The following is a 105,867-nucleotide window of genomic DNA, read 5'->3' on the forward strand; positions in this document are numbered from 1 at the left end:
TTCTGCTTTAAACATATTTTTTTGTAGGTCTTAGGTAAAACTGAACTTTTCAGGAAAACAGAATTTCTGAAACATTCTTGGCTACTAACCAGTTATTAACGCTTGACAAGTCTACATTTGCGAACTGTCAGAATTAAATGACAATAAAGAAAGGAAAATGTTTTTCTCTCTTGCATCCTGCCACAGCTTGAATCCCAGACAATGACCCTTCAGGCAGATGTGACTCAGAAGAGGAAGTTAATTAAACCTGTTTCAAATGAAACGCGGGTAGGGGGGGATTCTCATCACCACAAATGGCTTGTCTTGTTTCATTATGTGTTGGCTGACTTCAAGTCGGAGTGAGTAATGGAGAGCTAGGATGTATGTGTTGTGTGTGCTCATGAACTTTCAGTGTTTCAACGAGCCGCACACACACCCACCCCCACATACACCCGCACACCTACCCCAACACCCAGTCAATCACACCTGCTGTCTCCCGAGCATTATCATGATGGCTTGCTGTTTCACACTCACTCAGGTGTTGTAGCAGCAGACCCCACAGCAGCAGCAGCAGCAGAACACACTCTGCTGACTGAAAGAGAAAGGAGCTCATGTCCAAGGTCATCACTCACCTCCTGTTTCCAAGGCAAAGGTTCCAGAACTCTTCTCGGATTGCTTTCAACTTATTTACACAGCACTACTGATTTACACTGTAAAAATATCTAACAGCTTTGGACCACCATATGCTTTTTTTTTCTTTTTTTTTTTTTTTAAACAAAGGTGTAGTTAGAAAATACAAAAATCAATCTGATAGGGAGAAAGAAAAATCTATTTCTCTTTCAACATCACACATTTGACAATTACTGGAGTTCTCCATATTATTGCTTTTTTAACCCCCCTTTTGCCAGACAGAATTTAAGCTTCCACTAATGGCAATGCATAAATTTTACACCATGCCTCTCTTTTGCTCTTTTCTCTCCAGGTCATTCACTAAAATTGCTTTAAATCACCAACTTCTAAAAGCATCCAATGAGCCTCTTGCCTAATTCTGGCTGGATATTTGATCGTTTTTTGTGAAAGAATTGGTAGAGTTAATTTAAATTGGTTGGTTTTATGGCACAGTTTCCAATTTTAATCACAGTCCACAAATTCTTCATAGGTCGAAGATGGAACTAATCCAGAGGTTCAATATTGAACAGTTTTATTCATTCATAAACGGTACTTGGACACCTTTTGGTGTGCTTTGACTCATCCATGCATCTTGTGGCAATCATTCGGGGGTGTTTAAACTCTTACTCGTACAATTTGCTGCCTATTTACCCAAAGCTCCTCCTTGGGCCTTCAGTCCCCAGGCTATCAATCCGCCAGCCAAGCTCCCATCCCAGAGAATACTCCTCTCTCACACCTTCCCCCTCAAAGCTCCGCAAGACTAGCAGTGGCAGAAATTTAGCATCTGCTGAGTTTATCATATTAAAGGAAGTGGAAATCTACTGATTTTACAGGTACGGATAACAGAAAATAAAGAGAAAACTTTCTCTGATATGTAAGTTCATCTTTGTTCTGCATTATGAATATTATTACATACAGTATATTCTAATTGAAGCAAATAAAATAAAATAAATAAATAAAATAAAACCACCTCAATTTTTTTACTCCTCTGGATTTTCCGTACCAGTGTAAAAAAATGGCTAGTTGGTTTCTGCCACTCCTTTTCTTCTCATAGCCTCAGGCGGGCAAAGTCCTTACAGCCAATTAGCTCAGACAGCAACAGCCTCCAACATGAGCTGCGAGGAGGGCATGTAAAAAGATTTACAGCTTTAAGAGCCAAATCCACCCTCATGTCTTATCTCTTCCCCCCAGGGGTTCGGCCACCGTACAGAGGAGGAGAAAGTCTTTGTTGCTGAATAATGGTTGGTCTGGAGGCTCTCACTGGGGGGAAATAGTGGAAAGATGCCTCTGTGTCCAACAGTGGGAAACTGGGCCATGAAGTTGAAAGTGGGTGCTCCTCCTTGTCATTCAACGCAGACTGAATGGACTCAAGCAGCCCACAATAACCTCACATTTTCCTTGCAACTCCCTGTTTACATAGAAATGCATATTAAAGCTTTTTGTCAGCACTTTGGTTTTCCTTCCTACTAACTCCTCTGCAATTCTGTCTGATGAACTGAGCTCTAAACTGACATCTGGAACTTGTCCCACCTCTGTTCTTTCCCCGTCTTTGTTTTCAGGTACATACTGCCAAGTGTTTGTTTAGATTTCATTTCCGCTCCTTTGCAGCTCATCTCTCTGAGGCTCTTGTTCTGGCACACGTAACGGTTGGTGGGCAATAATTCATTTTTTGTTTACAAGCAGACTAGAGACACTGCAAATTAACCTTCAGCCACAACTACAGTCTGAAAAGACAAGCGGAGAGAGTGCTATGTTTTTCAGACAATATTGGCTGGCAAAAAAGGGAGCAATTTGCAGGAATTTTAATCATACATATTTTGTTAAACCAACAAAAGGACATTTGAACCCCTTCTTTTCTTCTAGTTATCCAAGTAGAAGAAAAAGAAACCAGCAGACAAGCTCCAGGAGGTTTGAATTTGTTCTTTACTATGACTAGGAATGCCAACAAGCAACACTTTCAATTCCTTTCAAACAGAGCCTGTTCTTTGGAGTAAGCAAATTAATTATTATGCAATTCTCCTAAATTCTCAGCTCCCTTCAATGCTCAAGTCATTCGTTTCCCCATAGAGATGCACTTCATCCAGGCCAATCAGAGAACAGAAGGAGGACTTATGAACATAACTGACTTTGAGTTTCTGCGCTATTTGTTTGTTGTTTCAAAAACAAATTGTTGGTTTGTGAAACTATTGTTCATATTTTGTATGAAATCACACCTTCAAAATATCTATCCATTCACTGAACAGATTATTCTTCGACAAAAGATCTTTTGTCCCTCCTCACAACTCCCAGACCTCCGCCGTCATAAAGGACGCGGCTACTGTGAAGAGCAGGGGGAAGTATCGAAACCACCATTGAAAGCTAATCATTCTGTGGCTTCTTAATTTTCTGACAGTTGTTTGGAGAAATAAAGCAAACAATGTATGAAAAATCTCAAACTAAAATGCTTACTTTTGAAGCACTGACCTATCTGCGAATTAGCACTGTGGAAGTGACTAACTTCTACTGTCATACCTTCCACCAGCAGCTAGCTGTGTTGTAGTGCTTACCACAGCTTATGTAAACATAAAGAGTAAGAACAGATATGGTTTTACCTGTGTTAGTTTTTTCTTTTTATCTCCATTCTTCAAAGAAACACTGCAACAATTTATTGCCAAGGTAGCCCGCCATCCTGCGTTCATGGGTTTTGCTGCTCCTTTTCAACTTTTTATGTAATTTTTGCATAGATTTATCAATCTTAGAAACCCTTGTTTTGGCATTTAGGTTTTTAATCTACAAATTTAGTTGTAAAAATGTTACAAAACTAGTTGAAGTGTGGATATCATTATTATACATGTGATATTAACAACCCAAAGCATAAAAACCATATAAACAAAGGAAAATAGTTGAAGTGATTTCCAAGAGTTTGATTAAGCTACATTTGGACAATTTATAAAAAATGTAAAAGTCAGGATATAAATTATGACAATATTAGTTTTAAGCAATATTGGAGGAAGAAACCCATCTTTACTTTTGTAATTCTGTTTTTCAGAAATACTGCAGCATATATATACTGTTATGATAGTCACATAGCCCTCCTTATGATACAGGACATCACAGTGTGGGATGACAGAGTTTATTGCTTTGCTGGAGTGGCCAGTCGCGGTGTGTCAGTGGAAATTTGCTTTGACCGCATCAGCCCACATGCAGCCCTGTGAGGGTCTCTTTTTGCCTGTCATTGCAGTTATAAGGTTGAGAAAATGTGGTCCTGAATATTCTCTATGATCATGTTTCTCTAAAGTGGAAAGTATGAGCAGCACTGGAAACTGCTTTCTGGTCACTGCGGATCAAGTACTGCAGTCGGTACAAAGTGTCTCATAACATCCAGGCAGAGTTTCCGTCTTGTTTATGTGAGAAAAAGGTCAGTACTGGCTTGAGCAGCTGGGATGGCAGCTGCACCTTCAACCGCACAGAGACACAGAAAAGCTCCCGGTTTTCACAAACTGATGTGAGCAGCAGAATCAATTAACTTTCTTATGAAAAGAGGTGGGTAGTAACTGGTTACATTTACTTGAGTAACTTTTTGGGGAAAAAAATAGAAATAGTTGTATTACTTTTTACTTTAACTTTATTATTATCATTAAGTATGACTACTCTTACTTGAGTAAGACCCATTTATTTACCAGGTATTTGCATACTCAACCCACTGTGAGCAATTTCAATGAATGAAGAGCAAATATATTTTTACCAAAACTGAAAGACATGGGAGTGGCAGCATTGTGCTGCTCTATTCATATGAAGGCAAAGAGAAGCTGGTCAGAGGTGATGAGAGGACGGGTGGAGTCATACACAGAGCAATCCTGGATGAAAAGCCATTAGAGGCTGCAAGACCTGTAACTGGGGTGGAGATTCACCTTCCAGCAGAAAAACAGTAACCCCAAATTTACCTAAAGGCAGAGTAACAGTGGGATGTTGTGATGAAAACATATTCATCCATTAGAATGTCCAGACCTAATCCAACTAAGAATGAATTAGGAATCCAATCTGTCTAAGCAAGTTAAAGAATTCAAATGTGTACCCTTTTCCTTCCACTTTGAAATTCTGCACTATTTTCTGTTGGTTTATGACATAAAATTCAGATAAAATACATTACTTTGTAGTTGTATCATTGCATAATGTGAGAACGTTCAAGGCCCTGTAGATTTGCATGGTAGTCTCTATCTGCTAGGTCTGAGTCATATCAATGTACATTCATTTTGATTCTGATCTTAAACTGAGAAAAGAGTGACAAAGCTTGTTCAGATACACACAGGATGTGGGAGCAAGATTAGATGGATGCAAGTATTGATCTCTCTGTGTGTTTGTACGTGTCGTTTCTCACGTACGTACAGACATGAAGAAGAGTCAAGGACAGTTCAAACATTCCTCCAGTTTAGATTTGTCATCACAGACACCCTCATCTTTGATAGAAAAGAATCAGCTAAAGCAGTGCATCAAATTTAAAAAGAAAACTATATTTAAAAGAAACATCTACTACTGCACTGCAGTGATAAAGTAATACAAAAAATGCTTCTTATTCTATTAATAGAACTGAATAAGGGCCAGATACTGTAACACAAACTTCTGCTCATGCATATTCATGATTTACAGTGAATCTCTAATTGTGGATAATTTATGACTAAGTTTCACACATGGGATTGCAGATCTCTGGCCTCTTTAGAGATATCATTTATCAGCCACACACTACTGACGACAGTGTTTAATCATACTAACTTCTCTGATTAATTATGCAGTCCAAATTAACTTGTGGGTTTTCATACACCTCTAATTAAAATGTATTGAACCCTGGAAATAAAGCCCTTTAAAAGATTGCATTGCGTCTGTTGTTGTAATTCATTGTTTCTTATTTGTTGCATCAACTTCATGTCCAAAACAAACAAAAAAAAGTAAAAAAAATATATATATATTTATACGTAATTCAAAACCAAATATTTTCTTATTTGTGTCAAATTAGTTGAGAGGAGTGACACTTCTGATCATTTGGCAAGCCTTCTCATCCATGCACTAAACTTCTGGGACTCTAGTTCCATCCCCATAATTCTTATTTTCCCTAATCTTCTATCCTTACTCATCCTAATTATCTTTTTCAATACCTTTTTTATCCCACCCAGTCCACTCAAGCCTCTTTACCACCTATTTTCAACCACTCTCTCACCCGTATTTCAACTTACAACCCCTTCTTATCCCAACCTTCATCCTCATCCATTATTTGTCCATCCCACTCTTTTCAATCCTCTCCTCCTCTTAATCCCTTTCTCTGAACACTTTTCAATTTAATTTCCATCCTCATCTCTCTTAATCCATTTTCATCCCACTCATTCTCCCCACTGCTTCTGAGACTCAATTGTTCACTTCTCTGCCTCATTTATTTATTCATCTTCACAATCTTTTCATCCCACTCATCCCTTCGAAAGAGTTTTTTTTGTCTCACTCATCTCTTCTTACAGTGCTTTTTTTTGTTCCACTTATCTGTCTTTATCACCATTTTCCCATGTATTCTTCCTATCTGTTCTTTATTACACTTCTTTTTCCCTCCAGTCACTCATCCTGTTTTCCAACTCTTTTAATTCACAGTATCCTATTCTTTCCCAAGATACCTTTCATAATTCTCCTCTTTCAACCAATTTTGCATGGTAAATTATATTTAAATACATTTAGGAATGTTTTACTCTACAACAGGTATTCTAAAGAACCACAAAAAATAAAAACAAAAAATTGAAGCTGATCTATACGGTCAAATCCTTTTACCTAGGCTTTCAAGTTTAAGTGGGATTCTGAGATGGCCCCATTATGGAAGAGGATTAGGGCCACTTTTTTTTAGTGACCTTAATCCTTTTCCGTACTCCTTCAATAGCATTTTAGTAAAAAAAAAACAAAAAAACAACAACAACCAAAAAACACACTTTTTATATCATGGTTGAGAATCACAACACTCCAGATGAAGCTTAGCCATCATTCTCTTTCCTCTTTGATTATACTTGTGAATTCCATTTCTATGTAGGTGTTGTGATCTGAGTTTTTGTGTGTTTATTGTGAGTTCTCTGTGTCCTTTGAGTCTCTGTGCTGTCCTGTCTTCCCTTTAATTGTTCCCTGGTGTGTCTCGTTTCCTTGATTACCCTCTGTGTATTTAACCCCACTTGTGTTCCTTGTTCCTTGTCAGGTCCTCGTCTCACTTGGCGTCTGTTCTGCCGTGTATCTCGTGTATCTCGTCAGTCCATTCGTATTCTCTGTTGCTACCTGTGTTGAGCCTTAGCTTCTGCTCAGCAGTGCTGCCAGGGATTTGGACTTGTGGATCATTGTTGTGTTCTGTTTTCTTGGGATTATTCCTCATTAAAACCTTCATTATGCATCTTACCTGGGTCTTCAAGCATCTGCCTCACCACCTCATCCACCGCACTTTATGACAGTAGGGGTCTTTATAAAAAAATTCTTTAATAATAATGCAATAGTTTTAAGAATCTTAAAAAAGATTTACAGGATTTTAAAACTTTAAACCAAGATACTTTATACCAACTGTTTCCTGATAGAAAACCTTAAAGATTGATGCTTTAAAAAAGTTGTAAACATCCACAGCTATTGTTTTGTGTTTGGATCTTTTTATTTGTTTTTAGTTCAGGAGATATGAGACTGTTTTTCATCCTTAGATTTGAGCCTATCAGCCTCACTGGGCTGTTAGAGACAAAACAATCTGTTGTAAAGTCCCCCCCCCCCCCCCCAATATGGTTGCCCCCCACACATTTCTGCAGGGCACAGAAGCAGGTAGCTATTACTGCTGGAGGCAGATGCTCAGGGGGGGACCGCCAGCACACACATTCCATTTTATTTTTTAATATTTTTTGCAAGCGAGGTCAGACAGAAGCATGAAGGACTGCAATGCTTTACAAAGCACCACAAAGCTTTACAGTGGCTGCCTTCACCATCAACCTTGAAAATAAATTGATATTTTTCAAACAGCCCCAGAGGCAATCAGTGGCTTTTAAACTCAAACTTCACTTGGCACAGCTTCATCGAATAAGACCCTTAACTGTTTGACCAAAATTGTGACCACAACCAGCCAGTCCCTTTTTGACATGCTTCACAAACAGCTTGATTGTAAGTGTATTGCTCTGTTGGTGTTAAATAGTGCTAAATTTGTATTCATCCTAGAGTCTCGCTTAACACAAGCCTGGCATTTATTCACCATAAAACACAGGTGCATTTCAATAATTTAGAATATCTTCAAAAAGTAATTTTATTTCCATAATTTAGTTCAAAAACTTTAACTTGGTCTATCAAATGCATTTAAAGCACATAGTGATGCAGATAAAATGTGTATTTCTTTCAATTGTGATAGTTATGGGGTATACCTAAAACCATGAAACCCAGTTTCTCTGAAAAGTAAAATATTACATGAGGCAATAAAAAAAAAAAATTAATACAGAAATATCTGCCTACAAAAGTTATTTTTATGTACTGTAAAAACAGTCACTAGTTGGAGGGCATTTTGCAGAGTGATGGCAACAAACAACGACTGAACCTATCAGTATTTATGCTGAAGAGCTAATTACTAATTACTGTCCACCTTTCCATTAAGTGTGACCAGCTTTGCTGTCCCTACTAAGAAAATGCACCCCCACAGCATTGGACAACAATGCTGTTCTGTACATATACATCCTGTGTACAGAACGTATACGTATACGTTCAATCAGTAGGACATCAACTTGGAACGTACAGATAGAGCTACCATTGGATTGTTCAGAAAAATACAGATATGTTAGAAAGCCCATACCTAAGCCCAATTAAAAATCTGTGGCTAGACTCAAAAACTGATATTCACATCTGCTCTTCATCAAAGTCTGACTGCGCTTGAACAGTTTTGCAAAGAATAGGCAAAGGTTTCAATCTCTAGATGTGTAAGGCTTGTAGAAACGTACCCCAATGGTTTAGCAGAGGTGAGGAGAGACGGGCACAATTATGTATCACTGTGTGTTGATCTTTCACAATAACATCCTAACATAGCCATAATCTCATTTACTGCAGTCCAAGAATTTTAAGTCTTTTAACCGGAACTTGAACAAATACAAAATATTAACAAGTCTGTAATAAGTGCTCAGACATGCTCATCACAAAATTAAGAAGATGAGTAATAGACAAGCTGGGAAGTACCAGATAGTAGCTGCTGCCAGAGTTCCAGGAAGTTAAACCATGCTTAGCAACAAACACATCAGCCCAAAGTTCAGAAATCCAAACATTTCACCAAAGGTTCAAGAAAAAACATACAGGAAAAAGTCTGTATTCAATGGAATATATGATTCATTCAAGCATGAGGTCAGTACCCACTCTTTCTTAGCAAAATATCTCCACGAGTCTATCAGACATTTTTCCAAACCTCATTCATCAACACCCACATGCTAAATGTATTTCTTATCTCAGTTGACCATCTTGCTGGATTATTTGGAACATTTCAATCTCTGGCTTTTAGGCTAAATAAAATTTTTAAAAAGGCAAAGAAAACCAAGAAAATGTATTTCACTCGAGAAAAGAGAAGTGGAAATATGAGGGAGCGTGACCTGCTGCTTTCTTGTTTTATTTTTTGTTATGCAAATGAATAAAGCAGTAAATTTAAATATAAATCTTTTTGTTTTTGATAATCTTTAATAAAGCTGGATTAACTGAGGCCTTACTGATGTTTTAATTTTTGTAAACAAGTGTGGACGGTTAAAATGTACAGTAGAGTCAAAGAAAAACTGTCTAATAGCAAGGACTCTCCCTCTAAATGTACTGTTTCCTTATAGGTTATTTGTTTCCAAAATTAAGCACAATCGCTAACATCATGAAAATGGTTCACTGCTAGAACACAAAGTCTTAGGAGTTGAAACTCATGGAAAGCATGTAAGAAATTTCTACATTAATTGAGCTTTTAATTCATACTATCGAAGAAAGAAACAACACCAGCACTGCCCTGTATGTTAATAGGTCCGAATAATACAGGAATTGCTAGTCATTTATTGTTAATATCAATATTTGGTCAATGCAAGAGGTATTCAGGATCATTCAAATTAACTGAACATGAGGCACTAAAGAAGCAATGCATGAAACAATACATTGCTGGCTGGTTAAATGGACAAGATGATAGATTTGGCAAGGGGCTGTCAAAACTGAAGAGTATTTAAGCTGTGACAGTGATCACTGGGCGAGAAACAGCTGACACACACACCCCTGCAAAAAAAACAATAATTGCAAAAAAAAAGCAAACATCACTTATTGTTTGGAAGTCAATTTTAAGAATGAAAAACCTCTGTGGAAAAAAAGACTAAAGCCAGAGACTCGTGAGCTTCTGGCAAAGAGTTTCTAAATTCTTTTCATATCATCTTACTTTTCAGTATATCTATGAGCCTTTTAATGAAAAATGAGGCTGAGGATGGCTGCAGCTTTGGAGCATAATTGTCTGCAGATGTGGCACAAAGTGCAGACAGAGTGATTTAAATATATGCCCTGGATGAGTTGATTAAGAGATGACCTACAATTACACACTCACCTCCTGATGAAGCTGTTCTCTTTCGATCTGATTAATTTCTGTCCTTTAGTGTGATCCAGCACACTAAACTTCATATTGTGAGGAGATTAAATTCCCTAAAATCCATAAAACCGCTTCAGTTTGTTTATTTCAGTAAATATAAGGATATTGGGCATACTTGAGATTATTGGTTTTGTAGACGTATGAGCTGCCATGACCACATCAATATCGCAGCGATAAACTCGGTGAGTGCAGACTCAGCAGAAAAAGCTGAGAAGCATGTCTGAAACCCACTGCGAGACCACATATTTCCTAACCAAGAGGTCATTTTTTGTGACTCGCCTTGATGCTGGCCACATGCTGCACAGTCACTGAAGTTAAGCAATGATTTGTGTGCCGGTACTTCTGATTCGTCCAAACGCCTCAAAATGAATCACTTCCCTTCCATCTGCTGGACCTTGTATTTGAAGAGTTCATGCACTTATATCATTTTGCCATTTTAACATTTCACTGGGATTTTCATCAAGTTATCTGCTTTACACAAGTAAGCAGATGACACACATAAAGATCACACTGAGCACATCATCCTCAGTGTGAAACATGCTGGGGTCAGCATCATGCTGTGTGGCTGCTTTTCTACAGCAGGCAGAGGGAAGCTTGGGAGGGTATGGAAGGATTAATGGAATTTAATAAATAGTAATCCTAGAGGAAACCCAGTTACAAAGCTTTTGAGACTGTGGTGGAGGTTCATTTTCCATCTGGACAACAACCTTTTAAATATAGTAATGGCTTCAATAGAAAGGTATAGATCAAAGTATATTGTGCTAGAATGGTCCAGTCAGAGTTCGGGCCCAAATTTAACTGAGAATCTGAGGCAAGACTTGATGACTGGTGTTCACAGATGGTATTCAGTCAACCTGACTAACCTTGAGCTGTTTTCCAAAGAAGAACTCTCATCTCTAGATGTGCAAAACCATTAAAGACATGCCCCCAAAAGACTTGTAGCTGTAATTGCTGCAAAATGTGGTTTGGGAGGGATAAATATAAATGTTCTCCCCACCTTTTGAAAATCATTTTTCCTTTTTTTATTCACTGTTACATAAAATCACGTGGGTCATCTTCTTCGTCCACAAACCGAGACAGTAACATTTTTTTCAGAGGCGTTGTTCTCTTCAAACTTCATGTGTCAACAAGTTTGTTTTTGTGTGTTTAGAGAATGCTTAACAAAGCCAGACTGCTAAAGTAAAACCACTGACAGTAAAACCATGTATAAAAAAAAAGGAAGTCATTTTTTTTATTTTTACCCTAACTTGCTGACATTAAAGCAGACAAAACATTTTCTGTTTTAGGTCTGGTAGGGTCATCGAAAAAATAATCCTAATCCCCTTCGTCCACTTTATATACCTGTCTGTCCTTGCAGTGGGGCTGGTGCCTAGAAAGAGCCTGGCAGGTGAAGGCAACTGTGTGGCATTCAGGGCACACTGGAGACGTGGCTCCAATAAATACCTGAACATCAAGTGCAGAAGAGGTTCTAGAAACAGCTATGTTAATATTCAGATATTGAGCTCCAGTTGGGCTTCAAGTTCATCAGGGTAGCTGCTGACGGACCTGTAGTCATCTCCACACTGTTGGGCTAGGGTTCAAAAGCTGATACTAGAATAATACTTCAGTGTAGGTCGTTTTAGGAAATTGTATGCTTAAAACGGTGTATTTTATTGTATTTTTTTTCCTATTATTTCCGCTGGCTGTGATTGCTATAGTCGGTCGTGGGGGATGTCCTCTCCTGTCCCTCAGCACCAGCAAACAGAAACAGAAAGAGAGAGAGCTCCTTCCTCCGCTCATACCGAGCGCTCCGGAGACAGAAACAGTCACATATCAGAGTCCGCAACTTGTTCTTCTGTGGCAACCATCAGAGGGGAAGGGAAATAATAATGGCACGGATTTATAAAGGTTATTAAATACGCGGGCAGCGATCGGCATGGAAATACACAATCAGGCGATGAGAAGTTGTTTCATCCGGCTGATCGTGTGAGCGCTGCTGCCGGCTTCCAGCAAGAAAACTCATGGTAGGTTTAATTCCTCGTATTGTTACTATTGTATCACCGCTTGCCTTTTATTTTTCAAAAGCCAAATCTTTGCATTTTGCTCTTCGACCCCCTGATTGCATGCGTCTGTGAAGGGAGCTGGTGCAGAGATGGAAAAGTTTTTTGGGGGACTGATTTGACTCAGTATGTGTCTCTGTTTGTTCCTACAAGCGGAGACATCACCTAATATAACGGAGCCCTTTCAGCGATCAGGCGCCTGATGCCTGCGCACAGAATGAATGGCTCACTATGTATTCTAATCAAACTTGTCTCGTTTGGCTGCGAATTAAAGTGGAATACTGTTATTGTGTAAAAAAAAAAAAAAGAAAAGAAAAAAAAGACAATTTAAATCTGATCAATCAATTATGCTTGAACTGTCCAGAATAAATTATTCAGAGGCGATTTATAAATTTTTTTTTTATATATATAAAAGAAGATTTAGCTGCCATTTATGAGAGAAACAAAAGGGTTTTCTGCTGACCAATGAGAGCATTGGAAACCTGAAGAGGCACGAAGTGGTCCTCTGTTGCCTTTGTCCGAGCAAAGACTCCCACCAGACCACTTGCTGCTAGAAACACATGTGAGGATGTCTGGAAGCATTTCCATCAGATTTTAAAGCTATCAACCAGACTTCCCTATAAAATAAATCAAACGCACCCTACCTACAGCTTGTCACTTGTAGAACCTCCCATGTTAATTTTTTTTGTTACTTCTGCTATTTGCTGTAAATTGCTGCTTTATCAAAATTAAAATCCCATCTGAAGAAGAAAATAAGCCTTCACAAACAAATGGCATAAGTCAAAACCGGATTTACTGGCTAAATTTGTATTAAAAAAAGGAAATTGACTTTGTTTCCTCTTTGCTTGCTGTATACAGATGTTTTAAATAAATATATTTTGATGGGAAATAAAATGTATTTTTTTTCAAAGAAATTTGTATATATCAAAGAACAGATAAGAAAGTTGTGTGAATTTTAGAAAATTTACCAAGAAAAAGCAGCTTGTGAGAAGGATCAGAGCAGACTTGAATGAGGACATTTTATCATCAAAGATCTCCAGCAATCATTTAATTTTCAGGTTTTTTTGTAAAAATATTTTGTATTTCCGTCCATCCATTATCTATCACTTAATCCAGAATTGGTTTGCAAAGGTGGAGGTGGTGAGGTGGGAGGGTGTGGGGGGAGGGAACTCCTCAGTGACTTGCACCAGCTCTTCTGGGGGAATCCCAAAGAGTTCCAGGCCAGGGGAACTCCACAGCCTGTCCACAGTGTCTTTGGTCTCACTTTGGATCTCCTACTCGTTCTAGTGGGACACACCCAGCTCACCTCACCAGGAGTGAGTCCAGGAAGCATCCTAACCACATGCCTGACCCAACTTAACCGTCATTTTTGGAAATATTCCATATATTTCATTCTGTCTGTATGAAAACATCAAATTTTGGTAAAATACAGTACATGCCATTATTACATTTTTCTATGTTTATTGTGACATATGTCCTTTGCAATTCAAATGAAAACCAAACCTGGCCGCATAAGTGTTACACCTTTAAACTGACTCTTTGATTCAGTTTCAGCATTCAGTTTTTTTGAGTTCACAACTAAAATCAATTAAAGTGAATCTGATTAACCTAAAGGAAAATTCAGCATGATGATTTTCCTGATATTTGCTCTGCATCTTGTAGTTAAAAGCATAGTTTGCATCGATGCTACAAATGAACAAAAGGATTTCATAACATCATGTTTACACTCCAGACTAACAGGAAATGAAGTATAATGAAGTACAGTATATATACAAGCTAATAAAATTGTTTTAGCAATTAGGTCAATAGAGATGAAAAAAAATAATCTAAATTGAAATCATTCAAATATTTTTTCTGGATTTTTTTTTACCTATATATGCCAATGCAGAGAGATCTATATGTTCTAGTGGTTGCATAATTTTCAAGCTAATATATTTGACTCCAATCTCAGTGCCTAAAAGATTTTTAATTTGCTGCACTTGAGCTTTCAATTAATCACCCGTGTGTCACCTTATTTTTTTTTTGCTGAGTGTGGCTTCAAACAGAAAGGTAAAAGTGAAACGAGCACAGCAGAATTGGGTGGGAATAACTGGAATGCTGAAGCACATTGTAACTTCTGTATAAATGTACTGACAGCAGCTTTAGCAGCAACATATTTTTATTTTTAGCTTGTACTACAGTTGTCACTGAATTTGAATTCTTTACCATACATTACAACATACCAATAGTGACAGTTTGCCTGTGGTCATTTCAACCTAAGTGCATCTTGTTTTTTTTTTAAACAAATTTTCAGGAATCTTTAACTGTGAATCTTTAACGGCAATATTAATCATTGCACACCAGTTTTGTTCGTCTGAAACTGACAGGAAGTAAAAGACAGGCGCCGAAACTTATAGATAATTAAGAAACATGAAGCCTCCATGCAGACAGTAACGTACCTGTGCACCTTACTCAGCATACAGCCAAAATGTCAATAGAAGTTTTCTGAAAAAAAAAAAAAATTAATGCCACTTCTATATTTTATTGTGATTTTATTTGATAAACCCAAAACACATTAGCACAAAACTATGAAGTGAAAGTAAAATAATTCAGGGTATTTTATAATTTTTTACAAATAAAATTTAAAAGGGGGAAAATTGTGCTTAGCATCCATGAAACAATACCTTGGGGAACAACCATTCACTGCACCTTCCTCCATAGGTTTACTGAGGCTACAACTACATGGCTTGTGGCGAATGTCTACACATTTTCACAAAGGCCAGATTTGTAGAGTAAGTGATGAGTAGTTGTGTCAACAGATTCTTCCACCTGAGCTACAGCTCTCTGCTTACTCCCTCAGAGCTTTCAAGAACCTCTTGCATGCTTTTCTGATTAAATTCTGAAAAGCAATAACGAAGACATTTGTTATTGCACGGGTGGATGGGCATTTCTTGTTAAGTTTGCAGTTGTGCTTCATTGTTTTCATTTTCATAAGATGGACTTAACTGGACAAACTGCACATATCCCTCTGATTAAAAACTGCTCCAAATCAATTCAAGTCAGGCCAGCATTTACAGGCCACATCGGCTGCTGCATAATAATGCTCTTTCACGTGATGCAACAAGAGATTTGCTTGCGTGCGCGACGTCGTCGGTGTGTGCAACTTCCTGCAAGTTGATAAAGACTGTGTGGGGAGCTGAGACACACAGTTGGCATTCTAAATGTGAAGGGAATTTTCTTCCTCCTTGAAATGTATTATTACACAAAGAGTGGGATGGGTGATTAGGATGATTTAGACTGGGTGTAGAGTGCGTGGTCTCCAGCTGGCACAGCTCGGGTTCTGCTCCCGTTCGTTTCATCTCTCCCACGAACTGATTTTTGTGGAGCGCATGAGTATGTTTGATGAAATTTTCTGCTAATACAAAAGCAGAGCTGCAGAACCTTTTTCTCAGCGTTGATTTAGACGTAATATTCTTCATAAGCGGTTGATGAAGCATTCAGTCACATCAAACACACAGCATTGCACACCTCCTGTGTCAGTTTTGAGTTTTCAGTCACATATAAATCTGATGTTTTTTTTTTTTTCGGACTTGTGATTTTAGGGGTAAACAGGTTGTTTGGTAGGAATTACTGAAACACAGACATAATGAATGTCTTCGTTGTTAAAATATTCACAAGAGATGTCTCATGGGAAGGTTATTTAGTTAAAAAAAGAAAAAGCTGTGGGGATTTACAGAGTTCCTGTGGAGTCAGAAAAAATACGGAATTTGATTTACATAACTTCCAGACTTGGGGTGAAAGTGGCGACAGTGGTAGCAGATCATCCTGTAACCAGTGGGTTCTCGATTTGTGGCACCAGTGCATTGCAGCTCCTGTCAGACTGTGTAGTAGCTTTCCACCATCAGAGTGTGGGAATGGGTGAATGACTGAATGTAGTGTAAAGCATTTTGGAGTGGACTGGATCAGTGCTATAAAAGTGCAGGCCATTTACCATGACTAGAACCCGGATGTAAAATATGGAAGGCAAAGCTATATTTCTAGTTTTTTCCCCGTAAACTATTATGAAAAGTAAGCAATTCATCCATCTGTCCATCATGAGCTTGTGTATTTTTACTCTAAAATCTGGTTACAATATGAAAACTGTGTTGCACCTCACAATTTAAGAGAATTTAATCATATTTTTAAAAAAAAATCTTTGACGTTGTTTTATCAATAAAGCTTAAAATAATTTGGTATTAAGCATGTTAAAAGAGCAATACTCATATCAGGTTAGACCACAGCAGGGATTCTTTGACTTTGAACTAACATAGAGCTGCAGACTCGAATTGCACAAGTTTAGAGGGAGGACTAAATATTTTTCTTAGCAAAAAATGCTAATTGAACCATAAGCAGCTGGTACGATAATAGACAACTTGCACTTGAATTACCGTGCCATCCTGCATTTAATGTCACATAGATTTAACACACTGCTGTTCTTGTTTACGCTTATGCTTTAATGTGCTTTAATTTTCCTCCAGGAGCATGCCATAAATCTTGAAATAGATGCCCCGTTGGTGCGCTGATTTATCAAAATCAGTTACAGATTAGAAGCTGTAATAAACACCGTGCTGCCAGGCTCTGTTTACCCCACATTTCTTCGTCTTTTGTGAGATAACAGGCCTGTCTGGGAAATTTAACATCATTCCAGGCGACCAAGATTCTGAGTCTCCAAAAGTCTGCAACCAGAGACTTCCAGGTCCTAGCCCTGGTTTGATCATTCTGGCACCTCTTTTATTTATTTTTCTTCGGCACATCTTTTTTCTGTCCTGAGATCTTGAAGTGGCACGCTCTGTTTCTTAAATGGAGCATATGACCTCACCAGTAGGCGTCATTTTATTTCTGTCTCTGCTCCACCATGCCTAGAATCTGTGGTGCATGTGGTGGTGCTCAACAGGTCGTGCATGACTGTCCCCTCATCTTCAAACCACATGGAGACGTTTCCTTAGATTTCTAACATGCTCTGCCTGGTCAAACTGCAGTGATGTGTTTCTACAATGTTGAGCTGCTCCACTGTGATCAAGTCACAAGTAGAGATTGGAGAAGGATTAGAGAAGTATTGTAATTTCATATTGTTGTTTTCTTTATATTATCAACAATCGTATATAAAGACTGGACTAGGTAACTGCAGTGGGAATAGTTGTAGCACTCATCAAAATTACACTGGACTGTTAAACAACTTCTCAATGAAGTTGATTGAACTGGTCTTAATTTAGGTAGATCACAGTTTATTGGTTTGACTATATGAAGATGTTCATAAACTAATGGAGCACCTACAGTACAGACCAAAAGTTTGGACACAACTGTGTGTCCAAACTTTTGGTCTGTACTCAGTTCAGACCAAAGGTTTGGACACACCTTCTCATTGAATTCAATGAGAAAGTGTGTCCAAACTTTTGGTCTGAACTGTATACATTTCAAGTAGCTGAGTTATTACTTGCATGTTATCTGGTCAAAAGAAATATTCTCCTGAGACAGCACCGCTGAAAACCAGACTCTTAAAAAAAAAAAAAAAAGTCATCAGTTGGTCAAAACTTTCATTCAGCTCCAAAAGTAGATATTTGCACATTTAGAATAGTAGCTATATTCTTGTTGCTATTTCCTTAATTAAAAAGATCTATGCATATAACTTACTTTATATGAAATGTTTTCTTGCCTTTCCAATGTTGAAGAGTGGGTTAGAGAAATAGGCCAAATTGTAATGTCAGAAACTTGTGAACAATATAATTGACCATCAGAGTCCATCCAACCCTGATTGGTGACTGACAGGCCATGTGCCAAATAAAGTCAATTATTTTTTCCCAATTCATTAACATCCAATAATTTTCAGCGAGTAGCTGCATCAACTGACAATAATTCTTGCGTTTTTGAGTTTTGATGCAAAAATTGGGATAATCTTGCAAATAAACCCAAAATTTGAAATAGCTCACAATCGTATGCAATCTTTGGTCTGACGGTGTGTTTGACACATTGCGGGGTGGATGACTGCAAGCATAAGCAGCCACTCAGCGCTGCTCAAAATGCCAGGATGTTACACTGTGGTTTGCACATCAAGCTGCTAACTTTAGCTTACTCTCAGTCACAGTGGAGAGAGAAAACTACTTTTTTGCTGAAGCAGTTATGCTTCGCTATGTTTGCGACAATCACAAAGCACAGGAAAACAACAAATAACAAAAATGTCTTCCAGCATTTACAGTGAGGAAATTCAAGAGAAAGCCACAGAGCAAAGGTTGTGGTCTGTATTTTGGAAGGCTTTGAAAATCGATGCCACTATGTCAAACAGCCACTGCTTTATTTGATTGTAAGTGGTTAACACTGAGACAGAGGCCATGTCAACTATCTTGATTGCAACTTGCAAAAGTTTTTGGACCAATTGAACTTTCCACATTTTGTTAAACCTGTTATCGTGAATTTATGTGACAAACAAACAGACAGTAGTAGTGCATATTATAAAGTGGAAAAAAATTAGAAATAAATTGTCTAAGGCTGTCAAAGTCTTTGCGAATCAAAACTTTTTTACGCTGCAATTAGAGCTGTAGATTTTGGGGATTTGTCTCTAAAACAGACTGAAAAATTGTGAAAGAGTCAAAGGGGATGAATCCTTTTGTGAGGCATTGTTGGATTTTTTTCATTGACCTGTTTTACAGTCTAAAATGATGCATGTCAGTGTAATTGGTGATGCTAAACTGACTGCTTGTTTGTCTTGTGTGTCCTTGTGATGGATTGGCCATCTGCCCAGGCTCTATCATGCCTTTTGTCCTTTGGCAGCTAACAGAGGCTCCTGTCCCCTCGCAACCTTGAGGAGGACAAAGTGGGTTTAAATGGATGAATGACAGCCACACTATCAAACAGGAATGTGGGCTTTTTCATTTGTAAAAAGGAATTACTGGATGTTTTGGAAACATTCTTTATAAAAAGAAGCAGTTTGGAGACATGGCACGAGGCTTTCAAAAGTCAGGAAGAATAATTTTAATTATTTTCCAAAGCCTTTACAGACTTGATAGTTCAATAAGAATAAAATTTGGATAAAACAATGAAAATTTTTTTTTATTTGCGCACGATTCATTGATTTAAATTTAAGTGAAGAGTTTGTGTTCTTAATGAACCATAACAGATTGCATACATCAATGGCATTCCAGCTCTTAGTCATGTTTGCTTCTGTGTCTGTAAGCTCTTAAAGATCTCTTAAAGATGCCATCTATAGCTTCCCACCTGTCATCAGTCGCCGTTTTACTGCATACATTTTCACTCTTTTTTTTTTTCAGCCAAGTGACAGCAGGTTCTGGTTTTAGACTGAATGAAAGCTGGAGACAATATCTGACTGCTCTCAGTTTCTGCATGACGAGTAGGAGTTGGACTTTGAAGGAAGTGATGCGTGCCGCGCATCCAGTGATGGATGGATCCTCCAGTGAAGTTAACATTATTTATGTCTGGTGAGAGTGCTGGATCACTGCTCGGGATTTATGTTGCTGTGGATGAGCGACCACTCTAGAACGTGTTGTCTGTACAAAGTAACAGACTGGGCTGTTTGTCACTGAGACTGATGAGCTTCCAGTGATTAAGCTACCACAATGACAAACATTCATCAGCTTTATCGGGTGAGTGACTTGCTACCAGTTTTTTATTTAGGTGGCAACTTACATATTTATCAATTTTTTTTCCCTGTTAAAGCACTTGAAATGAATTTTCCAACCCAGATTTTTACTGAAGCCTTGGTTTCATGTATTGAAAATGCAAAGCATCCATTATCTATAACCACAGATTGATTCCAGCATAGAGAATACATTCTGATGAAGATGAGTAGCATTTTAAAGCCAAGTAAGCAAGAATTATATCTTACAACATAACAACACAACCTGGAACAATTGAGATAAAACTAGAAAAATCAGTAAACAATATTATGGAATTCGCATGCACTGCTTGGCCTTTGAGGTGCTGAGTAAGAGGTGTAAATCTCACACTCCACAGTGCCAAGGTTTGGGGTCATTGCTTATGCTAATGATGCATGCAAAACCAAACTGTTTTTTCTTCTCTTACCATCTGTGCCCAGTTGTGCCTCGTGTATGCAACTTGGCATCTTAGCACAGGCCCCGTCTGTTTGTAGTTTGATTTATAGCATTGAACATTTGGATTGGCTGAGATTTTCACAGTAAGGATGTAGCCATATAAAAATCTTGTTTCATGCTGTGTGAAAATTCATCCCAACTATCAATACTGACACGGTGTTGTTAAAAAAAAAAGAAAAAAAAAAGCCTATTATAAGCTGAAGCTAACTTATTGAGATTTGAGTCCTTTGCAAAAACTGGATTTACAGTTTTTTGAAGGGAGCTTTATTTTGGGGAGGTGTTCAAAACATTGGCTCATTCTTATACGTATTGCTTTTAAGAAGCCAGTCTGGGCTAACTGGGAGAAATTCTAGCATAAGATCTTTTTAATTTTAATCATTCAAACTTCATCATTTCACCAGTTTCATCTTTTAGTAAGATATCTGGGTTTGTTCAATCTAAAATATTGATAAGAATTTCATTTTACACATGGACTATTTTTCTGGCTAAACATTTAAAATAGTGTCTTGATTCTGCCGTGAATTAGGTTTTTTGGTAACCATTAACACTTCACATTACAATGTAGATGTTGCCGGGTTGTCCCTTTAGGCTAAGGACAAATTGAGGCATGCCCCACTATGGCTGCTCACTAGCCACTCATGAAAAGCTAACATGAGCATCTCAGATGTCAGTGGTATTTATATATCAAATAAATACAACTCAGATAATGGCACTGATATTTATATATCAAATAAGAACTGTATGCACTGCTGTGCTCCTCCCCGTGTATTTCAGTCAAATCTGGCCATAGTATCTCAGCCAGATTTAAGTATAAACATTGACTAGGCCACTTCAAAACCTTCATAAAAGATGTTTGGGCTCTGTGTGAATCATTGTGTCCTTGTTTATATTTCTCTTTTTTCTTACAATGAAGTTACTTATATATACCTACTTATTTACAATGAGTAGGGACATATACAACATATACTCTGGAATAAGCACTTTCTTGTTTTGAAGATATGTAAAAAAAAAATTAACTAAGTAAATCAATATCAAAACATCGTAATATTTTTTTCTGGTCTGAAAACTGAACTGACCAATGATTTGAAGAAAAAAAAACCTGTAATGTAAATCAGCACTAAAACTAAATGACAGTTCATGTGTCTGTGTTTAGAAGAATTCAAAAGAGGAGCGGTAACTCACCCATAAATGGTTATGTTTACGTGTGGTTTTTCTGCATCTCCTTTCCACATGTCACGCTAATGGGCCATAGCACCAATCTGCGGGAGCCTAAACAATCCACAACTCCACAGAGATTTGTGTTCATATTCCAATTACCTATAGCTTCTCTTTTTAAATAAGCAATCATTCACTAGCACATTTGTTTATTGCAGCTATATGTGCTTTTTTGCATAACCCACAAACCTCACAGAATGACAGCTCATTGTTCTCCCAACTGACCGGGTCAGCCGCTTTTTTTTTATTTAATCACCCTACAAGTCGTGCAGCTTCACATGTTTTTGGGAGTGTAAACAGCAGCCGGCCTGAAGCAGTTGTTTACTTGGCTGCAGGAGCGACTAAGATCAGAGGTCAGCATTTCCTTCTGTTTCAAGCAAATGTCCAGCTCAGGTGTCAGATGAGCCGGACATGTGACACCTGTCCAGCTCATGTTTACATTTTTACAGGCAGCAAGCAGACCCACTAAAAGGCCTGGCTGGGGTCACGACGAGTTTGTAAGAATGTTATTTCCAATCCCGGGTCTATCATTTTGTGGGATTATCCCTGCCTGGTTAATTTGAAGCCAGCGTTTCATATCTGTTCAGGCAGCTGCTACCAATATGAGCCACTGGCCTAGCAGAGAAATTGTTACGCTTTGTGAGATGGATGTGTTATTGTGGAAAATCTCTCAACCTTCCTCCATTTATCAGGATTTGGCCAAGCAGGTAGTTTTTATGTCCTGTAATCCACTTCCTAGAGGGAACAGAAGAGGACAAATGTATTATTTTGATTTACCTGCAACTTAAATTAGAATGTACTGTAAGTAATCCACCTGCTAGAGGTGGAACATATTGGCAGCCTTGGAAATTAGAAATGTGAGCTAAAAAAACATTTTTTGCTCACCTTTAATTTTCAGAATTAACCGATCTGCCTGTCTGTTCAGCCTGGGGAATTTGTCTAAAGCTTCATTATCGGGAAGACTTGTATAATGCACCAGAAGGAAGATAAAGCTCAAAATCCTATGAATTGCGAATCCGAAGGCCAAGTTAATATTATGGATCCGCTGGGAGGCCCTCTGTGTAGCCTTCCTAAAACTGTATTCATCAGACCTGCTCCCGGAGAAATAGGAAGACAGCTGACACTGTTATGGCCTACGTTTGTCTAATTCACACATTTTCTTGGCAGTCCGGAGCTAATGCTTGGTCTATGCACATTTTCCTATCTGGCAGGAGATTCAGCCCGGTTGGACAAGAGTGTTGACAAGGTGTGAAAGTCTACTGCATAGGATTTAGACACAGGAGGATTTAGAGATGAAACAAGAAACAGATCTGCAGCACCACCTTTAATTGTTCTTTTCATAACCATAAAAAAGGAGAGGTGTAGTTTTAAAAAGCCACTTTTAGTTCACTGTGCTAAAATGGGGGAGGGTGGAAGACGCATCATGGATGGTTGTGAAAACCTTACAAATGCATAATTTGATTAAGAAAACATTGTTTTTGTGTAATACATAAATTTTCTTTGGAGATGTGGAATCTCCTAAATCGAAAAATGCTACCCCAATCTTCAACCCCATTCTTCAACTCGAGTACCCAGACAAAACCCAATTAGAATATGCAAAGTCCAAGAAGTAAGACCTGAGTCTGAAATTAAAATCCATGCTCTTCTTGTTGCAGGCAAATAGTGCTGACAGCTTTGCGTGAACTTATTTCACAGCTCCAACAAAAAGTAGTTCTTCGTGTGTTTATCCTTCTGCTTTAAAATACGGTTGAAACAATTATGTAAGTTATGACCTCAATCACCATTTAGACTACGTTTATAACTGTGGCCACCATCAAAGCAGTACAAAAGCACTAGCCCTCTTTTACAGAATTGTCCTTCTGTTTAAAATATGTCCTCTGACAAAGTTTTCACATTCATAAATCAAGGTTAACATATGTGCTGTTGTTTCAGTTGCTGCCTGTATGATGGCTATAAAACTTATATGTGACAGACTACATTATGCTACAGCTTAATTTCTCTGACCATCAGTGCTGGAGCGGCATTTGCCTGAACATTCCCACTCAGTAACAGTAGCACTGGAGTGGGAAAAAAATCTTATATTATAAATATTTTGAAGGTTAGACTATGAACCTTTAGAGCAAGGAGAGAAATATATAGCATACCTACAGAGACTACCTTAACTTGTGCCTTCATACACACAGATGCACGCTGCATTTGTTGAGCTCTCACCTTGAAGTAAAAATGTTGTGGCACTTTTCTATATACAATATAAAATTGTTGCCCCCTGAAAAAAACAGAATACATCTTTTGTGTAATTAACTAATACTAACTAATCTTTTTCTCTCAGGTTATTGCACTGCCCTGCTGTGCTTGACAATGACTTAACATTAGCACAAACCTTAGCATTTCACTGCCCCTCATTAGCATTAGCCTTTTCCCTAAAAAAAGCTTTTAGCTATTTTTCTTATTTATTAGCCACCCTTAGTATACTAAATAGAGTAAGTCAATCTAAGACAACATGCTAGTGATGCCCCACATGCTACTGACAGCATTTTGGCTAATGTTAGCAATTTGTCTCATTTTAACTTGTACATTAATTTCAACATACTGAATGGCATAAGTCCATGTTACTCAACATGCTTGTGACTCTCCACATGCTATTGAGTACATTGTAGCTTTCTTTGGCATTGATGCTAATTTGTAGCATCAGAACGCTGGGTTCCAACCAACAGGCACACTTTGGCAGGCCCCATTTAAATTTCTTCAGAAATGTTCTAGTCTTTCAGTTTATTCTTATAGAATGCAATGTCTTCTGTGCTAAGCCTTTCACACTGTAGCCCATTACCAAAATCAATAATTTAAATGGTGGCCATTGTTTTTCCGCACTTTTTAACGACACTGTCATAAGCACTTATCCACCTCACGGGGAGACCGCTGGTGAAATTAAGACGATGAATAAAATATAAGAAGGAGAAAAGTGCTGAACTGGGACTCTGCCTGCGATCTCAGCTAAGCAGCAGTAATGAATTGAGGAGCATAGGCCACCTTACCCACCACCCCTCTGTGTTATAATTTGACCTCTTATGGTTTTGGTTAAGCTAAGGGCAGATCTTCTGATCTCCACATGTATGGGTTTTGCTAGTGTCCTTCTTTACTTTTTGGGGGGTTATAGTCTAATATCTTTTAGCCAGTTGCACGTGTTATCTGGATAAGAGTGATGGATGACTTTCGCTACGGTAATTTCTTGCTCACAATTAATTTTTATCGCCTGTTTTTTTTCTGTGGTGGTGATTTACATGATTGAATTAATGCTGAAGAGCCTGAGGGACTGCAGAGGGTATAAGTAGTACATTTGACAGGTCAGAGCATCTTCTCACTATAAAACACTGGCTTCTTTGTGGTGTATTGTACATATATAGCCCAGTGCAGCCTCCTTTCCAGATGCTCTCTTTTCCTGTCGAGTTATGCAGGCAATTAATTTTCTCTTTCACTGCCCTATTTCTTCTTGCTTCATTTACGTGAAGCAATGATGCCTTTTCCAATTGATTTCCCTAATTTAATGAATGCTACTTGATTAATGGTCATAACTACAGATGCACCAATCAGGGTGTTCCTGATATCTTTGAGGTCTGAACAGATGACATCGATTTGAATTAGTTTTGATTGATTTATTTTTTTTACTTCCGTGATCTCTAAATAATAAAGGTGGTAGTTTTGAGTGCAACCGAAGCTGAAGAGCTACAAGAAAATCTCTTTTCATGTCTCAGAGCATATGTTCGCACAGAATTGTGAAAACTGATCAGGGCTGATTTGCAGATTCACTTGTGCATCTCCAGTTACAACTCATTGAATTAATTAAGTCATTAAATTAGTTTCCCTTAAAAAGAAACTGCCGGAAACCTGACACTCTTTATCACCCTGAACATGACATTTCCACAGTGAAGCAGCGGAGGCAGCGTCATGCGGTGGGAACGTTTTTATTCCAGCAGAAAATGGGAAGCTGGCCAGACTTGGAAAATACCTGCACAAGACAACAACCTCAAACATCAAACCACATTTGTTATGAAATGATTTAGATTGTTGCTTATTGAATACATGGCAGGTGAAACTCCAGACCTTAATCTAACTCAGCTTTTATTGCAACACTTAAAATTACTTTTCATGGATGCTCTACTTTTAGTCTGACTGAGCTTGAGGTATTTTACAAAGGTGGATGGGGACAAAATATGTCAGTATGTGTGGAAGATTTGTACGCCAAAGAACTGCAGCTGAAATTCCAATAAATGGTGGTTCCACAAAGAATTTATTTAAGTAAGCCTAAGCTGCATATTTTTATTTGAATAATTGTTCAAAAAATTGTGTATCCTTTTTCTTCTGCTTCATAATTATGAACTGTTATCGTGTTGAGCCATCAAATCGAATCCCAGCAAAATACTGAAAACAATCTGGTTGTGACATGCCATAGTGTGTTTGAAAACATTTGCAACCCCCTGTATAAAATCTGATGGGAACTTATGTGAAGGGAGTCAACAGGAAAGCTTTTGTTAGGTTGCCACTATCTTTTTGTTGGTGTTTCTATGTTGGTAAAGCTTTTTGTTTTTAGCTGTTCAACTAATCTTATTATGAAGGTAGCCAGAAATCCCTTTTGATGTGGTTACAGCTGATTTAATTTACACTAAAATAATAAGCCTGAAAAATCCAAATAAATAATTAGACTAACTGCACATGTCCATAAGGAGTTGCTCATGATTTAAACATAAGAGTTCTGCTTTGTTTTTGGATGCACCTTGCAAAACAAAATTGCCTGGTGTGAAGTGAATATTGTGTTATTTCTCTTTGTACATGTTTATCTCCAGCTCTGTTTAACCAATCATGAATATAAACTGTTTCACGGCTGAGCCTTTCTTCTGCTGGCCTCGTGCTGAACTTTAATTACTGAAAGCAGCCTGGTGGAAAAGCATTTCTTTTCCTGCGGACACAGTAGCGCCCTCCCTCTTTTCCCCTCCTGCCTTTTTGTTCCTCTTTCTGACCGCTCTCCACTGCATTCTTGCCCCGACAGTATTTTCTGTGTCTTTGGTGGCTGAGAACCAGCACCATGCTTCCCTTCTTTTGAAAATGTTAAAGAGGTCATGGCAGTCCAAAGTGGATGAGCAAGAGGGAGCTGACACTAAAAGCACACACTCAATTTACTTAGAAGTTTTTAGTCAGCTATTTTGTTGGAAAAGAAGCCATAACGGGAGCTGAGTACAAATATTCAGCTCCCGAGTCATTAGCTGAAGCTACTATCCTTCAGGTTTTGCTTGTTTTCTTTGGAGCACCTGTAATTGGTCCCCAGTGGCTTGTTTGGTAGACAAGATAATCCCCTGAATATCAACAGATAGATGAAACATCTTGGAGAAGTGTTTGACAGTTTTTCCAAGACAGCTGTCCCGGGGGAATCCATTGATTGTATGTTTCTCATAAAATCTCAAGTTTTTCCTTTCCCATCCTCCCTCTCAGACTTTTCTGCTACTTTCATGTCCATGTAACCTTGGAACTGTTTGTTTTTCTACTAACGTCACCCAAAATAGGTAGCTCTATCTTTCTTCTTAATCTTTCACTTATGTGATATAACAAAAGACAAGACTAAATTGCCAGCGATGTTTTAAATCAGTAACTTTGACTTTCTGTGAAAACAAAGATCAGATTTGATTTGGCTTTTGTGAATACTCACTCTGTCAAAAAAAACCCCCAAAAAACTTAACCTCCCAGTACATGACGTAGTCTCTACATATAAGTGTGATTTTGATTGATGCGCAATGTAAACAGCACCCAATAACAAAAGACGAACTGACATTTAAGAAAATCTCCTGCCTTAGGTCCTCATGAAGAAACCCGCAAGTACTACTGCAGTAACTTGCAAAAATGAGTCAACTTGCGATTTCCTCTGAAAATGGAACAACCACAAAGGGATTTTCCAGTAAAAAAATAATTTAATGTCATATTACAGTAACTTTGTGTACTCATTGTGTTGTGCTGGTTCAGTGCTTCTGTGATGAATAGTCTCTTCCCTTTTCTTTTGCAGATGGTTCACATTCTTGCTTTTTTGAAAACTGAAAGCTGTGCAGGGTGCCACCGACTTTACTTGTGATGTGTTGACTCACTCAAAGACAAGTGGTTTATGACAAAAATGTTTTTGTCAAAGAGACATTTCCTTATAAAGCCTACAAACCTGGTGATGGAACTAACTATGTGCACTCGCTTTGTCTTCATTTTCCATGAATGGACTTTGTGAATTAGAGTTGTGTGTCTTTGTGCTCCTGTCTCAATGCAATTAAGTTGCAAGACTAATCCTGAAGCAGTGCCTTTGTGGTGTTTTTTTTCTGTGTCACTCTCAATCCTTAGTTAGTCTATGCGGATGGCTGCTCCTGCTGAACCAGGTAAATGTTTAAAAGGAGTAAAAAGGAAATTTCTTTCCACTATCACCATGTGCTTGATCAGAATTGTAGATTGCTGCGAAATCAACTGTTTGATGTAATCTGCTGGACTTCATTAAGAGCTTTGTAAAAATTAAAATAATTTCATTTGAGTCTGACTATATAACCACAGTACATTGGAATGGCTAGTATATATAGCATTGATTTTGGAACCCACTAAATCTTGTATACTTGAATTTTAACTTGACCTATTTCTCTTGGGCTCTACGCCACACAGACTTTTCTGCAGGTGAAATTATTTCCCTGCTGTGCTTTGAGAAATTAAAGGCTTGAGGAGTACTCCTGTCACTGTCGGAGAACATTTACGATAGACAGCCCTTGGCAATACTGAGAACAACAAACCAATATGTACATATTTCAGTATAAATCTATTTTTATTCCCGTTTCAATCCACACAATCAGCAACACGCTGCATTTCATTTTTACGGCTTGACAAAAGCTGTAATAAAGTTTGTCTAAGATTTCATTTGCTTCAGCGAGTGATTTAATGGTTGATAACAATTGACTGGTATTCGTCAGAAGATACATAAAAAATATTTTGTTTGGTCGGCAATGCAGCTCTTCACACAAGCATCTTAAATGGACAACGACACACAAAGAAAATAATTATTGAGCAAAAAGAGAATGGTACAAAAACAAAGCAATTCGCCGAAACTGATGGGTTGAGAAAGTGGCTGTTTTTTTCTGTAAATGGGGTTGGGGGAGTTGGATTAGAGTAGATGACAGATCTAAACAAATCTGCCTGATTGTGTGTTTGATTGTTCTGTTGCTGAATGGCAGGACAGACATCGTAGAGAGGTCTGTCTCTGATTATTTGTTTAGGCCGTGGCCAGTTCCATTTTCATAGGGAGGAAGCCATCAGCGCAGGAAACATCCCATTACCACTCTGTGTTGTCTGTGTATTTGGAGTTAATCATACTTATTATCAGTTCACACTAATTCTTTTCATCTTTGAAGTCAAATTATTCTGCTCTTCACTTACAAATCTCATAAATAAGATTTTATTTTCTTCCTATCTCCTTACATGTATAAAAAAATATTCTTGACAATTTATGTCAGTGTCTGTTATTACTTGCTATTAAACTGTTATTATTTATCTGAAGTCAGTAATTTGAGTTGCAATGTTACCTCACTGTTTTCAAAATGTTATGTCAAATGTTACCTTCAAATTATGACAACTTTTCCTAATTACAATTTGCATGATGTTAACAACACAGTGGGGCTCATCAAAACATATTTAAATATAACTCGAAGCACAGCAATATTTTTTTGTTTTCGTGTGAAAGCGCATTGCAATCAACATAATAATTTCATATAACGCAGTCAACAAACTATATTACAAAAATCCAAATCTGCACTTTTTTTCTGTCCTTAATGATCCACGCGTCAACCACCCGAAAAGAGAAGACACAATTAACAACTGATAAGTTTCAGTAACTCACAAATACAATGATTGTTTAACAACCATGTTGGCAGTTATCTGACCAGAAATAAATTAGGTATTTGCTTATGAAATGTGTAACTCTACACTAACATGGTTATAGGTCAGAAGATTTGTCAGCTGAAAAGGTCACATATCCAACCTTTTCTTCTTTTTGTGTTCGCAGGCCCCTGGGCATGTTTATGATTGAGTTAAACCATTTTATCAGGTTTGATAGACAGTTGCGACATATTTGCTGTATGAATATGGCAGATCTGTCAACCTTCCAGTGGCCTGCTGCTAGAGTTAGCAGACTGATGGATTTAGATGCGTCTTCCCCTGAGAATGACATTCTCTCATCAATGACACAGCTCACCCCTCTGTTTTCTTTCTGTCTTCCCTCCATCTGTCTGGTATTTTTGACTTTCCTTGCTGTCTTTCTGTGTTTTACCTTCACTTGCCCCTATTACTTCCCTCGTAGAAATTGAAGAGGAAAGGAATCCCACTCACTCCAGCATTTTTAAGTACTAAGAGCTAAAACGATAGCGGCTATAGGATTCCTAATTTTGGAACATTTTGTCGTTTCTCAATAACTTCTACTCCCCAGCTTTACAGGCTAATAAACCAAGAAGACACAATAAATGCATTGTACTGGTAGACATTACATAATTTATAAAATCATAAAGTCACGACTATTTGAAAACTGGAAATTCACTACCAGTCCTTAATTTCCTGCTCATTACATTTTAATGCATGGTCAAGCTTTCAGTGCAATTTACAATCCCTTTTGATGGGAAATGAAATATTTCTACTTATTGAAATTGACAAGTATTCAACAGTGGATTAAAAGACTTGATGAAAATTTTGTTCTAGAGGAGCTTTTTAAATGTTTAACATCTTTCTTTAGCCAACAGGTTTTGACTATTTCAGACCCTGTGTTGGACATTGCTTTGATGTATAACCTGCGTAGCCTGGAATGTGATTGGTATGCATGTTTATCTTATGTTTAACCAGTAGAGATCTTCTTTTCCTGAATTTGCCTACCTTATCTGAATTTACCAATAAAAATATTAGCTCATCTTACAAGCTTTTAGTGTTGTCACTTCAGTAGCTGATATCTCATATCTGCACCTGCAGTTATGAGATATATTTGGTAGCAGATATCTACTGAAGAAACCTCTAGAAACTGTTGCTGGTTTCTCGAGAACTCATCTCTATAAACCAGCAACCGTTAGAGCCTCACCACATAAAAACAGGTTTTCTGTAGAAAAGCAAGGAAACAAATTCAATTCAAATGAGCAAAAGCATAGAACACCAGTACTTAGAATGAACTCTACAGCCTGTGATCATGATGTTTCTGCTGTAGTAGGTTGCTTGCTTGCCCTTTTTTTTAATAATCAAATATCATTGCTACACCCATCTCTATGGCCAGGCTTGAAATGTACATAAATAGATGTAAAGATTTAAAGTTTTTAAAAAAGTGTCCATATTGTCTTAGTTTAGAAGGTCTTGCACCTCCATAAATCATGATTTGGGAGTTAGTATGTCATGGCCCGGGCGTTATGGAGCGACAGTGGAGACAATGATAGGGGTTCATCCTGTAACCGGCGGGTTGTCGGTTCGAGTCCATGTTTTGTCCTTGTGTCTATAATGTATCTTGCTATCAACGACATGTGAATGACCGAATGTAGTGTGGAGCGCTTTGGTGTTCTCTAGGTTTGATAAAGCACGACACAAGTGCAGGCCGTTTACCGTTTGAGCATGCTGTCGTACCACAGCATTGGTTTTTACAGAGCCAAGCTCGTACGTCTACACCTCTCTCCCAGAGGGACTGGTTCTGCAGGGTGGAGCCGATGGCTCAGCTGGGGGTAAATGACACCGCTTGAATAAAGAGGCTGAAATCTCCAGTTCTGTTCCGTTATCAGCTGTGCCACAAGAGCTACAGATCTGTGCTGAAGGTGTGAGAGCTGGGTGGTGGTGGGGGGCAGCAGACAATATCAGCAGCTGTGAGAAGGATTGATGACTCACTTCCACTCTGCTTGTCTCTGATGATATAAGCGTGCCGGAGTAGGCTGTAGGTGTGTCGTACATCAGCAACATGGAGATATACAGTACATGCAGCTGCAAGTGCATGAAACATCGCCAGAGTAAGCAGGGCTGTTCTAGCGTTTGAAACATGTGCTAGACTTTACCTCTGTGGGCTTTTTATCGTCATGCTATATTCTATTTACACCAAGTCATGTGACCTCAGCTTCAGACACAAATCAAAGGCTCAAGGATAAATGGTCATGTGGTACCGCAAGAACATTATTATCAAAATTCTCAATACTTTCATCCTTTCAACTCTGGCCCTCCTTTTTTTATCTGTGTGTGGCAGTTCTTCTCTGTGAGTTCATAGAGAAGAAACTATTTTCTGATAATATAAATCCCTTCTGCAGGTCAGGCTGCATATCTGTGATATTTTTGTCCCTCGCTGTGAGAGTCCAACATGCAGCCTTGTAGTTCACAGTTTGAATTTATCCATAAGAAGTTTGTCCTTATCACTGCCTCCATATTGTGACTTTGATGCACAGAGAGGATGGGTGGGTAGAGCCGCGAGGCTGTGCTGTGCAGTACCAAGAGGAAGTCAATTGTTTTGTTTCAAACTCACATCTCTTAGTTTTTGTACTGAACACTGAGAGTGACACTATATTGCACACTCAACCATTATTTAGAGTAACTCAATTTCCTTTTAAATGGGAATCTTGTAATTCCGTTTCTGCACTTAGCGTAATAATTTTTGCTATGTCATTTGGTTTTGTCTCTCAGTTAAGCTTCTTCTATTTTTATTTTGCAGGTGTACGTAGAGGAGATGGGCGAATCTCCACCAACCATCATGGATATCAGTTTATGGACATTTTCCCATTCCAAACTGTGGCATAAGAACGGCTGCTGCTTATGTCGTTGAGCTCTAACACTGGGCATAGTTGCTCTGGACACCATGACACAGATGGACTACAAGTACAGCCTGCTTGGCTCCACTGTGGATGATTACCGCAAGAGGCCGCTGCTCCTGCAGGTGGACAACACGCCTATGAACTTGTTTGCGGTTCTGGAAGTGAAACGCGATCTAACGAGACGCTCAAGCACTGTTGGATGCAAGATCCGCCTGTACGGCTTCCTGTTCGTCCTAGCCATCATGTTTCTCATAATGGCATCATATGTTTTGACAGGGGACAAGAAGGGCCTTCTCCTTACGCCGTCCCCTTACCACCTCAACGGCTTGGTCAGTCCTGGACCCTTTGCCTTTAACCTCTCTTCAGTGGGGGACTATGCACATATAAAACTGGTGGTGAAATCCATCAAATCCAAGGTGGAGTTTCGGACCCAAAGACAATGTCCTGACCGTAAAGCACTGATGAGGAGCGATGCACATGTGAGTAAAGATAAACCATTTGCTGGATACTGTATTTCTGTTCTAATCTTCTTACTTTAATTTTACCAAAAATTCTCTCCACTGACAGGCATGCTGAAAGGATTATTCCAAAATGTAAATAGCCAGTTATATTAAATAAAGTTTATGTATAATGGATGTCAATAGGTGGAATTTACAATGTTCTGTTGTGTCAAGACTTGGTAGATTGGTTTATTTTATTTCACACTAAGGATTAACTGATCATTTAGGAATAAAATTTCATTGGTCTATGAATACCTCCAAGTGGAAATACTAACCCTAATTATTTAGACAGCAAATGAGCCGGTTAGCTTTCATTTTCAGCTTTAACCAACTCATGATGAGTGAAAGAGTCTGCAAAGCATAGTGTGAGATTAAGTGATGTAGTTTGCAGTAGTCAAACTGTGAAAAGTGAAAGTTAATAAGTACAAGAAGGTGTCTCTCGACACCTAATTGAGGTTGAAAAGTAGTTATGTTTTGGTATAATTTCATCTACATAAAGCCTGAATTTAGAATAAACTTGTAGAAAACTTATGAGCAAAACAAGTCCAGCTTTAATGTACAGGAATACACAAAAGTTGTGATTGATTTATCCTAAATGATCAAAAAAAGTTTATAGTTGTAAAAACATCTGGAGAACAGCTACACTTCCACAGTATCTACTTCAGTTTACATAAAAGATAAACTTGTTCTGAAAATCCTGATTAACACTTAATGTCTCACAGGTCTCTAATGATTCTGTTATTCTCTCACAAGGGGATGCACAAAGTCCCACGGTATTTTAGCAACCTGAACATCCTCATTGTTGTGCGATTCACATCACAGCCTGATTCAAGTAATTGTTAGTTTTAATTATATTGGACTGTGCTGAGGCTTTTGTGACGAAGCACTTTTTTTTTTAATTGAAAAGTTTAATGAATAAGAGAGTGTGGTCATCGGATGATCAATAAGCCCATCAGTGGATGGTTTCTGCATTAATTATCCTTAATATAGCTGTGTCCCTCAAGCTGTTGAGTAAGTCCTAATAGCATGGCTCATTGATATTTTTTAGCAACAACAAAAAAAGCTTTAGAAATCCCAGTGAAAGGGGTTGTTTCAAATGTGCTACCTCTCTTTTACTCCCAATGTTTTAGCTTTACTCCAAAATGAACTGTATCTTAGTATAGTAAAAAAACGAACATGGTGGGAACAATTTTAAAGACGTTTCACATAATTTCTGACAGAACGACATGAAGATTTACATGGAAATTACAAGGTATTTTGGAAAACAACCTATTGTTGCTGTTTTTGCACTTTTAAATAGAAAACATGCTGAAGCGCTCTGTTGTTTAGCAACCTGAATGAGCAGCTGACCAGACTCAGTAAAAAATATAGGTTTCTTTACAGGATTGTTTACTTGTTATGGGCTTTCTAATTTGTACTTAAAATAACTTTCTGCTACACTCAGTATCTGCTGCACTTCGTTTGGTTCATGGTTGGTGTAGCTGATTTAATTTGAAATTTATTATGACTTGTTTTGGTTTCAGGCAGCTTTTTACATACAAGTGAATGGAAAAGTTTGAGCACCAAGCATAATCACCATAATCCTTATTACTTTGAGTTAAATAATTTGATAATTATAAAAGTTTTATTCAATAGGTAAGTTTTTCTGACTAAATGTAAAATTTTGCAGGTTGAAGAGTTTCAGTGTGGGGACGAAAAGCATCGAGGAATGGTTAGACAAACCAATCACTCTTAGAAAGAAATCACTGTTTCTTTTGAGATTTGTTTTAGTGTGCTTTCATTTACTTCATAAAATCAATTAATGAGTTATATAATTGGTAGTTCTTCTTCACGTTGTCATCAGATAAAACCATTTTCATCCATAGTTGCATTCAGAGACTGTACGGTGGATGATTGTTTAGCACTAATTTTGCAGAATTGCTTTAAGCAAGAATTTCCTGGATTTCAATCAAAGCCATCTGCCTTTATGTGTTACTCTGTGATGTTGTCGCCATGCATGTGCAGATTCTTCCCTATGTACTCTAGTTTCCAAAAAGGAAACTAGAGTACATGGTACTCATGGTAATTGGCCACTTTAAAATGACATGGTGTGACATGGTGGTCCAGGTTGTACCTTGCTTCCCTTGCTCACTGCCGCAGATAGGCACCAGCTGGTTGGGTCCTTGCAAGCATTAGGCGAATATAGAAAAGGGATGGATTTGCATCAGAGATTGTAAATGCATCTTAAAATCTGTGCCTTTCTAGTAGCTGTAGTATTGTGAACTAACCTGTTACGATCTCTTCTTTCTCCAGAGAGCATCCAGCATACTAAACATGTTTAAGAAACCTCTTCCTTTAGAGTGTTAGAATGTGTTAGTCTTCTGCTGTGCAGTGTAACAGAAATCTTGTTTGAGATTGTTTTTTAAAGTAGGATGACTTGACGTATTTTTTTTTTCCATTTGCCTTTTCAGATGTTTTCTGTCATCCCACCCAACTTCCTGCCTGGTATAAAGAACCCCTGCTGGTATGAGGAATTCACTGGGAATATTACCACAGATCCATATAAGACAAATTTGTACGGACGCTATTCCAGGCGCTTCCGGACAGTTTTCCAGCACCTGAGGAGCACTTTCCATCACCATCTGTTACATCGCAACAGGACACTCTACCGCATGCGGTGCCTCCCCTATTTTTACATTATTGGTCAACCAAAGTGTGGCACAACAGACCTGTACGACAGACTGCGGTTACACCCAGATGTAAAGTTCACCACTTTCAAAGAGCCACACTGGTGGACCCGGAAGAGGTTTGGTGAGTAAAGCTTCCTGTGGCAAACACCAGTAGCAGCTCTACTGGTGTGATCTGATCAAGTCTTTGGAGGTGCGATGTACATATCTTTAGAGGTCTTTCACATCAACAGACCCATGCCTCAGGAGAGGAAGAGAGATCTCAACATTTTTTTTTATATCCAAAAGTTGCACAAAGTAGTACATAATTGGATACTTGAAGATGATGTTCATTTGTGATCTAATACGTTATAGAATTACCTTTCACATCTGAAGAATTTTTCTCCTTGTTTACATAGTAGCTCAAAATCAGTCAGATTGAATGGAGAGGCCCTGTTAACACAAATTTATTGTCACTTAATCAGAGCACCTTCTTTAAAATGCATGTAATGTCCTCTAAATGGCTTGTGGCAATTTGCAGCTGGGAATTTTGGCTTTCTTTCAAGAATACACACATATTTGTGTACTGCAAAAGTTATAGTTACTTCCACACAGTAGTGACATGTATACCTCGAAAAAGTAACTTGATTTATGATTACTGATTACTCATTGAAAACCTAACTTAGTTGCTTTTCCGATTACTTGATTTAAAGTGACTAAGTTATGTTACAAGTTTGTTAATTATTTTCAGAAGCTGCCAACAACAGGCGCCGCTGCCTCAAAATAAAAATTACAACATGCGAGAGTTAACTGTGTTTATGGTCAGTATTTCTGCCACTACATCCTGTCCGACCAACTTCTTCAACTCTCCCCTGCTCACTGGTTTTGCATAGAAGTCCAGCTTTTGTAGTTTGATGGAGCACCTCTTGCATTTTAGTTGCAGCTTTCTACTTTTGCAACACCTGTAAATTGATTTTATGAAGTAAATGAAAGCACACTAAAACAAATCTCAAAAGAACACCTGGTGAAACTTGCTCTATCAGTTTTGTACCAGTGCAGTACACAAAATTGTTCTAAATTGTTTCATACTACAAGAGTTGACAATAAAAACAAATGATTTAAAATTAACAGTAACAATTTTAAATCTTATATCAACGTTCATTGACAATATACGTCAATGAATATTGATATATATTAGTTGAAAAAGCCTAAAAATAATAGAAATACAGAAAACCAATTGTTGAAAAGTTATTTTTCACGTTGTATTTATGTTTGTGTCATTTCATTCAAGGAAATTGTGACCTCTATATATATGCACTCAGCTAGTAAGCCTGTTTTGGGAAAGACTGGTAGTGGCTTTATCCTCCACCGGGGGACATTTGTGCTCTCTCCTCATTGCATTAAACTGCTGCGTGAGCAAAGTACAGAAAATCACACTGGTTATTCTGTCTCCCCTATTTTTAAGGGTGGTACAATAGCAGTAATTCACCAGCACAGAGGAAACAACGAACCTAGACATTTTCATCTTTAGCTGACACAAACTCAAGTGTTTCCAGCTAGAAAACGTGCATCTCTCTCCTCCCTCCATTATTTACACCTGTATCACTTTGTGGTATCACTCACCCTCCATGATATATATATATACAGTATATATGTATATATAATGTGTGTATATATACATATTTATATACTTTAACTTCAGAGTGAAGTTAAAGCTTCACCCTGAAGACTTTAGACGAATTTAGATTAATCTAGACTTATGCTACATTTCCCTTGAACATAGATAAGTGACTGTCGTTGAAACCATGACATCTGAATATGTCAAAAACATATTCAGTGTGAAGCCTTGGCACGCTTTGAAGCCACACAACCAACTGACCCTGCATTTGCACTACTTCAGCACTCACTGTTGCACTCATTTTTTACATCCTGCCTCTTCAACACATTTCTTATCTCAGCATTTAGTGGTTGCTTATTTTGCATCTTTAGTTCATTCTAATTTCCATCCCCATGTGTATTTCTGTCTTATTTAAACAGCTAATTGTGCAATAATGCATTTTCTAATTAGACATCAAATTATTTATTTAATAATACCACTGTTACATAAAAATATCTTACACGAAACATGTCAGAGTGAGATTTAATGGAAATATTTCCTCATTTAACTTTTTGAAAGTGAAACATTATGAGTCAATAATTGGCTTGTTTTTGTCAGAATTCTGAAGCATGAGCAACCTACTGATGCCATTGCTCTGACTTGGCATTCCGCTGAGTTTGAACAGGTGGCAAACAAGTCATTCACTCTAACAAAGAGACAAACACAGAGCGTCGAGGAGTAAGAGCTGCCTCACAGCAGACATCTGGTCGCATGTCAGTTCTGTTGTCGGAAAGTGTGGTGATATCGTGTTCTGTTTTTATTCTGCTGCAAAGGCATCTGTGATGTTAAAAGCAATACTGCACCATCAGAGAAGAGATTTAAAGCTACAGTAGGTAAACTTTATAAAAATATACTTTTTACATATTTGCTAAAATTGTCACTATGTCCTGACAGTATAAGAAGAGATTGATAATTTGTGAAAAATATTAGTCTCCACCGCCTCCTCCCTGCGAGCTTAAAAAACTTGGAGAAACACACTTCTCCCGGTCAGAAAAAAAACAATCAGAACATAGCACTTTCAATCATCCGCTGCTCACACACTTCTCCTGTTCACCCCGTAGAGTTGTAGAGGAAAGACTATAGCGCACATTTTCAGGCTAAATGCATGGTTTTCTCAAAACTCCCTACTGCAGCTACAAAGCCAAACAAGATCAGGTAGTGACTACGCATTAGCCATTTATTGCCTTGTTTCCACTGACACTGGTTTGTCCACTTTGGTAAGCTATTCCGTTTTTTTCCATTACAAAAGTGGTCCATAAATCCATCCCGTACCGCAGTGGCCTGGTCAACACCAGTCCGTTGTTCTGTGCTTAGCAACCACAAATGTCGGTGTAGTGAGATTTTTTGTGATGTGCCTTAAAAAAAGAAGTAGAAGAAAATTCTTAGAGTTTCTCAGGTTTCACCTTTATGTCCATCCATCCATCCATCTTCTTCCGCTTATCCGAGGTCGGGTCGCGGGGGTAGCAGCTTCAGAAGGGAGGCCCAGACTTCCCTCTCCCCAGCCACTTCTTCTAGCTCCTCCGGGGGAATCCCGAGGCGTTCCCAGGCCAGCCGAGAGACATAGTCCCTCCAGCGTGTCCTGGGTCTTCCCCGGGGCCTCCTCCCGGTGGGACGTGCCCGGAACACCTCACCAGGGAGGCGTCTAGGAGGCATCCTGACCAGATGCCCGAGCCACCTCAACTGGCTCCTCTCGATGTGAAGGAGCAGCGGCTCTACTCTGAGTCCCTCCCGGATGACTGAGCTTCTCACCCTATCTCTAAGGGAGAGCCCAGCCACCCTACGGAGAAAACCCATTTCGGCCGCTTGTATCCGCGATCTCGTTCTTTCGGTCATGACCCAAAGCTCATGACCATAGATGAGGGTGGGAACGTAGATCGACCGGTAAATCGAGAGCTTCGCTTTTTGGCTCAGCTCTCTCTTCACCACGACGGACCGGTACAGCGCCCGCTTGACAGCAGACGCTGCGCCAATCCGCCTGTCGATCTCCCGCTCCCTTCTTCCCCCATTCGTGAACAAGATCCCGAGATACTTAAACTCCTCCACTTGGGGCAGGACACCCCCCCTGACCCGGAGAAGGCACTCTACCCTTTTCCGGCTCAAGACCATGGCCTCGGATTTGGAGGCACTGATCCTCATCCCGGCCGCGTCACACTCGGCTGCGAACCGCTCCAGCGAGAGCTGCAGATCACGATCTGATGAAGCCAAAAGGACCACATCGTCTGCAAAAAGCAGAGATGAGATCCTAAGGCCACCAAATCGGATCCCCTCAACACCTTGGCTGCGCCTAGAAATTCTGTCCATGAAAGTGATGAACAGAATCGGTGACAAAGGGCAGCCCTGGCGGAGTCCAACTCTCACCGGAAACGAGCCCGACTTACTGCCGGCAATGCGGACCAGACTCTGACACCGGTCATACAGGGACCTGACAGCCCGTATCAAAGGGCCCGGTACCCCATACTCCCGGAGAACCCCCCACAGGGCTCCCCGAGGGACACGGTCGAACGCCTTCTCCAGGTCCACAAAACACATGTAGACTGGTTGGGCGAACTCCCATGCACCCTCCAGGACCCTGCCGAGGGTGTAGAGCTGGTCCAGCGTTCCACGACCAGGACGAAAACCACACTGCTCTTCCTGAATCCGAGGTTCGACTATCCGACGGACCCTCCTCTCCAGGACCCCTGAATAGACCTTGCCAGGGAGGCTTAAGAGTGTGACCCCTCTATAATTGGAGCACACCCTCCGGTCCCCCTTTTTGAACAGGGGGACCACCACCCCAGTCTGCCAATCCAGGGGAACTGCCCCCGATGTCCATGCGACATTGCAGAGTCGCGTCAACCAACACAACCCTACAACATCCAGAGCCTTAAGAAACTCCGGGCGGATCTCATCCACCCCCGGGGCCCTGCCACCGAGGAGCTTTTTAACCACCTCGGCGACCTCGTCCCCAGAGATTGGAGAGCCTAACCCAGAGTCCCCAGGCTCCGCTTCCTCAGTGGAAGGCATGTTGGTGGGATTGAGGAGGTCTTCGAAGTACTCTGCCCACCGGCCCACAACGTCCCGAGTAGAGGTCAGCAGCACACCATCCCCACTATAAACAGTGTTGGTGCTGCACCGCTTCCCCCCCCTGAGACGCCGGATGGTGGACCAGAATCGCCTCGAAGCCGTACGGAAGTCTTTCTCCATGGCCTCTCCAAACTCCTCCCACGCCCGGGTTTTTGCCTCAGCAACCGCCCGAGCCGCATGCCGCTTCGCCCGCCGGTACCCATCAGCTGCTTCCGGAGTCCCACAGGCCAAAAAGGCCCGATAGGACTCCTTCTTCAGCCTGACGGCATCCCTCACCGAAGGTGTCCACCAGCGGGTTCGAGGGTTGCCGCCGCGACAGGCACCGACAACCTTGCGGCCACAGCTCCGATCGGCCGCCTCGACAATGGAGGCACGGAACACGGTCCACTCAGACTCCATGTCCCCCACCTCCCCCGGGACGTGTTCGAAGTTTTGCCGGAGATGGGAGTTAAAGCTCCGTCTCACAGGGGATTCCGCCAGACGTTCCCAGCAGACCCTCACAACACGTTTGGGCCTGCCAGGTCTGACCGGCTTTCGCCCCCACCACCGGAGCCAACTCACCACCAGGTAGTGGTCAGTGGACAGCTCCGCACCTCTCTTCACCCGAGTGTCCAAGACATACGGCCGCAGATCCGATGAAACGATGACAAAGTCGATCATCGAACTGCGGCCTAGGGTGTCCTGGTGCCAAGTGCACATATGGACACCCTTATGCTTGAACATGGTGTTCGTTATGGACAATCCATGGCGAGCACAGAAGTCCAGCAACAGAACACCGCTCGAGTTCAGGTCGGGCGGGCCGTTCCTCCCAACCACGCCCCTCCAGGTCTCACTGTCATTGCCCACGTGAGCGTTGAAGTCCCCCAGCAGAACAAGGGAGTCCCCAGGAGGAGCACTCTCCAGTACCCCCTCTAAGGACTCCAAAAAGGGTGGGTAATCTGAACTGTCGTTCGGCCCGTAAGCACAAACGACAGTCAGAACCCGTCCCCCCACCCGTAGGCGGAGGGATGCTACCCTCTCGTTCACCGGGGTAAACCCCAACGTACAGGCGCCGAGATGGGGAGCAACAAGTATGCCCACTCCTGCCCGACGCCTCTCACCTTGGGCAACTCCAGAGTGGAAGTATGTCCAGCCCCTCTCAAGGAGACTGGTTCCAGAACCAGAGCCGTGCGTCGAGGTGAGACCGACTATTTCTAGCCGGAACCTCTCGACCCCACGCACTAGCTCCGGCTCCTTCCCCACCAGAGAGGTGACATTCCACGTCCCAAGAGCCAGTTTCTGCAACCGAGGATCGGACCGCCAGGGTCCCCTCCCTCTGCTGCCACCCATCCCACACTGCACCCGACCCCTTTGGCCCCTCCCACGGGTGGTGGGCCCATGGGAGGGGGGGCCCATGTTTCCTCTTCGGGCTGAGCCCGGCCGGGCTCCATGGGTAAAAGCCCGGCCACCAGACGCTCGCCATCGTGCCCCCCCTCCAGGCCTGGCTCCAGAGTGGGGCCCCGGTGACCCGCGTCCGGGCGAGGGAACACCAAGTCCAAAGTTTTCCTTCATCATTGGGGTCTTTGGGCTGCTCTTTGTCTGGTCCCTCACCTAGGACCTGTCTGCCTTGGGTGACCCTACCAGGGGCATGAAGCCCCAGACAGCATAGCTCCTAGGATCATTGGGACACTCAAACCCCTCCACCACGATAAGGTGGCAGCCCATGGAGGAGTCACCTTTATGTTTTTATGTTTTTATCTCAATATAAACTGAACATAGGAAGATCAGGGATAGAGATATTAAGACTTTTAAAGTTTTTTGTGGAATAATATCTCAAGCATTGAGCATCCTTTAATCTCCCATAGCAGTCATTCAGCTGTACAAAACTCTTGGAGGGACTGAGTGTTGCCTTCAAGGAACATCGTTACTTTAGTATACTGTACTATGTGACTGGAAAACACATAATACTGCCCCTTTAAAGTCAAGATGCAGCAAAGTGGTTTTTTTTTTTAATCTTTTGCACTTTTTTGCACTAGAAAAATACTTTTAATATGGTTCTTTAAACTTATATCCATTTGTTTTACTAAAAGGAGTTTAAACTGCAGGAGTGGTATAATTAAGCAATAATATTGTAGCAGATTTTAAAATCATAATCTTTTTTTAAAACCTGTGTAGAAATTGAAATCAATAATGGGACACTGCTTAGCAGTGACACCATGTTTGCTTTAGAACAGTGGTTCCCAAACTGTGGGGCGCGCCCCCTAGAGGATGCGCGGTGCCATTGGAGGGATAAAGGCGGGGCGCGGGAAGCGGTATGGATAAATGAAAAAAAACCAATAAAAACAAAAACAGTTACACAAAAGTGTTTCACTGTAATGATGGTTTGTAGTTTTGTTGCAACCTGAAGTGTGAAATAAACTTCAGTGGAGTTTGAAAACAAAATATGTATATAGGTTTATGTCTGCTTGAACAATGTGTGTGCCCAGTTGATTGTTTTTTTCTTTTTTGGGGGGGATTTTATTGTAATCTATAGGGAGGCCCAGCAAATCTTTGGGAACCGCTGCCTTAGAAGGACATTTTGGGTTATTTTTGAGTTTTGATTGTTTTAAAATTGAGTTCCTTTTCTGCACTCATCTAAACATTTTTTTTAGATGTGATTTATGATAAGACCTTGACCTGATTATTTCTAATGTCGCAAAGATTTTTTGTGTAATAAAAGAGGCAAGACATCATACTATACTTAATGCATGTATATTTTTCATTCCATTCCAACTGAAACACTCATTATAGCTTATGAATAATGGAAAGCTTCAGGAGCTCCAGAGACAGACTTTAGTGGAGTGAGTCAGTGTGTGTGGGCTAATAATGTTTGCATTTTTAAAGAATGTTTCTTATAGGAAAATGAAAAGAGGGCAGTGAAGCTGAAGGGCACTGATCTCCCTCTCAGTTAAGTGCTCTTTTATAGTCACCTCTGATTGCAAAATCAAACAAAGATTAGATAATGGCTTAAGATTAAGTTGGTTATACAAAACATGCAGTCAATTTTCACTGAAGATCAGCAGCTATTCTTTCACAGTGTGAGTGTGAGTACTATGCTGCCAAGATTGCTTCTTACAGTGGACTCAGGTCATTTTTATCTTCCAGCTATAATTAACACGCACAATTTATTTTCTCTGCATATGAATCGCATTGATTTCATTGTCGCTCTGTTTTTTTGGTGTTATTCTTATTAGCATCTAACCAACAGATGCTAGTTAGATGGGAATTTGGGAATGTTCTTTAAAGAACATTCTCAAATTGTAATCACACATATCAAAAGATGACTGCCTGTTACAGCCAAAGCAGTTCCTTTGAAGTTGATCCAGATTCTGAGCTTAATCCCTCTGACATTCCAAGAACCTAATTGCCAGATTGTTTATTCTGCAAGCAGTGCTTACTTTAATATGATGTGTTTAGTTTGGAATTGATGATTATCTTCAGATTAGTTATTTGCTTTATGGATGTTTTTCTGGAGCTCGCAGTGGTGCAGCTGTATTTCTGCGATAGGTTAATGTCCCACTTCGTTCCCTTTTGCGTTCATGCTCTCTGTCACCTACTCTTTATCCCTTCCAGACATGTACTCTAGGGCAGGTGCTGGTAATCAGCACTTTTCTCCTCAGGCATCCTCTGAGGACACTCTGAATTCAAATGGCCTTGTTTTGTATTTATTTATTTCGTTCCCCCTTGGGGCACTGCTAGACTGATACATAGAAATGGTGAACTGATGTGATATGTGCCACATAGCTTTCTTAGACGAGCAGCCTGAATCTTAAGCAAATGTGTCTGCTTTATTCAGCAGAAGTCATGAAATACAACGCAAGTGCTTGACATTTAATTTAAATTCTAAAAGAAAACGGATGGCAGATCCATACCAGAGCTGTTGCACCTGATTTAAATGCGAATTTTCTAAATGAATATTGATACTGACTTGCTGTTGGAGACTTTAGGACTAACATGTCATTAAAAGAAACATCTGTTTGACTTACCTCATTTTTCTAATCATGCATACATGCTGGAAAGTCATTTACCGAGCAACTACAATGGCGTAGTAAATTTTAATCAATATAATGATTCTGTGCCTAGCCACAGCTCAGATGGAAAACACATTTTGCTTTAAAAGCAAAAATTGGACACTGGCCTTTAACTGGAAACATTAACAAACGGAGAAGAAAAATCTAAACTGAGGTCAGATTTGAGAATGCTCAGAGTTGATCACGAATATGAGATAAGAATAAATAGCACATCTTATGTTGCAACCAAGCACTAGTCCTCACAGCAGAAATTAATACCAACTAGAACTGCAAGAACTAATAAAAGGGGTTCATTACATTCTTATCAAGTCCACAGTTATCGAGGTTCCTTCTGATGTAGTTCCCATTACCAGCACTGAGCAAACATGCCTTAATTAAACAATGCACCTCCTTTTTACCCAAAGCTCCGCCTTGGAGCTTCAGCACTTCAGTAACTTTGGATGTTTGTCTTACTAGGTACACTGCTTTAAAATCATGGTCCTGTATCTCTTAATATGTCTGATATATGGCCATCCTGCTAGGTAGTATAGTAACCTATTTTTTCTTATATCGTGATGAGTAGTAACACATTTTTGTGAAAGGGTAGTGGCACACATACTCAATATAGGTTCTTTGGGAAACATAGCAAAAACATAGCAAGTAAAGCTAAATACTCACAGCTCTTTGTCAGCATTCCTGTGTCTCCGCAAGTTTGAATCCTGAATAAAATGGCAAACAAACTTGCATCTGCCAAGAAAAACTGAGATAAATCCTTCTTGATGTTTTTTTTTTCCCAGGTATCATTCGTCTCAGTGAGGGTTTGCATGATCGGTACCCAGTGGAGGACTATCTTGACCTGTTTGATCAGGCTGCTTACCAAATCCAGGGTGAGCTAATTGCAAACACCAGCGGATCACCCAGCCACCCAAACGTCATCATAGGTAAGTTACATCATGTGTTAACTTTAGAAGCCAATACCTACATCATAATTGGTAGACAAATTCTTAAACTGTAAAATTTTTTGAAAATAGTGTAGTTGTTTGCAAAACTTGAAAATAATGAAACAGAACCAGGGACATAAAAAACTGATGCTTTTAGAGTTATTTCACCATAAAGTAAGGTTGAGTAGAAAAACTTAAACTGGTCATTGACATAAAAGTAATAGCGAGGGTACATTGAAAAAAGAAGGTTATGTTGTCATACTGCATTCAGGGCAAAAACAAACATGAAAAGGATGATGGGACATTCAACAATGTGAAGCACAATTCTCATTAGGATAGACAAAAGATTTGAATGAAAAGTCTTCTGTGTTCTGAAAGCAAATCCAGTGGGTTATTAAAAAGTACTTTTTGTACTGATCCCTAATTGTAATATGTTTGACAAGGTTTAATTCAAACAGGGTTTTTTTTTATCTATTTGTTTGTCAGGTTAACTAACACTAGAAATGTCAGAAAAGCTACCTTCTTTATGCCTTAAAATTTAAAAGAGCCCTTGTATTTAGCTGTGTGGGTTAAAAGTGGCATAACATGATGCATTGCATCCTCCAGTACTGCCAGCCCCCCAAAAAACAGTGTGCCCTTTCTTAGTTGCTATTTTCTAGTATCAATCTCTGCACTCACACTGCAATAAAAAAGGGGGTTTTCACATCTTCATACCAAGGTTGATGCTGCATGTGACAACTTAACTCCAAAATATTGCATTTATCTAGATTTACTCCAATCAAATTCCATGTTCCAATGTCTGTAAAGCTATGACCTATTTCTGATTTCTCTTTAAGAACTGTGGTACAAGAAGATGAAGGAACTCAAAAGAGGGTTTTACTATTTTCAAAACAGAAATTACCTGATCATATTTTAAACTGTCTATTTATCAATAAAAATGCAGTCCTTATTCTTTATACTCCCTAAGAATTGTAGATTCTTACTTTGACTGAGCTTCATAAACAGCTGCCAAAATTTCTAAATCAAGTTTTTTCTATGATAGATAGAAGTCAAAAGGAAGAAAAGGAACAAATTTGATGTACTGCATTTAGCCTTCCTGTTATCTTCAGAACAAGTCTTGCTCTTTCACTCTCTTGTAGTCCAAGACTCAGTTCTCTTTTAAATAACTTATTTTCTGTGCTACTTCTGATTTATTTGTAAATACCTCACTGAAATTATAATAGACAACTTTGATTCATCTACCCTCTGGACTTTGGTTGGTAAAAGGAAACATCTTTTGATTTTCAACGTGCCAGTCACCGATCGTGGCAGATTGACAGTCATCAGTTAGTTTCTAGCTGCATCTTTATAGTTTCAGATCTTACAACGTATGAAAGCTTGTCAAAACTGCCGAAACTTGCTTTTGTTTCCACTCTCGACCTTGACACAAAGAGATTTTTTATACAAAAGGACAATGAGAAAAGAAAGACACATCTCGCTAATTTAAATAGCAAAATGTTTTGTTCTTTTATTAATTTGCATAAACAAATGCAATCAAGAGTCAGTGTGCCTGGAGTATAATTAAAGCATGTTGGATGCTGAGCATCAAAATATATTTATTCAGTTTGGAGAGGTTTGTTAATAGTTGACCTTTATAAGCCCATCGTTGTCTACAGCAAGATATCTCTGTGCTCTTAATGTGACATAAAAAGCCAACCAATTTGCATTAAACTTCAAATCTTGATCTCTGATGAAGCGTAAACCAGATACGAACATCCTGCTTCTCACTGTACTTAAGCAAACTAAACATACGCTATAAACTCTGCGAATCAAGTGCCAGGAAGCTGCTTATTACTTTCGGTCTACTCATCGATCTATTGCGCGATGAGCATCTTAAGAATGATTTGCCAGCAGAGAACTGAGGGTACAAGATACAAATGACAGCACGCCACACGACGCCTGAAACACTGCTAATCAGATCTGCAGGAAGTTTTAGTACCACAAACATTTCCTGCCAACCTTAATCTTCTGCCTTCCTGTTTTTTTCCTTGTCAGAACATCGCTTTGTGTCGCCGCCAGCTCCCCTCCCTCGCTTACTTCATATTAGTTACTCAGGTCATGTAGCAGCGCTCTGATATGTGTGCGAAAGTGCCCCAGCAGTATCCTGCACCGCCAGTCAAGCTGCACCCAGGAGCGTTTTTGGCATTTGTCAGTGTCCTGCAACTTCACTTGTAATCTTATATTTCAGAGGCTGCAGGTAGTGAGGCTGCTCTGCGGGAGCCACTTCAGCAAAGGAGTGTAATTTTTTTTTTCTTTTTAAAAGAGAGCCGGTGACTCAGCTCTAAAGAGACCCTCTAACATCTTTCTAATGCTAGACATCCTTCTGCCTCAGTTAGCCACTTCACTGGAGTGCTTTATAAAGAAATCTTTTTTTTAAATATCCACAGCAGGGTGGAGAAGCCTACAAACCGCCTTCCTCTATCAGCATATCCTGTTTCCAGCTTCACTGCTCCTATCTGTTCCTGCCTTTTCCCATCGTCCAAACACTGTGTCAAAGAAACGACTCAGCTGGAAAGGAAAACTGATTTAACGTTTCGACAATAGCCTTTTCACACTGCACTGAGTTGAGCCTAGCGTGCTGTGCTGTTTTGTTTCCCTCTTTAAATAAGTAATCCTTGTAACGTGGTGGGGGAGTGTGCCAAAAGCCCACTCGGTATTCACTCAATGCTCCGGGAGAGCCCAGCAAGGTGCAGGCCTCCGGCCAGGATCTTTGCTCTTCGATTCTCCTCCGCCGATGGTCAGGTTGGGGAACCACAGGAACGACGGCCTGGCTCCTACACTTGTTTACCCGGAGCAAAATAAACCCTCTTTAGCTGACACGGGGTCCTTTAAATAGACAAGATTACAGTTTGTATCATTTCAGACATAACGGCATTAGAACCGATCCAGTTTCACATTCACCGTTGTCAGCATAGAAAATAAGTCTCTTTTCTGAGGGAGAGAGAGAGATAAGGCTTCACTTAGCAGATAACGGCATAATGAAGGCACAGGCAGCCTAATGAATACTGAATATATTTCTCGGTGCAGCCTGATAAAGTTGCTAGGCTCAAATTGTTTGAGAAAGGATGTCGTTTGACTTGATATGAGTACCACAAGTGTCATTGTGTTGACAGCAGTCACGCTGCAGTTTCTCTTTACCACCAAAGATGCAATTATGATGCCTACATGGTTGCTTGTGTGCTCATACGAACATAATGCTAGAGCAAAGAGAATTTTTAGTGTTTGCTATTTGCAGGTTTAATTTAAATGAGTACAGTGAGGAAAACAAGTATTTTAACACCCTGCGACTTTGCACGTTCTCCCACTTAGAAGTCATGGAGGGGTCTGAAATTTTCATATTAGGTCCATGTCCACTGTGAGAGACATACTCTTAAAAAAAAAAGGGAAAAGTCCGGAAATCACAATGTATGGTTTTTTAAATAACTCATTTGTGTGTTACTGCTGCAAATAAGTATTTGAACACTTGTGAAAATAAATGTTAATATTTGGTACAGTAGCCTTTGTTTGCAACTACACATACTTATTTTACTCACTGTATATGGAACTTGATCAAAGTTAGTGTTTTATATACAGTCCTTGATTTCTGAGGGGAAAAAAAGCATTGACATGCCTTGAATTATTTTATGTTCTGTCACATGACCACAAAGTTCAATGTATTTAATTTGGATTTTTTGTTACAGACAAAGTACTGTGAACTATAATGGCAAGGAGTCATGGTTCTGACTTTTTTTTCCCAGTAAAAATCTGAAAAGGACACAAACACATTCACAACAGATACATACAGCTTAATATGGTCCTTTCACTGATTGGAAACGTTTGAATTTCTTGGTTTCTGATCACCAAACAGGTCTGATTATGTTGAAAACGGTCCAGTTCTGCTCCCAATTCAAATTCTCAGCACATCACTGGTTGTAAATGAGAGTACCTGTCACACTGCCTTCAATTGGCTTTGAAATGCAAGGCTTGTTGTGAATGTCTCTTAATTTACATGAATTATAACTCCTCAACCATCAAAACAACAAAGAAAAGAAAACTTCCATCAGTGATTAGCATATTCATCTGAATGCATTCATGCACAAGACGCTTTGAAAACATGGACATGTAGTATGTTACTGTTACATATTTTCTGCTGAGGCTGAGCTGTGATCTAAACAGATATGTTAAAAATATTTTTCTTTTCTTCCAATTTAAAATTGTGAAGTAGAGAAACCTAATTAGTGATATTTATGTTTCATGTATCCTCAGCTTTACGTCCAAATAACCTTTGAAGCAGAAATGAAGGAACATAAAGGCTATATTCACTGTAACCTAACTGACATCTGCATTTAATATGGCCTGCTTGAACCCCTTTAAAACATGCGGTTGGTTTAATTTCATGACAAAAACAACCATATGCAGCACAGAGACCTAAAGGGTGGAGCAAGCCACAGCAAGTTTGGAATTATTTCTTAAAAGAAAATCCCCAGAAACGTAAACATGAGCTGTGAGTCTCTGAAACTATAATAAAAGTAGCAGAAACGTGTTTCCATATGTGTTTTGCTTTAAAGCGCAGCACCGTTTTTTTAATACTCTGATTGCGCTCGTTCTTCATTTCGACCACATTTGGTGTATTCTTGCAGGAGAAGCGAGTGCCTCCACCATGTGGGATAACAACGCCTGGGTGTATTTCTATGACAACACCACAGAGGGAGAGCCACCGTTTCTCATCCAGGACTTTATCCATGCCCTACAGCCAGAGGCTCGTTTCATCATTATGCTCAGGGATCCAGTGGAAAGGTTGGAAGAATTTCTATCACACTGCCCTCAATTGGCTCTGAAATGCCTGTAATGATGCAGCTCTAAAACAAGTCCCTATCACAGCTGTTTACCCTGCTGACACAGAGATGCTTCACCACTTTATGGGAAACAAGAGCTCTGGCTGTTATGAAGGATGTGTTGGGCTTTTACTGGGGCTGCCTGTCATATAAGTTGTTTTGTGACACGTTTATTAAACCTGTGCAGAGCTTCCTCCTGAGTGCCTGACACTCATTTTAAACTTGGTCTTGACTTATTTCTTCACACTAAAGATCATGTTTGTTGTCCACACTTGTGTTAAAGAATTGCATATCGTTGATTAGATTTATCATACTGTTTGTGTTTATTATGAAGTAAGGAAGAGAAACAAGATTGCTATTACTACTAAAAACAATAATGATCAATATGATTATTGTCATTATGACCTGTCCTGGGTGTGCCCCGCCTCTCTCCTAATGGCTGCTGCATAAAGGCACTATTCCCCATGACCCTGCAAAAAAAAAAAGCAGTATTCACTATGGATGTATTATTTACTTTTTAAAATTTTTGTAGTAGCATTACAATATATACATAATAAAATAAATGAAAAAGTAAATCAATGAACAAGTGACATTAAATTAGGATTTCTGTTGCTACTTAAAAATTACCTGTTTCAAGCAGGGGTGTCGTGTCAAACTCATTTTTACTTTTGGGTCTTATGAAGATTATGAATGTCCTCAAAGGGCCGGTTGTGTCAGCATGTATTAACAAAACCTATAAAGTTTTAATGAATCTCAGCATGCCTGTCTTGGAATGTTTCACATATCAATGTTTTTATGTTGCCATATGCAGCCTCCAGTTTTAAACAAAACACCTAAGTGAACAACATGCTAGAATAAATTGGGTGTTTACCATGGTGAGTTCACTAACTGGGAAAAACATGATTTTTGAGTTTTTGAAAAATAGTTGATTCTGGTCACCAGTTCAGTTTTTAACAAAATAGCTTTTTATTATAGAAAGATACTCTGGAGGCATTTCTTGCTAGGATCCTCACACTTTTGCATTGTCTGCAGCCTTCTAAGAATGTGGAGCAAAAAGAAAGAGTACTCTTTAATGCATATAAATAAAATACATTCAATCGAAATCCATTTGCCTTTAGCTGGGAATTTTACAAACCTGAAAAGGAAATGTTAACAGTGCTTCTCTGTTTTCTTCTAGGCTTTACTCTGACTACCTGTACTTTGGAATTGCCAATAAGTCTGCGGAGGATTTCCATGAGAAGGTGTCAGAGTCCCTGCAGCTATTCGAGGGGTGCCTTATGGAATACACAATGCGCTCCTGTGTGTACAACACCACTGTCAACAATGCAATGCCAGTGAGTGGTCCCTCCTTCCTCCTTTTGTCTGGCAGGCCTCCTTTAAAGTGAAATTTAGTCACCAGTTAATAAGATGGTGGGAAAAGACAAGTAGCAAAGGCTTGAAGAAGGAAAGAAGGAGGGCAATCCACACTTCATTAGCACATGTTAAAGGACTTTCATAAAAGAAAGCATAGCCTCTCTGGCTGCAACAAAACTTAGTTCGGCAAAGCTATGAACCTCCTTAAGACCATCAGACTAAATCTTTACAGTCAGCCAGTTCAGAGCCCTTGTATTAGGATCCTGGCCAGCTTTTCCCACAGTACTCTGGAGCTGACTGAGTTAGAGGAGGAGGAGAAGGAGTCTCGTCAGTCCTTTTTTTGGCTCCACACAGAAACTGTCTGGTATTTAGAGGTCCTGCTCTCCAGCTGCCTCCAACAAGCTTGGTGACCCTGTGAGGGCAATGCCTGCTCTCTGCAGCTGTTCTCAAAGTCTGTCCATTGATTTCAGAGTTATTAATGCATGTTGAAAAGAACTACAGCTGTTTGCGCTGTAGTGTCAGATTAATAAAAAGATAAATGTCAGCAAGACACCTAAAGTAGCCTAAAACTAAAGTGAGTAGGAAGTTTTAGGAAATCAAATTACTGGTTTTAGACATAATCAGTGACTTGGTCATGCTAATCTAAAATGGGGTTCATACATCAAGCATTCTCACAGACTATATGAAAAAGTAAGTTGGTCTCTTCAAAATCAATCTGAAGGATAAATTCTTTAACTTTCCTTTGTAAAAGTTTTAGCTCTGTAAAAGAACCACAATGTGATTTCTGTGTCCAGTGACTCCAAAAATGTAAACAGCCTGGTAAAATGTTGTAATCAACCTGACATTTTTTCAAGTGTTGCTCAACATTTCTCCTATAAAGACTAGTAAATAAATTTGTGTGAGGATCAAAAATAAAACAAAAGAATGCTATAAACAAAACAACCAGATTGCACCCTTTGACTACAATTTTTGAATCACCTTTTGATTGGATGTCAACATTTAGTTTCCTTTGTAGCATACCCTACATCAATTATATGAGACCTGAAATAGGCCCTTATTCATAGTACCATCTTTCAAGCCATAGTTTGCAGAAAAGAAAAAGAGCAATATTATTAAATTGTAGACATGTTTCAGCAAGGAATAGGCTACAAAAAACATTAGAGTATTATATCTTGAATCAATGGTAAAAAATTATCCAACACTTTACCTAAAAGCTGTGAATAAAATTATTAGGAGTTGTAGGTACTGTATGTTCCATAATAAATAATTTTATTCATCGAATCACTAAAATCTACTTTAAATTGCTTAGTAAGTTAAAAAAACACAGAAACAAAATTATCCTAAAAATATTTTTTAAAGGACTATATCATTATGTGAGAACAAACATTCAAAATATCATTACTTTTTAAAATATTCTAACATTTATTAGTTACTACTGATCAAACAATAATAATAACAGGCAACCTGTGGGAGTGGATTTTTGAGTTTTTTGCCAATGTTTTGTTTCTGTTTGTAAAATTACAACCCATATAAAACATTATTTCTCACAACTCCCCAAAATAAATATGTGCACTTACTCCCATGATCATACACTGGATTCACATGGGGGAGCAAAGAAAGCTTTGAAAATATTTTTATGTTCCTGTTTCTATGTTCCTCTTCAAAGAAAGCAATATCTTAAACAGAACTAGATGATCTAAGGTTGCTTCTCTTGTTTTGTTCCCAACAGGTGAGACTGCAAGTTGGCCTTTACGTTGTATACCTAATTGACTGGCTGACTGTATTCAGCAGAGAACAGATTCTGGTCCTGAGACTGGAAGACCATGCCTTCGACAGGAAAGACACAATGCATAAAGTCTTTGATTTTCTTAATCTTGGTAAGTAGGACTTAATGATTTTGGACAGTCTTCTTAAAATTTATGTTCACAGGCACTCACTGTCCGGAAGTACTTACTGCCTTCCAAAAAAAGGAAAAAGAAAAAAAAGGGGTAAAACCATCATGGGAGAGACATACCCTCAAAAACTGGTAGTTATAGTGAAAGGTGGTATTGACTTATTTGGTTAATAATTTAAAACAATGTTTCCTTTTCTGCCTAATTGAAATTTTTTATGAGTTATTCTGTGTTTGTCTATTATATTAAATTCAAATGAAATATTAGGTTGTAACCTTACAAAATGGTAACAACATTAAAAGGTTTTAATACTTTTGCAAGGAGCATTGTGTGTTCAATTAGATTTTCTCTATGAGGGATCATTTCTTACCGTCAAGTGTCATTCATTTATTACTGGGTGCAGGAAGAAGTGAAGTGACAGAGTTATTTGTGTGTTTTACAGGGCCACTGTCAAAAGAAATAGAATCACAAATCACAAAAAGTCCAGCATCAAACACCAGGAGACCAGCTGACAAGAACCTGGGACCCATGCTGCCTATAACTAAAGAAATTCTGCAGGACTTCTACAAACCATTTAATGAGAAACTGGCAAAAGTGCTGCAAAAAGAGTCCTTCCGCTGGGAAAATAATTCCGAACTCTGAACGAACTTCTTTCAACAAGAAGGAAGAATGCAGAACCCCATTTTTGGGTTTATCTCTTTTAAGTGCCCATGGAAAAATCAAAGTATTTTAATGTAAATTATTTTTAAGTTATAAGAGCAGAGATGAATCAAAGATAGAAAATAACCGCACAAGCAACTGTGGCGTTTTTGTGTGATTGTGTGCGAGAGAGGAAGAATGATAGACTGTAAGTGATGCTGGGAGATCTTTGCTTCTGTGTTTTGTGTCCAGACATATAAAATTAAATTGTGAATTTCGAATATGGAACATAAAGTCTCATCTTTTTTGTCTTTATTGGTTTGATCAATACAAACCACATTAAGACACAACTAAAAATCTATATAAGTCTCAGTTTGGTATTCCTGTCAGTTTTGTGTGAACACTGATGAGAACAGCCAAACACAGCTGATTACTAAGACAACAGCACCCTCTTCTGTAACCTACATGCCACTACAATAAAAGAACGGCTGAGAGTCTGAGACTTCTAATAAATACTTATATTCACTCTCTATTTCGACTTATCTAAGCCAGAGTGCATCTTGGAGAGGTTGCTAGCCCTTGACATACCTAAGGGCAATTTAAACAAAATAAAACATATATTCAACATTTTGATTGTTCAGTTTAAGTACACTAGCTACCACAGCAAACCTGCTGAATCAAGAATCTTAACTTAAAAAACTTAAACAGAACTCATCTGACAATACAAGTTTTTGTTTCTTAAACAGAAACTAAAAATCAAGAAAAGTGTAACATCATGCTGTGCTTTGGCTATATACACTATAAACTTGCCAGTTGATGGTTTAAGTTATTTCAGAAAACTGGTTGACCATTGGTTGATTTAATGCTTCAGACATTTACGGTACTTACAATGGGTTCTCCTGGGAGCGATTTACCAAATCAGGACAGATTTAGAAAAATGTCCAATGGAAACATTTAGAAACATATTTTGACAACTTGTTCAACCATTTTTCACATAAAGACTTGTGAGACAAACTTGTGCTCAAATGTTGTGGAGGTTCAGACTATTCAAGAGATCGATGTAACACATTTTAATCAACATGAAAAAAGCAAATGAAAATGTAGAAAACAGTGTTTTCATGTACAAAAGCATTTGCAACTTGTTTAAAGACGTGATAAAGGGGCATGGCGGTGGCGCAGGGACAAAGTGCAACCCATAGCTGTAGGACTGAGTCCATGTTGCAGTTGTCGCGGGTTCGAGTCCCAGCCCAATGTTCTTTGCCACATGTCTTCCCCCACTCTCATTACTCACTTTTATGTCTGACAAATGCTAAATAAAGGCACTAGAGCCAACAAAATCTTTTAAAAATATATTAAACAGTTCTATTAATGTAAATATGTGACAAGGTGACTGACATATCTGCACACCAAATTACATCTGCGCAAGAGCGGTTAACACTATTGCCAAGTTAGTGGGTATATTGCTATATTTCGTGTCTATTCAGATGTTAAACATAGCGTCTGAAAGTCAAACTTTTTGTCAGGTCAGCTGTCTGTCATGAAAACTGTAATTGGTGCAGGGCTAGATTCAAATTATGAATTAAATTCCAGTTTTTAAAACTCAAAATTGTTTGTTGCATAATCAATCTATAGTTCAAATAATCATAAAAGAACAAAAAATAACATAAAACTCCTCCCTATGAAGAAGAGTGGAACTGGCCGGTTCAATTCCCCCTCTGTCCGTCCTTATCATTTGTGTCTTTAGACAAGACACTTCTTGCCTGCTGGTGGTGGTCAGCAGGCAAGAAGCTGACCACTTATGGCAATCTCAATTTGACATAAAAGGCCATTATAAATAAAATGTATTATTATTGTGATTACATATAAATATTTAGCATGACTTCAACATGAATATGTATTATACTCTAAATTCAAAAACATTAAATAGTACTTGAAGTATGACTATATCCACCAGAGGGCAGACATTTCCTTTGAGAAACTAAAAACATATCCAAAATACCTCATTTTCAATCCCTTGAAAGAAAGTCAGATGTCAGTAATCTGTTCGTTTGGCACTTTTCAGATTCTCCCAGTTTCAACTGTAAAAAATTAACTTGAAGCTTTTGAACGTCATGAGATCAGTTTAATGTCCATGCTGCAATAAAACAGGTAATGCAGTACTCCTGTTAAATAGTTATACATCCCAGGGAGATATTCTTTCTCTCTTAAATCAAAGCCATCTGAGGAGAAAAGAACTGATTGAATGACATTTGAATATTTTACTTTTCAAAGATCTGGTTCATAGGTTCAGTGCCAATGAATGCCTCCAACCAACTTTAATTTCCTTGGAATTTACCATTATTAGTAAAACTTTCTGCAGTTTGGTCTGTGCTGTATCAGTCTACAGTGACTGATGGGGACCTGGATGATTACAATCCAAAGAAAATGTTGGAGAGCTCCTTTCAAATGAACATTTAGTTTTACATCTGGCTTTTCCAATGCTTTTTATAACTTCTGTGCTGAATTTTGGACACAGTACAATAAAAATATAACATGTTACCATAGAAAATGATTGTCTTTTCAGATTCTGAATGTTCTCTCAATCAACCATCTTATGTGGAACTAATTTATTATGGTAACAAATACTTAATATTTGGCCTTACCTCCACAAAAGGATAACTAAAATTCAGTCCAACACAGGCCAAGTGGAAAAGAAGAGCAAAGGAGTTCAGTATGCACAACTGTGACAGCAGATAACTATTAACACAACTAGTTAAGGCAAACACCGGAAATCATTTAAATGTAGCAACAATAGTGTATTATAGCTAGGAAAAGATCAGCAAAAAAATACATTGAATATCATCTTAGCTAATCCTTTCTGGGGGCAAATTTAATTTTATCTCTGCCCCACTGCATAAGCAATGGGGCATCTGATAACGTATGCATTTCAAAAGACAATTATACATTATGGGCTCATTGCATTTTTAAATTCTCTCAAAGTTACCTTATTTTTACCACTTGTCCACAAAATCCAGATTTGTGAGTGCATGACTGCATGGTGTTAAAAAGGCATATAGTCTTTTAGCTAAAACATCTAACATTGCTTTTAGTGCACCAAAGCACCTTGTGTCACGTGTTGTCAGGGTCCACTACACAGCTTAGAGCAAGATTATGGAAAATACATTCCCACTCCATAAAGACCAGATTTCTTGAAAATGTGATTAGTAGTTGTCTGTAACTCATGGACCTCTTGATTGCTTGACCAATTAATGCACTGCTTGCTCGACATGTCACTTTAGGTAAATTAGGCCATGTTCGTATCTTATTTGTTCATTTGTAAGGTACAGTTATGAGAGAGTATTAGGGCCAAAAACATAAAATTACAAGAAAAAATTTATAATATCAGAATAAATTTGTACAATAATAAAATCATAATATTACGAGAACAGTCATAGTATTACGAGAATAAAAAGACTTTACTCTCATAATTTTATTTTTAACATTTTCTTAGCACAGTCCTAATATTCTGCCATACACAATAAATATTATTCATTCAGTTAATCCACACACAAAGTCAAAACTTCCAGGTCGAGAGTCTTGGTGCTACTGGCAGCATGAAATGGGATTTAGGCTTTGCCTTTAAACTGGATTTACTGACAAAATGGAAAAAAGAAGCCTTTACTGTATGCTTCCAGTTCCATTATCCTTTAGGTTCCGTTGACTTGAAAACGAAGTAATCTAGATGCCAAAGGCATGACGATGGATCCCCTGACCCTCCAACACGGAGGCAGGCCATTTCAGGTCATATTTGTGGGATTTATAACAGGATGTTGGATATTACTGGAGAAAAAAATGTTTCAAGGACCATTTCATATCAGCTGGGACAAACTTCCAAACAACTTTTTAAGCTGAGGCAGCTCCATATTCCTTTCCCTCCATCACCTCTGCCCTCATCATTTAGTCCTCTGTCTAATTAGAAATTTTCATAATGTTGTTCTGATGATTCATGTCCCACATATTTTTGCTTTATAGTACTTAAAAAAACTGTTACGATCACCTTAAAGTGAAAACTGAAAAAAAACAAAACACTTTTACCAACATATTGTTAAACAAGAAAAAAAGAGAAAGTCCTGATTTGACTCCCATCTTTACCCAGTTCTGTTTATGGAGAATGTCTTGCAATAAAAAGAAAAGTTCTGAATAAACAAGGTCGTGCATCCATCATGCTCACTGCATGCTCTGATGGTCTGCCAGTTGTATTTAAAAAGGCTCAGTGACGCCCAGTAATGATCACTGATGATGGAGACGACGAGGAATCCAAGAATGAAAAAGACAACAAAAAAATAAATAAATAAAAATCTCTCTGCTTGCATGATTTTGCAGTAATAAAAAAAAACATCATGTAAGCAATTGCATTATATTCTTTTCTTGAATGGCAGAATAAGCTGCAGATATAAAGCAGAAGAGCCAGGCATGTCCTTTTTTGTTCTTTTCCCAAATATTTGTTGGAGAGGCTGGGGCCTAAACATCTGTTTGTGATATACAGTGCTGTGCTGTTTTATCTGTTTTGGACACGTGCAATAGGAACAGAAATGGTCTCTGGCAGAGGCTAAGATTTCTTGTGCGTTTCTTTAAATGGCTTACAAAGCTATAGTTTACAAAGCTTTATCCTCGTTCAGATGTTTATTTGTCCTTTTGGGTAATTTAGCTTTTTTTTTAGGTGTCTGGAGGTTTCTGAAAATGACTAGTGATCATTATTTAAACCAGATGTCTTTTTTTTCTTTATTTTCTTCTCAATAGTCTCTTTTGAGTGCTGCTGTGTCTCGGTCTAGCTGAGTTAAATGCACCCAGGGTCATTGCTCCCCCATCAGAGTTGAACCAAGCATTTCAGAACAAGAACAGAATTCTAATGTGGTTACAACTCCGCCTAGGCGGACCTTCTCCTCGAAGCACTTAAATTGACAGATGTCCTTTCAGGAACAAAAAATATTTTGTTTCCCTTTATAATTTAATAAGGTCCTACATCTACAACTGCATTCCTTGAGACAAGAGAAAAGTTTATTTTGATTTTTTCTTACCTTGCCTAACATTTTGACACTGTGCTCACGGTCGTCTTCAATCAGAATCCTGCTCTCTTTCACTTTTGAATATTGCTGTGTTTTGGTGTTTGCAGCTGGAGCCCCTCCCACCATAATAGATTCACAATTTCTACAATTTGTGTTTAGTCCAAGACCTTGTGAGTGATCAGAAGGACATAATCGGCAGCAGAAGATAAGAAAGCAAGTTCTTCTTGCACTACTGCACTCACTGGCCATTTTGTTGGGTACACCTTGCCAGTGGATCCCCTTTTGCCTGCAGAACCATTTTGATTGCTTCTTGTTGTTTAGATTTACCAAGGTGTCCTAGACATTTTTCAGAGATATTGGTTCTTATTCATAGCATCCCATAGATTTGTCAGCTCCAAATCAATGATGCATATCCTACATCCATGCATGTCCCAAAAGTTTTTTTCCACTGAATTACAGTGAACTGAAATTGTGGTCCAAGAAACCAGCTTGAGATGATACGACCTCTGTGGCATCATGCATTATCCTGCTGAATGTAGCTATCTGAAGAAGGGTACACCACAATCATAAATAAATAGACATGGTCATCAGCTGATTTGCTGATTTAAACATCTGAGTGTTTAAAGAACTGAATGTTGTTCAGAGTGTCTATTTGGGGCAACAAACTGTGCCAGGAAAATCATCATCCTCCCAACCATTTCACCGCCGTCAACTGTTGATACATTTTTGTCAAAAGAGCTGCCACAGAACAAAACAGAACAGAACCTTGGGACACTTCAGACAGGCCAGTTCATGAACACATAGATTCTCTGAGACTTACAGGAAACCATCTGATGGAAAGGTGTAACTTAAACCCGTGGTTCGAAAACATTTTTGAAACTATTACAACTGGCTGTACTTTAGCTGCCTTTAGTACTCAGAAATAATTTAATATATCTAAATTCATATGAAAAATGAATTAAGTAGCATTAAAGCACAAAGAAATGAGCTGTTCCATCAATTTGACATTTGATTGAAACAGAAACTACTCAAAAGAGAAGAACAGTGGAAAAAAACTTAGAACTCCCACTACCAGCAAAATTATTTTGAAGTTAGAAATAAAAAAATTCATAGTTTTCCAAACCGGACTTTGAAATAAGCTCAAAGAAACATTTCTTTGAAATGTTATTTGCTATTTTTGATTCACAATGCAAAATAAAGAGTGCATTTTGTTATACTGATATTACTTTTTGTTCTAATATCTTATTATAGATAGCAAAAACACTATGCATTCACAGAAAATCAACTGAGCTTTTTCAAATCAAGAAAGAAAAAACAATCATGAAAATTACCTGTCTTCTAATGCCTTAGACAAATGTCCGATCTAGCTCTTCTATTATAAAACATATGACAAGTGAATATTGATATAACTCTTAAGTCACTACAAACACATAAACAGACTCAGGATTCATATCTCAAAGCTTTCCGTTCGTCATGTGTGGTGGTGTTTTAAATTGACCATTATCGTCTTTCACACAGTTTCCATGGACACGAGAAGTCCACCACTAGTTATAATCTTCCGTGATCATACAGCAATCAAACATGTTCACAGCTCAATTCAGTCAGTTTTTCAAAGTCCATACAACAGTTTGTACTTTTAAAAAAAAATACAAATTAGATTCAAGAGATTAAACCTGCAAATACAGATTGTTATATTCTTCCTAGTGTCAATAGCATGAGAAACAGATATTTTTAAAGAGAGAGACTTCAGAGTCCTACAATCATTATGGTGTGCTTAGTTTTGGATCACAGAGAAGTGAAGTATGCATTTTGTCTGATTAAGTGGATACAGAATTAAGTTTTAGTTATATACTTCATATTTCTACATGATGTGTAATATTGCCTTGCAAAACGTTATGCATCTGGTTGTAATACGAGAAAATCTGAGAAGTTTGCTGCAAGAAAACCTTTGTAAAGCACGGTCGCTTACTTTTGCTTACTTTCCGAGGGGATAAGTAATACAGTGTTGCTAAAAAAAATAGTCTTTTAAAGGATCCAGTATGATCCTTACCAGCAACGTATTACTGTACATTAATCTTTTCCCTTCTCAGATTCTTTTAGTCACCCTTGCCTTTTCATCAATTACAAGGTGACAAAGTAGCAGCAGGGAGGCATTTGCAGCTTGCCACAACACTGTCATTGTAAGTACAAGCATCCAATTAATGGGAATACAGCCAGGGATTTCTTCCTAGGAGAGATTATGCGTGGAGGCAGGAGCCGTCACTCTCCTACCTTCGGCATTCTCTGCTTAGAGAGATGGGTATTGTCAACACAGCCATGCCTTGGGCTGCTCTGCTTCACAGCCTGATAAGGAGCTGGTTGGTCTGACTCTCTGAGACTAGACAAGGTATTTTAATGATGACATTCTGCTTGGTTCAAAGAATATGTTTGTGAAATCTTGCAATGCTTTTAAAAATGTTGGTCATGTCTTATGTTTCTTTAATACATTGTGTGAAAGCCATATTTCCAGTAATACTGACATGAAAGAAAAGCAGGTTTTCACCAATATTAATGAAAGCATCCACAATTTAAAATATTTTTTGTAAGTAGAACTAGGACAAAGATGAGAATCACCATAAATCAGACAAAAACAAACATAAAGAGTAAATCAGTGATGGTTATTGCACGAATGCTAGTTTCATGTATTTCACAACCTCCAATAGTTTTTCTTCTAGGATTACTCTGTATCCACCTTTCTAGTAACTCAGACCAGTTTGCCTGTCTTTGGTAAAGAAGGGCATTCCGTAGCATAGTATTGCCACCATAATGGCTCACAGATGAGATGGTGTGTTCATGTTTGTAGTTTTTCCACCCGCGTTAATGTATTTCATCTACGCCAAAAAACTTTAACTCTTTAGGATGTCTCATGGATGCTCCTCTGAGTAACTGTCTCTGGCCAGCCTCTGAGTATAAGTAGACTACAATGTTTTGATAGTTTTGTAGTTCCATATTATTTTAATAATTGAATGATGAACTGAGCAGTGCCAGGAGTAGTATTTTATAACCTAACAAATCACACGGGATTGTTAGAGAACAGTGATGGAATTTATGGATATAATTTAGGAGTTTATGATTTCCTGTTAATGTGCAGCACGAATTCTAGCTTAAAACAAGTAAAGCAGAACCATGACATAATCCATATCACTTGGTTAAATGACTGGGACATTCTGTCCTCTAACCTTTTCAGAAAAACCTGCTTTTGATGGTTGCAAAATGTATACTTGTCCAAAACTGAATTACGCTAATTTCAAGAATGATGCATAACTCAATCTTATTTTATAGCTCCAAAAGAACATTGTTTCCGGATTGACTTATGGTTCCTTAGGATTCCAAGAGGGGGTATAGTATGTAGTCGTCAGGTTTACCAGTATATCTCAGTTGAAAGCAGCACCCTTTCAAGTTTTGGATGCAGTTTAAGATTATTGTTGGCTTAGGGGACTGTGATCCATAGCTTTAGTTACGCTCCATTGGTCCTACGCTGAAATATTATGTCCTATGATGGACTTCCAAAGCTATTTTCTTTACACTTTGCTTCCAAGTGGAAATAAAATATGTGAAAAGGCATGCAAAGTCCACATAAAAATAAAACTTTACTACTCCTTCAGAAACCTTTGAGAAATATTCATCAAGTTCACTTTACAAACTTGAAAGAAAGCCTGGATCCTTGCAAAACTTGTGGGTTCATTTTTTAGGTTCCTTCTGCCACATGTGCCTTTGGGCAAGTTTCTTATTGATCAGTGTATCAGTGTCATTCAAGTGTAAAGAGCTTTTAGTTTAGTTTGTCTACAAAACTGCTGCAAAATGTTATCTATTTTACCAACAACCCTCTGTTACATGAGAACCCCTTAAACTAATGACTAATTTATTTGTTGGCATATTATCATTATTTATGAACATGCAAAAAAAAACTTTTTTGCATGCGTCACCTGAATCAGGTGTTGCAGTACAGTGCCATCCCAGCAGAGAATGGTATAAAATTGCTATTCTATGGTATGAGTAAAATTATTCACAGTGTTAGAGTGATAACACACATTTTAAGCCAAAATGGAGAACATAATCAAATTACTTTGATTTAAAAAAGTAACATGGGTCACATCATGTATAACTCAAAATTAACTTGCAGGGAGCAAAGCAGTATGAACACAGCAGAGAACAGGAAGAAGAAAGAAAAGAGAGGACTATAGATTACATAGGGATGGTGTTTACTAAGGAACAGGTGAGGTTGATTACCTGTGGGAGAGCACGAACTGCGCTGGGAAATGACAAAACACCTGTGAACAAAAGAAGATGGTAACTAATATGTAAGCCAAACATGACTAAACTGATGAGACACATAAAAACAGAAAAAGGTGTTACAGGAAAAACAGCAAGTAAATAGACAACAAAATAAATCAGATGACCAAATTAAAATAGGAACAGGATAAGTTACAAAGTTAACAGAAACATCTGCTAAACTTAACAGTAGTTTTTAAGCACTCATTGAACAAAATATTTAGCCTTTTTGAAGTCCATGCTTTTTATGAAGTGACCCAAATTTAACAAATTGATGTTAGCTCTGTTAGTAAATAGTGAGGCTATCTGGTTTGCTAGCCTTCGCCTAGCTAAAAATGCATGCCACTTGTAGCTTGCTAACTGAAGTTTTAAAGCAATGTTACCTAAATAGAAGTGATGAGTGGTGCTCTGTCAGTTGTTACATCATATCTTTTTAGTTACTTGATAAGCATAGACATTTGTAAACAGCCATATTTGCCCCTGTAAGCAAAGCAAAGTAGCCTTGTTAGCCAGCTTACTTATAGAGTGCAACAACAGGTTTGAAAGGGAGTAATGCTGTGTTAAACCGAGTTCCATAGAGAAAACTTTGGTAACTGACATTTTCTGTGGCATCTTAAAAAGAATTTTAATCTGTGTATAACCAATCTGATGAACAATTTCTAAATCCAGATCTTTTTGAAATCTTTTTTGTGTCTTGATACCAAATAGTTGATGCATAATAAGAACAGCAAGAAAATACTTTCAAGATGTGTTGCTGAATTAAATGTATCACACACAAATTCAAAGTTTAAATACTTTTAAGAAGTAAAAGAGAGGAAAAAACATTTATCAGTAGACTTCATGGCAGATGAGAAGACAGACTCAAGGCAATAATATTTACAGCAGCCAGGAAAACATGGACTGAAAATGGAAATCCAAGAGGCTGTGCAACCTCCCCCCCCAAATAAAAACAACTGAGGAGGCTTTTATTCAATGAGGCTCAGAGACAAAACATAAATCAAGATGGATGGTAACTTTTAGAACAGAACGTACTAAGCGGACAACTTTCAACTTCTCTATTAACTTTCAGTGGCTCTGTTTGTAAAGTTGTTGACTTGGTTCAAAATCATGGAAAGATGATTTACTTAACTTTAATAAAACCACAGAGACAAAGACAAACAATCATGCACATTTTCTGCCCTACAATTGCACAGCTATACATCAATGGCTTGTGGATTTTTCTGCAAACTTGTATTTGCTGCCATGTGCCACATCATTTAGCATGTCAAATGGCTGAGTTGAAGCTGTGCAGAGAAGAAGGATTTTGTATGTCTCCCAGGCCTCTTCATGCTGTAAAGTCTTATAGTCCTCCTGGCAGCCTTTTTCTCATCCCTCCTTCCGTTCCCTCCCCACGTCAGACAGCTGAGGATGGGTGTAGCCTCAATGTGAAGTGGGCGAATGCTGAGCGCCTGCGTGGCTGGCAAAGCATTGTGCCAGCAGTACACAGAGGCTGGCAGCCTTGAGCTGTCCACCCACTCCTGATCCTGTTCCTCTGTAACTCGACTGCCGACTAAGCCCCCCTTTTTGCTTCTGTTCAGACGCGCTCTCAGTTTCAGGTATAAGTTGGGTTTCCATCCATCTTTCCAGGCCTTTCTGAGCATCTTTTCTTCAGTTATCATCTAAAGTGGTATTCATGCAACCAATTTGCTTAAGGGATTTTCATGTTTGCCTGGCAAAATTTCAAAAGCTTTAAATTAAGATCTTATATGCTTTTGCACAGTATTGTCAAAAAGCACACTAGAATAAGATGAATAACAAACATTGAGTTTAGTAATAAACAAGATTTGTTTCTTTATAATGTTACTAAATAAATAAAAGTCAATGAAATCTTGCTTTGGTCATGTGACAGCTTAAGGCTTGCTTTACGTGTTTTATTCCAATGAAAGCAAAGCTTCACCAGCTGTTCTATTGGAGTCAGACTGAGGTAGAGAATAATTAATTAGGAGGTAAAAGCTTCCTGAGCGATACACAATGCTGATGTAATGATCAGTGACACACGAGGCTGCGCGCCATCCCTGTGTAAAAACATGTCTGGCTCTGCAGACAGTTTGTTTGGGAAAATTTCAAGTGCTTGCTAATGTGCAAAGTGTTGCTCAGCCCTCAGATGTGTTGACTGAAACAGGCAAAGCACTGCAAAAAAAAGAGCAGCGTGCTCGAAAGCAACAAGTTCTTCATTAGTGTTTTTCAGAAGTTTAGTTGTTATATTGCAATGGATACCAATCCTGCCACTCCTCACTCTTTTCTTACCATGACAGATACTCCTAGCTCAGTGATTTTGTGTCCAGCTGTGTCTCTTTCCTAGACAGTCATTGATGGAGCGCTTGCTGCCATTAACTTTCTGTAATTCCTGACCTTTCCTATAAAATGTGCTGAGTGTTCATTGCTTCTATAATAGCGTCTTTATTTAGTGTGAGTGTGGGGGGGGGGGGGGGGGGCTGCGAGGGAGGGGTGTATGATGAACTACTATTGTCAACAACTGTGTGTACTCTATATTTATTCTTCTGCAAAGTATCCTTGGCTTAGTGCGTCTTAGTTTAACTGTGTCTCTTTCACAGACAGTCATTCATAGACGTATTGCTGGCTTTACTTTGTTTTTCTCTAGCGGGCAACACTGTCTCAGTGCTTAGTTGCTTTTCTCCTCATTGGAGTCCTTGATAGTGATATTTCTGTTATTAATTTTTTTTTACATTGTCATGACTCTTCCAAATATAGTAACTCAAGTCGCACTTAAGTTGCAAAAATTATAAAACTTCAGACTTAACTTAGATTTGTCCTCCAAATAGTTGAGACTTGACTTGAATTCTTTGTCTGTTGTCATGTTAATCTTAACATGTGTGAAGATTAAAAGGAAGCCTGTATGTATGTGAATGTGTTTATTTGCCAACAGAATTGATGGATTCTGTTGATTCACAATAATCTGTTTATCTGCAGCTTTGTGATAATGTCCAAATGAGTCTTTTTCCAGAGGAATGCTGTATTAAATGACATACAGTACAGACCAAAAGTTTGGACACACTTTTTAATTCAATGAGTTTCCTTTATTTTCATGACTATTGACATTGTAGATTCACACTGACGGCATCAAAACTATGAATAACACATGTGGAAATATGCACTAAACAAAAAAGTGTAAAACAACTGAAAATACCCCTTATATTCTAGTTTCTTCAAAGTAGCAACCTTTTGCTGTGATTACTACTTTGCACACACTCTGCATTTTCTTGATGAGCTTCAAGAGGTAGTCACCTGAAATGGTTTTCACTTCATAGGTGTGCCCTGTCAGGTTAATAAGTGGGATTTCTTGCCTTATAAATAGTCATGAAAATAAAGAAAACCCATTGAATTAGAAAGGTGTGTCCAAACTTTTGGTCTGTACTGTATATCATTTCAGAATAAAATAAATGCATACTTCATTAAGATCTCTTCTCAAAATTAAGCTAACTGTAACTTTACAAGAACACTTCTGACTGGAAAATAAAAGCTGTGGTTGTGTTTTTCTCCTGGATGGAGCCCTTGCTGCCATTAAGATTCCATATTCTTCTTGAGTTTCTTTCTCACAGAAAGTCACCCTGCCTCAGTGTTTGGATGTTTAGCTGCGTCTCTCTTTGGTCTCATTTACATTGTGAGCTCTCTGTTTTTCATTTCCATATAAATCAGCCCTGGCTTAGTAGTTCTGTGAGGACCTGTCTCCTTCCTGTTCTCTCCACTCCAGCAGGTCATGGCAGGTTGCCACTAATATGGTTGTGTCATAAGTTTCATCTGATGAAAAGGGAGTGGTTCCTGTCTGTAGTTGCTACTTGCTTGATCATGCTCAAGGATTCTTGCAAAGTGATGAAGTCGGATGGGCTTTGTAAATAAATACACTTTTACATTGTGGCGTAAAAATATAAACTGAAACTGCATCTTAATTTGGAGTGAACTGGATCTGAATAGAACTGTATGTTTGGAATATATTGGACTTAATGAAATTCAGTATATTTTGATATCAATTTGACCTGTTTGTCTTATAAGATGCCTTGTGGTGAATATGAGCTTTTGAATTGATACTAACCTCAAAGCATGACTTTTGATCTCTACTGTTTGTTAGAATAAAAACAAAGTGAGGTACTCAAAAGACTGAATTATTTGTCCTGGTGTAAAAAATAAGCTTTTCTTTTTGTTAAAGCAGCTCATGTGCAAAAAAAGCTGGGAGAAGAAGATAGTGTCATGTTTCTGTCCCCATTTCACTTTTACCCAGACTAATACAATTACATTACTAATGTTGTGTGTCTACAAGCTGGGTGGGTTTGAAATGGAGAAAAAAAAAAACAACGTTTCTGTGTGAATCACCTGTCTCACTGCCTCCTTCCTGCCTGCTCCCTCATCAGCTGCTGTCTTTGTCTCTCCCTCCCTCACTGTATTTTTCCCAGACTGAGGCGTCCATGGACCCTCTGGCTCCGCTGCCTTCATTACAGACTTGGAGCGCTCTGACAACTTTCTGAACTCTTTGCTTTGGAGGGGAGGGGTAGTGAAAGACGAGCACTTGATGGGACGCAGAACCGGCAGCACCAGGAGGCTCAGCTGGAGACTAGATCTTGACTTTCAAACGGAGATAATCCCCCTCCTCGGGCAATGACAGGGCAACTCCTCAGCCTTCTGACCCCTCTGGCTCTGCTGCTCTTTGTAGGGTTTGCAGACCTCAGCCTTGCCTCTGTTGAAGAGGATGAGGATAACTACATGCAGAAGATGCTCACAAGGGAACGGTACAATCAGGTTAGAATGCCGGAGAAGTCCATTTCCTCGACAGCCAACGCACAAGGAGAACCAAAACAGAAGCCAGCACGGAAAATGCCCAAGGGAGAGATGGGAAATGACAAGAAGACAGATAAAATCCCTGATCCTACAAAACCAGGTAAAAGCAGACAACTTCAAATAGTGCTACATGGAAAACTTAGGTTCTGGTGAAACTTTCTCATCAAACTTCTATGAGACAGTGTTGCCACTAGATGACAGTGGATTACCATTTCATATTGTCAATGGCCAGTGTTAAAATAGGCATACTAGTGTAACTACGTTGCATAAGTTAAATGTGCTTCCAACCAAATTCCTGTAAAAAAAAATGCAATGTTTTCTATTGGTAGTTGAAAAGCAAAAAGAACAAAATAAACAAATGAAAACTTAGATATATTCCTGTGAAATTAACTACAGATAATAAAGTCAGAGTGACATGTGAATTTACATTATCTTTAGAAATCAATGACCTCCTTTATGATCCTGTCACTCCAAATGTGTGTAGGTTCAAGTAATGTTTCTGTTTCCAGCAGGGTCATAAATTATATGCTAGGCAGAAGGTGCTGAAGCAGAAGTAATATTCACACAGCAGAAATGTGCTCCACAAATGTCAGCATAAGAAAAAAAATAACTGCCAGGTGATTGGCGGACAGTGAGGGGTGTGATGGTATCTGTTGTTTGCTAGCATATAGTGCTTGAATGAAGTCATGCTGACCTCATGTAGCAGGCATGTGACTTTACATGTTTCAGCAGGGAAACTGTCTGCAGGTGGGACTGTGGGTGGAGGATGAAAGCAAAACTTGCCTCTCCCCTCTTTTTTGACAAAACAATGTTTCCTTTGGTGTTATTACAACAAATAACTATAGTGTTGACATGCTACTCTATTAACTGTCAGCAACATAAAATAACCTCTATATGTGTAAGTTGGCTAATCTCAGAGGTTGTCAATAGTCCACTTGTTGGATTGATGTACCTTTCATCAATTAAAGATGAAGTGTTTTCATTACCTCTAAATTAAAAGCTCTGCATCAAATTAGATTAGACTAACATATTTTTAATGTTCAAACTGTTTTGTAAATATAATTCTAGTCTTTACTACTAGATTCACTTGAACAATGCAATGTCTACTATCTCAAACTAGTGAGTGTTTATTTGATCAGAAAATGAGCTCTTAAGTTGAACGTAATCTAGGAGTGAAATTTACTACTCCTGTGTCATTGGTAGGCATTGAAGTGCTTAAAGTAATGGCAGAACTTACAAAGTAACTTTGTAGATTATGTGATTTTGTTTCTGACGATTTTGGTTCAACTAGAACTTGATTTTCTGAGTTTAAAAATATGAGCATTTAAGCTACAGTCACTCCATCCTGCAGTGTTGCGTCATTGTTTTTGTTTATGGTTCCAATTGAGGAACTCAATACAAAGGCTTTCCATAGTTTCCAGATTTTTATGGGTACAACATTTTAAAAATCATGCATAGTTGTTATGCTTACTTTCATGTTTGGACTATCACACAAAATTTTGATAAAATGGAATACAGTTAGTGGTTTTAATGTGACAAAATCTATCAAAAGTGCAACAATGTTGGCATACGTTATGAATATTTCTGTGGACAAATGTAAATTTTCTGTCAATCTAAATGTATAAGATTTTGCATTATTTTATCACAATGGGCTCTGACGTCAAATCCGCATGAGCGAAATGGGGTTTTCTTGTTTCCGCTTTGAGTAACCATGACAGCAAGAAAAGACAAAGTCGTATTTCAGACGCAAATAAAGCAATACTGTGAACATTGTTGTCTTCCAAATATAATGGGCTTTTAAGTCTCCATGGATTTTCAAGCGAACCTGAATTAAGAAGACGGTGACTTGTAAATATTAGTCGCTACCAGTAATTCGCCGCACAGCAAAGTTTGCAGCCTTCACTTCACTCCGGATCAGCTTCTTCAGCCTAAAACTACAGGGGGGAGACAGATGGTAAATAAAGGAGCTGTCCCTGTGTTATTTCCATGGAATCACTTCTGTATTCAGCCTGAAAGAGCCAGTGTATGGAAACGAGTGACTGGACTACAGTCAGACAACCGAGCAACTGATCCGCCTGTACACACAGCTGTAAACACCATCCTATTTGAGTTCTTAACAAGAAGCATGCAAAAGTAATAAAACGAAATAATAGACCTTAAGAAACACGGCCATATTTTTCTAAAAGCAACAACTTCGAACCTGAACAGTCAGCTGAACTAAAACTCTACCCTACTGTTGGGGCTTGTTGTGTTCCCTCATGCTTCGGAAGCAAAAAGCCCGATCCGTAATCTCCCCCGTTACTTGGTCTCCGTTTGACACTAACGAAAATAAACACACATAATGTACTCAAAAATAAATGCAAAATAAGGTAAAAACATTGTCCATTAGAATAAGTTAAATGCACATTTTTATAAGAAAAACGTCCGAGAATACTGGCTACTAGCATAAGCTAAAGCTAATGTTAGCCACAAAGTTTAAAGAGAGTAAAACTCACCTTCGTATATGTAAATGTATAACGAGGCGTACATCTTAAAACCTTTCTCTAGCATACTTGTTGGGGTTTCAAATCGATCATTAATTGTTACCTTGGGCAAGCCCTGCAAGCACCTGGTGTAAAATGCCATTTTCAATAGACCGGAAACGACCGAGCTGCTTATCCCCGAACACGGAAGCTGACTTGTTTATCACATGCAATTCACATGGGGTGTCGAAGAAAAAGAGTCTCACACTTCTCACAAAATCCTAGAAGATGATTCATACAAGTTTGTGTGATATAATAAAAGATAGAAAAAGTTGGCAAGTGTACTATTTTAATTTTTTTGTGTCATTTTCTCAGTGAAAACACCCAACAGAAAGATAATGAAGAATAAGAAGAGCACCCTGAAAGAATCAAACATCATCTCAGAAGGAGTCGCAGAGTTCAACTCGATGACAGAGGGTGAGTGAAAAACCAGAGCTACTTGCTTGTTGAGGGAATTTATCGATCTCATAAAATATATCTTTCCTCCAAAGAGCCAGAAATCTATTTCCATCTCCACAGGAGCTTTTAGGATGGGATAACAGTACTTCTCTCAGAGATTACAAATATTTTGGAAAGCTGTAATGTTCTGGGAAAAACTACTTTTACTTTGAGGAAGGTTCTGGTTATATAAATGATGCTTTACAACATGAATTTCAACCACAGAGGCACTAATGTCCTCTTTGGCTGTAAGGTGTTGTATTTAGTTGCAATAAAATTGCAATAAATGGGTTGCAATAAATTTGCTACACTGAGACCAGATACCTCGGTAGCTTTTCTTGGATGTTAATTGAACTTTCTTTACTAAGAGTGAAAAGCACAGGTGCTAAATACTTATAGCTTTCCTAGTATGAGGATTAATAGGATTAAGGACTATGTAATAGGATTAATTCCTATCCTTTTATGAGGTTCATCATGTTAAATTCTAAATGCACCTTCCACTTTAACTACATTTAATATAATTACAAAGTGACTATGTTAAATATCACTTTGTAAATTATAACTAATTACATTTAACAAGTTATAGTTATATGTTACTACATTCAATATATAGTTACGTATTAAAAGTAAGTACACTTAATATGTAACTATTAAATGTTATATGTACGAGATGAACCTCCTAACAGGAGACAACTTGATGTTCTTATTCTGATGACAGGACATCTTGACTTGGCATCTGACTGTTTTGACTTATGCTTCCATTACAAGAATTAAGACCTTGCGAAAGAAAACTCACTGAACTTTTTAGTCTACATTCAAAATGCTACATATGGCTGAGGTGTGGTGGTGGTAGCATCATGCTGAACATATTCTCAGTTGATAGGGCTATGGGGTATTCTAAATAAAAGACAATCCTGGAGGAAAACCTTTTATTGGCTTGAAAAGATGTGGGACTGGAGTGAGGTTCACTTTCCAGCAAGTCAACAATCATGGAACCATTTAAACTAAATAATTAATTTCAATGGTTTAAGCTAAACAATTTAACATACTGGTTTAGTTTAATGCATTCAAGACATATACATGTGTTAAGATTACCTAGTCAAAGTTCAGAGCTAAATCCAGTTGAAAATATGAGGCAATACTTTAAAATATATGTTCACAGATAATATTCTTATCATCTTAATTAGATCTATGTTGCAAAGAATTATCAGAAATGACACACCACACTTTTCAGATTTTCATTTGTATAACATTTCAAAAACTGTGGATACTTTTTCTTCCATTTCCATTTCTAATCTTTGTGCTACATAAAATCCCTTAAAATATGTGAAATTTTTGGTTGTGGCAGAATAAAATGTGAAAACGTTTAAGGGGTGTGAATAGTCTTGCTTTCAGGATAGGAACATTGGTTCTATGACTCCAAGTAGCTTTCCAATTAGTTTCATATAATACATTTTGTGTATATGAAACTATATGAAAATATAATACATTTTGCATGTAAGGCTTTTTTCTGGTGTCTTCTACTGTTCTGAGAAATCCACAACTTTCAAATCTGTCAAGAACTCTTTGTTTAGAGGTAGCTTAAAGCTTCCACTTAATAAACAACATACAATACATAATCAATACACGCAAAGCATAAAAAAGCCTCCAGATGTTGAGAAAATAATTTGATCTCAATAGCCCGAATAACCTCTAAGTGGAGTGACATCCCAAGAGCCTTATAGGAAGAGATAAATGTCAGTTTTTCTAAAATATGATTCATATTACACGTTACTGTTGAAGCCAGATGCTTTATTCCTGTGTGGGTCTCCCTGAATTGTGCACAGATGTTGATAATGATTTAGGGCTTTGCAGCATAGCAGAAACACATCTGCTTTGTGTGAGTGTATCTGTAGAGCTACCCTTGTTGCTTTGGCCTTCCATCAGGGCTAAGGCTTTGTCAAACATGTTGATTGGCAATTCTATAGTGTTCATGGACAAAAATTAAAAAATTAGGTTGTATAAGTTTCCCTACTTATTCTTTTGGTTTATTAGTTAAACTTTACTCCAGTTTTAAACGAGGAACTAACCTTTCCCTAAATAATTGTGGTGTTTTTTTTTTTTTTTTTTTTTTCTTTTACATTACATGCTGTCTCTTCCTCATAGAATTTTCATAGCTTGTCCTTGCACAGCTGTTTCCTTTTTCTAATATAAATCATTCCAGTAGTTTATTCCAAACTTGAATGAATAAAATCTGTAAAAAAGCAAGTCCAAATCCTCCTCATGTCTTACCACAGGGAGTTCATTTGTGAAGGGAGTCCTGGCCGTGTGACAGCGACATGTGCGGCATGTGCTGCATGTACAAACAGACCAGCGTTGAATCGGAAATTCTTCCTCTGATGTTCCATTTCTGTGCTCTGGCTTGATCTAACGCAAAAGAGCTGCCGACCCGCAGAGATTTCACACGTCAGCTTTGATTTGCCCATTTGGCCCTATTGGTTAACATCCACTGTAGTGTAAAGAGATGAGAGATTCCTACACAAAGAGCTGCATTTAGTCAGCACCATCTCAGTTTCTGCAGTCACTTAAATGCTGGAGTTTGCTCAAACAAACTGCAACTCCCTCCGGCATGAAAGGAAAACCTTTTCAGGCATGGGCAATTTTAATTTCTTCAGAACATATGTTTTGCAGACGTTTTTCCATAATAAAGACTTGCCAGACAAATTTTGGAAACAAACTATATCGGTGTCTGCTACTCATTCATGCTGACCTTAGCTAGGATATCTTTAAAGATGGCTGCATGATGGAGTGTGATTGTATAGAGTTTTATTGCATTGTTGTAATGTAGCAGAGTTACATTACAACAATGTCCATCCTCTGATGATCTGGGCATGACTTGTCTACCTCTTTTCTGAGGTCCAGATATCTCTCTCCTTGGCAGCATTATGTAATTTTTGTGGAGGGTACCCCATGGCATTTTCAGGGCTGAGGGAAGTTATAGAGCCTTGCAAAAGTATTCATACTCCCATGAATTTATTTTAAGAATTGTCATTGACGACAGACATAAAGGATTTTTGGTAGATATTATGTGATATACCTACACAAAGTAAAGCAAAATTGTGAAGTTTGAGGATAATGACGCACAATTTCCAAACTTTTTACAAATAAAAATCTGAGAAGTGTGGCTTGAATTTGTATCCAGCCCACCTTTAAAGTAATTGCAGTTTTTGGGGGCATGTCTCTGCTAGTTTTGATTTGGTGTATAGCACACCAAATCTTTTCCTCTTACTTTCATAAATGGTAGCTAAAACACAGACTAGATAAAGAGCAATCGTGAACAGCAGTTTTTCCCAAGTGTTTGAAAGTCTTGGACTTTTACTGAGCTATTTTAACACATGAATGTATTTTGATCTAAACCACTGTTTCTCAGTTTGAGTCCTCAGGTATCACTTCCCTGCACGTTTTAGAAATTTCCATTCTGCCACACACCTGACTTGAATAAGTGGTGATTGATAGGCTTCTGCGGTTTTTGATAGTATGCGATCATTTGAATTTGGTGTTCTGGAATAGAGACGCATCTAAAATATGAGGTGGTCTCTGAGGACTCTGATTATGAATTAGCTCCATTGTCAATTGATTACACTGCACTTTAGGGTTCACAGAGTCACGGAGACTAATCATGTACATGTCGCACTTTTCAGATTTTCTTTAGGAAAAACATTTGTCATTATGTATCATTTTTCTTTCACTTTGTAATTATGCACAACTTTGTGTTGGTCTGTCTCAAAATTGTTTTAAAATGTATCAAAGTTTTTGCTTTTGCATGTTTCGACTCAACTCTGTTTTTCTTCTATGAGTGTTGCCTACATTACTGATTCTGTTTCAGCACAAACTAAAGCTCCAAAAGCAAATGCTCATAAAATGCTGATTTAGTCAGCTCAACAATTTAATTCAGGTTGTGGCTTGTTGAACTTTAATAAATGTGCAATCCAAAATTATTAGGTTCTCAAATATTCATAGTGTTAAATTGATAATCATCATGAATGCTTGATATGTTTTGGAGTATGCAAGAGTTTAATCATCAAATTACCACCACAAGCTTCACTTTTCTTTCTGCAGACCCCATTTTGTTGTGGTATAAGGTTGGATATTTTTGGCATCCGAAAAAGCACTGCAATGAGTGAATAATACTCTTCTATTGGCCTGAAACCTTCACTAAATTAGCATTAGAGGGAAGCCTCCTGATGACAGAGTGCTGAGTGCAGCTGCTTGCTGCTTTTCCCCCCACATCTCCAGCTCACAGTGCAAAAGAGTAAAATAGTCATTACTGCTGAAATAAGCTTTCATGGTTCCTGGTGACAGGGGCTGTCGTACACTCTATATGCAGATATGAAGTGTATAGAGTGATGCATATTATTACACATAGCATTAACATCACAGGCCAATTTGTCTTTTCTCTTTGCCTAGAATGCCCTCCCATAGGACTGGAGACTCTGAAGATTGATGACTTCCAGCTTCACGCTTCGTCTACGAAACGCTACGGTCTTGGTGCACACAGAGGTCGTCTTAACATTCAGGTAAAATGGGAATGTAAAGTGCTGCTATATCTTAGCCAAGCTTAATGGATATGTTGGGGCTTGCATGACAACCTAGGATGTCTCACATTTCCTTGATGTTTTTAACTTTCAGCAATTCAAAGGTAAACATGGCTGAGGAAAGGCTTCAGTTCAACGTCATGTTTAATCGTCTTGGAAAGACATATCTCATAAATGTCATCTCATTTCAGTTTGTAAAACTCTTGAAGGGGATAAATCATCATATTGCAACTGTTGAACTGTGTGAAGGCTTGTAGCTCACATTTGTTTTATTAAGTTACCTGCCCAAAATTGAGAAACAACTTGCAGAAACAACTTGTGAACACAAGGCATTGGAGAAGGCAGTCAAATGTTGCTTGAGTTACGACCCTCAAATCTGAGACACCAAAATCAGGCTTCAGTAAATGAAGTCTTTTGATATGTCTATATGATATGTCATCCAATAACAAAAGTAGTGACAGCAAAGTTCGCAGCTGGAATATGAGGTCAGAAAGACTTATCAGAGATTTATCCAATCAGGGACAGGTAGTCAGGAGAACTGTTGTCCGTGCAGAAATACTATCAAACTGGGACCTGGCAGAGAGATTTTAAAGGATTCTGTGATGATTCTAGTCTGTATGTAAATTTGCTTGATTAAGGTGCATGTGTGGTTTTATTGACGGGCCTATTTTTCGCCATTACACTCCCTGTTAGTGGCCTGTGCCTCTGTCTGCCGGTACAAAGATGGTTCTCGGTGTCGGGGCCCGAGCCCGAGTAAATGACGTCTCACTCCTCCTGGTGGCTGCTTTGTGGGACCTCTGCTGGGGATGGTGTACCCCTGGGCCTTTGTGTCCATGGCTGGATGTGCTGGATATATATATATAACAAAGTATTTCCTATTTAAAATACAGAATTCTAGAAGTCTGAATGGAAAAATAGAAAATCTTTTGAAAAAAGACATCTTGTTTTTTTTAATTGGGTCGAATCTTTGAGCATAAAGTTTATAACTTCTGCTATAAAAGCTAACAATAGATGATATTAATGCCCTCAAAATAATGCTGCATATCCCAAGACCTACCAAGGAGATGCTGTTTAAAGGAAGTCTTCTTGGTTCCCAAGTTGAACTGCTCCAAATCCAGCTCCACAAGTGATGAAATACACAAACACATGGTCTTAATTCAGAAAAACAATGGACTTGTTGTCTGTTGGATGTGAACATTTGTGTGCTGAAGTGAACAGTTTAAAGGAGGACAGAGATTGTGCCAGAAGAAACACATATTGAGCAGATGTTGAAAGGATTAGTTTGAGTTTGGCCAGTTTCCAGTCTGTTTGGTTTATTTGCACTTATGTAGCTACAACAGTTTGTTTGGATTCCAGACACCAACAGGGCGGTAATAAATATTTTCATATCAAGATATAACTAAGAAAAATAAAGTTTGGAAACTGTTAAAAAGCCTTTACAGAATGGATGAATAGAAGGGACGAATCCATCTTGATGTTGTGGTAATCCCAACAAACAGAATCCACAGCCAGAATATAAGAATGAAAACAAAGTCAAAAACAGAATAACCCCAGGCTTTCATCCATTGTGCCATGTGCTGCGTCCAATTTTAATCTGTGCTTTGTATTTCTTTCTTATCACATCTAAAGATGGATCTTTATGTATTACAACATAGTGTAATATTTCTGGTAATTTTTGTAGTTACCAAAAATTGAGTTTCCCAGAAAAATTATTACATAATTTCACAAAAGAAAACTCTTTTTTTTTTTTTTTTTCAAAACAAAACTTGGCTTTTCAATAGTGTAAAAGGGTCCACACAATCATGGTGAAAATGCCATATTGACATGTCCTCGACACCCTCCACAAAGTTATGATATAAGAAAAAGTAATTGAGAAAGACTCTAACTGTTCACAGAGTGTTGTATCAAGTGTGCTAATAAAATGTTTACAGGAAGGAATTAGTGTGACTGAAGATGAAAAGCAGGGAGATGATCCTGGAGCATCAGCCATATAAAATGCAAAGCTGATACACAATAGTGTGAAAGGGTATTATAACCAGATAAAATCAAGCTCTAAGAGTCCCTCAGTTACGTCAATCAATTTGGTCTTTCATGATGGTGATAGTGTCAAGAGTAACAGGAATTTACAATGAAGAATACAGAAATGGCTTTAGAAAGTAAAAAGGAGCATTTGGTTGTTTCTAAACATGAACCCAGAAAGTGTCTGTTGTGTCCTGAAGACAGTTGTCTACTGACCAGAGTTGAAGAGTTTTCATCCAGAAAAATTGGAAAAACTTCCAAAGTATAGAGTTTTATGACACTTGGCACTAATACCCACCATTTTGAAGGCTGCTATCATTGCCAAATGAGCATTAGTCCTAAATGAAAGCATTGACCATTGTGAAATAAGAGATTTTGATTTTACGTTCAGAAAGACTGGTTTTGCTTTGTCAGTGTTTGGAATCGATTTCATATACATGAGGAAAAAGTTGAATCCACTTAGAAATAAGTAGGAACCAGAGACAGTACAGACATTCTGTTCTGTTTCTGAACACTGAGTTCCTTTATATCAATACTAAAAACCAACCTATTTGCTTTTGAGCCATAATAAATGGAACACTGACCAACATATTTGATGTGTATTGAGGATTTTGACAATGGCTCTTGACAAAATGTGATTTATGTTATTAGTTTTCATAACTGTTGACTATATGATGCTTTTATGATGTTTTTTGTTTTTAATGTATCCACAACATAAAGCACTTCCAACTGCCTTGCTGGTGAAATGTGCTATATAAATAAACTTGATTGATTGGTTGTGGGAAACTCAATAAGACTGAATACTTTTTATATGCTACTCATTTTTTAAAATTCATAATCAAAATGTGTGCTCCTGTGAAGGAAAAGAATGTGCATAAAATTAGACAATCATGAGCTAGAATGACTTGGAGTTTTGCAAATATCGTAACTTCAGGTTGCACCATAGCTAAATGGTATATTTGATTTAACAGTGACATGTTGGTTGTTATGGCTTTTGTATGATTGTATGATCTGCAGGCTGGCCTTTATGAAGATGACCTGTATGATGGGGCCTGGTGTGCAGGGAGAGATGACCCACTTCAGTGGTTGGAAGTGGATGCTAGGAGACTGACAAAGTTCACGGGGGTCGTCACGCAGGGCAGGAGCTCCCTCTGGTCGTGAGTAGGCATGCAAAAAGATTTGCAAATTGTTGCACAGTCAGAATATGAACTTTGTTGTTACTGTTAGTGGTTAGATCATGATAGAAGCTTATTAATTATGAGCAAGGTGACGTTTATCTTTGTTAGGTTTATTTTAATAATCAGCACATGTAATGCAATGGATTTTAATGATTGTTTTTTATAAGTGACAATAAACAGTAAGACACAGAAACAGGCTAGAAAAATGCAATGTGAATAAAAATGTATGCTTATTGTCACAAAATTAGAGACAGTGCCTTTCAAAAGTATTCAAACCCCTTTAACATTTTCACATTTTGTCATACAATAATAATTTCAATGATTGTGTGATTCTGATTGTTTCTGATAGACCAACACAGTGTGATACATATTTGTTAAGTAGACATAAACTAAAACATGGTTTCCTACATTATTACAGACAAAGGATTATTCACTTGTTTATCCACCCCTCTAAGGCAAATCAAGCAAATGTCATCGCAATTACTGCTTGCCAATAACAAGTCTAACACAAACCCAAACACGGTGAGCCGCCAAATATCTAATTACATAGCATAATTTCCCAGTGACTGAGGCATGAACACCAGTGGTGGAGACAATTGGCAATTATTGCTGCAGAACTCTAAATGACTGTGTTTCCTTTTAAACCTAGTGGAAAAATTGACAGCATAAATAAATAAGGCAAAGGGTTTCAATCCTGCCCACATGGTGCGGAACCTTCGCTTGTGTGTGCCCTTTTCACAAGCCATTTCTGATCTTCTCGCTGTAGGATTAAGGAGTTACGGATTTGATTGATTTGGGTGCAGACTCGCTCTTTCATAAATCTCAAAAGGTCATTACATTATTAAAATAGTGCTGAAAAAAGAGGTTCTGAAGCATTCGGAGTTTCATGAGAGTTTAGAGGGACAATAGAAGTTTTTTGTTCTGTACATTTTTTTAAAATAATTTAGCTATATTTACAAATTGTGGGTATGTTGCTAACTATTTCTATATTGCTTTGTACCGTGCCTATAAATATTCCCATTTTTTATTGCTTTTACAAAACTTTCTTGTCAAAGCAAAAGCTGATTTCCTCCAATTGTAATTAAATTAAAATATTTAACATAAAATAGGTGATTGAATAAATATTTAAGACATTCAAATCAATATTTAGTAGATGCACCTTTGATAGCAATCACAACATAGAGTCTGTGTGGACAGGCCTCAGTCGTGCTTACACATCTGGACACTGCAGTTTTACTCCATTCCTCCTGGCAAAACTGTTCAAGCTCTGTCAGATTGCAGGAGGATTGGCTGTGAATGTCTCTTTTCACTCCAAAACATCCACCTTGTTGCCTTCATACCATTTCTGTGTAGTTTTAACTGGATGCTTTGTGTTGTTGACTTGCTGGAACATGAAGCTGTAATTCTCTTGCAGATGGAAACAAATTGTTCTCCAGGATTTCTTTACTTTTGTTGCATTCAATTGGTGGAGTCCACACTGGACAGGTCACCAGTCCATCGCAGGATGCACTAATTTTATGTTTAATGTTTTATTCAATTGTCATTATTTTTGTGGGAGTCAGTTTGCACCTTGACAGTAACATTGTTTTGTGGTAATTTTTTGTTTGAAAAGCCAAATGTTCTTGATCATCATTTGCAAAGGCAGTAAAAAGGCTAAAGAAATCCTAGAGGGTGAATTCTTTTTATAGGCACTGTTTATAGATCATAAACCTGTGGATTTATAGAAACCCGCGTATGGGCAGCTTTCCCTTCCTCTTCTTACAATAATATATTCACATAAAAATTCTTTTACTAATAAAAATGCCTGTGTTCAATGCTGTCTAATACTGCAGGAAATTCATTATTAAAGTCACTGAGGTTGCAGTCCAAGACTTCCTTCTGCTGCCAGAGACAGCACCTGGTGCACATCACACACCACTGTGAAGGGCTCTCTTCTAGAGTGACACCTGCTGGTTTTTTAAAGTTTCACACAACATCTTTAATATTAAAAAAATACTAGATAATAATTTTTAATTTGCTTTAAAAGTCGGACATTCTTGTGAGCTTTTAAAGTAGTCCGGATGAGGGGTTTTCTAGGTCTTATGATGGTTTTTTTCTTTGAACTTAAGTTTTCTTCTCAGCATGTTGTGCATTATACGCTTTTACAGATAGCAGGGCTCCTTTTCTGCCTGGAAAGGGGTGGAATTTCAAGCATTCTCAATTCACACACACCTACAGATGTCCTCCATGAAAAAGAATAGTTATTCATATGTTAATATATATTTTACTCAATCTAAGTGAAAGTTATATAAAATAATAACAGGCAGCGGGACATATTTTAATATTTTATTTATGGCTTAGAAAAAAACCAAAACCTGTTTTTTCAGAAATGAGAATGTTACATGCAATATTTGTCTACCTACAAAGCCTACTAAAAGTATGCCATGTAATGTACGGTGCATACTCACAACTTGGTGAGGCATCTTTTTGCATGTATTACTGCTTTGGTAGCATGAATGCAATCAGGTTGTAGCTCTAGTGGTCCTAAAGGAAGCCCAGGTTGCTTTAATAGTGGCCTTTAGTTCTTCTCCAATGGTGGCACTGTTGTCTCTAATCTTATTCAGGACAGTTCTTTGTAGATTCTCTGTAGGCGTTCTATCAGGCCAGTTTACTGGCCAATTAAGCTCCGTAAAACCAATGTGGTTAAAGTAAACAGTGGTACTTTTGGCAGTGTCAGCCTTCACCAAGTTCTGCAGTAAAATGAAATCAACATTTCCAGAACGGTTATAAACCCATTTAACAGGGATCTCTAGAATACCCTGTTAAATGGCTTAATTGTGACTGTGGACGTCAGAAAACACAGTAGACCAACACCAGCAGATGGCATGGCAACCCAAATCAACACTGACTTTGAAAACTTCACATTGGACCTTATGCAGTTTGTATTCTGTGTCTCTCCACCTCCCCTCCAGACTATTACTCCTTGATTTCCCAATGAAAATGATAATTTACATTTATCTGAAAACAAACTTGTATTAGAGCTAAAGAAAATTACTTACAATTTTATCCTTAGCTCAGATAAGATATCTCTATAGGGTCGAATTTACCCCACCATACTTTTTTATCTTCCACTCAAGTTTCAGTTATTATGGTTTACCATAATAAGCTATTGGGAAAAGCAAGCACTGACCTTTTGTGGCTTACACTCCTTGTGGAAGATGTCAGTCACTGTCTGCTGGACTCCTGTCTTGTCAGAAGTCTCCGTCATGATTGTGTCGAATACCATATAATATTTCTGGGGTTTTTTTGTTTGTGTGTTTGTCTTATTAGTTTTGTGTAAAATTCTAATTTGAGTCATAATCCTCACAATGAACACAAATAAATATTTGAAGTACATCACTTTGTGAAATTAATTTATATGAGTCTCACTTTTGAAATAAAAATAAAATTAGTTTCTTGTGAATATAGTGACTTACTGAGGTGACCTTTAAAGCTCTCCAAACCAGAAAAGTAGTATACTTTTATTTGTTCACTCAGTAATAAAAAACATGGGCTGTTCTTGGACCAGACTGAAAAACCTTCTTGTTAAAAGAAACAGTGTTGGAAAACTTCTGCTTGCCTTAGCAGTGTCTCTCACAATATAGTTGGATGTCATTTTAAAGTAGGATTACGTTATAAATGATTCATGAGTTTCAAGATTTGATTAATCGATCCTTTCTACGTTCATAACGCCATTAGGTTTTGCTTCACAAATCACTGATTATCCATTAAAGAGAACTATTTATAGGTGAGATCATACCAAGTAATTTGAGAAGTGTGAATTTATAATTCTTTCACTTGCATGTGAGGTTTAATAAGCCACATATTATTTTTTATTATAAATTTAACTCTCAAATTAAAACATGCAGTTACACATGTTGAAAGAGCGAATCACTGAAAGCGACATAGGCTAGATTTATTGTACAATATCAATAAATTACTTAAAAACAAAAAAATATACATTAATACTTAGCAATAATTCCAAAGAAAATTACTCCATAGTTCACTCAATTAATAATTTATTTTATAAAGCTTTGAAAAAAAAACATTTCTTTAGTTAAACTTCTCTAACACAAAGCACCCTCCACACTTACTGGCAATGTAGTTTAAGTTATATTCTAGGAAATTAATAATCTTGTGAAGTGATGTGTACCATAGCTGTTGGCATCTCATAATAATATTTTTTACAATCTCCTTTTCTACTAAAACAGAAGTGTTTAGTAGAAAACAAAAGTTTTTTTACTAAACACTTCTGTTTTTAGTAGAAAAAACAGACTAAGTTTTTTGGAGTTGGAGTATACAAAGAAAAGAAGCTTTGATCATTTCTCTTTGAACAATCTTTCCTGATCACCCAGTGGTCTATCTAGTCTTTGCTCTGGGAACTGAGATGCTCATGGAAAAAGGCAGATTTTGTGGTCTGCAATATTTTTAGTTCTTTTGCTTACTATTATTATCCTATTGAAACAACCAGTAAAAATTTACTATGTTTCCTGGGAGAGTTTACCAGTTTTTATTTGAATGTTTTTGCCAAGTTTAAACAAGATGATATTGTTAGTGCCATGTTCTGACCCTAATTTTGTAGCAGTAGGAATAATTACCGCTTTGTTAACATGTATTTTATTTTATCTTATCTTTTTTTTAATACAGTGAAGCTTTAATCTTTTTATTCAAGACTAATATTCCATGACAACCGCCATGTTGCTCCATTCCTCTTAAATTACATTTATTTTATACTGGTCATAGCTGTGTTAAGAATAGTTACAATATATGCCTTTGAATGAATGGACTCAATTCAATGTGCACAATTTAAATGAATTTTTCAGAGCTCTCCTATGTGGCTGGAATAGAAGATTCATGTATTTTACAGCTTTTTACACATCATCCTCAAGATTACCAGTATTGATGGAGGGCTATCTAAACAGTTTAAACTATATAAAAAGTAGATTTTTGCCCAGCAAATGTAAAAAAAAAAGCATGGTATCAATAGGTTTTAGCATTTAAATCAGAAATCAGATTTAATCAGACATTCAGCATTTTTCTTTACTGTCATGATGACCCTGGTGTCCTCATGGACCCGTTGAATAACATGTAAGCGTTTTAAGGAGGGTGACAGTTAAGGGGTTAATAAGCTTTGGGACATCTTAAGATATTAACATTATTTGGTAAAGCTATATTTTTGCTCAGGGTTTTCATAATAACTCAATAAAATATCATAGTAAATGTGGGGCACAGTAATGAGACAACCTTTAAACATACTGTAGATTTACACATTATTTAAATAGAATTGACATTTTGTAAATTTAACTAAGTATACTTTTTTTCCATTTAATTTGATTGTTTCATTGTCCGCAGATGCGGCATATAATAATTTTATTTCATTTGTTAGCCTTAAACATTAGACAGGGATGGGGCAAACACTGCTACACAAGGTGATTGGTTTGCAGCAGGTTGATCAGTGAGATCTGTGTTGGTTAAAATATTTAATGTTGGAAAGTAGCACAGCAAGTATATATATTTTTATATTATTTGAACAAATCTGGTATTAATAACGCAAACTATTAATACCAGATTTTATGCTTTTTCATTTAATTAAATGTTTAATAGATTTTTAACTAATTTGTAGAATTAGAGATTGTTTTACTTGTATCATTGAAAGTATCACTTTTTAGAGACTTCTTCACATAAGCTATCATTTGATCTGGACGTGGTGACACAAGGAGAGAACTAAAAAATGCAGGATACCGTTCCTTGAGGACTGACTTTGGACGCCCTTGATTTCAAGCTCTGTAAATGCGAGGGAGCCTGAAACTCTAGCGAAGTTTGAGACTAAAGGAGTATTGTTTAATAAGCTATATTTGGGATTTCCCTTGAAGGGGAAGACTTTTCTTAAGGTGGACAAAACATCAAAGCCTTGGACTGAATTTTTCTGCAATTAGCTCTGTAGGGCATGTAGCTGTCTATGGTGACAGCTAAGGGGCTTTCTGTCTGTACGAACGCTTTAATTAACAGAAAAGGGAATTCCTACTGGACGAGCTCAGTGAGGATGTGCTCTCCCAGAAGCATGAGAATAGCTGTCAACCTACATACTGTACACTCTGGAAAGAGCACCGCCTTGGATGAGATGATTCATAAGAGCATACTTATGGTGTTTGTCTGATTTATGCTTCCGTTTATTATCTTTAACAGTAAGTTATCTATTTTCTCCTCTGTCATTTTTAAGAAAGAAATCTTGACACAGACCAGAATAATTACAATACCATGGTCTATTTTTACTAATAGGAAATTTGCAGTGAATTAAAGTCACTGAGTAAATAGAATCCACCTGATTGTAGTCCAACCACTGCATAAACAGTACTGTCCTGTAAAGGCCTCAGAGGCTTATCATATAACATTTGGAGCAAACGGCATCATTAAGACCAAGAAACTCCGCAGACAGGACAGAGATAACGATGTGGACAGGTAATAAAGCTTTGTATTGTGATATTATCCAAAAGGGAACTCTTTACGTTGAACTAATCAATTCAAAATTAAAAACAGCAGGTGGGATTGTCTTCATAATAAATCAGACTGTAGAATTAAACATCTGCACAACTGAAAAGCAGGACTTTGCTCTGAGTATTGTATTGTCAATCATTTTCAATCCATCCATATCCAAACCATGTGCTTAGATTCAGAAATAAAGTTGTAATTTCTTTGTTTTCTCTTGAATTCAAAACTATAGACTTGGTAAGAGAGTTCAGCTTATTTTTATTTTCTTAAAGATCTCAATAGAAAACCGATTTTCACAGCATAATTTATACACATGATTGTGAGCTTTCATTGTGAGTGTCAACTTTCCAGTTAGCTCCACTTTCTGAATGCATTAAATTCAAATTGGAAACCATTTTTATCTAATACTCTCATTTTCCTACAATATTAACAGAAGCGATTGGGTGACTTCCTACAAGGTCATGATTAGCAATGACAGTCACACCTGGATAACCCTTAAGAACGACTCAGCAGACTTGGTGAGTAACAATAAAAGCATAAAAGAATGATTCCTCTGTATGTCCACAAACTGAAGGGAATAGCTGTCTAATGCAAACCTTTGCATTAATGCTGTTGTTTTTCCCTGTTAACCAGCTAAATATTGAGTCTTGCTTTGTATGTCTCCGGCTGATTGGGCCCAAATAGAAAAATGAATTCTTGCTGGAAACTAATTACAGGGGAAGATGTAAATGCCTGCTTATTTCCAAGCTTAATGAGCTGTGAGGTGATAGTAAATAGTAATGTTTCTCCAGCAGATGGGAACTCATCCTTGTTTTGTTCACTCTGTAATGAGAGACTTGATATAATTGAATGGACTGGAATATCACCTTGCCTGCAGAGATTCACTTAGACCTTTTCCGTCAATTCTGTTGCTGATTAACCAAATCAGGGCTTTTAGAATATAATCAGAGCTCTTAGTCACTAGATTCTTTTTGTGCACTCCTGTGGTTCGTGATTTAATCAGTGTCAGTGATTAAACCCCCAATAGTAATTTCGTCTCTGCTACAAGCGTTGCCCACCCACATTTCCTTGCCCACCCACATTCCCTTTGTGCCAAATGCCAGTCTACTATATTGGCCTTTCAAAATACTATATGTACCAAGAAGAGCTCTATCTGTGCGTGTCCTCAGGGTATTAAAGTTCAGTAATTGTGTGCTCAAGAATTCAACCCAAAACTAGGGAGGGAATCTTTTGTAAGTTTCATTCTTTTTCCAAACTCTTTTAATTGGTTAAAAAGGTTATGAGGAAAATAAATAGCCCTGACCCATGTTGAGCTAATCTTGCTCATTTAAAGTTGTTGAATGAAGAACATTATCCTGTGTCCTTCACGGCTTGACTGTTTATTCACCTTGTGTTTGCCTTAGTAGATATTCAGCGCCAACAGAGAAAAAGAAATCCCCGTCCGGAACATCTTTCCATTACCTGTGGTCGCCCGGTACATTCGAGTCAACCCCCGCTCGTGGTTTTACGGTGGCAGCATCTGTATGAGAGCAGAGATCCTTGGCTGTCCTTTGCCAGGTGACGGGTTTGTATGAAGGAGACGCACAATTCAAACAGTCGGCCACCATCAATGAATGATTAAGTGTTTTTATTTGGGGTTTGGTCTGGATGAAGGTTTGGTGTTGTTGTAAACTGGGATGCCATTTCTGGAAAATAATTAATTATTAATATATAACTCTTAAATGATGGGAGAGAATTTCCCTGGTTAATTTTGGTCTTTCAGAGTCAGGACTGTGTGGAAACATCTCTATAGAATATAAAGGTGACTAATTTGTTGGTCATTCAGTTTGAAAAATCAAAATGGACTATATCTGTCTTTTTAATGGTATCAATGATAACACAGAGGTGACACATTGTGCTATATAAAGGTTAATTCTATTGAGTATATGACTAGATGCTGGTTGGAGATTTATCTTAAATCCTATCATTATTGAGGCAGTGGCGTGAGTTAAACTGATATTAACAGCTGCTCAAATGATCCATCCATAGAAAAATATAGTTCCTCAATGATTTTCTGGGGCTACCCTGGGTTCTCCTCTAGTGGCCAGGAAATCTACACAGAGAGAGATCCAAGAGGTATCCTGATCAAATGCTAACTGACACCTTTCACTGCAGAGGAAGAAGCTGCTTCAAGCTGCCCCCAGATGATGAAATTCTTCAACTTATTTCCAAGTCTGAGTCCAGTCTTCTTAAAGAAGAATCTCATATTATTTGTTTATAGGATCTTGTACTTATTGTGATCTAATAGTGGAGGGGCCAAATATAGACAGACTTGTAAACTGAGTGTTTTGGCTTTTTGTGCCGACTAGGGCAAAGCCACCATGAGAGATCAGACCTCAGTTCATCTAATCCATACCCACCTCCATCATACCAACACTCAGAAAAAATAGCAACAACGCACAAATCTTTTACTGCAGCCTAACATTTCTCCATCTCCTGTGCTGATGTAGCATCCCTAATAAGAAGAATGAATCTACTTCTTTAGATCTCTGAATGCTTTTAACTTTTTTAATCTTGTTCCAGATCCTAACAATTACTATCATAGACGCAATGAAGTCATAACGACTGACGATTTGGACTTCAGGCACCACAGCTACAAAGAGATGAGGCAGGTAAGCCATGTAAACAGGCATTACCTTGTTAAAAGAGCCAAGACCTTATTTCCCATTCAGAACAGAGATCAAGAGCACAGAGCAATAAAACACCGCATGGAAACTGTGAGTCGAAGCAAGCCACGCTGTGTCCTTCACGAGAGCAAAGAATGCAGCAGAACAAATGAACTAAACACTTGGAGCTGCATAAAAATGCATAAAGCATCTTCAGGGTTGTGTCATTACTTATTCATATAGTTGTCACAAGCAGACGCCTGTTTGTACCAAGAAGGAGGACAGCTGTATTTGTCAGTGTGCACGGTACGCCTGAGTGGCTGTGATAGTACAAGCGCTGTGAATGATAATCTCCTGTTATGCAGTTGAGAGAAGAAACATCCTGGGCTGCTGTTTTTCTTTCTAGTAGGAAATATTCGTTAGATATTAGGTGATGTTTTTTTCTGATTCAACTCCCTAAATGTTGCTTCAGAAATATCTAAGTGAATTAATGAACTGTGTTTCTATGCTTTGTTGGTTTTTATCCTTTACGGCCAATGTGTTCCACTCTGTGTCCAGGCTAAGCTGGGCTTTAAAAAGAAAAGAAAGGACTATTTTTGAAAGTCCTTTTTTTACCCTTGACATTTTCTTTCTTTGCCCATGAATCAAGTAGCATGACTCTCCCCACTATAGTCTTAATAGTTTTGTAATAGAATTTTTGAAGTCTCACATAATGTACAAACACCATGAGAGTAACAGAGTATAAAATCTATTTCTTATACTGCTTAATGGTTGTTCTTTTCTTAGTCCACAACCACACTAACAGCAGGAATAACACAGAAGGAAAAATAAATCCCTTAATATTCTTCAAAGTGGAAGATATTGTATTAATTCATATTATCCACACAGTGCATAAAAGAAGCCTGGTTTTCTATTGGGGTCTGTGGCATATACAAGCAGAGTTAAAAAAAAATTCTTATGCTCAGTTTTTATACTTCTGTATGAGGAGAAAAACACAAACACTCCTGTTTAATAAAGCAAGAATGTTTTGTATTGATTCTGGTAAATAATACTGTCCATTTATATTTATCCAGGGAATTCTCTGCTTTATTAGAATGAGAGCAGGACTTTCACCCTTGTTTTGTAATCCTTCATCCCATTGAAAAACCTGACATTTGTTTAGCGATTTACTTGCTCCGTGAAGTCAAGATTTAACCTGCACTTAATTAAAACCCAGTCACACCTGACTGGTTAACCACTACAGCAGCAGCTGAGCCCATGGATGCAGCAGCTTCATCTAACAACTGGTTGGTCTTTTTTACTGCAGCAGTACTTTGTGTGACCACTGACATCCATGTGGGTAAATGATAATTGTTGCTATTTTAATCTGTGCCTGTATGAGCCTGTCTTTATAATTGCTTTGGCTGCATCTTCAGAGCTGGCTGCAAGGAAACTAAATAAGCTCTGTGACACAGCTTAGGAAATATTGTCTTTGAAGATTTCGATAATGGGGTGCTTGTCTTGCTTACGTACAACTATTTAAGCTGGTATTAAAAAAAATGGAAAGACCAAAACGCACAAGATAAATATTTTTTAAAGCATTACATAAGAGTTAACTGTGTTTTTTCTATAATTTCACCATCCATAGTACAGTTAACATTGTATTTGTTATGTATTTTCCTTGCAGACTCAAAAATCACAGGTTTAGAGGAACCACTTTTCTGAAAACTAAAGGTAGTCTCTGTATAAATGATATGCCTTCAAACATCACAATAGGTTTTTTGGATAATAGTAGTTTTAAGCTGATATTTTTCTAACTTCCTGTAGCAGGTGGCTGAGCTGCACTGCTAACTATAGCTTGTACTTAAACAGAAACAGGCGGATGTCTGATTCCTGCCGGGTTATTACTGTTGCACCCTATTCCCACACTATTCCCATGCAAAATCTTAGAGTTGGAAAAAGCCTTTTTAATGGTGGTGGTGGTCTCAAATGTGTGTCAGAGTCTACCTTTGTCAGTTTGAGCTGCTCAGTTTATTCAGAATTGATTTATTTTCAAATTCATTTCAAAAATACTTTATTTATCCCAAGGTGAAATTAAATGTTTTTGTGATTCTTTTATGTAAGTATTTTTATTAAGTTCTTGTGAATGGTGATGCTGTGGGCAGGAAAGACCTCCAGTAGCAGTAAGTCTTGCAACAAATCAGAAGAGGCCTCAGACGGTAGGACAGTCTTGTGACTGTCATAAAATGACAACTGCTCAATATCAAGACCACAGTCATGATATTCCACAGCAAAATATCTTAGATGACCCCATCAGTTGTTGGCAAGCATTGCTAACCCAACACATCTGCTTTGTTTTTTTCAAATACTTTTTTTATTTCTGCAGGACATTGGGACTTTTATTTATTTTTATTTAGTTATTTCTGTAATAACTTATTGCATTTTTATTCCCTTACTGTTTTATTTTTAGTCTTTGTAAAGCACTGTTGTCACATTATGTTTTTTGTAATTTCCAATAAAAAAAATAAATAACTTGGATTTATTAACTGCTATTTGCCAGTGCGCTGTCTAAGTTCAAGCAGAATGGTTTTTCTCATTAGTGTCAGGCACTTGGATAGATTTTTTTTCATATTTTGTCAGGGTCTAATGCTTAATGATTTGCCCTTCACAGCTAATGAAGGTGGTTAATGAGATGTGCCCCAACATCACACGGATCTATAACATAGGAAAGTCTCAAAACGGCCTCAAACTGTATGCCATAGAGATCTCCGACAACCCTGGTGAACATGAAGTTGGTGAGTGCTTTTAATGCTAAAATATGATTGAAATTAATAATGTGTTTAGAGAAAACTATAAAGAGATAACAGACATCACAAATCATTTTGCGTACACGTATTATGTGTTGTGGGCAACGTCCAACTGCTTTTTTTCTCTTTTTTTCCTTTCCACCTGATGACCAGGTGAACCAGAGTTTCGCTATACGGCAGGTGCGCATGGAAATGAGGTGCTTGGACGAGAGCTCCTCCTCCTGCTCATGCAGTTCATGTGTCTGGAGTATCTATCAGGCAACCAGCGGATACGTCACCTGGTGGAGGAGACCAGAATCCACCTGCTGCCATCCGTCAACCCTGATGGGTACGAGAAAGCCTTTGAAGCGGTACGTCTGCAAAACACAAATTAGTGGCCTCATTTCGTTAAATGGTCTGTAGTGAGAACATGTTTGGGTCTGTTGTGAGTAAACGTTTGGTACATGAGAAGAAGTTTAAATGATGCAGTGGAATATGTGAAGTGAACAACAACTATATCAGGCCTGTGTTTCTGCTATAATTTAAAACGGAAACATGTTTTAGTAATATTAGTGGAAAGGCTAGGTTAAAGACCATAACAACAATACTAAATAAGGACAAGTCAAAGCTGCAGAGAGATTGTTTTTTGTTGATTTGGTGATGTGGATTTCATTCAGTGAAGTATGAGGAACCAGTAAGTTAACAGCTTGTACTCAACTAATTTGTACTCATAGCTTATTTTGTGTTTTTGGTGTTTTCTCTTGTGTATGTCAGTTTCATCCAGAACAGTTTCTATATAACACATAATACTATATTTGGAAATCACATAATACAATTTTCTGGTCAGAGTGTAATGTATTCATTTAAAGCATAAAACAGTACCTTGCAAAGAGGGGTTTCTCTAATGAAGCATATTATTTTAAATGCTTGTCACTTCTTAGCATTTCTCGTCAAAGGAATTTAATGCTGTTTTAAATTAGGAGTTGTGACTTGTTTTTGTAAATGTTTTCCAGTTCATTGCACTTATTAAAAGATTGCAAAACCACACTGAGCTTTTGTTAAAGATGCTGTTCTGTTGCTTTATGTGGAAAAAAGCTGTGAAATTATTTGAGACTTTTCATATTCATAAGACTTTTCAGAACCTTATGATAAACTTGTTTGATTGCCAAAACAGGGGATGTTGCCCTGACAACACCTTTTATGTAAAAACCTATTGAGATAATCACAGCAACCCCTGCAGAACTAAAATGTACCCTTCCCCACTGTGATCTGTACAGTTATTGTATTTTTCACTAATATACTCCTGCTTCACCTGTTTTGCATGACCCTTATGCCACACATTTCAGTCACCATCTTCTTCATGTTTACTCTTTGACTCAGGGTTCAGAGCTCAGTGGTTGGTCTCTTGGTCGATGGACCAATGATGGCATAGATATCCACCACAACTTTCCTGATCTCAACTCAGTTCTCTGGGAGGCTGAGGCAAAGAAGTGGATTCCTCGCAAAATGTTCAACCACCACATCCCCACCCCAGAGTGGTACCTGTCTAACAATGCCTCGGTAAGTTGTACTGATCATCTGTTGTTCTGTATTGTATATTAAATAAAAAATTTAAGCAAACCTAATCATAAAATTGCTTTTATCTAAACATACTTGGCATGCAACTTGTAGCTTATCAACAGCATGTTTAAAATTACCTTAGTAAGAATAATAAGTGATGTTTCTTTGGTTTCCATGTGATTTTTGAAATAAGACATATTTCCAAACAGTCAAATTCGTCTTTCAGTACAAGAGGAGAAGGGGTAAGAGTTTTATTTAATTCATCTGTTTGGTGTTCTGGAGCTGCACTGTGTTGAAGTTGGAAGTACTGTTGCCATGCAGCAAGAATGTCCTGAGTTTGAATCCTTGCATGGTCTCTGGAGTTTGCATGTCCTCCCTGGGCATGTGTGGGTTCTCTCCGGTACTCCAGTTTCCTGCAACTGTCCAAAGAGGTTAACTGGTCTCTCTAAACTAGGCATAAGTGTGAATGTGTGCACGGTCATCAGGTGTATGTGTGTGTTGGACTGATGACCTCTCTGTATATACCCTGCCTCTCGGCCAGTGACCACTGGAGCTAAGCAACACAATGCCCCCCTGCATAGACAAGTATGCAAGGACAAAGAATGAATGAATGTTTTGTGTTGAGTGACACAGCAACAGGTGGGGAATGAGCAGTTCACTCTGGTACTTTCTCTGCCATCTTACGACTAGCAATTTAGCCATCAGAACCTGTTCTCCAACCCACATAATCTGAAACAATGTATGCATGTAACACACATACGTATACATGGGTGGCAAAGGGGTGGGTTCACCCTAGGGTGCTATTGTGCTCTTTTCCTGCTTCTTTTTTCTTCCAGAAAAACAAACACATCTCACAGTGGAGATTATCAGCCATTTGAAAAGGGTAAAGCAGTCACGAGGGCCCATCAGCACTTGTCTATTTTGGGAGAAGCGGATGATGAGTTTGCTGTGTATGACGAAGAGGCCGTGAGCTGAAATATACCGAGTGGGCTATTAAAAGCTCACCCTCACGAGTGTTTTGACGTTAGCGGGAGCCATGGATGAGTCACACTGAGCCTCCAGAATAGCTGCTGCAGCTGCAGAGCTGGGATTCCCATCTGTGCACACAGAGCTGTGAATCCTATCCTTGTTTGCCCCCCTGACTGGCAGCGCCCGCAGATAGGAATGCTGGTTTCATTACTTGAGCCCCAACAACATGGGAAATTCCTCCCAGTTGAATGCAAATGCTTGTTCGGTGTAAACATTTACCTATTAGAATGATTACTCTTGACATGCTTATGCAGCGTGAATTGTGTAAACAGCCTTTCTGATGGCTTCATCACTCCCCATTGAGATCACAGATTATTTTAGCATGAGGGAGTTAAATTAGCACTCACACCGCTTAGATGATTGTGCTAATTACATTATCCATGCCTCTTGTGTGCGCCCGTTGTAGGTTGCCTTGGAGACACGAGCGCTGATAGCATGGATGGAGAAAATGCCCTTTGTGCTGGGTGGGAATCTCCAGGGAGGCGAGCTGGTGGTGACCTTCCCATATGACAGAACTCGCTCCCAGGGGGTGACTAGGGAGCAGACCCCCACCCCTGATGACCACGTCTTCCGCTGGTTGGCCTTCTCTTACGCTTCCACCCACCGCCTCATGACTGATGCCAGCCGACGGGTCTGTCACACAGAAGACTTCGCCAAGGAGGATGGAACCATCAACGGGGCGTCCTGGCACACTGCGGCCGGCAGTTAGTGTCCATATCCAGCGGCGGGTTTTGTCACTAATCCTAACAGTGCTGTGAAGGGTTTTTTTTTTTTCAGCTCCACGTGCAACCTCTGAGCCATTTCTTGCGGAGCACACATGAGAGCATCTGCAGTACTGTAACCCTATTTTTAGATTTTAGCCTCAAGTGTCATCTAGCCCTCAGAAAAGCATCTCAAATTCTTTTTCTTGATTAATTATCCTCACAGTTTCTCCCTGTATGTGAGCATTCAGATACATTCGGATGTATGATATGTTTGTCTTTGCTGGCAGGTATGAATGATTTCAGCTACCTGCACACCAACTGCTTTGAGCTGTCGATGTATGTGGGTTGTGACAAATTCCCCCATGAAAGCGAGCTGCCTGAAGAGTGGGAGAACAATCGGGAGTCTCTTCTTGTTTTCATGGAGCAGGTATAGAGTCAGTTCAGCCTCTCTGACATTCAGTTTGTTCCTCATATTCTTCTTATTGAACTACTTAATTGCAATGCCTTGCTAATGTGTTCATACAATTTGAAAAGCTTTTATTCTTTTATTCGACCTCCCGTGGCAATACTTTGTCATTTGTGTTCACTGAACCTCCTTTCTTCCCTGTACAAAACTGAAAGGTTTGCTTCTTCCTCTGTAAAATATCTCAAGCTCAGTCAAATTGGTTGGAGAGCATCTATCAACAGTTAAGTATTGCCACATTTCTCAATTAGATTGAGGTTTGGACTTTGACTGGGCCATTCAAAAGCATGACTTGCTGTGATGGTAAACCATTGCATTCAATGGTTTAGGATAATTTTCCAGTTGGAAGTTGAATATCTGCCCCAGTCTTTGCAGCCTATAACAGCCTATACTCTTTTTCGGTATTGTCCTACATAAAGCTTTAGTCATTATCCTATCAGCTCTACTAAAGAAAAGCATCTCTACAGCATGATACTGTAGGGATCCCATCATCCTCACAACTAATGCTTGTCTTGTTGACAGATTGCCCCACCTCAATCGTAAATCTCTGCAGCCCTTCCAGAGATACGGTGGGACTTTTGGCTACGTCTCAATAAAGTGCTCATTGGCCATACTGTCAGTTAATGTGGACAGGCATATTCACTTCTCCTCACAATAACACCACACTTCTTTTACTCTTTTCAGATGATGAACTGAACAGTGCTTTGTTTTATTTTCAAAGCTTTAGATTTCCTTTTAACGACAACAAGAAAAATGCACAAAAGTCAAATAAAGGTTTAAGGAGAAAAGTGCTTTTGTAAAGGGGCTCTAAAAGTTCTTGTTGTCAAACACTTGAATCCTTATCCTATTGCCTTCTGAAAGTTTTACTAAACAAAACTGACTTACTTTGCCTTGAAAGTTCCTTACTCTCCAAAAAAGCACAGAAGCATGAGGTTGTTTCTCTTTCAAAGTTTGTTATATATCAAATAGAAGTTTTAAAGATGTGAGTTAGGCATAAAGGCATTGCATTTCCATGAGAAGCCAAAGAAACCCCAAAGAACGTTGTAAAGAAACTTACTCATTATGTATTATTCTCTCTGGAAACACAATCTTCAGAGGATCTGCAATCCTGCCATGACACAGTTTGTGTTTAAATATTGATGCTGCGAGCAGAGGAAGTACATTTTGAGCCCTGCACAGTGCTGTGTTCTTCCTTTACTAAAGATCACAGAATCATAAAATATAAAGAATATAATAAGGATGCTTTCCATAAACAGGTGCATCGTGGGATCAAAGGTGTAGTCAGGGACCTACAAGGACGAGGAATAGCCAATGCCATCATCTCTGTAGAAGGCATTGGTCACGATGTTCGCACAGGTTTGTTGTTTTGGGATATGTTTGGAAAAAAAACTATGCTCTCTGTTACTTGACATCAACATAAAAGAAAGGGGTTACTCCTGCTTGATTATATTTTAGTGTGCAGAGGAATAAAATACCATAAATGAAAGCAGATGATGTTCTTAATCAGAATTGTGTGTTGGAGTCTGACTCAACTTATGGTCTATGCCAAGGTTGTGAAGGCCTCCAACTCTCAGTTTAACTATTGATTAGGCGTCCTTATGGTGATTTCTTCCGATGCCTGGAAAAATTCCCCCTTTAAAGCTAAAGTGGTTTCGTACCTCGAGCGTGAAATCAAATTTTCAAAAGGACATTAAGCATCATTATTCCAGCAAATCAGAGTACGTCACAGTTTCCTGTAGGAAAACTTTACTGTCCTCTAACAAAATGCACAAGGATTTTAGAGTTTATATTGTGAAGCCTCTGCTTTTTCATCTGCATTGCTATCAATCCTGGTGCTGTTTTTTTTTTTTATCGATCACATTAAAATCCATTTTTGTAATAGGAAAGGGAATCTTTCCTGTTGACTTTTTTTTCTTTAAATCATAATCAATCATTTTACAAATTCCACATTTGATTTGTGAAACTGTGTTTAGTGCCTGTTTATTCAATGTTTTTTGGACCCACAGAATGTGCATTATATATGAACAATGGACAGTAAAAGATGTTTCCATGTTAGATTCATGGGCATGTAGAATAAATTTGCTACAACTGATTCAATACAGACTTTGATTTTGCACATTTCAGACATCACACTGAAATGCTATGATGTTCAGCAACATGTTTTACTTAACTAAAATGTTGTACTGGATTATTACAGTGATAATATAACATGTTATTGACACATGGGCTTGCAGATATACAGGATTAACACCTTCTGTAATTAGAAGCAGTTTTTGAGTGCCTGTTACATTTGTGATACTGTTTTTAGAGTAATACTGGGTGTCTAACAATTGGTTAATTAACCAGCTCTGGAAACTAGCCTTCTGTTGGTTGCTTACTGATAAACTGTTTGTGATTTATGTTGTTTTGTAACATTTCTCCAATAAGTGTGATGGCCTTCACTCCTAGTTTCTATGTCCATGTTGTTTTGCAACATGAAATATTTCCAAACAATTTTTTTTGTATAAGTGAGGGAAAAGTGTAACACCAGCTGTTTGCAGTAGCTTGTAAGAAAAGGTAGCACCATATTATTCAATCCTCTGTATAGCCCTCTCTCTCTCTGAGAAGGCTTTAAACCCAAGAAGGAAGTAAATTTAAACTTGTAGACTGACTTGTGAAATCTAAAATACAAAAGTTGAATCTGCTTTTTGTTTGGGTTTCTTCACAGCTGCTGATGGTGATTACTGGCGCCTGTTGAACCCTGGAGAGTACAGAGTAACAGCCAGAGCTGAGGGCTACAGCCTCACCACTAAAAAGTGTGAGGTTGGCTACGCGATAGGGGCCACCAGGTGCGACTTCAGCATTGGCCGGAGTAACTTGTTCCGAATCAGAGAAATAATGGAAAAATACAACAAGCAGCCAATCAGGTTGCCCGCGAGGCAGCTTCAGGCCCAAAGACCCAGAGAGAGACGCGTGGGAACATAATGACAACATGAGGAAGCCTGGGGAGGAATTCAAAGAAAGCATCTGCTCTGATGAGTCCGAATTGGAGTCCATGCCCAGTTTTGGACATTTGTTAGGTTCTTTCAGAGTGTTGTCAGAAAAATTTGCATTTGGTCGCTCAAATTATGAATGAATCTAATTGTGTGCAGAATTTGATCCTTGTGTTTTTAATAGACAAATCATTTTTATAGTTATGGTAAACATCCACACTGTACTGTCATTTTTTGTGTTTTGAAGCAGTATAAAAGTTTTTATTCTCTTTATTATGACAAACACTAAAAAGTTAAGCTAAAGTCGCGTCAGATCTTATTTTTTTAAGTGAAAGTGAAATATGAATGATCAATGCAAAATCTGTTTGAAATTGCCATTGTGTACATGCAGGTCCAGTGTAATAAATTAGAATATCATCAGAAAGTTTGTTTACTCTAATGATTCAGTTTCAAATTGAAACCCGGATTGCGCAGCTCTAATACACTCAGTTATATTTCAAGCTGTACTTTGTGTTGATTTTGACATTTATTGCCTACCGCTAACTACAAAAAAAGTTATGTCAGTTGCTTGTGCACTTTTTCTTTACCACATCTTTTCCTTTTATAATACAAAAAATACATTTATTATTTTGTGTAATGTGAAAGTATCGTTGGCTGTATGCCACAACAGTCAACAATAACAAAAATAAACATTTGGAATATACCACTTTGTGTGAATTGAACCCATACAAAATATGAGCGAAATAATTTTAATGAAATTACTTAAATAAACTTTTTGTTGATATCAGTAAAATTCTAATTTATTACGATGCACCACTACTTAACTTATGTAACACCGTAGTAAGTCATCATAAAAGCTTTACCATCTGCACTTTGGTATTTTTCTAAAACACTTTATGTTTTTTAGTTGTTTTTTTTTAAATAAACCTTTGCATAACTGAAAATTGCTGATCTTTTGTGTGGATTTTAGCACTGGAAATTACTCTGGAAACCATTTATTTTATCCATAATTGTATCACATTTTATTTTTAGGCCCATGTTTTTTGGTAGACTTGCACTTTATTAAATGAAATTGAAAAAAAATAAATAAATAAATCTCTTATATCCCTAATGTAGCTTGCCAAGTGGAAATGTTAAGATATTCAATGCATATATATTCCAAACAAAGCCTTGGAACATTTAGTACATGACTAATTTTCAGGGTTTTTTAATTGCGTTAAAATCACACAAAAAGAGTGATAATACAAGAAGCTCTAGTTAATGACTCATTGTTCTTTATGCCTCATACATTTCTTCATTTATACATAAAGAGGTGTTGCTATTCTCATTACAGCTTTTTTTCCAAAATGCATTCCTTAAAAATATATCTAATAGTTGTACTGAAGAAGAATTGGGACACTGAATTTTCTGTTAAAATCAGCACTGAATCCAGCTGAAGGGAGCTATAATAAAGAAAATTACATATTTGTAAATAATCATTGTGGCAGACATCTTCATCCATGTTGACAACCCCCAAGACAGAGGAGCCAAAGAACAACATGGTACACGTAAAATGTTGGTCTGACTCAACATGTTGTTAAATGGTGAAACACTCTGGACTTACCAGTAAGTTGCTTTCTAAAAGTATTTTAGTTTGACTACTGAGCCTCATCAAAACTCAAATTCTAACTTATTGAATATGTCGATATTGTATTGTTTGTTTGTTTCAAAATACCTAAGGTTTTTGTTCACTTTAAGTGTAAAATATGAAAATGTACTGTTAAGAATAAAAAATTACTTTTTAGACACCCATTGAATGAGAAAGAAACTAAGATTGGTAGATTCTGTGTGAAAGCATTAAGTTCATTAAGTTTAAGTTCATTAAGCATTAAGGTCCTTACACTGTAAGCTGAATTGAGAATTGAAAAGGTTGCTGGATTAAACTAACAACCGATAGCTTAAAGAAGACATTCATGACTAAAATGCTCAAATCACTGGGTAGGATTTGAGCAGCCCTCATTACAAAGAAGGCCACCAACTGAATAAAGGTAAATACATTTGTCGTAAAAGACATTATCACTGCAGGTAATTTGTACAGTTGGCATTAATTAAAACTTTATTTAAATATCCTGTTTGACTGAACATCTCTGACGGGAAAGAATCTCAGCTACATGTCTATAGCTCGGCTATAATGACTGTGGGTAATTTTAAAGATCATTTATGATTTCTGCAGAAGTGAGATTGCATCTTGGGAGCGTCAGGGTGGAAGGACTCTAATTATCAGAGCTCTGCCGGGGCTTTTACGGATCACTGGCTTATTCTGACAACTCTGGCTTCCTTCTCTTTGGCCACCATGTAATTAGAGGAAGACTCCAGTCTCTCTTATCTCCTCCAAAGTTATTGAACGAAGTCTCACACACCTGTCATCATCTCAAAGCACTGGACTGTGTGAGACTTGTCAGAAAGTGTTAATATTACAATGCTCTCTGCAGCTCAACATCAAAGACTGGGTGTGAAACATTTGTAAGTCAGAGAGATAGAGCAGTCCCTGCTACTTTAAGCCATTAAACATTCATCTAGTAGTGGAACATCCTTAGAACATCCAGGGTTTTGATGTTACTCATTACAAAACTGACAAAAATGTAATCTTAGGTTTAACTAACATCTACCTTAATGAAGCAGCTATAATATGTGTACTAAAGGGGCAAAGTAGATGTGTGATATATATATATTTTTATTTTATTTTATTTTATTTTTGTTATTTTTTTGATAGCTCTATCCAATGACCTGGAGCATTTGACTAGTGTTTGTAGATTTTCAGTGACAGAAAGAAACAGTTCCCCAACTTTAGGCTGTTTTTCAGAAAATCATTTCAGAAAATCATTTCTTCATAAATATTTTATTAGTACAGTAGAATTTAAATATTGTTCTTTTTAGTTCTTGCTTCTGGTTGTAGAATCTATTTGTTCTACAACCACAATCAATAGATCAGAACTTAACACAATTGTTGATGGAAAATCGGTCACAAAATCTGTGACAGGCACATCCCAACTTTACACAACATCATGATGCTGGAGCCGTTATGCTTTTCAGTGTTGACCAGCATGAAATTCATGTTTGAATGTTGTCTAACAAACCGTGTTGCACCAATTGCCTACAAACTGGTTAGGTTGTTTGTAACTTCTTTGGGACATTGTTTTATATAATAGTGGGACTTTGTGGGGTCTCAGTTCTAGATGTTACATTGCTCAAAAGTAATTGAGCTTCTTTGATCACTCATGACCTTATAATCATCTGTGTATTTGCCTTTTTATGTTCATTTCAGCTGAACAGACTACTATTTTTCTCTACTTTTTTCTTGTAGGTTTTTAATCCAAGTACCCTGGTCTTCTGAACGTTGCCTAGATTGCCAACCTTATTCAGGAAGGAATGCTCAGTTTTCCATTATGCACAACATCTGCTAACTTCATCCTTAAACAAGTACCACTTGTCTGACAGAATGACTGATGGAACTATTCACTGGTGTTATTGTGAACTTCCTCCTTTCAATAATAATTCAGTTACACAACATCAGCAGTATGCATACTGTTGCTGTTGGCTCTATTAGTTTTCTAATACCCTCCTAAACCTGCAACTGAATTATTTGCCTTGTAAATATATAATTTCTCTCAAAAACATTGAATGTTCTGTATAGTCAAATTTGGACTGCTTTTATTTTGAAAAACTTGAACACCTTAGATTTCACAGTAACCTGCTGTGATAAGAGATACACCAAAAAAGCAAGCTACAGTGCTGAATGTGTGTAAAACAAGACATATGCTGAAACAGTAGCTATTCTCATCTGTAATAAGAGCTTGTTAGACAAATTGCTGTCCAGACTTTTTCCATATGGGCTGCAGACAATTGCTGTGAGTAAAGCTGGTGTCAGTAGAGGTGGGACGTGGGGGAGGTGGGGTTGTAGAGTTTGCACAATGTGCAGTGTAGCTAATGTGGTCTGCAGCTCTGATATTAGGCAGATGTGCAGAGAGATAAGGGTTTCTTTAGATGTTGGTCAAGTCTTTGATATTTTCCAGCACTGACCTGGATACCAGGAAGGTGAGTTGCCATGGAGAGCTGCTGAGATACATCTTGACCTTCCTCTTTTTAAATGTCAGGGTCAGAGTGGACAGCTGCTTTAACAAAGATTGAGATAATTATGCCCGAGCAGCAAGAGCGCTGCGAAGGCCTATTGTAATCATAATGTTTTTTGTTTTTGTTTTGTTTTGTTTTTTTGTTTGTTTTTTATTCTTTTAGAAAAAAAAAAAAATCAGATCAGGTTTCAGATTTTCTAAAGTCCAGCACTTGTTATAAGGTTTTTAATGGTAACTTTCATAATTGTGCACAAAGGTTAATTAATACCTAAAAAGAAATATTAATTTCGAAAAGTGACACATCAATTAAGTCTCAGCAAATTTTATGTTAAATATGAAAATGATGGAAAGGATGTTTAACATTCTAATATATTTTTATTGGCTCCATTCTCTACTGGCTACTGTCTAAGAGTGAGTTTTTCTATGAGGACAGTGTAAACTAAAAGTAAATATTGTACATTTATATGGTCTAAAGTAATATGCATGCAATATGCATGTCAATAGTTAGGCTTTTGGTTGCATAAAAATGTCAAACATTGTCAACAAGTTGTTAAAAAATACAAACACAAAACAATATTCCTTGATATAAACCCTTGTACTGTAGATCTTGCTGCATTTTTATGGTTCTTCTCTTACTGGAAGCAATAATTTGAGTACTATGAGAAGCTTGAGGAAGGTTAGCCAAACTGTTGAACACAAACCAAACAAAAATGCTAAAGTCATGTAAGATTTCTTAAGAAAATTGTTTTAATATCAGTATGAAATAATAGAATATTCATAACTTTTTATGTAGTTCTTTTGAGTATCTGGATTTGGCTTTACGTGATAAGAATTTAGAAACCATATTGTTTTTCTCATCGTGGAACAAAAAGCAGAAAGAGAGAAAAGTGTAAGAGTAAGCAACACCTGAAGAGTTCTTCTTTATGTAGGTCAGGGTAAGTCCTGGGAGTTTAGATGTTTTAAATTTGTGAATAACTGTATCTGTACCTGAAAAAAACTAAAAAATGAAAAAAAGATTCTACTTGGGGAAAGGGATAAGGTGTACAGTTACTGCCATTTTTGGCTCACATTGCATTGTTGAAAATATACTTACTTAATTAGCATATATCTCATGACATGACACATCAGAACGAATAAAAAAAACTACAAAAAATAGTGCCTGCATCATAGCAGTAAATTAATTTAGACTGTTAATGGTGCTCGTGAGGATTGTTTCAATGCATTAAGTGCTTCTGTGAATCTATTGCTTCCTTTCACAGTAAGAGGTGTCCACTTTTCAATTCGCATTGTAGTTTATTTGTCTCCCAGGGGGGTCAGTTGTCCAAGCGTGTTGAAGCCAACCATGATTAAGCTGTATGTCAGGGTCAGCGCCACCCATCTGAGGATAATCATTGATATCTGGGGAGGTAATCGGTGTACAGAACCTCAGCCATTTCAAGCCGGGGCTTTCTCAGCGAGCTGCTGATGTTGTTTCATTACTACCTAGGCTGCGGTGTGAACAGAAAAGTGGCCTCCCGGTGACTGGGACTGATTGCAGCTGGAATCTCTGCAGGTGTAGAAAAGTTACATAAGTCTTATCAAATCTTTCAATTTGTGCTCTTCCGACCCGATTCTGGTGTATTTCGAAAGACATCAGAATCAGATATATTTTATTTATTATGTTTCTGTATTATAACCTCATACTTAGAACAATTTTAAGATTAAGACAAACCAATTCTACATACACAAACACTTTACAAAAAGCTGTTTTTACAAAACAACACAATGTATTAGATGTGTCCATTTTCCAACTGACCTGACTAAAAGCACTAAACTATCTCCTGATTACTAATTAATTTATAAGGATGCTTTGAAGGTGTTACGAGTCAGTAATCATGTAAAGAGAAAGCATCAATTTTTCAAACGTTTTGGCGTAGTCAGGGAAAGCCTGATCTCCTCTGTTTCACGAAAAGCATCTGCTCATCCGACCTCAGTGACCCTTTCAGAAGTACAGAAAGTTAAAAGGTCAGAAAAAGAAAAAGGCGCCAAGCCTGATTTACAATGATGGCTGCAGATATATTTGGAAGTGCTGATTCTAACGCCTTCCAGAAAGTTAGATTGCCAGAGAAATGTATGCCACATGTGCTACAGAGTCCTTCACCATTGCCCCTTGTGAAGAAGTCTGGAATGCATCTTCCTGCAGTAGTACAAAATTACATGTATGATCAGTGTTGGGTAAGTTACTTTAAAAATGTAATCCGTTACAGTTACAAGTTACCTTGTTTAAAATGTAATTGTAGTGTAACTTTTTCGATTACTTTTAAAAAGTAATGTAACTAATTACTTTAGATTACTTTTGGATTACTTTGAGGTTTTAATGAGTATTGACCCATGTTCAACATTTAATTTTTGAGAACTGAGTGGGAACCTTAAAAGAGCACTAAGCTGAGAGGGAATTGCTGACAGGCAATCACAGGAGGTCCACAAGAAGAGATGCCAGCACCAGGCATGTAAGATTTTCTCAGACTCCTCTCATCGGGCCATACTCTTTCCTGCTCCTCCCCCAGGCTCTACCATTTACGCAGTTTGCAGACTAACACAAGCAGGTTCAGAAACCACTTCTTTCCTACAGCGGTCACCTTATTGAACTCTTCCCAAAGACCAGTCTTTCCTTCCCCTCTATCCATACCTTACTGTACCATCCCAACATTTGTACAGTGTTCCTCTTCAATTCGCACCTGTATAGCCCTATCTACAGTGGCTCTGCACATACATGCATTTCCCTAGGGGTAATTTATTTATTCTGCTGCACATATCTATCAACCATCTTTCCTTACCCTAGCTGTGAATAACTGCATTTTATCTCTAAATACTGCATGCTGTACAATCTGCACACGTTGCACTTGATTAGATGCCAAACTGCATTTCATTACTTCATACATGTGCAATGACAATGAAGTGCTCTAGTTTAGTAATAAATAAGCAAAGTAAGACTTTTACATCACATTTTATTTTTCGTGATTTTTTCTTTGCACACCCTTGCTTGTAAAATTAAACACGGCACAATACAGTGCATCAAGAATTAAGATGGACGATGGGTCCCGAGTATCAGATGGACTAAACGTGCCTTTCAGAAGAACGCCTGGATGCTTCCTCTGAAAAGAGAGAGAGAAAAAAAGATAGAAGAAAAATATACTATAATTAATAATTATATGTTCAAAGTAGCATTAATTGGGGCCTGCCCATAGCAATGCATAAGGAGAGTAGTGACTGACTGACTTGCGAAGCAAGTTATAAAATTCCACAAGCTAATGACTACTATTTAGCTAAGCTTAGCATTGATGCTAATTTTTAGCATCAGAACGCTGGGTCCAAACCGACGGGCACACTTTGGCAGGCCCCAGTTAAATTTCTTCAGGAATTTTCTAGTTTACTTTATGTTCATCATGAAAACCATAACACTAGCACATTGCATACAATGTCTCATGGGAAAGAATAGATTCCAACGTTTGTCATGCATCAACACCAAACAGTCAAATATTCGTAAAACAATACGCTTCGTCTATCAGTGAGTTGCACTTACCTCTAAATGTTTCCTCAGGTTTGACATAGATTGCTTCGACGTGGACAAGTTCTTGATAGCCGGCAAACACTTCTTGCACTGCACGGTTAAATTTGAGCCATTTTCACATATGTAAATGAAATGCTCCTTATATTTCCAGAGCTGGAAGGCTGTCATTTTTGATGCGCTGCTTGAGCTGAAATGGAACCGTCCGCTCGCTTGCTGTTCCTCCAGGAGGCTCCACCAGCACAGGACGGAACATCAGAGTGGCATTGCGGCTGGCAAATATGATAGAGACAAGGAGCCGTAGCGGGAAACGGCGATATAGGGCGCAAAGCAATAAAAATATCATTACATATTTCGCAAAGGTTTTAGTTCATATTTTTTTTTAAATGTAACTAAATTTGTAATTCTTAATATTTTCGGAAGTAACTGTAACTGAATTACATATTTTCTCATTGTAACTGTAACGAATTACAGTTACTCTTTTTTTGTAATTAAATTACGTAACGTCGTTACATGTAATCCGTTACTACCCAACACTGTGTATGATCCAAGTTCAACCTTTACAAGTGAAAACAACAACTACATCAAACTTTATTTTGTTTTGATAAAAACACATCTGTCTGTTGTTAGTCGTCTCACAAACTTGAAGCTTTGTTTGCTCAAACTCTTGAGATTCTTTATGCTCT

The 105,867-nt window shown here is 38.1% G+C and overlaps 2 protein-coding genes across 2 annotated transcripts; both read left to right on the forward strand.

Moving 5' to 3' along the window:
- The first annotated feature begins 11,983 nt into the window (after window positions 1-11,983).
- Window positions 11,984-54,251, forward strand: chst15 (carbohydrate sulfotransferase 15). Its single transcript, XM_032574813.1, has 8 exons — window positions 11,984-12,246; window positions 32,293-32,871; window positions 35,343-35,682; window positions 45,083-45,226; window positions 49,885-50,041; window positions 51,257-51,413; window positions 53,162-53,309; window positions 53,767-54,251. The coding sequence occupies exons 2-8, from the start codon at window positions 32,437-32,439 to the stop codon at window positions 53,964-53,966; spliced, it is 1,581 nt and encodes a 526-aa protein (XP_032430704.1). The 5' UTR covers window positions 11,984-12,246; window positions 32,293-32,436; the 3' UTR covers window positions 53,967-54,251.
- Window positions 54,252-67,728: 13,477 nt separating this feature from the next.
- cpxm2 (carboxypeptidase X (M14 family), member 2) lies at window positions 67,729-98,229 on the forward strand. The gene is made up of 14 exons (XM_032574366.1): window positions 67,729-68,249; window positions 70,987-71,088; window positions 75,556-75,665; window positions 78,720-78,859; window positions 85,821-85,905; window positions 86,794-86,944; window positions 87,950-88,038; window positions 90,683-90,806; window positions 90,972-91,168; window positions 92,178-92,357; window positions 93,793-94,090; window positions 94,378-94,517; window positions 95,810-95,909; window positions 97,261-98,229. The coding sequence occupies exons 1-14, from the start codon at window positions 67,970-67,972 to the stop codon at window positions 97,515-97,517; spliced, it is 2,253 nt and encodes a 750-aa protein (XP_032430257.1). The 5' UTR covers window positions 67,729-67,969; the 3' UTR covers window positions 97,518-98,229.
- Window positions 98,230-105,867: the final 7,638 nt, after the last annotated feature.

Source organism: Xiphophorus hellerii, chromosome 10 (genome assembly GCF_003331165.1).
Source record: "Xiphophorus hellerii strain 12219 chromosome 10, Xiphophorus_hellerii-4.1, whole genome shotgun sequence".
NCBI lineage: Eukaryota > Metazoa > Chordata > Actinopteri > Cyprinodontiformes > Poeciliidae > Xiphophorus > Xiphophorus hellerii.

Coding starts and splice junctions, on each gene's coding strand:
- chst15 (XM_032574813.1), top strand. CDS start 32,437: ATGACACAGATGGACTACAAGTACAGCCTGCTTGGCTCCACTGTGGAT. Junction 32,872..35,342: donor TGATGAGGAGCGATGCACAT/GTGAGTAAAGAT, acceptor TTGCCTTTTCAG/ATGTTTTCTGTCATCCCACC. Junction 53,310..53,766: donor CTTTGATTTTCTTAATCTTG/GTAAGTAGGACT, acceptor TGTGTTTTACAG/GGCCACTGTCAAAAGAAATA.
- cpxm2 (XM_032574366.1), top strand. CDS start 67,970: ATGACAGGGCAACTCCTCAGCCTTCTGACCCCTCTGGCTCTGCTGCTC. Junction 90,807..90,971: donor CCCTGGTGAACATGAAGTTG/GTGAGTGCTTTT, acceptor CCTGATGACCAG/GTGAACCAGAGTTTCGCTAT. Junction 94,518..95,809: donor TTCTTGTTTTCATGGAGCAG/GTATAGAGTCAG, acceptor TTCCATAAACAG/GTGCATCGTGGGATCAAAGG.